The following is a 144,179-nucleotide window of genomic DNA, read 5'->3' as shown; positions in this document are numbered from 1 at the left end:
AAAGAGAGATTATGAAAAGCACAGGCTAGCAGAGAGCAGCCACTGTCCACAGCTTTCAACAAGGAAAACATCATCTCGCCTTCCGGCCCTTGGAAATGCAGAAGCTCCATGCAGCGCACAGGTACTGATCCTACCACAATACCAGCTCTTATGCAGCGCTTTTCATCAGTAGATCCCAAAGTTATTTACAAAGGAAATCAGTATTGTTATCCCCATTTTACAGATGGGGATACTGAGGCACAGAATGGGGCAGTGACTTGCCCAAGGACAGTGGTAGAGCCAGGCACAGAACTCAGGTTTCCCGTTCCAGTGTTTATCCACTAGGTCACACTGCCTCTATTGCTTGGCACTTGATAAATAACATGGGCCAGGACCCAGACAAGGTGCTGAACATTTCCTTTCTGAAGCACCTTAAACTCCTATTGCTCTCTGAGGGAGTGGGGTTGGTTAAGTAAGAACTAAGTCAAAAGTCAACAAGGACCTCAGGATTTGGCCTAATAGGATCTGAGGGGTCTCAGTTGCCAGACAGGAGAGGTGATCTTGTGGTTAAGTCATGCAATGGGGACTCAGAAGATCTAGATTCAAGTCCTGCCACAACTTTCCTGCATGACCCTGAGCTAATCACTTCAGTGCTCTGTCTTCACAAACATATACAGCCAGTAGTGTAGCAGTTCCCTGAAACACTATCTTCTAGAGCTGTTAACCCTGTGTGTAGGCAGGGTCTCTGGGGCCTGATTGACACATAGTTCATGTACTGGTCTGATTAGGTCAATTAAGGATGTGGGGTTTTTTTTAAATCAATGTAGTTATACTGGTACAACCCCTATTGTGGATGTGGTTGTACTGCTATAAAGATGCCTTTATACAGCTGTAACTTATTCCACTTCCCAGGTCTGGTCTACACTACGCGTTTATACCGAATTTAGCACCTGTCCACACAACAAAGCCCTTTATATCGATATAAAGGGCTCTTAAAACTGATTTCTGTATTCCTCTCCGACAAGGGGAGTAGCGCTGAAATTGATATTGCCATGTCAGATTAGGGTTAGTGTGGCCGCAATTCGATGGTATTGGCCTCCGGGCAGTATCCCACAGTGCACCCTTGTGACCGCTCTGGAAAGCAATCTGAACTCGGATGCACTGGCCCGGTAGACAGGAAAAGCCCCGCGAACTTTTGAATTTCATTTCCTGTTTGGCCAGCGTGGACAGCTCACCAGCACAGGTAACAATGCAGTCTCCTGAGAATCGAAAAGAGCTCCAGCATGGACTGCACGGGAGGTACTGGATCTGATCGCTGTATGGGAGGAGGATTTCATGCTAACAGAACTCCGTTCCAAAAGATGAAGTGAAAAAACATTTGAAAAAATTTCCAAGGCCATGATGCAGAGAGGCCGCACCAGGGACTCAGTACAGTGCTGTGTGAAAGTTAAGGAGCTCAGACAAGCCTACCAGAAAACCAAAGAAGCAAACGGAAGGTCCAGGGCAGGGCCAAAAACATGCCGCTTCTACACTGAGCTGCATGCAATTCTCAGGAGGTCTGCCACCACTACCCCACCCCTGTCCGTGGATTCCGAGGTGGGGGTGGTAATCTCAGCCATGGCTGAGGATTCTGCGGACGGGGAAGATGAGGAGGAGGAAGAGGAGGATGAGCTTGCAGAGAGCACACAGCACTCCGTTCTCCCCAACAGCCAGAAGCTTTTTCTCACCCTGACAGAATTACCCTCCCAGCCCTCCCAAGCCACTATCCCACACAATGAAGCCATGGAAGGGACCTCTGGTGAGTGTACCTTTGTAAATATAAAACATGGTTTAAAAACAAGGGGTTTTTAATGACTAATGGCCCTGAGGACTTGGGATGCATTCGCAGCCAGTACAGTTATTGGAAAAGTCTGTTTAACATGTCTGGGGATGGAGCGGAAATCCTCCAGGGACATGTCCATGAAGCTCTCCTGGAGGTACTCCAAAAGCCTTTGCAGAAGGTTTCTGGTCAGGGAAGCTTTATTCCGTCCTCCATGGTAGGACACTTGACCACGCCATGCACGTAGCAAGTAATCTGGTATCATTGCATGACAAAGCCTAGCTGCGTATGGTCCCGGTGTTTGCTGGCATTCAAGCAACTTCCGTTTAAAAGAAATCCTTCTTTGCAGGTAGCCAAGCAGGGGGAAGGGGGGCGGGTGATTAGAGTTGAGCTTTTTCGCGTTTGGCTAGCAGGGATCTTCCCTGCTACCAGCCACGCGGTGGGGGGAATGGGGGTGTTTAGCAGTGATGTTCCATGATACCAGCCAAGCGGTGGGAGGAGGGGTAAAGTGATCATCCCAGAGAATTGGATGGGGGGAGTGGTTTCTGCTGCTGCATGTTAACAGGAAAGAAGCAGCACTGAACGGGCTTTACTTGCTATTTGGTAAAGGAGGGCGCTGGATAGATGAAGGCTGCAGAAGATAATGGCTTACCATGGCCGCATGCAAGCCGAATTCTGCTGCCTGGACCTGCGTCTGTGAGATCTCTAACACCAGAGCCGCAGGCACTCAATATTAAGATGCAAAATGCGACCTTGTAGTCAAATCACATGTGCTATGTAAGGTGAATAGTGTTGTTCACCGTGAAAGAGTATAGCAGTGTGCTGTAAAAATCTATCTTTTAAAATACTTCTTTCCCTATTTTCCCCTCCCTCATGCAGCTGCAAATTTTTCAAGCCTCCCTACTCCATCCCGAAGGCTAGCTCAGATAAGGTGGCGGAAAAAAAAGACGCGAGACGAAATGTTCTCGGAAATCATGGAAGTGACCCGCAATGAAAGAGCTCATCTGAATGAGTGGAAGGACGTGGTATCAAATTACAGGAAAGATGCCAGTGAACGTGAGGACAGGAGGGACGCTCAAGATGAGAGGTGGCGGCAGAAAGATCAGAGGTGTAGGCAGGAAGATCAGTGGTGGCGGGATGCAACTCTGGGGCTGCTGCGTGATCAAACTGACATGCTCCGGCGTCTGGTGGAGCTTCAGGAACAGCAGCAGGATCACAGAGTGCCACTGCAGCCCCTGTGTAAGCACCCTCACCCCTCACCATGTTCCACATCCTCCTCACCCAGACGTGTAAGAACGCATCGAGGGAGGCTCTAGGCACCCACCCACTCCACCTCCGTAGACAGCCCAACCAAAAGGCTGTCATTACTTTGAAATTTTTTTAGTGGCCTTTTTCTTCCCTCCTATCCTCCTCCTAAACCGCACCCGGGATACCTTGTCAGTTGTCTCCCTCTTTTTACAATGAATTAATAAAGAATACATGATTTTTAAACGATATTGACTTTATTTCCTTAAGCAAGCTGTAATCGAAGGGGGAGGGTTGTTTACAGGGAGTCAATCAAGGAGGGGGTTCATCAAGGGGAAACAAACACAGCAGTCACACCATACCCTGGCCCGCAATGAAACTCGTTTTCAAAGCTTCTCTGATGCGCACCGCTTCCTGGTATGCTCTTCTAATCGCCCTGGTGTCTGGCTGCGCATAATCAGTGGCCAAGTGACTTGCCTCAGCCTCCCACCCCACCATAAAGATCTCCCCCTTACTCTCACAGAGATTGTGGAGCACACAGCAAGCAGCAATAACAAAGGGGACATTGGTTTGGCTGAGGTCTGATTGAGTCAGTAATGTGCGCCAGCGCGTCTTTAAACGGCCAAATGCACATCCTACCACCATTCTGCACTTGCTCAGCCTGTAGTTGAACTCCTGACTACTGTCCAGGCTGCCTGTGTATGGCTTCATGAGCCATGACATCAAGGTGTAGGCTGGGTCCCTCAGGATAACTACAGGTATTTCAACATCCCCAACTGTTATTTTCTGGTCTGGGAAGTAATTCCTTTGCTGCAGCCATTTAAACAGAGTAGTGTTCCTGAAGACGCGAGTGTCATGAACCCTTCCCGGCCATCCCATGTGGATGTTGGTGAAATGTCCCTTGTGATCCACCAGTGCTTGCAGCACCATTGAAAAGTACCCCTTGCGGTTTACGTACTGGGTGCCTTGGTGCTCCGGTGCCAAGATAGGGATATGGATTCCATCTATCGCCCACCAGTTAGGGAATCCCATTGCAGCAAAGCCATCCACTATGACCTGCACGTTTCCCAGAGTCACAACCTTTCGTAGCAGCAGCTTAATGATTGCTTTGGCTACTTGCATCACAGCAGCCTTCACAGTAGGTTTTCCCACTCCAAATTGATTCCTGACTGACCGGTAGCTGTCCGGCGTTGCAAGCTTCCAGAGGGCTATTGCCACTCGCTTCTCAACTGTGAGGGCTGCTGTCATCTTGGTATTCTGGAGTTTCAGGGCAGAGGAAAGCAAGTCTAAGTTCCATGAAAGTGCCCTTACGCATGCGAAAGTTTCTCAGCCACTGGGAATCGTCCCAAACCTGCAAAACTATGTGGTCCCACCAGTCTGTGCTTGTTTCCCAGGCCCAAAATCTGCATTCAATGTCTAGAACCTGCCCCATTACCAGCAGGATCTCCAAAGCGCAGGGGCCCGTGGTTTGAGAGAATTCTGTGTCCATGTCCTCATCACTCTCGTCGCTGCACTGCCATAGATGCCTCCTCCTTGCCTGGTTTTGCAGGTCCTGGTTCAGCATAGACTGCACGATAATGCACGAGGTGTTTGCAATGTCCATGATTGCTGTCTTGAGCTCAGCAGGGTCCATGCTTGCTGTGCTATGGCGTTTGCACATTTCACCCAGGAAAAAAGGGGTGAAATGGTTGTCTGCTGCTTTCACGGAGGGAGGGGTGAAGCTGTACCCAGAACCACCCACGACAATGTTTTTTGCCTCATCAGGCACTGGGATCTCAACCCAGAATTCCAAGGGTGGGGGAGACTGCGGGAACTATGGGATAGCTACCTACAGTGCAACACTCCGGAAATCGACACCAGCCTCGGTACATGGACGCACACCACCGAATTAATGTGCTTAGTGTGGCCGCATGCACTCGACTTCATACAATCTGTTTTAAAAAACCCGTTTCTATAAAATCAGTATAATCCCATAGTGTAGACATACCCCTATGGAAATAGCTGGACTGGTCTAAGGCTTCTTTATACCAGTACAACTGCATCCACACCAGGGGGTAGGGGAAGTGTTTGTACGGCTTTAACTATATCCCTATAATTAGTGCAGTAAAACTTTTCTGTGTGGACAAGGCTGGGATCACTTCAAGGGTGGCTAAGGCTATCTGGGAAACTAGGTGCCCTAAGGTCTGAGACCCAATCCACCATGTGGAGGCCTGCCCCTCTTCACAGAGAGGCAGGGGCAGTAGCATGGGGCTTTCTTCACACCCCAAAGGAGCAGCAGTGCCTCCTCCCCTTAGGAATAGCAGAGCTGGCAGCAGGGTTCTCCATCCTGCTCTAAAGGCTGGTCTGGCAGCAGGAAGTGACTGGGTGAGGTTTTCTGCATTATTCCAACCTCTGATGGGATAGTGTTGAGGGGCTCCGCATAGCAGGGGGTCTTGGAGTTCACACTCCACTGAGATGTATGGGGACCATTAATCCTGAAATCAGAGTTACTGGTTTCAGGCTCTCTGCAGACTCAGGCAGACAGCACTACATCAGTTACACCTGGGTCACATAATCAAGGTTATTTGCAACCATAAAAGCTACAAATGTATTTTTTACTGAAAGCTTACACTGATGTAATCACATGACACAAGAACAGAGGAATTCCTAGATTGGATCAGACCCCAGGTCTATCCAGTTCAATATCCAGTTCCTGACAGTGGCCAGTGCCAGACACAAAAGAAGGTGTAAGAAACTCCACAGTGGGCAGAGGTGTGATACTCTGTCCTCACATTAGGTCTCATCCTGGTCTCTAGTAGTTAGAGATTGGCTTAGCCCTGAAGCATGAGGTTTAATATTCTTTCTTATTAATATTCTTTGTTACTAATAGCAATAACTCTGCATATTCTTGATATCCATATAAATCTCCTGCCCCATTTTGAATGCTGCTAAATTCTTGGCCTTACTAACATCCTGAGGCCTGAGTTCCACACTCTAACTATACGCTGTGTGTATAAAGTATTTCTTTATATCAGTTTTGAATTTGCCATCATTCAGTGTCATTGACTCTTCCCTTGTTCTTCTGTTGTGAGACAGAGAGAACTGAAGCTTGACCTTCTCCCTTTAGGTGATTCATTTTTATCATGTCCTTTCTTATTCATGCCCTCACCATAACCCTAATCTTTTCAAACTTTTTTGATCAAGAGCCAGAGAACTGCTTGTATGTTTCTCAGTATCTGTCTCTGACCCCTCTCTATTTCTGCAATATCCATTTGGAGATGGAGTGACCCATACAGCACACCGTATCCAGGTGAGAGTGCATTATATGCTTTATAATAATCTCTTTATTATTTCCCTTCTTAACTTTGTTTTAGTTTTTTGGACTGCAGCTGCACACTGAGCAGAGCTTGCTGTCCCCAGTGACAGCCTGGTCCCTTTCCTGAGTTCGCATCATTAATTCTGAACACTGTAAATGTGTGAGAGCAGTTGAATTTTTCCCTCCTATATGCAATGACTCCAGGAGCCAGGCCCCAAGGCAAAGGCCTACAGTTTGGGGAACTGTACATTTAAGAGGCTCTGACAACCAGCTATGTCATGCAGGGCCTCATGCCACCCGGTGCTGATCAGTTGGACACTGACAGGGGTCAGCTTCATTCACTGTTTTTGTTACAAGGTGATTGCTGAACCCCTGTGCACTAACCTGGTTTAGAGCCTCTCCCCAGTCAAACTCTCACCCACCTATCATCAGGGTCAAAGACACAGGCTACCTTCTGGCTAGCTAGCTTCCTTCTGCAGCTGTATGTCAGAGTGGCTTCTTAGCATCTGATTCATTCAGCCTCCTCCCAAGGTCTTGGTACCACTCCTCCTTCCCTGTGGCATCCTATACAGCAGCCATTCCAGTTACCCACCTAGAAAGGTAAAGTACCTCCATTTCTATTCATGGATTTTGGTTGCAATAGATGGAAGGCACTATTACATGCCATAAGAAAAACAAAAGCAGAAACACTGAGCCAGGTTCTCCATTGTGGAGTCACTTGCTCTCCCATCACAGAGGTGTATGTGACTCAAAGGCAATGGGATATCAGACCCATTGCAAAGCAAAAATGTCCACCTTGAAAATTATCTGAGTCCATCAAACATCCCACAGTCCATCAAAAGCCAAAACTCCCACTGAAACATTAAAGGTTTGGGGTGAGGCAAGCATGCAGGATCAGGCCCTTAATTAGATTTTTCTTACACACAGTTATCAGCAAAGTAGTGTTCCTGATAAACCCAGTTTCCTTTGCTTAAGACAGAGAGCCTCATCTTTCTTCTCATTTATTGACTTTAGGAAGAAAACACAGTTCTGGGATTCGTGCAGTTAAAAATCAGGATGGAATAAATCACAGACGTTGAAATATAGTTCTGTTGGACATGGACGCACCCTGGAAAGGCTGGATGAAAATACAACATAACCTCCTGAAAACAGAACATATTTGGTTTAATTAGGAGGGTAAGTCACTGATCAGTAAATTAAAGCAAAGTGTGTCGAGTCACAAAACAAAAGAAGAAAGATTTTGTTCAGTGCTGTAAATATAAAATAACTGTTTATAAGCAGGGAGGAGGATATTTTAAAAGACCAGCTGTGAGCTGAATCCGACAGATAAAACCAGAGCACTGACAGTAAATACTGAGGGACAATTATCACAGGTTTATATATGCCAGCATTTGGCTAATAGCATAATATTTAAATACCACCATAATCTTAGCCACAACATTGTAATCCAAACACTCACAGGTTATCTTAAATAAAGGTCAGCAAAAGAATGATGTATTTTTCCCCACCCTGGCTGCCAGACATTCTCGGCCATAAGAAAACCATCTTTACTTTTGGCCTGAGCCTTTAATGGCTCTGAAAGCTGCTGCTTTTGTCTAAATACGTACATTGTGTGCAGCTGAGGAAATAGATGAAAAGGCTTTAATGGAGAGATTAGCGCTTGACATTGTGATGCCATAACTGGATCCTAAGAGGAGATTTCAGGAGGTTAGGAAATTTTAAAGGGCTTAAAGGTTCTACAATGCAGTTTAGTTGTTTTGTAGGTTTGTCCTCGGTAGTGGCCTATTCTAGAGCATAATGGATGTTGCAAAACTTGTTAGCTGTTTACAGATAACTACAAGCTAATGTCTACAGACAAACTCATGTCTACATCACTATTCACTCTGAGTTCGGCAATCATTTTAATGGGTTTGGTTCATGGGGAGGGCAGTGAGGGTATTTCTTGCCAAGTAAGAGCCATTGAAGTCAATGGAACAGGCCCTAGGTCAGAAAAACAGACAGTTAATGAAACTAAAAGACTTTCTTTTCTACTGTATATTTTTAGTCTGCTTGGTCTTTTGGTTGGATGGATTGGGGAACAGCTCATAAAAAAATTAGACACTGACCATTTAAATAAGGTATTCGTGGGGTTTATTAAGGGCAGAATGCATCTTCCATGTAAAATCAATGCCTGTAAATGTCATTCCACCACCTGTCCTCCGTGCCTAGGTAACCACTTCTCTGATACACATCAGGGCATAGTCAATGACCCCACTCAGTCTTAGAGTCAGAAGGAAAGGATGGAGGTCATCTCTGCAGGTGCAAAACACAAACAGATCTTTTACAAATAAATACTTTAAAATGTAGCAGCTTGGAATTTGTACACACTATCAAATCTACTGCCCTCTACTGGTAGCATGTCCATAACCTCCCAAAGCAAACATGCTATTACACACAATGGGCCTGGTTCTCCACTCACTCACACCCATGTGAATCATGACCACCACCAATGAAATCAGTGCAATTATACCAGTGTAAAACTGGTGTAGCTGTGAACAGACCCACTGAAGCCCATGGGACTAGACACATGCCAGTAGCTGCATGCCTGTTTAAATAGATTGCTGAATCAAGATCTTAGTGCAAACTTCTTCCGGTGTCTAAAGTATCTAAATCTCAAGCATTCCTTACTCAAAAAATACTCCTCCACATGATTTTCCCCTAGATTTCAATGATTACTGGCAATGTGTGAACAGAAAAAGAAATGAAATTCAAATAAAACCTTACAGAAAAATCCTATAGAACTTAATAGAATGAAACCAAGAGGGTTCTGTAGAAATTTAATGAGATTCTATAGATATTGCTTTAAATTCCTAGAAAATGTAATGGACAATGAGATCTTTCTATTGTTGCTTTTCACCCATCCTGTAGAATTCTATAGCAAGGATACAATTTTCTATTAAATTCTATAGAATGGTTTCAAAAGCCTACAAAAAAGGTTACTATATTCTATTGCATTCCAAAAGATATTTTCAAGGCAACTATTCATTATAAATTATTCCCCCAGCTCTATACCCAGCTATCTGCTTATACATAGCCCTGGACTTAGCAGGATACTCTTGTCAACCCACACTCCCCGGCTGCTCATTCTGTGCTTTGGGGAAGGAATCACTTAGTTCAATGGCTTAATCCCCAAGATCTTGCTCTGGTTTCCATTCAGGTCAATGGGAGTCATTCTGTTGATTGGAACAGAAGTTGGGTCAGGCTGTGAGGTTCCATGTTGTAAGAAAGAACCACATCAGATGGGATTCTCAAAAGGGGTCATTGTTGTTTAATGGTGCTCTCATGACAATGACCGTTTTTTAAAATCTCATCCATATCTAAATTTGGACTGGGCCCTACAATAGAGCTGGTTGGGAATTTTGACAAAACATTTTTTGATCAGAAAATAATTCTTTTTGTGGGAATGGGTCAGTTTCGACAAATTATTCTACTTGAAGAAATATTTTTTTAAAAGAAAAGTTTGGAAATTGCCAAAACAGTTTGTTTTGACCTTTTCAAAATGAAAAATATCCAATTTTATTCTTCAAAACACCAGCTTGTTTCAAAATTTAAGATAATCACCGTACAGTATTTTTTTTTAAATTAGAAATGGTCAAAATCAACACAAAAGTGGCTAGTGATTTTGGGTGAGCAACTTGAGATACCTTCAAGCCCCTTGATTTTCAGAAAGTGCTGGGAATGCATCCTCTAAAAATCAGGCCCCTTTAAGGTTTAGATACCCCAAAATGGTGGCATCCCAAAAATCACTAGTGGAAAGTCTTAACCATGAGGTACTTAAGGGAAAAAATTAATGATCTTTTTGCCTTTGCTTTAATTTAACACTGATTAAGGTAGAATGCCAACACAACCTGTCTCCAACAGTTGGTAAATGAAAGCAATGATAGCATGTATCAGATGTGCACAGTGCACTGGCACCTGGTTGATTTAGCAATTCCACTCCCCGCAGAACAAATTGAAAGCTTAATGCAAACATCACAGGTGCTATGCTGGTTTTATAGATATACATTGTACAAGCACCTTTACTACCCTTGGTCAAGCAACCCAGCTGAGCATATTGTAATGAGCCAATCCCACTTAGAAAAAAGATTGAGCAACAAGTCACGCCTCAGAAGGGTAGGGAGCCAGATCAGCACTCAGCCAACAGGGTGATCCATACTGACCAGGGAAAGGATGCTGTAGACAAAGGATCCGAGAGAGCAGCAGGCTGCAGGCAGCAACACCTGCTACAAGCACTGGGGGACTCTCCTGCCTTGGTGTCATCCCCTCAAAAGATCCTCCCGCTGCCAGAGCTTTTCCCTCTAAACTGCTCCCCCTCCCCTCAGGGCAAGGCAGCGCACTCTAGCTGCCTAATTCCGGGGTGGCGGGGAGAGGGGAAGGGGATTCACAGCCTTTTGCAAACTCCACTTCTTGTTTGTTTATCTTATCCATCTGCCACTCACCCATGGTTCTCACCACACTCCCTCTTCTGCATTACAGTAGCTCTCCTCCCATTCCCCCTCTGGCTCCATTCCCCCATCCATGTTATCCTAACGCCACTACAGCTCCCACCAGCTTTGCCTGCTCCTCTTCCTCCTTCATCCTGATCTTCCCTCTCCTCCTACCAGCACAAACCCAGATCTAGGGTGACCAGACAGCAAATGTAAAAAAATCAGGACAGGGGGTGGGAGGGTAATAGGTGTCTATATAAGAAAAAGCCCCCCAAATCAGGACTGTCCCTATAAAATCAGGACATCTGGTCACCCTACCCAGATCCCACAGTCACACCCTTCTCTGCTGCCGCCTCCTCATGCCATCCCTCCCCCACCCACACACCCATCCCTGCCACTATCTCCCCACTCATGGCACCCCTCCTAATCTCATGCCTATACGCCTCCTTCCCACTCCCCTCCCCCTTCTACTGCTCTCTCTGAAATGCTGACCCCATTCAGGCGAAGGGCATTGTAACGCTGCCCAATGCAAAGGGATATAATATCTAGGAGTGCAAGCCATACCCAGAGAACATGGGCCTGTGTCCGGGGAAACAGCAACTCCAAAAAGGATTTAGAGGTCAGAGAGTGGACAAACAACTCAGCCTGAGTTCCCAGTGCAACTCTGTGGTGAAAAAGACTGATGATCCTTGGATGCATAAAGAGTAGAGTAGTGCTGGGAGCGGGGGGTTATTTTGACCCAGCTATCTCTATAAGAGGTGTGACCAACATTGGAATTCTGTGCCCAGTTCTGGTGTCCAATTTTATAAAAAACTTGGTGTAAAATGGGAGAAGGCACAGGTAAGAGCCACTAAAATTATTTGAGGGCTGAAGAAAATGTCCTACAGTGAGACTAAAGAAGCTCAGTCTGTCGAGTTTATCAAAAAAGTAGACTGAGAGGTGACTTGATTACAAGGTACAAGTGCCTCCACAGGGAGCCTGGGTGCTAAAGGGCTCTTTAACTAGCAGGGAAAGGTATAGCAAGGACCAGTGACTGGAAGCTGAAGCCAGACAAATTCAAATTAGAAATTAGGCCCAAGTTTTTATCAGCGAGGGCAACTAACCATTCGAACAAGCTACCAAGGGAAATGATGGATTCTCCATCTCTTGATGTCTTCGGATCGAGACTGGAGGCCTTTCTGGAATATGTGCTTTATCCAAACACGAGTGATGGGGCTCAATTCAAGAGGAAATTCTATGGCCTGTGATATACAAGAGGTCACACGAGATACTGTGATGGACCATTCTGGCTTTATGAATCTGTGAAATCCTTACGCAGGAGGTAGGTTTGGGAGGTATAAGAAATTCAGAATCAGGCCAAATCACTGGATATGTGCATTTACACCACTGGCCTCTCAAATGGCCCAGTGAAGGGCTTTGACATTTTCTCCCCATCCTTCTGTTGCATCAGAGGGATCGGCCAGTGGAAACTGTGGCCATCCACCCTGAGAGACAGTTTGGTAAGACACTAGTAATGCACTTCCAGTTCTTTCTTCAGAAGACCCTGCGGTTTCGGAATGTGTGAGGCCAGAAAAAGATGTGTGGCCTGATGCACTTTTGACAAAAGCATAGATTCACTGAAGCTACCGATTAATATTTAATACCAACAAGTCTTCTGTGATGCTGTGCGGATGTAAATAAGTGAAGAGAATGTGATATTTACCCCTACTATAAAACATTCATGAGCACTGAGCTATTTACAAAAGCTAAATATGACACTGTATTTACTATAGGTCACCTCCTAGGGTTAGAGATGAAAAGTTTTTGGTCTAATGGAAAGTAACATAATATACCATAACACCACAACCACTGTCTCGTCTGCAAAGAAATATCTTCTGGCTCCTTCCTTTGATTGCAATTACAGGTGGGTAAAGCCACTACAGAAAAAAAAACAACAAAGAATGCTGTGCCCTGAGACTGGACAGCTGGAGCCCAGGTTACATTACTTTCTGTTACAGCAAATTGTTAAACATCAAGATTATGCAGAATTTTAGGTCAATATGATCAGTATGTAGGACAGCTTCACTTCAGCCGAAGGCTTCACTATAACCAAAATTGCAGTTTATATATTGAACTGCATTGAAGTTATTCATTCTACTCCAATATAAACAGACTTTCACTATTAGCAGGTTCTTCTGAACACACCAATCTGTATACTGAGTATAGGTCGTTAGACATGATTGTCATATCCTAAAATGACAGTGTGCTAACAGTGAATGCAGCACTGTAAATCACATGGGATTTATGAACTATAATAGTTAGGAATTTATTCCATGCATTAACACCTACAGTAGATCCCCACAGCCCTCACACATTATTCTCTACATATCTTGGAAGCCACAGAAGAAATGATCAAAGTCAAAACAGAATCCTGATTTAAGAAGCATTTGGACAGAGGTGTATTTTGAAGGCTGAGACAATAGTGTTTAGAAAGAGATTTCCCTTAAAGTCTGTATTTGTTGTGTTTGAAATACAAAAACAAACTGAAAAATTAAGAGCTGTAAGAGAATTCACTACATATTGTTATGGCTATATTAGAAATGTGGATACATAGACATAGGTGCTGGAACTGGGGATGTGGGGGTTGTTGCTGCACCCCCGGCTTGAGGTGGTTTCCATTATATACATGGTTTACAGTTTGGTTCAATGGCTCTCAGAACTCTCACTATAAAGATTTGCATCTGGATCCAAACTTTCCCTTGAATTCAAGATTTCCGCTCAAATCAATTTCTCCTTCCTGTATACGATTTGTTAACCAGGAAATGCTTCATGGGACAAGGGCAGGACGTAGCTTGATCCTAGGTATCTGGCCACCAAAAACCATTAACATCAGGTTTGCATTACACGTAACTGTATTGTAACCATGGAACAGGTACGTTTTCTATTTCTGTCAACTGCATTCCTCCTCCTTGGGCCCTGGAGAGGGATGGGGGTGCAACCTGTGTTGCTGGTGATCCTTTGAAAATCAGCCAGGATGCCGAGTGCACTTCAGACCCCGGCTGGGACAGAGAAGGCATGGCTCTCCAGTAGCATGGCCCCTCTAGCTGCCCATTTGGTTTCTCACAGAAGTGCTGAATGGCTGTACCTCTCTATGACCTACAAGGTTAAGGAAGGTCCTGCAAGGGTCTCCTATTAGGAAGGGAAAGGAAACTCCTCTCCCCTGAGCCTCCCTCCCCAAAGCTGTCTCACAATGTATGGCCCCAATACAGTCAGGTGCTGCTCTGCAGCCTATCCACAATGCTGCCGCCTTATCCTCTACTCACCCCTTCTCTTGAAACACCGATATGGGAGCCCCAAGCCTTTCCACCTCCTCCCTCCTCAGCCCTTCTAACCCTGACCCTACTTCCAACCTTCCTCCTCCCCATACTAATCCCATAAACGTTCAGTAAATCCAGCCCATCTGTCTCTTTCTCTCTCTGTTGCTCCTAGATGTGCATGGGGGAGGAGCCCTTACTCTCTGCTATCTGTGTCAGAGTACAGCCCCTACAGCATAGGGCTGCTGTTCTAAGCACCAGAACCTATGTCTCCTGGCTTAGTCATGCCTCGGAGAAGCTGGAGCACCTTTAACTTCTCTGGTCTTTTCTGAAGCTATTCCTTTGATACCTGTTCCATCAGGGCATACCTTACCTCATCCAGCCCCAGGCTCTCAGACAACTTAGGCTTGGCCAAACAAACACAAGCCTAGACAATCCCCTGAACCCTGTGCTTATCACCCAAAGGGCATTAAGTGACTAGCTCAAGGTCGCTCAGCCAGTTAGTGGCAAAAGACAGGGAGTAGAACCCAGGAGTCCTGGCTCCTCTAATTATCAGACTGCACTCCCTATAGAATAATATATCGATTAAAGAGATGCCGAGATCAGTGACGAGATGATGAACAGAGACAATGATCTTTAACTAAGCCCTGAGATTTCTCTCTGGGGGGTGCTCCCGGGAGCAAATCTCACTCTTGATCTGCTCAGTGTACATCCGTTGTGATAGATGATCTATTGCAGTGCCATGTAAACTTCATTGCATCTGCTTATTACACCCCTATGGAGAGAATGGAAATGTCATTGTGATTTATAAGAGAGAAGCAGATTGAAACGAGGGATATTTTATCAGTTTCAGAATTAGTTAAAAAAAATCATAGCTACTGTTTGGCTGAGGATGCGTCCAGTAATAATTAGAGATCCAAATGGATCTTGAGAATGGTTTCCTGGTGTCACAAGATGCCTCCGTCTTTTGGAACCACCCAGAGAGGACCCAAAAGTTCTGCTGCACTTACCCACACCCGCAATGCTGGTCTTAGGATGAAGCTCTGCCAAGCCACATACTGACCTGGTGTTTTGGAGCTAATTTCCCATCAGGACAGAGGCAGTTCAAGGAAGCACTCGAAGTTCAGAGCTAATTAAGTGCAGCTGAGCCTGCTGAAGTCCAGCGCTATAAAAGAAGAACATGTTGTCACCAGAGGGAAATGAGAGAAGCACAGTAAGGAAGCCAGGAGAGGGAGACGTGGGGAAATATAGAAGTTACCTATTCACTTTGTGTTTGCTGGCTTCATGCTCGTAAAGCTGCATGGAGAGCTTTTGCCACACTGGCGTTCATTTGAATTCAACAGAAACCCTTGCAATAAAACCTCTTATGGAGAGAGTGATTTCATGTTCCAATCCATCCCCTGGAACACCTGCATCCAGGGTAATAACTGTTATACTAACTTGAGTAAGGATCAATCATATTGTCAGCCCTCAATATGTATTTGCATTTCTTTGAAACGCTCTCTTATAGACCAGATCTTATAGATCTGTCTTACACTGATGTAAATCGAGAGTTTCTCCAGTGACTAATTATTATTGTTACTCATTTGTACTCCACTACCACCAGCCAAGATCAGGGCCTCCTTGGGAACGTCTACACTGCAACTGGGAGCAAGCGGCCCAGCCCGGGTAGACAGATTTATACTAGCATGCAAAATACTAGCCGTTGATGTTGCAGCACCAGCAGAGTTTCTGGCTAGCCCCCTGAGATCGGACCCAGACAGCAGGGTGAACGTGAGCTCGAGTGGCTACCCCAAGTCTCCAGCTGTGCCGCAATGGCCATGCAGCTATTTTTAACATTCTGACATGAGCCTATCTGCCCAGGCTAAGAGGCTTTCTCCCAGATTCAGACCTCGTGCCCAGAGAGCTTACTTAGACCACAAAGAGAGACAAAGAATGGGAGGGGAAAGAGAGGTGACTCACCCAAGGTCCCAGAGCAGGTCAGTAGCAAGTTGAGAACAGAATCCAAGTCTCCTGCCACCCAGTCCAGTGCCCAATCTGCCGGACTACACTGCTGCTGAGTATCAAAAACAGAAAGGATTTGGGCCACAACATGGTTAAAAGTTCACCCAGATAGCTGGTAAACTTTAAATGGGCATTTCCTTCTCTTTTATCCCACTATATGCCTGTTTTACATGATCACCCGCAGTTGGAGAAACAATAACCTGTTGGAGTCCTTGAGGATTGGAACACTAAATCTTAAGATCCATCCTGATATCTGCAGACCAAGGTGAAAATGAATTTTCCTTCCAAAATTTGCTTAGTCCGTTGTAAGCAGCAAATTGCTGCCATACTGGTTGCATTGTGTTGATCAGACCTGGGTGAAACAAAAAACAGTTACAGATTATGTACACATATACATATACACACACATATACAAAAATGTTACAGATATAGAATATATGCATATAAACTGTAATTATATATCTGTGTGATGTGATTTTTTCCCACCATAACCCTAACCAACATTCACAGCATCAGCTGCTGTCTTTGCCTCCTCTATTTCATTACAAACAGAGTTTCCTAGAACACAATCAGAGGGAAGATCCAGATACTGCAAGAAGCCAATTATCAACTTTGTTGCCAATCTATCTGGCATGGAAGGAATTCACACATTCCTGAGAAGAGTAGCACAAACCCTTGGAAATATATTGTATGAAGCAGCGGTGAAGGAAGCACCAGCAGTTATAAAATAAAAAATTCAAAAGTGGGAACAATATCAACTGTATTCAGTGTCCCAGAATAATAATTTTTATTGGTTCACTGCTGTTCATTGTAGGAAAAGAACCAAATGAAAGAGAAGCAAGCCACAGGAAAGCAGGAAAAGAGGACAGGCACTCAGAATGTACCACGTCAGATAGAAGAAATATCTGGCAAAGAGAAGAAATGGTCATTTTGACGTCACCACATAAGTGTCTCACCAGACCTGATAACAGCCCTCCCCACTCATCACCATTCCATAGTTATGAGAGTTAAATAATTGTCAAAATAAAGGTCACATTTTCCAGAAGTGACTGGTGATTTTTGGATGCCTGAAACTTTGGAGCCCATCTTCATGCCTCTGAAGATTTGATTTCAGAATTTGCTGAGCACAGCCCCTTTGATATTCAGGCCCTTTTCAACTGGGCATCCAAAAATCAAGGCACCTAGAATCAATAGTCACTTTTCAAAAATCTTGGTCCAAATGTCAAATTGTAGACTTCTTCCCCGCTTGTTTCTGTTACTCTCTCAAAAGCTACCATGTCACTTCCTTCACTACACTGGTTTTCAATCCTGTTTCCCAGTGTTTAATTTTGGATGAACATTCTTGATAATGAAATCCATCCCTTCACTTTGCTAGTATTCACACACTGTTTTACTTTCAAGTATTTTTTCGAGTGAATTTTTGTTCACAAGAAAGTATACGTGTCATCAGTGGGAAGGAGTGCATTTGAGAAGTATGTTCTTGGCTATTTTGAAAAACTCATTTTAATATTTGTTTCTTCAAATAAATTATGAATTTTGCAAATTGGGAACAAAAAAAAAAGGAATTTCCCCTGTTTATAAATCCTAGGTCATCCAACTAAGAATTGGAAACAATACCACATGACTTAAGGAACCAAATCAGACACTGCACATAAATGACTACTCATAGGATTCATTTAGAGAACAATCCATATGCTGATGTTTGTTTGTACAAACCATTTGTCAAGTTCCTGAGCACAATGAACACATCTGTAAACTGCAACCTGATCAAGGATAACTTGTGAAGAGAAAAAGATAAATGTGTCAGTTGTCCACCCACTTCTAATGTGGATAACGTACTCTGATTAAAAGAAAGTCCTATGAAATTGGTACTGGTCCCAGTACAGAGCCTTGGGGAACCTAAGTTTAAGTGCAATCAACTTAATCTACTGCTATTTTCCTGTCCTTATTACAATAATAAATCACCAGTACCAGATGGTATTTACTCAAGAGTTCTGAAGGAACTCAAAGATGAAATTGCAGAACTACTGACTGTGGTATGTAACCCTACCAGATGACTGGGGGATAGTTAATGTAATGTGGATTTTTAAAAAAACTCCAGAGGCCATCCTGGCAATTACAGGCCAGTAAGACAAACTTCAGTACCAGGCAAATTGGTTGAAACTATAGTAAAGAACAGAATTTTCAGACACAAAAATGAATACAATGTGTTAGGGAAAGAGTCAACACAGTTTTTATAAAGGGAAATCATGCCTCAGCAATCTATTAAAATTCTTTATGGATGTCAGCAAGCATGTGGACAAAGGTGATCCAGTTGCTATAGTGTACTTGGACTCTCAGGACACCTTTGACAAGGTCCCTCACCAAAGGCTCTGAAGCTAAGTAAGCAGTCAGGCGATAAGAGGTACTGTCCTCTTCTAGATCAGTAATTGGCTAAAAGACAGGAAACAAAGGGTAGGAATAAATGGTCAGTTTTCACAATGAGGTGTAAATAGTGAGGCTCCTCAATGATCTGTACTGGGACAAGTGCTGTTCAACATATTCATAAATGATCTGGAAAAGGGGTGGCAAAGTTTACCGACAATACAAAACTACTCAAAATAGTCAAGTCCAAAGCTATTTGCTAAGAGTTACAAATGGATCTCCCAAAACTGGGTGACTTGGCAACAGAATGTCAGATGAAATTCAGTGTTGACAAGTCCAACGTAATGCACATTGGAAAACAATCGCAACTATACATACAAAATGCTGAGGTCTAAATTAGCTGTTCCCACTCAACAAAGAAATTTTGGAGTCATTGTAGATAGTTCTCTGAAAACACTTGCTCAAAATGCAGCGCCAGTCAAAAAAGCCACTGGAATGTTAAGAACCATTAGGAAAGGAATAGATAGTAAGACATAAAATATCATCATGCCACTATATAAAGCCATGGTACACCCACACCTTGAATACTACATGCAATTCTAGTCGCCCCATCTCAAAAAAAGATATATTAGAATAAGAAAAGGTACAGAGAAGGGAAACAAAAATGATTAGAGGTATGGACAGTTTCCATATGAGTTGAGGTTAATAAGAGTGGGATTGTTCAGTTTGGAAAAGAGACGACTAAGGGGGTCTATAAAATCATGAATGGTGTGGAGAAAGTGAATAGGGGAGTGTTATTTACCTCTTCATATGACACAAGAAAGAACATAACATAACACATCCAATGAAATTAATAGGCAGCAGGTTTAAAACAGACATAAGGAAGTACTTCTTCACACAGTGCACAGTCAACCTGTGGAACTTGTTATGAGAGGATGTTGTGAAGGCCAAAAGTAAAACTGGGTTCAAAAAAGGATTAGATAAGTTCATGGAGGATAGATACATCAAGGGCTATTAGCCAAAGTGGTCAGGGACACAACCCCATGCTCCAGGGGATCCTAAACTTCTGACTGTCAGAGCTAGGACAGGATGAAAGGATGGATCACCACCCTGTTCTGTTCATTCCCTCTGAATCGTCTGGCATTGGCCACTGTTGGAAGACAAGATACTGGGCTAGATGGAGCATTGGTCTGACCCAGAAGGGCCATTCTTATTTCCTACATCTCCATCTCCACCAGCCTCCATTCATTTCACAGAAACAAGGATCTGAATCATTTAGAGCAGTTCATTGCACTGCCAATGCACTGCTCTGACTCCCTTAAAGTCCCCATGGAACAAATACTTTTTGAGTGCTTATCATTGCTTTTGCTACCTTTTGGTTTACCATTCTAGAAACAGCTTCTAAATCAACGGCGTGTCTGAGACTTTGGAAGTCAAGATGCCCTGGGTTCTAATTCCACCTCTGCCACTCACTGACTGAGAAACCCTGGGCAAGACAATTAATACCCCTGTACCTCAATTTACTCCTCTATACAATGGGTATATGAATAGGGAAGCCACCGCATTTCACAAGCAGATGGAAAGGGCCATTTAATTATTAAACTGATAATGCAAACATTTATATATCCTCCCTGCAGAGATGTGTCGAGCAAGCCAGGTAATCACTAAGGGGTGCACACCAGTTTATGAGTCAAGTGATAACGCTAATATGCCGCCTGGGAGGGAGGTCTCATTTGGCTGCATCAAGCCATTACAGAGTGCTGTAAAAAATGTAATTATTTGATCTGCCTAAATACAGGTGAGAAGTGATAAAACCCCATGTTTGCCAGTCCTGGCTGTGTTATGGCCATCTCAAGGCAGGGACTGACCTGTTTATTTGTCTGTAAAGTGCTATTCCTGTCAATGGCACCGTGCAAATAAAATTTAAGCATGTGCATGCCCACACATAATATATAAAGATACAGAGAGGGTGGGAGTCTGGCATGTGGAGGAAGTCAGAGGGTTATTTTTTTATTGCTAAGATGTTTTCAAGCTGGGTCCTTATAGATCAGGACCATGTGATCGAATAAAGTTCATATCACTTTCAGATTTTGGGGATCTCATTGGTTAAGAGGGGGGGGAATTGGAGGGTCTCCACATGCTAGCCCAAAGAAGGTCAAAGTCTACAGCAGCCACTCAGTAATAATGCAGAGAGAGAGGAGAGAGAGAGAAGGACCTTGATAGTATTACATCTTGATCAAGGAATGACTGATAATATTCCAGTGCACCATCTTTCAGGCCCCTCGTTTGATGACAAAGCACGGCCAACATCCCACATCCATTATCTGCTTCCCTCCCCGAGGCAAGAGCATCAATAATGCTCCCTCTTCCTGTTGATGCCGCATCCCCCTTATGTGTGGCGGAGAGGACACTGCAGATGGCTGGTGGGCAATTCCATGCAGCGAGTGCACATCATTACAGTCCGCCAATCTTTCACAGTTCTGCCAGTGGATCCTGCTGTTACACAGGAGCGTGTTTTTTAACTGTTTTGTGGTTTTTAAAAATGTCCAGCCTGGCAGAGCTGGGAGAGCGACCGGCGAGATTCTAGGCCTTCTTTAGAGCAGGATCTCCCTTTATACCTGAAGGGGCAAAGCAACGCTTTCAATTACAGCAGGTGAAAAATGCTTCAGCAATTTGGCACAACCACCAGTGTGGATTTTTTTTTTTTTTTGCTTTTAATTAATAAGGAGAGTGAACGTCCTCATTCTGTATGGTTCATCCAAGAGGGCTAACAGTTTGAATTTGAATGCAAACATCTTCAAACATCTGTTGCCATAATTTGGCTGGATTAACGGTCTAGTTTGCTAGACCATCTGCCACTCTTCAGGAACGTAGTCAGTTCCCAGCATTTTCAGTCCTGTCAGCACTTCATTCTGCGTGCGAGGCTTGGTAGTTCTAGGTCTCAGCTGTGCTGGGATTCATTCCTGGAAAGAAGCAATGGTCCTGAGGCGCATAGAGTTCAGATCCAGATTGACTCATCCCCTCAACCCCCATAAATTCACAGGCATTTTGGATTCAGGGGTTTGCTTCAGTCTATGAGCCAGCCACGATGGATCTGGATTCTGATCTGGATTTGCATCCTGACTTTCACAAAAAATTGGGGGAAAGTGTTCAGATTCAGAGTTTGTGTCCATTCCTACCAGAATGTGCTCTACAGGAGCCAGTTGGCTAGATCGAGACAAGCCCTCCTGGAATGGGACTATTTGTAGTTGGTCCATTTTGTCATTAAAGAGTTCTATATAAAGAAGATGTGCCCAAATGGCACAGGGAATGGAGCGAGGGAGGTATGGGGAGCACATTTGGAAGGAGCGTGAACACAGCCTTGTCCAACCACAGCAAATAACCAACCAGCCCATGGCTTCCCCAGGCCCAAGCAACTCCTAGGAATTGCCTCATCTTTTCCCATCCTTTGCTAAAAGTCTTCACCCATTATTTGCCAACAAACAAAAAAACATCAACTAGTTTATTTGTCAAATATGGTTCAATTTTCTCTGGAGCACGTCTAATAGTGGAAACATTACTTTGCAAATAATTTATTGAACTAATCAATTAATCAATTTAACTAACTATTTGTGAATACTATTAGACACGCTGTATTTGCTGAGCATTGTATGTGTAACACAAGTAGACGTGGGCACAGGTGGGCTGCTGGCATGGCAAAGCCTCGCTTAGTGCTTTGAATTTATAAACTCAAAAGTAAAACCCAGGAGAACATAATGATAAATATTTCATCAGAGCCAAATCCTGGATACTTTACTTAGGAAAAACTTGCGTTGTAGTTAACAGACTAAACCCCGAGGTTCTTATTTGACTTTACTCATGGAAATCTCATATCGAATTCAGTGAGATAGGTCCAGCTCTGGGGATTTTAGGTGAGTCCTGATGTCAAGTGGTAGAAGGGGGTGGGCAGGCCATGACAAAGGGAGTGTCTTTACCTCTCTTGCCCATCTCTGTCATTCCCAGTCCAAAAGCAATTTCCCAGTTGTTTATCCACTACAAAATGAACAATAGCCTGGTTTCTGGGATCAACTTCTGTCCTGAGTGGCATCATCATCACAGATGACTGAACCAACGGCTGCCAGAACTGTAGGGAAACTGCTTATTTATCTCGTGACTCTGAACCAAAGCAGGTGATAAAGTCCAGGGAGCTGCAAGAGCAGACAAAGAGGCCCACTGAGAGTAAAGGAACCAGAAGGAAGCTGGAGCAGGCTCAGAGCAGTTATTCAAGCAAAGACAGACTCTGGAAATACGGAGGAACAAGTTATGGAGTCTTAGAGCAGCTGTGGCACATGAGTCAGCTCAGGTCAGATAAAAAATTCTGAGGTATTTGGCTTGGCTTAGCACATCCAGCAGGTCACCAATTCTTGGCCTGGGGTATGCGTCTGTTACAGTAACAGCATTAAGTTTTCTATAATCCACACAAAATCTTACAGCGCCTTCCTTTTTGGGGGACCAAGACTACAGAGGATGTCCACAAGCTGTCAGATTCCTTAATTACTCGTAGGCCCAACACGTTCTGTATCTCTGTACGAATTTGCTCTTTCACCTTGCCTGTGGCCCTGTAAGGCTGGGATTTATTATCCTGCACACTTGTATTAATGCAGCCCCAATTGTTGGCTTCCTCACTCCAAACTGATTTGCGACTGACAGGCAGCAGTCTGGCATTGCTGCTTCCACACAACAATTGCCACATGCTTCTCTATCGAGAAGGCAGCTCTCGTTCAGGTGTCTTTGTGCTGCAGGTCTGGGGCGAGCTCCGTGCACAGTTCCAGGAGGGTGTCTTTCCACATCCGAAGGTTCTGTAGCCACTGCTCTCCATCCTACACCTGCATGACAATAGGATCCCACCATTCAGTGCTTGTTTCATGAGCCCAGAAGCAATGGTCCACCCTATGCACTTGCTATGTGAATGCCAAAAGCAATCTAAAGTTGCTCCTATCCATGTCATGCAGAATGTCGGGTGCCTGCGAGTCTTCCTCAGTTAGGAACTTCATGATTAAATGCACTGCCATCTGCGATGTCTTCATGACAGTTAACAGCATAGAGCAGTGTGGGATCCATCCCTTCTCACAAAGATGCCGGGCTGCAGAGCAAAAAAGGGCCATTGAAAGATGCTGTGAAAGAAAGCCAGGAGCCCATGGAGTGCTGGGACAGAAAGCAATGCATCATGGGACATTTAGCACTGTCCCAAGATGCGCTGTGATCCTCTGGTCGTCCACAACACCTAGCAACAGAAGGTCTGTGGGATAGGTACCCACAGTGCATTGCTCACACCGTCGATGATAATGCCCCCACTGTGGACGTGATCTACTGACAGAGGAAGCAAGCATGAATACAAAAATGCAATTTTTATTATGTTGAATTTTGGATGTCGACATCACTTTTGGTGACAAAACTTGGTAGCGTAGACAAGGCCTCAGTCCAGGTGTTTTTAGCAGTCTTCCCTCCTGGGCAGGCAAAGGAGAGTCCTGATTGATTTACTCCCCAGCCTTAAATAGAATCCACATAAGGCGGGAACCCTTTGTTTTCAGTTGAAAAATACTAGCAGTGTCCAGCAGGCAGTACTCTGTACGAGATGACATCATTAGATGACCCTGCATTGTCAAAGCAACATCCCAGGAAGCTCCTCAGGATTGTGGGAGATTAGTATCTCCAAAGTTCTATTGTCCTTCTTAAATGGCTCATTCAGGATGATTGCCTACAGTCTGGTGGACATTCCCCCAAGTACACACACAGTTGTAATTGTTACATAGTCAATACTCCTAACTTTGGATACAGAAATGTTACATGTATACAAAATTGTATAATCACATTCTGCAAATCATAACCTTTTCAATGATACCTGACATGACCCGTCTGACATAAAACATCTTAGGTTATGATATAAATATGGCATAACAGCTCTTTATGAAATATGGGGTGCAGCATCACAATGATATGAAGGTTTGGAAGGGCCAAAAGGAGCCAAGCCTTTAGATAACAAAGTAAGATCAGAGAACACGTCAGCCAGAATAAATGGTCAGTGCTGACCAACTGGCTGTATCTAACTCTGTTCTCAGATTATTTTTCCCCCTATCGTTCCTCTATAAAAAGGTTTTATAGAGGAAAGAGAATGGCCACATAATTTTTGTTTGGCATATGTTTCAAATGGAAACAATGGATGAGAGACCCTTGTGTGACCAGGCAGTTGCTTAACACAAATACTGAGCAGTGGAAACCAGTCAGCAGTGGAAACCAGTGCTACCCCTTGTTCCTCCTCCTGTTCAAATTGCATATGGGCTATTAGGTATATTAGCAAAGAAGTCCTAAGAACATAAAAACAGCCATATTGGGGAATCATTCAACTAAGGCCTTCAAAAACAGAGGCCATTTTTGGTTCGCCAGGATATGAAAGTTTCCGAACTCTTTTCATAAGATAAAACCCGTGACCTCTTCCAAATTACCTATCTCATAGGACTGGAAGGGTTATTGAGTCCAGCCCCCTGCCTTCACTAGCAGGACTCAAGGGTCCCTTCCAGTTCTACCAAATTACTAGGGGCTCAATTCAACCCTGGCGTAAGTGGGAATGACTCCAGGAAAGTCTTTTTTTCACCAGGGCTAAACTAAGCCCCATGATCCATATTTTATCCTTGATGTTGCTGCAAAACTCCCATTGACATCTCTGGAAATTGTGACCTATAGTGTGAGAAACAAAAGCTATTAATTTGCCCTAACCTCCTAAAAATGGACCAAATTCTGCTCTCTGCTCATCTGAATGGAAGTTGTACCTGTGAACTAGGAATAAAGGAACTAGGAACAAAATTCAGCCTGTTGTTCTTTGGGCTATATCTACTCTCGGTTTTATATTTTCAAAGAGATCTTCTGAGAGCGTTAATTAGAGACAGGATTCAGAGAACATGAAAAACAAACAAAGAAACAAAGGTTGCAGCATCATGCTTTGCTGGCGAGATAAGCTAAGAGATGGAGAATCAATGTCCATGTTGAACATCTGGACGTGAAGGTTTGTCTGCCTGACACCTGTTGCCTTCTGCAGTACTGGGGGAAGTAAAGGTCAGTTTCATCAAAGCAGTGAGCAAAGCCAGTTAATAGAAAACTTGTTACTAATTGCTTTCTGTATTATAGATATACCTTCAACCACCTGAGACCACCAGGAATCCATTCAAAGCCTTGCTTCCCAGCTTACACATAAGCCTTTCATGTTTTATTATAACCCTGTTGATTTTTGCTTTCATTTATGCGTGGAAGAAAATGGATGTTTTTCTCTTGCCAACACACAAGGGGACATTTTTAACCTTATGTCTACATACACCAGGCCTGCTTCGGGAAAAGGGACCACCTCTCTCTCAGTTTCCATTGTTTGATGTTTAGCACACAAGCAGATGGGTGTAATACACCTCCAGCAAGTTCAAAGGTGGGGTTCACTTCTTCCTCTCTTTTTACTTTACGGTGTTGATGAAGAAAATGATGCTCATGCTGTTCATCTCTGAGGGAGGCTTGGTTACATTATTTTCAAGTATCACTTACAGCTTTCCAAAATCTAGCTTTCAAGAGAGCTTCAAATGAACGTAATGATAGAGTAGAAAAAAGTCAAGTAATAAAACGCTCATGAGTGGAATCCTGCAGGAACTAGCTACAAGCTTCCTCCTTGTCTCACCAACATGACACCTATAGAATAATGGAGTGCACCAGGAAACCAGGTCAAATGAAGTCACAGCCTTAGGTCTATGCAATCAGTACAGCCATGTAAGGTCCCAGAGTTGCAGTAGTCCGGTGTAGGGAACCACGGAAGACTGTGTTACAGCCTAGCTAGGGTAGTTCCGCTTTCTCGGTGACCGGTCACTGTAGGACACGGTACGCCAGTTATAACCTGCTTCTAACTGGTTAGGACCAGTTTGCATGGCCCTCGGCCAAGGGGCGGACATAGCCTGTGGAAAGCCCCTATTCGCTTATGTATGAGTTGTGTTTGTATCCTGTATATATAGCTGCATGGTCCCAGTCCCGCTCTTGGACTCCGTACCAGGCCAAGCTTCGGTGTGCTGGGTTCCCCACCTCCGTGACAGCAACGCCAGGAGTCCCCATTGCAGGTGTGTCACTTTACCTTCATTAAAGCCAATAACTCACAGTGTGTGTGGGCCTCGTTCTTGCAGAACACCATGGGTAGGCCCGTAGCCTCCCAAGAACCTTACATCCAGCTACACACACAACACCTGACATGTCAGCCATGGCCCTTTCTGAGTCACGCTAACAGGTTGCAGGCTAAATTTCCCCAATTATGGTTATCCTTCCTGCTTGGAAAGGATAATTACACCCTGTCCCATGGCAGCCAGCAAATCCCTTGGCCCGCACCGCTTCCTGCAGCCCCCATTGGCCTGGAACGGCGAACCACAGCCAGCGGGAGCCGCGACTGGCCGAACCTGTGGACATGGCAGGTAAAATAACCAGCTCGGCCCACCAGGGTGCTTAAAATTGCCGATCCCTGCCACAGCCCTTCGGGTAGGTTGCACAGTAGCAGTTTTCAGCTAAAGAGGGCTATTAGGAGTATGAGGAGATCTTGGTTTTGCAGTTAAGTCACTGGACTGGGACTCAGGAGATTTAAGTTCAATTCCCAGCTCTGTCTCAGACTTCCTAATGTGATGTTGGGCAAATTTACAATCCCTCTATGCCTCAGTTTCCTATCTGTAAAATGGAGATAACTATCTTTCCTTTCTGCCACCGTGTGCCTATCTTGTCTATTTCAATTGTTAGGATAGGGCCCATCTCGGTATGCGTTTTTGCAGCACCTAACATGACAGGGCCATATCTCAACTCTAGGCAATACTAGGTAAAACAATAATAATGGTCATAGCTGTTGACGGAGATAGAAAGGATCTGAATTTACTTTGCATAGGGCCCCTCACACCTAGTGACAGCTGACTATACCCTAGCAACCACACAAAGGCTGCTGAGATTTTAGTTCCAACAGGAAGTGCTGGCAGCAGACTGTCCACTCCTTACTGCCTTGTGTATGTGTGGTGGGGTCGAGCCAGCTACCACACTCTTGGAAGACCCCCGTTGAGCTGGGGCAGGTCGCCTTGCACTGTACTTGAGGACAGCTGGAACGCAGCCTCTTCTCCTCCAAGGCCAGCTGGGGACAGCAAAAATGCTCCACCTCAGTTCACTGATGTTGGGGAAATTAGTTTCCACCTTTCCCTTCAGCCAGCTGATCTCAGGGTAAGTAACCTCCAGCTCTTCAATGGTTGTGATAGATGACAACCTGGAGTCTAATGGAGACCATAGTGCTAGCTCTGGGGGAGGGTTTCAGTTAACCAACAGCATCTGTTGAGCTGGGTTTGATTCAATGGATTTATGCTACAAGGCCAGATTTTCAGCTTATATATCAGCATTGTCCTATGGAGCTATGCCAAGTTATACCAGCTGATAATCTAGCCCAGTGCGATTCATGTTTCCCTTGATACTGTATACTTCTGCCAGTTCATTTCTCATCGCTGACCATTAATATTCTACATAAATAGCTAGCACCTGGATACCAGTGGCAAGTTCTTTAGAAATGCAGGCAAACGGTCCTTCCATGCATTCTATTCCGTAAACAGGTTAGAATTACTCCTGGTGTCTTAAAGCATTTCCTCAGCATGTTGCAAGGTTATTTCACGAAACATCCTTTATCCAAAATGTGAGATTATTGGCTTTTAATGCTGATACAGTAGGATCATCTCAGAGCCGGTCACATCACAGCGAAGGGTAGCAGGCTTTAGGGCGTTGCGTTTGTGGATCGTGCTTCTATCTCCCTGTCACTCTGCTTGCACCTAACTTTTTTTTCCTGTTATTTAAATGATTTTAAACATGAAAGTAGGCCGCAAAAAAGGGGGTAGCGTTGTTTTAATAATTAGCAATTATGATAGCTGCAATATTAATTGCATATTTCCATAGCAAACACCCCCCTGGAGGGGAAAAGCGAACAGTGGTTAGAGACTGCCGAAGCCTAAAACTGGAATTCCTAAGAACAGAAAAAAAGAGAGAGAGAATGAACTTCTTGCATTTGAGTAAATTACTACAGGGATTCCTTCGAAACCTTTAATTAGCCCTGCTCTGCTGTAGCATTGATTGGTCTGAAGCTCATCAATTATTCAATGGCTCTGCTCTTTATTTTCCTTGATTCCCTGCTCCCTCCCGTATCTTTTAGGTGAAAGAGGATGTTCTTAATCTGCTGGGGCATTTCTGTTTCTATGTCATGAAACCACGAGACGCAGGCCAGAAAGCCTGTCTCCGTTTCCTACAACCAGCCCAAACCCTTCTGGGACCCAGTCTGATTTTCACAGCTCTCCCACAGTACAGTGATGAAATGCGACTCCCATGGAGGAGTCCATTTGTGTTGCACTCACCTGGATTTTTGTCATGCAACAGGAGAGTTTGCCTGATAGGAACCGAGTGGTTAAAAGAAGATCTAAAACTCGCATCTTGTTCCATTCTGGTTATTAGAGATCCCATACCACTTCACTTCCTCTTCTAAGAGTCATCCTGCACAGCAAAACAGGTGTTGAGGTTTCTCCTAAGAGATGGCTGCATTTCAATCTGAAGAGTGATTCTTGTGTACACATAAATGTGGATCCATTCAGATGACACAGAGTCAAATTCTGCCCTGGAGTAAGCATGTTCAGCTTCCGCTGGACTCAGCTGGAGTTGCACCCTTTACTACATTTGGCCCAGAAAATTTGGAATCCTGCTGAATGAAAGGAACTATTCTCAATGGGTATTACATGTCAATTATCACTTATTATAGGGAAAGGAAAAGAATGACAAGCACTGTCTTGTGCTTGGAGCATGGTGCTGAAAGTTAGAGGCCATGGTTTTAAGTCTCAGCTCGGCCACTGACCCATCAAGTGACCTTGGGCCAGTTACAATCTCTCCATGGCATTATCCCTCGTAAAATGGGGATAATGGTACTTACCCACCATTAATTATTACTTGTACTACAGTAATACTAGAGCCGAGGACCCCACTGAGGTAGGTACTATACAGACATAACAACTAGACAGTCCCTACACATCATACTACTTACCTTCCTTTGCAAAGCATTTGGAACTACTGGAACGAGAAGCATGCTATAGAAGTGCAGACTCTTATTTATTATTATTAACATGGACTAGCACATTTATGACTTGCATCTTCATTCTCTGCAGATCATGTGGCAGGACCTGGTTTGGGGATTTTATAGGCCTAGATTGACCTCTTGATGGGTGTGCATCAAACTATTCCATTAATTCTAATGGGATTTATACATGTATTGCGAAAAGAACATGCATCATATGGATATGTTCTTATTTGAATAGTGCAATAATCACATGGTTAAACAAAGGGGCTAACCAATGGGGCATGATCCTCCTTCCACTGGAGACAATGTCAAAGCTCCCATTGACCTAGTAAAAAGCAGAATTAGGGAGTTGGGATGGCATTTTCAAAAGTGCCTATGGCCCAGATCCTCACAGGCATTTAGGTACCTACCTGCTACTGATTTCAATGGGAATAGGCATCTAAGTACCACTGAGGACCTGGACCAAAGTGCCTCCCAAGCTCTGCATCTAACTCCCTTAGCTTCATTTTGAAAATCCCACCACAGCATCTGAGGGTGCGCTTCTGCCCTCAGCTCCACCAGTGCAGTTTGCCTGATAGGAACCGAGTGGTTAAAAGAAGATCTAAAACTCGCATCTTGTTCCATTCTGGTTATTAGAGATCCCATACCACTTCACTTCCTCTTCTAAGAGTCAGGAGTGAATCTGTTGAAGTCCACAGAATTACATCAATGCAAGTGAGATCAGGATCAGAACCTCAGTCTCAAAAGTCACAAGAGCCTCACAGGTTATCATACTGAAGTCAAAAGAATAATATATACTGCCCAAAATATGTATTCAACAAGCTACATAATTCAGAGATTTTGCAGCCGGCAGGAACCATTGTGATCCTCAGGTATGACCTCCCGTATAACATAAGCCACAGCACCTCACCTAGTGGTTCCTGCATCAAGCCCATAATGCCCTTTTAATCATAATGCCATGGCCTTTAAAAATGTTCTGTGCTGATCCTCAACACACTCTGTTCTTCATGTTACTCTGGGTTCCAATCCCAGACAAGCACTCCGAAAGGACAATGGTTACCTATCTAGATATCTCACTGATAGAAATCCTCTACTAGATGCCCAAAAGTACTATCTATCCAAATCCAATGGAGCCATTTCAAAATTGTAGCCTTGAAATCTCTCTCACATCTTTAACCAACCAAATTTTTTCCTATAGAAAATATGACCCACAAGAAAACATAAAAAACTAATTTCTCTTATCACCGTTCACCTGTTCAGAGAACAGCTTTGCTCACCGTGAGCGTGTACATATTAGCCAGTATATTTCCTCTCCTACTTATCCCTGTGAATTTATTCCAAAGTTAGCTTTTGGAAACCCATAAGTATGATGTATTTCCACAGATTTTGCGTCGATGTTTTGCAATGTAGTTATTCCAGAGTAAAGAAAAATACACACAAGCTGAAGTGGGATTCTGCAAATTAGCAGCTAGGAAATCCCAGTGAGCAGCTCGCTATGAACAAAATAGACAGACCCAGGTCTGAGAAATCCCAGCCAGTTTAAGCCTCCACTCTTCCTCGCAAACTTTAATATTTTGAAAAAGTTTGGCTAAGTATTCCCTGCCTTGTAGCTGCTCTATTTTCTAACTCGCTCTGCCAACTTACCATCCTCCCACATGTACTCCCTTAGAATACAGGAAGGATAAGATACAAAAAGGAGGAGACGATTATAGGAAGCTAAAGGATGACAAGGAAGCCACTAAGTCCAGGCCTGGGAATCGGCTGATTGCTTTGAGAGGATAGGAGTGAGTGTATCTTACATTCATAGAACACCTCTCCAACTGAACCACTTTACTAAGTCAACGCACTGTCCAAATCACCGCAGACTCCACTAAAATGTAGCCACCTCTGGGTCTGTGGGTTTGTTTTTTTTTGGGGGAGGGGTGAAATGAAAATTTTAAAAACTGACTTATTTTTCAGATTTTTATTCAATTTTTCTAAATCAAAAACATTATGCACATTTTTGGCAGACCAAAGACCACTTTCCCATGATTTTATAATGTTTGCCCATCAACATTTCCCCCTTAAAAAAATTCAAGACGAGGCGCAATATTTTTGTCGGAAGAGACGAAAAACATTGTCAGCAATTTCTCTCCCCTCCCTCCCCCCAAAACAAAGGTCATTTTCAAAACAAAAACAGAAAAATACTTTTACTTTAAAATTAAAAAAATCAGCCAGCTACCACCTGCTGCCTTGGCTGTGGTTATTGTCCTGATTTGAGCTGCACTGTCATAGACAGAGAAACAAGGTGGGGGAGGTAATATCTTTTATCTGACCAACTTCTCTTGGTGAAAAAGGGATACGCTTCTGAGCTGCAAGTCCTTCTGACCCGAAAGAAGAGCTCTGCAGAGCTCAAAAGCTCGTCTCTTTCACCAACAGAAGTTGGTCGTATAAAAGATATTATCTCACTTACCTTGTCTCTCTAATATCCGGGGACCAACTCAGCTCCAACACTACAAGGGCTATATACAGAGCAGAGGCAGCACACATGACTGGTCCAAGACTCCTCGGGGGACAGCTGGTCATGAAAGCCTCAATTTCTTGTTTTGTAATAGAAAAAATGGTGTAAGTACTTTGTGGAGGGAGACATTTGGGCTATTGCAGGATAATGGAATAGTTTTCTTAGAGATAGACTGACCTGGATTATACACCCTTGAAGGGAGTAACTAGGGCTCCCTGTTTGTCATGGAAGCCATGGATTCTGTGACTTCCTGCGACCTCCGTGACTTCTGCAGCGGCCAGTGTGGCTGACCCCGGTGCCAGCTGCTTGGGTTGTCCTGGGGTCAGCCACACTGGCCTCTGCTCTGGCGGCCTCAGGCAGCTGTCCTGGGGATTGCCCAAGCAGCGGCCGATGCGGCTGGCCCCGGGTACTGGGGTCGTGGGAGCAGTCGTAGTTTGGCGGCTCCTGGAGTAGTCCTGGGATGGTTGGAGCAGCCTCTGGGCCCCTGGGGCTCCCCTCCCCCACAGCTAGTGCTGCAGGCTTCCCCATTGTAGGCCTCCCCACCCCCCAAGAATTAATCAGGGGTATTTATGGTATAAATCATGGTCAGGTCACGGGCTGTGATTTTTTGTTTCTTGTCCGTGACCTGTCCATGACTTTTACTAAAAATACCTGCGATTAAATCATAGCTTTAGTAATCTGTACCCAAGCCACCTGGACGTTGGTGCACAGAAGTGATTGGGTGCAGCATGCTGCTCTCTGGAGCAGGTGGGAAGTGGGCAAGGAGAGGGCGGAGCCCTGCTCTGACCCCACGGACTAGAGAAGATGGCTTGATGGATATTTTCCATCTAATTTATAGGATTCTATGGTAATGACCCTATGATTTACTTTCGGCAGCACTTTACTTTTATTTTTCTTTTTTTTCAACAGTCGCCTTCAGCATAAAAGGGAGCTGGGGGATTTTTTTTCCCTCTAAAGTATCGAGCACAGGAAAGTGTGTGCACAAGAAAGTCAGTAATGAATTTTACATCCATACAGTTCCAGAGACACTAAGCTCCACACACGTTTTAAAATGCATCCTGGATAGTCAGAATGGAATATCCTACAGTCCCTCTGTTATTCTCACCTCCAGCAACATCTTTATAGAAGTTACTTCTTCCTATAGAAACACTGAACCCTTTTCCCCAAGAGGGGGATGAGGGAGATAAGAAATGATCTATTGACTATGAATTTCATTTATCTTTCCACCTTCCTCTATTTAAACTATTGGGGGAGCAGCTTTGCTCATTATGTGGGTGGACACACGTTAGCTGTGTATTTCCTACCATACTTATCCCTGGGAATTTAGTGCAAAGCTAGCTTTTGGAAACCCGTAAGTATGGTGTAATTTTGTGGATTTTATGTTCTGTTCAATGTTTTGCAATGTAGTTATTCCACAAGCCCTGGAATCTTAGAGAAAAAATGAAACAGCCTTAAAATAATAAAAGCTCGTAGGAACACAGACCATACACTTGTCTTGTGTACGTGTGCTACTCTAATACATGGACCCTAAGTGTGTCTGATCTAACAGTAAGTATTCTCTTTACTTGTTGGTGCGAGCAGTCACAGGTCCCAAACGCAGCCCTCAGACCGCAGTCAGTACTCATCAGCGTGCTAGTACCAGCAGGCAGTGTGGGCTAGTGGATCCTAGCTCACCATAGACACAGCCCACAAAGCTCCCAGTTGGAGATATTTGGCCTCTCTGCCTGCTACACTGGGCAATGCCTTCTCGCCCAACTCCCGAGTGATGCTTTGTTCCTGATTACTGCCTTCCTGCCCTGTTTCTGCCCCTGTTCCAGGTCCCTGCTTCTATGCTCCACCACCACTACTTATTCCAGCTCTGACCTGGGTTTTGTCTCCTGACGCTGATTCCAGCTCTGATCTCTGGCTCCTGATCACCACTGCTCTGACCACTAGGTATGACTGCCTACATCCCAGTCTACAACAGTTGAGGGCTCATCTTGGTGTCTAAGTCACTAATCCTTTGGCTTAACAGTTACAACACTGGTTAAATTGCCGGTACAATAAATTCAACGTGACCATGCACCGTCCTGTAACTTCATCCCGATTTGGTTTGGAGAGTTGCATGTCAGGAGCGGTGTGATAATCAAAGAAAAGAATTCACCAGTCTCTCTCTCTAGAACTGGACCACACACATCAAGGGGCAGATTTTCATCCTGATGCACAGAAACGCATGCCCACCAACCCCCATTAGCTCTAATAGATACCGCCCCTAACTCCGCATACAGAGAGAATAGCATGAGAACATTAGCCAGGTGGTGACACTGCTGGGGCTGTGTGTATACACAGCGCTGCCTTTCAATGGACAGAAACATCAGTTCTCAGCAGCGTGCCACAAGCGATAGGAGTCAGTTCTTTTAGCTCAAGCAGTTAGGGTGATCAGACAGCAAATGTGAAAAATCAGGATGGGGGCGGGGTAATAGGAGCCTACATAAGAAAAAGACCCAAAAATTGGGACTGTCCCTATAAAATCAGGACATCTGGTCACCCTACAAGCAATGGAGGCCTGGGCTTTTGGGGCAGGAGGTTCTGAACTCTACCCAAGCTGTTGTCAGTTTGTGGCTAGTCATGAATTCATTAAAAAAATACATATTGATACCAGAGCCGGGCTTGAGGCATAAAGTTCACTTTCAAATCCAGCTCTGAACTTCCTCAGCATTGGGGTGGGGCTCCACTTGGAGATTTTTGGACTCAGCCCCTCTCTAGCTTAGAGAGTACACAGCTGTGATGCACACCCCACTCTCCTGGATGCAGCAAGGAAACAAATCCTATTCAACCTGATAAAACTACCTCTGAGATGCAGACAGCTCCAATAAGCTTTGGATGACCTTGATGCTAAATAAAGGGCTGCGAATTGGGAAAGCACCCAAGGCCAGGAAGTTGAACAGTCTGGGGGAGATGCCAGCTGGACAACAATGAGCAAGTTATGGTATCAAGAAGTTGGATATTGAGGGTCATTTAGAGGCGTCTGACTGCAGATTTCAAATTTTAATGGTGAGAGTAGTTAATTATTGGAACAACTTACTAAGGGTCATGGTGAATTCTCCATCACTGAATTTTTAAAGCAAGACTGGATCTTTCTAAAAGATCTGCTCTAGGAATTACTTTGGGGAAGTTCTGTGGCCTGTGTTATAAGGAGGTCAGAGTGGATGATCACAATGATCCATAGATTCCAAAGCCAGAAGGGATCTATGAAATGTGCATTCACATCTTTGAAAATATAGGCCAATTATGCCATGAGATCATCTTCCTGGCCCATTGTTCTGACCAGATCACCCCTCTGAGCCCCTCAGCCACATCACATTCAAGCTGCTGTTTCTTGCAATCACTGTCCTTCCCTAAACTCCTCTGTATCATGTTGTGTCACCAACACAGTCCTCTCTATTCCACCAACCAAGCCCTCCTCCATTACCTATTCATCCACTTCTTCCAGAAGCACCTTCACTAGAGCTAGAATGGAAGAAAAAAATTCAAAACTTTCTAAAACATTTTAGTTTCAAAGCTTTTTGAAAATAATTTGTTTTTATTTTGGGGGGTAAATTTTGGAGAATTTTTTCTGAACTGAAAATGTTCGGATTTGGCGTTTTCCCTTTTCTCCCCCTTCACCTCTGAAAAACGGAGACAGAAAAACAAAAACTAAGTTTGTAGGATTTTTTTTCAAAAAAATTTTATTTTAATTCTGTTTTGTTCACCCCTTCCCTCCCCAACAAACCAAAACTATTTCTGCCATGACACCACTGGAAAAACTGACCAGAATTAGATTTGGTCAAGGTTTTTTGACCAATTTTTTTTCTTTTTTCTTTTTTTGTGCAGAAAAATGAGTTTTCATCAAACACAAATGTTTGCAAGACATTTTTTGAAGAGAAATGAATATTATTTCCACTTGTTTTGAATTTAAATATTGTATTTTGTTCTGATTACAGACAACTGAAAATAAAAATTCCAGAAGTGGGGGGAGGGTTCCCTCCTCTTTTCTCCAGCAAATGAAAGAAAAAAATTATATTTTTAAACACAATCATCCTTCGTTTTCCTTTTCCCACTCTGCAGCATTTTGAAACATCCTCAACTTCGGAAAAGTGGCACAGAGTCTAAAGGAAAAAAATGAAACACTGCAACTTTGTCAGTTCTCCAAGTTAAAGAGTAGAAAAGGAAAAAAAAAAGGGAGTGAATTAACTTTGTGGCACTCTGTCACAGGGATCTCCCTAAGCTACGCAGTGCCCCATGCTCTCTTCTCTGTTTCTGTCAGCCCACAGTCAAACACCAAGGCTGTTTTCCTTGCACCATGTCTACCTTTTATTCCAGTTCTTTTGCAAACAGAAAAAGAGATGGACATAGTGCAGCAGGAGCTTCCCACACAGCTCACTCTCCGAGCTCTTCCTTCCTGTTCCTCCCACGTACATCCTCCTAGTTACTTCCAATTGTATCAACAGCCTAGAAATTATCATCCAGCAGCTCATAATCCCCCAACACAAAGTGGATAACTACTTCCAGCTAAGCCTGCAGCCTTTTGTATGATGCAAGCAATGTCAGTGATCAGGGTGCCGCTGCTGGCACTCTGTCTCACACAGTGCTGGATACGGGGGCAGAAAGGAAGAAAAATTAAAATTCCCAAAGATTTTTTTTAAATAAAAAATTGTTTCCAAGGGTTTGAAATGGAACAAACAACTGCAAAAGTTTGAAATATTTTGCAAAATCATTTTTTCTGTTCTTCACTCAGATCTAGGGTGACCAGACAGCAAGTGTGAAAAATCAGGACAAGGGGTGAGGGGTAATAGGCACCTCTGTAAGATAAAGCCCCAAATATCGGGACTGTCCCTATACAATCGGGACATCTGGTCACCCCACCCAGATCTACTGCCAGCTGAGAAGGGGGCAGATGGCGAGGAGGGACTTCTGGTAACTAGTTTATTGGTTTGTTGATTTACATATACCATATTGAACAGGAACAGTCTTGAAGCCGTATAGTTGTGCACCTAGCTAGTCTATCTGAACACATCCTTCCTGTCACCGTTACATCATTATACCTCCGAGAGCTAACACGAAGGCAGTGATCTCAACCCAGCGCAGCCAAGAAATTCAGAATTTGTGAACGTCCCATGGCCCAAATCCCATCCCTCCTGCAGAACCAACATAACAGTTAATCTGAAGCAGTGACGCAAGCCACCAACTCCCACTCCACCAAGCGCCTACACCTGTTCACACTCACAAAATGGCCACGGCTGACAAGGTTGAGGACAGAGCCGGGACAACTAGGAGATACGCTGTTTCAGTTCATCACCCAGCAGCCTCCGCCAGTGGGGTCTTTTGGAGCCCTCTGAAGAACTGCAGCTGTCCTCTGTTAGGTCTTGTCTTCACTACAAAAAAAAGCGTGTTCTTAACTTGAGTTAGCTAAGTGACGTAAAGCCCTGGCAAAGGAAAGGTCTTAGTAGAAGCCCCAGAGATAGAATGACCAGATGTCCCGATTTTATAGGGAAAGTCCTGATATTCAGGCCTGTGTTTTATATGTCTATTACCTCCCAGCCCCTGTCCTGATTTTTCACACTTGCTATCTGGTCATCCTTCCCAGGGAATACAGATTGGATTACAACCTTCTGGTAAGGTAAATTCTGCCAGAGGGGAGACAGGCTACCCATGGGAGTGCAACTTTCATACACCATGGAAGTGAATCACGACCAAGCTCTTTAACTCATCACATTGTGCCAGGATCTGCAGTGGGGGATTTCATGTACTTTAATGTCATAGCTATTATTAGTATTTGTACTGCCCCAATCAAGATCAGAGTCCCCTTGTGCTAGGCACTGTCCAAACACATAAAAAGGGAGAATCCCTTCCCTGAAGAGCCTGCAATCAAAATAGACAAAGGAAGAATTGTTGAGGCACACAGAGATCAAGAAACTTGCCCAAGGGCACACAGGAAGCCTGTAGCAGGGCTGAGAACTGAACCAAGGTTCTTTCAAATCCCAACCCAGCAGCTTACTTGGAGGACCAACCTTCATCTCACAGCGTTGTGCGATGAGGGTACGATGAGGGGCCCCTGCCTGAGTTTAAGGCAGACTCAGCAGTCCCTGACAATAGCCCTTTGCAATCCCAAATTTTGATACCCACAGGAACCCTATTACCCAAGCAAACAAACAAAAAGCATTCTGGTTTAAGGTCGTTTTGGCTAGCTCCACCAAGAAAGACTTCAAGGAGAACATACAGCTCATAAAAATTTAATACTATATGTAACAAAGCAAAATGAATATTTAATCGGTGCTTTTATGCGAAACCAGATAACAAAAACCGTTACAGAGAAAAAAATAAAAACCAACTAACGTTTGATAAAAACTGGTGCCGAAGCAGTTAAGCTATTGGCAACAAGCGGCTCCTAATAAACACTCCGCTAATTCTGTAGGAAAAGCACTAATTAGAAAAGCAATAATAATCGGTGTAATTGCTCTAAATTACCCTCCTAACAGAGAAGTGTGTTTGGATACTGAAACGCAGCTGCTCCTACTACCTACAGTAGGTCCTAGCCAAGTCAGCTTTTCTTTTCTCTGCTGCCCTCTTGAGGTCCAGGGGAAATAAGTCATCTCATCCCATGGGGGGTGGGGAGAGACCCTCTGGTGTCCAAGCAACTGACTTTATAAGAGGAGAGGGGAGGTAGTCAGGGTCCAGGTGGTTCACATTAGCACTGCAAATTTCCAGCCATACTATAAAATAAAATAAAGAAATGGATAAAACAATTGCTGCATTTCCTAGCTAAACGTGAAACTCTGTTCAAATCAGCCCTGTTGACACCGGCACATTTTGAAAAGAAGTTGAGATAATTGACTTCAGTGGGATCTGCTGCTCGGTCCTTCTGAAAATCCAGTCCCAGTCCCTTAAATATGTGCCTAAATATCCAGGGCAGCTTTAGCACGAGTTCATGGATTCCGTTGCATCCACAGGAAGAATGAAACCTGAGTAGGACAGCAACTCCGTGCACCAGCTTCCAATACCACTCACTCAAATTTGGCCCCGCTGCCCTTTCATCACAAAGATGTCACTCAGATGCTGTGCATGTGGCACCGGGTCACAACACCCACAGTGGAGAGCCATACCCAGTCCCATAGGACAAGAGACGCTGCCGCAGGGAGAGGTCCTGGAGTCAATTCTCTGCTCTGCCACAAACCTTCTGTGCAAGTCACTTTTTGTGCTTTGTTTCTTCATCCAGAACACTGCTGAAATCTTAATATCGTACTTCCTCTTTTTAAAAAAAATGCACTTGGATAAACAGTGAAATAGTTATCAGTATTGACATTTAGAGTACCATCATTTGCATCTGAGTTAACAAGTGTTGATACAAATGTGGTGGTTCATATCTAAGAACAACTGTTTCAGACTCTCTGCAAACTCAGGTAAAGGCATTTGTCTTGGTTAGCTGTTCCAAGTGAAGGAGGCTGCTTAATTTGTAATACCAGGAACTTTCAGAAGTTGGTAGGTAACTGTGCCATAACCTCAAGGTATGATTAGCCTAAAGGACTCTGTTATGATGGCATAAAACTTAATACCCTGCTAATGAATGTATGGTAGGCAGGTCTGAAATTCTTCCTCTCCAGTTCACTCATGCAGTTTCAGTTAGCTTAGGTGAATTAAATCTCTTAAGGTGGTTAATTAGATTTTTCAAGTCCTCCTCTGGAGTCTTAGGGGCAAATTCTGCCCTGCAATTCCACACAGATTTCAATTACGATTGCATAATTGCAACTGGGGGTAGAATTTATGCAAATGTTTAACAGTGAGGTTAATTAACCATTGGAACTAGTTACCAAAGGATGTAGTGGATTCTCCATCACTTGAAGTCCTTAAGATTGGCTCAACCCAGGAATCCCTGGCTGAAATTCTACAGCCCGGGTCATGTAGATAGTCTGACTAGAAGATCACAATCGTCCTTTTAGATCCTGAAATATACAAACTCCATACACAACCGGGACTGCATGGAAATACACAAAACTTAGTCCAGACATTCTAAATCTTAATTAACTGACCTTAAAGCAGCTCCTAAAAACGATAAAATTAAAACAGAGTGACAGACTTATTTCACTGACATTAGCGTAAAGTTGAGTAACTCCAGTAGTGTCCCTGGAGTTATTCCACTTCAGTGTAAATACTGTCAGAACCTGGCCCAGAACTACTCCAGTAAACAGAAAGGATGTATTGTGGAGCAATGAGTCCAAGAGTCACCCAGGTTTTCTATCCGTGCAACTCCATTCACTTCAGGGGCATTTCTCCTGAAGTACTCCAGCATAAATGAGAGGAGAACCAAGCTCCAAGTCTCCTTGGGTAATTATGTTTAAATCTTGGTTGCTTTCATGTACACTTCAGCATTATTTATCTTGGTTTAATGATCCATTAAACCAATGCTGTACTTTGGGAAGGGCTACTATTGCTTATGAACAGTTACAGTTCCTCTCCCGTTCAACCACCACCGCACGCTGTAGGGTTCATCTGCTCAGCTAACTAGGAACAGTAGTTTTATTAGCAGCAGTACGGCTATTTATTTAACTATTTCATTTTGTTCTACCTATGAAGTGTATACAGGGCAAGGGTGAGGAGAGAAGCAAAGCCAGGAAGGGGTTAGTTAAAGAAAAAACAAAGAAAGGTAAAAGGGACATGGGAAGGAATGAGGTGGCGAGGAAGGAGGAAGAAAGGAGAGGGTTATGAAGGGCAGGTGGATTAAGGCTGAAGTCTAGCAGCAGATTTCCCCTCTCCCGATTTATTCATTCATCAGGAAGGTTCCAAAACCAGATACAGGTCTGTCGCATCTTAGGCACGTTTAACATGCGCGATTTCAGCTTTACGCAGTCAGCAAAAACAAGAAAAAAAAACAAAAAAAAGAGAAAAACAACAATTTAAATACTGTTTCTGTAGTGCAGGCGATTCCGCCCACCATTACACTCAATGTAATTTTGACTACACGCGATTTTCGCTTTACGCGCTGACTGCGGAACGTAACCCCAGCGTAAAATGAGACAGGTCTGTACATAAAATACCAAGAGGCAACTCTGAGGTCTCTTTTGTTGCAGGCAGAGTTGCTGGCCTCGGTGCGTTTCATGCGAATGACACCAAATAGAAAGATCAGCAGCATTATTTTTCCTTTGGCTGACATTTACCAAGAGAGGTAAGTGGGGGGGGGGGAAGAGGGGCCAGATCCTCAGCGGGAGTAAATAAACATTGCTCCATTGGAATCAGCTGGATTTTAAAACTACCTGAGGATCTGGCCTATAGATAATTAGTCCTAGCATACGTCTGAAGTGCATGCTGATTCTTTTATTTCCCCCTCGCCCCCTCCTCCTTTCCAAAGGCCTCTTGTGTCTTAAGATCCCTCTTATTGTGCTTGGTCTGGCAGAGTGGAAAATTTAATATTAAACTAATTAGTTTTAAGTTGGTGAATATCCTCAAGTTACCAGGCTTCACCTTTCCTGTAGGGAGAGAAGAACTCAACTCACCTGTATCCAACATTTGACACTGCTGGAGTCATGAGAACAGAAACAAAGGATTCAAGATTGGTTATTGTCTTGACTCAGAGGTCGGGAATAGTTTATGACCAAGCTCTAATTAATAGTTTATTACCCGTAAATGACCAGGTTCTCCTTTGTTGCCATTTAGTATTAATAGCTAAAGGTTTGTTTTGAATGCAGAATAACCTTATCTTTTAAATCAGCTTGTTCTGCTTTCTCTGGTCTTCAAACAACATTGCCCTCAAGGTCCTTACTTCTAAGATCTCTGAGCTCAGACTTATTTGCGTCAACAACATTTCATTGGAAACCAAATTACCGTGCTGTGGCTCTGATCACTTGGTCACTGAACGGGCACTTCTAAATAGGAATACCAGTTTCAACCAGTCAGATTATTCTGACATATGGCACAATGCTACCTGGACAAAAGTTTCGTGTGGTCTTTAAAGCTAATATTAGCAGCAATAATCACAAGCAGCATTTTCTTTTTTAAATTCAGCCGGAGTCTGAATAATTTTGCCTGTAGCTGGTCAATTTCGGAGACTCTAGACCAGTCTCCTCTTGCTTAATCAAGCCTCAGATTTAGGCCTGGTCTACACTAGGGGGGGAAACGACCTACGATACAGGTTTTACAGAACTTCAGCTATAAGAATAGCGTAGCTGAATTAATGTCTCTTAGGTCAGCTTACCTCGTGTCCTCACGGCGCGGGATCAACTGCCGCCACTCCCCCGTTGACTCCACTTCCGCCTCTCACCACGGTGGAGTACATCTACAGTAGACACAATAAATCAATCCCTGACTGATGTACCTTTAGAGAGCAGTTCAGTGTGAGGTTTGCATTCTACCATTACATGAATTGAAATTCTAATCTTGGATTCAAATCCAGCTGAATTCAGAGTCAAGGCCAGTTTTTGGATTCTAATCCAATTAACATTTGGATTCTGTAATCAGCCTGTGATTTGGATTAGGCCTCATTCTGGGATTCTAAACATGATTTCATTTCCCAAAAATTAATTAAATCCTCATAACTATCTCCTGCATTCAAGAAATTTGAGCTAATAAGCAATGCAAAACCAAAGCAAGTTTTACCTTTGAGTTTGGTAAGTGGTTGGAGTCATGGACCAGGACCCCAGCATGGTGGCTGCTGTAAACAGGGGCATCTCTAGGCCCCAGCATACCAAGCGCGTGCTTGGGGCAGCAAGCTGCGGGGGGCGCTCTGCCGGTCCCGGGAGGGCAGCAGGCAGCCAGCCTTCACTGGCATGCCTGCGGAGGGTCTTCTGGTCCCGCGGCTCTGGAGCCGCGGGACCAGCGGACCCTCCGCAGGCACACCTGTGGGAGGTCCACCAGAGCCGCGGGACTGGTGACCGGCAGAGTGCGCCCCGCGGTATGCCGCCGTGCTTGGGGCGGAGAAATGTCTAGAGCTGCCGCTGGCTGTAAAAACACAAAATAAAAAGACTGTTCCAAAGTTATCATTAATACTGGGTGTTTGGAGCACTATTCAAATTCTCCTACCACAGAGGTAGTCAATAGGCAGACCGTGGGCCAAATCCAGTCTGCCAGATGCTTTTGAACGGACCACAACATCTATTTACTTACTATTAACAATATTGTTACTGATTTTGTATTATTTTCACTGGAATCTGGACCTTGACAATACCATGACCAAGAAATTTGGCCCATGACAAAAAATAATTGATTACCCCTGTCCTACTGGGTCTGTGAATGTAACTAGATGCAACAATTTAGAATCATTATGCTACAAATAATCATCTGAGTACCAAAATGTTAAACTGAATGGGTCTGAACCTCCCATTGAATCCAGTGGAGCCAGGTATTCAGAACACTTTCCGTTTGCCTTAACCATTCAGCCAGGGCTCAGATTCAGACACAGGTAAAGCCTGGTTCATCAAGTGACAAAGACTGAATGGATGAGATGATTCGTACCTTCGTCGATGAGGAAACTCAGATGTGCACTACAGAATAGTCACTTCAGCAACAGGTTGTCCTTCCAGCCGAGGTCCTCACCAGCTCAACACATCGCTCCCAGCCAGCCAGTCCTCAGATAGTCACTGGCATCTGGTGTCAGACTAGAGAATTTTGAAGTCCTGTGCACAATGGGAATTGCCCCCTCCCACAGCCTTCCCTGCCCCCAGAGGGTGGGGGGCCCCAGCAGAGGGGGGTGTCAGGTCCCCACAGGGCTGGGTACTGGAAAATGAACCCACCTCACACAAGCTCCTGTCCTGCAGGGCTGGGCTGGTTCTCCACTTCAGCCCATTGGTTCTTGTCACAGCGTGCAGGCGGGGACCACCCCCCTCCATGATGGCCCATCCCCTCCTAGCTCTGGTGTTGGGTTTTGTGGGTGTGGTGTTGTCCCCCCATTAGATAAGTGCACTATACAAGTGCACATTGGTTAATCTGAGCCTGCTGGGGTCTGATGTGTCCTGGGAGAAATTGTTCGGACTATGGTCCAAACTCTGCCCTGAGTTAAAATGCACAAGGCATCCCCTTTGAAATCAATGCCCAGCGTATAATCTGGGGGAAGAATTCAGCCCTTTATGAGACATAACAGAATATTTCCCTGTTTATTTATTTGTACTTTGTGAACATTAATGTGATTTCATCTGGTTGTCTTGCTAATACTGACTGAATAGGTCATTCCTGTCTCATTCAACCGCTTAGGAAGTTTGTTCTGCTATAATACTTCCCCAAAAGGTAACAGGAGCAAAAATGACCAACACTTGAAATAAAGACTTTCCCCTTTCTCCTCAGAAAAAATTCTGAAAATCACATCCCACTCATCTACCACCTATTTATCTTGGACCTTAGACCACGCCCATCACCCTAGCACAGGGATGGGCAAACTTTTTGGCCCGAGGGCCACATCGGGGAATAGAAATTTTATGGCAGGCCATGAATGCTCACAAAATTGGGGTTGGGGTGCGGGAAGGGATGCAGGCTCTGGGGTGAGGCTGAGACCGAGGGGTTCAGAGGACAGGAGGGGGATCAAGGCTGGGGCAGAGGTGTGGGAAGGGGTGCAGGTTCTGGCTAGGGGGGTGCAGGCTCTGAGGTGGGGCTGGGGATGAGAGGTTTGGGGTGCAGGAGGGTGCTCTGGGCTGGGATCGAGGGATTTGGAGAGTGGGTGGGGGGATCAAGGCAGGGGGTTGGGGTGTGGGGAGAGGCTCAGGGGGTGCAGGCTCTGAGCGGCACTTACCTCAAGTGGCTCCCAGAAACAGTGGCATGTCCCTTCTCCAGCTCCTACGTGGAGGCGTGGCCAGGCGGCTCTGCGCGCAGGCCCATCCATAGGCACAGCCCATGAAGCTCCCATTAGAGCGCGTAGGAGCCAGAGTTGGGTCATGCCGCTGGTTCCGGAAGCCATGTGGTGCAGCCCCTGACTCTGCACCCCAGCCAGAGTGCCAGAGCGGGGCCGAGCCGTTTGGTGCTGACTGGCTTAAATTGGCTCAAAGGCCATAGTTTGCCCACCCCTGCCTTAACAAACACCTCTAATATCCCTCTTCCTTTGTCTTGTCTCTCCATTATCCCATTCCTCATTGTTTTATCTATACACAGCAGGTAGGACCCTAGGAACTGCCAAACCAGATCAGATCAAGGATCCATCTAGTCAAGGATCCTGCTGCCAGCAGATGTTTCAGAGGTGAGCTGAGCAGGAAACATTTTCCCCACTCTGTGAATATTCAAGAGTTTGACATTTTTCCCTGCCTGCAATTGGGCCAAACAGTCAAAACCTCAAAAATATTAATGAACCAAAAAACAAAAATAAAACTAACAAAAAAAACTTAGTTTTGTTTTATTTTGGGTCAATCAAAAATTTGTTTCAATAATTTCAATGTGTTTTATTTTATTTCACACCTTTTAAAAAAATTCCCAGTCTAATCAGTTTATTATTTTGACAGAAAAAGTTGTTTTGAACTAGAAAAAACAGCATTTTGTATCAAAAATGTCAAAATGAGACAGATAGTTTTAAGACTCGTTCTTGACATTTCTTCGGATCAGGAAATTCATAGAACCCAACCTAGTTTCACAAACAGGTTGTTTCAATGAATCAGCATTTTTCAAGGAAAAAAAACAAGTCATCAAAAAATTTCCAGCCAGCTCTACTTCTAAGGAAAGAACAAGAGACCCCCTAATGGTCAATTATGGTGTAAATCTGTCCGTAGAGTGAATTTATTCATCAACCCAACCAGTTAGAGGTTGGTTTGAGACAGAATTTTGAGGTTTTATAGCCCTTAGGTGTTTTTATTTGTTTTCAGATTTTAAACTAAGAACCAGCAGTGAAATGGCACCAACGGTAATGTTTCAGAAAGAAACTTTCAAGAATAAAAAGAGTGAAAGACAGAAAATGGCAAAGTTCCTTTAAAGGAACTTTCAATTGGATTCTTATCCTCCAAAAATTACAGCTCAAATTGCTCTTCCCCTGCATACACCCATGGTTTACTCACTGGCCATGTGTAGCAGGAGTAGGATAGACAGCACTTTTGTGTGTTTGCTCAAGATGTGGAAACAAAGGATGCAAATAATTGAAATGCATATCTGTGTCACTGAAAAAACAATAGGTTAGCATTTGGACAAAATTCAACTCCTTTTCACTGACGTACAAAGCTATATAAACGCCGATGACAATGCAGTTAAATACGCTGATGTAAATCCAGAGCAACTCCATCAACAGCAGTGGATTTGCTCTCAATTTACCCTAGCATAATTGCAAGCAGAATTTGGCCCTATATTTTGCTACGTGTGAACAGTTTCTCCCCTCCTCCCGAAGCCACATGGTCTCCTTTTTATTTTTAATCAATTCACTCTGAATTAAAGAAAGAATTAATTAATAATTTGGATGAAAGCATGTTGCCCTTGAATTTCTCACTGGGTGAAAACCCATCCTCTTTGAGGTCAATGGGAGTTTTGCTATTGACTTCACTAGGGCCAAGATTTCATCCATTGTGCTGAATTGATCCTCGTGCACCATTTTTTACGATGTATTGAAACAAACAAAAGTAAATAAAAGTCCCAGTAAAGACTGGCACTTTCTAAGGTTACTGTGAATACATCAGTCCTCTAACCCACCTTCCATATAAGGCTCTCAAAGCACTTTCCAAACATTAAGAATTGGGCTCTCAACACCCCTATGGACTAGGTAAGAATCATCCTCTCTGGCTGCAGATAGGGTACTGTGTCCACTTTTGGGCCCCACACTACAAGAAAGATGTGGAAAAATTGGAAAGAGTCCAGGGAAGGGCAACAAAAATGATTAGGGGGCTGGAGCACATGACTTATGAGGAGAGGCTGAGGGAACTGGGATTGTTTAGTGTGAAAGGGAATATCATAACCTAGTCCCAAATTTGGACCTTAGCGTCCAAAATATGGGGGTTAGCATGAAAACCTCCAAGCTTCGTTACCAGCTTGGACCTGGTAAAGCTGCCACCACCCAAAAAATTAGAGTGTTTTGGGGCACTCTGGTCCCCCCAAACCTTCCCTGGGGACCCCAAGACCCAAATCCCTTGAGTCTCACAACAAAGGGAAATAAACCTTTTCCCTTCCCCCCCCCCCCAAGGTGTTCCTGGAGAGATGCACAGAAGCAAGCTCCGTGAATCTAAACTGAGGGATTCCACCCTCCCCATTTCCAGCCTTGGAAAACAGAAGTACCGAGAGCTAATCTCTCTTCCCCCCTCACCCAGAGGGAATGCAAAGTCAGGCTAGTAAATCTAACACACACAGATTTCCCCCTGACTTCTTCCTCCCACCAATTCCCTGGTGAGCACAGACTCAATTCCCTGGAGTTCCCCACTAAAGAAAAACTCCAACAGGTCTTAAAGAGAAAGCTTTATGTAAAAAGAAAGAAAAATACATAAAAATGGTCTCTCTGTATTAAGGTGACAAATACAGGGTCAATTGCTTAAAAGAAATATGAATAAACAGCCTTATTCAAAAAGAATACAATTCAAAGCATTCCAGGAACTATACCATGTAAATACAAAAGAAAAAAACAATAACCCCTATTGTATTATGATCTCTGTACTCACAACTTGGAAACAGAAGATTAGAAAGCAGGAAACAGAAATCCTCCCATAGCCGAGAGAGAGACAGGCAGAAGACCAAGAACAAAGGACTCACACACAAACTTCCCTCCACCCCGATTTGAAAAAGTCTTGTTTCCTGATTGGTCCTCTGGTCAGGTGTTTCAGATTACTTCTTTCCAGGTGAAAGAGACGTTAACCCTTAGCTATCTGTTTATGACAGGGGGTTCCAAAGAGAATGGATCTAGACTATTCTCAGTGGTGACAGATGACAGAACAAGGAGTAATGATCTCAAGTTGCAGTGGGGAGGTTTAGGATGGATATTAGGAAAAACTTTTTCACTAGGAGGGTGGTGAAGTACTGGAATGGGTTACCTAGGGAGGTGGTGGAATCTCCTTCCTTAGAGGTTTTTAAGGCCCGGCTCGACAAAGCCCTGGCTGGGATGATTTAGTTGGGGATTGGTCTTGCTTTGAGCAGGGGGTTGGACTAGATGACCTCCTGAGGTCCCTTCCAACCCTGATATTCTATGATTCAATGTGAGGGAGGGAGACGTTAAGGCCAACTTGTTTGTCTGAAATAAGCACCTACATCCACTATCTTAGACACTGAAATAGAAGTCGCCTGATGGCAGCAATTAACGGAAATTGACAATGCTCTGTACCACTTTCAATTAAGTGTCTCAATCTGGATTCAGATGCCTCACTTTTGGCAATCAAGTTTGAAAGCACTGATGTCTCTCTCTTTGGCCTAAACTACTGGCCCAGCATCAAACAGCACATCTCAGGAATTCCTGACTCCCAGACCCATGTTTAGACCACTACTCCATGTCTATGTAGACAATTTTCCTTCACCATTGTATCTGAGCACTTAGAATCATAGAAATGTAGAACTGGAAGGGACCTTGAAAGGTCATTGAGTTGAGTCCAGTCCCCTGCCTTCACAGCAGGACTAAGTACTGTCCCTGACAGAACATTTTGCCCCAGATCCCTTAAATGGCCCCCTCAAGGATTGAACTCACAACCCTGGGTTTAGCAGGCCAATGCTCAAACCACTGAGCTATTCCTCCTGCCCCCCAAAACACTTCAATGCATTTGTTCATCCTCACAGCACACATGTGGGGCAGAGCAGTGCTATTATCCCCATTAAAAGACAGGGAACTGAGGCACAGAGAGACTAAGTGACTTGCCCAAGGTCATACAGAAATTTTGTGGCAGAGCAGGAAAAAATCAAGATCTTGCAAGCCCCAGGTTAGCACTGTAACCACTGGACCATCTCTGCTGCCTCTCTACAGTTTTCAAAGAGACCTCCAAAAATATTAGAGAGACAGCTGCAACTACACTGCTCTCAAAAATGTGACATCTGACTGTCTGGGTGTACATATCTGTACACACAATACTTAGCCACCATTTATGGCCCAATTTGTGTGCCCTCATTTTGTGGAGGTTTGCAGAGACTATGAAAATTTGTCCCTTTCCATTCAAAGAGTTAATTATTAAGGCATGATTTTGCCACCTTATTCCTAGTGAGTAGCACCTTAATCAATGAGTAGCCCTGCTAAACTCAGAGTAAGAGACTACTCCACACAAGCAAAAGTGGCAGAATCCAGGCCTGTTCCAAGAAAATCTCACCCACATTGCTGAAGATCGATTTTGAGACTGGGAAGATTAGTTCCCTAGTTCTGACACCATTTGCTGCCTGCATCAGGTGAAGGTCAAACAACACTCTGGGCACAGGAAGCTTTTATATTTCTAGCTTGTAAATGTGCCCACCCTTGTTTATTCTATTCTTTCCCACCAGTCACTATTGTATCTGTTTGTTTGTACAGGGCCTAGCACACTTTAGGGTGCTGAATAACAAGTTATTAATCCATGACAAGCAAGCTGAAATTCCATATGGAAATGTTCCCAATGCGCTGGAGAACAGTGGAAAGTTCTTTCTCCTTAAAGATTTTAGTTCTTATTATGACAACGCTCTAGGCTAGATTGCGGCACTCTTATCAGAGTTGGTTAGCACTTACTCCCAGGAGCCATCCCATTGAAATCAGGGATTACTCCTGTGAGTAAACTGCCATCTGCATGAGGAAGGATTGTGCAGCCTAGCCCTGTATGATTAAGAAGGGAATTAGGAGGAACAGCGCTGTAACAATCCTTGGGAGCATTCAGAATGATGCCACACTTAAACATGGGCTAATCAGAAATCAGATGTCTGTAAAAGACAAGAACTGCTTTTACCTCTGAAATTCATCTGCTGTACGTGCAAGGAGGATGTATATTGTAGATTTTCATTACCTGCTCTTCTTGCTGGAACTGCTTCAGACTTTAAGCCCTTTATGGTGCTAACTATCATTTTCTCTCTGTCCCCCCCCCAAGCCAATCATATTACAAAAGACAAAGTTTATTTCTATCACGCACTAACACAATGTAGGATAAGGCTGGTGTCACAAATACAAACAAGGGAGCGGCACCCTTCCTAGAATGGAGTGAGCACCACCTAGTCGCATTGTTTGGAACTACATAAAGAGCCACCACAAGATAGCACAGCTTGCCTCATAGACTTATAGACTCTAGGACTGGAAGGGACCTCGAGAGGTCATTGAGTCCAGTCGCCTGCCCTCATAGTAGGACCAAATACTGTCTAGACCATCCCTGATAGACATTTATCTAACCTACTCTTAAATATCTCCAGAGATGGAGATTCCACAACTTCCCTAGGCAATCTATTCCAGTGTTTAACTACCCTGACAGTTAGGAACTTTTGCCTAATGTCCAACCTAAATCTCCCTTGCTGCAGTTTAAGCCCATTGCTTCTTGTTCTATCATTGGAGGCTAAGGTGAACAAGTTTTCTCCCTCCTCCTGATGACACCCTTTTAGATACCTAAAAACTGCTATCATGTCCCCTCTCAGTCTTCTCTTTTTCAAACTAAACAAACCCAATTCCTTCAGCCTTCCTTCATAGGTCATGTTCTCAAGACCTTTCATCATTCTTGTTGCTCTTCTCTGGACCCTCTCCAGTTTCTCCACATCTTTCTTGAAATGCGGTGCCCAGAACTGGACACAATACTCCAGTTGAGGCCTAACCAGCGCAGAGTAAAGCGGAAGAATGACTTCTCGTGTCTTGTTTACAACACACCTGTTAATGCATCCCAGAATCACATTTGCTTTTTTTGCAACAGTATCACACTGTTGACTCATATTAAGCTTGTGGTCTACTATGACCCTAGATCTCTTTCTGCCATACTCCTTCCTAGACAGTCTCCTCCCATTCTGTATGTGTGAAACTGATTGTTCCTTCCTAAGTGGAGCACTTTGCATTTACCTTTATTGAACTTCATCCTGTTTACCTCAGACCATTTCTCCAATTTGTCCAGATCATTTTGAATTTTGACCCTGTCCTCCAAAGCAGTTGCAATCCCTCCCAGTTTGGTATCGTCCGCAAACTTAATAAGCGTACTTTCTATGCCAACATCTAAATCGTTGATGAAGATATTGAACAGAGCCGGTCCCAAAACAGATCCCTGCGGAACCCCACTTGTTATACCTTTCCAGCAGGATTGGGAGCCATTAATAACTACTCTCTGAGTACGGTTATCCAGCCAGTTATGCACCCACCTTATAGTAGCCCCATCTAATTTGTACTTTCCTAGTTTGTCTATAAGAATATCATGCGAGACCGTATCAAATGCCTTACTAAAGTCTAGGTATATCACATCCACCGCTTCTCCCTTATCCACAAGGCTCGTTATCCTATCAAAGAATGCTATCAGATTAGTTTGACACGATTTGTTCTTTACAAATCCATGCTGGCTATTCCCTATCACTTTACCACCTTCCAAGTGTTTGCAGATGATTTCTTTAATTATCTGCTCCATTATCTTCCCTGGCACAGTATTTAAACTAACTGGTCTGTAGTTTCCTGGGTTGTTTTTATTTCCCTTTTTATAGATGGGCACTATATTTGCCCCCTTCCAGTCTTCTGGAATCTCCCCCGTCTCCCATGATTTCCCAAAGATAATAGCTAGAGGCTCAGATACCTCCTCTATTAACTCCTTGAGTATTCTAGGATGCATTTCATCAGGCCCTGGTGACTTGCAGGCATCTAACTTTTCTAAGTGATTTTTTACTTGCTCTTTTTTTATTTTCTCTTCTAAACCTACCCTCTTCCCGTAAGCATTCACTATATTAGACATTCCTTCAGACTTCTCAGTGAAGACGGAAACAAAGAAGTCATTAAGCATCTCTGCCATTTCCAAGTCTCCCGTTACTGTTTCCCCCTCCTCACTGAGCAGTGGGCCTACCCTGTCTTTGGTCTTCCTCTTGCTTCTAATGTATTGATAAAAAGTCCTCTTGTTTCCCTTTATTCCCATAGCTAGTTTGAGCTCATTTTGTGACTTTGCCTTTCTAATCTTGCCTCTGCATTCCTGTGTTATTTGCCTATATTCGTCCTTTTTATCTGACCTAGTTTCCATTTTTTATATGACGCCTTTTTCTTTTGTAGGTCACGCAAGATCTCGTGGTTAAGCCAAGGTGGTCTTTTGCCACATTTTCTATCTTTCCTAACCATCGGAATCGCTTGCTTTTGGGCCCTTAATAGCATCCCTTTGAAAAACTGCCAACTCTCCTCAGTTGTTTTTCCCCTCAGTCTTGATTCCCATGGGACCTTACCTATCAGCTCTCTGAGCTTACCAAAATCCACCTTCCTGAAATCCATTGCCTCTATTTTGCTGTACTCCCTTCTATCCTTCCTTAGAATTGTAAACTCTATTATTTCATGATCACTTTCACCCAAGCTTCCTTCTACTTTCAAATTCTCAACAAGTTCTTCCCTATTTGTTAAAATCAAGTCTAGAACAGCTTCCCCACTAGTAGCTTTTTCAACTTTCTGAAATAAAAAGTTGTCTGCAATGCAGTCCAGGAATTTATTGGATAGTCTGTGCCCCGCGGTGTTATTTTCCCAACATATATCTGGATAGTTGAAGTTCCCCATCACCACCAAATCTTGGGCTTTGGATGATTTTGTTAGTTGTTTGAAAAAAGCCTCATCCACCTCTTCCACCTGATTAGGTGGCCTGTAGTAGACTCCCAGCACGACATCACCCGTGTTTTTTACCCCTTTTAGCCTAACCCAAAGACTCTCAACACTCCCATCTCCTCAAGTGATGGGGCCTTTCTAGGCCCAAAAAGAACAGGAATACTTGTGGCATCTTAGAGACTAACAAATTTATTCTAGGCCCAGACCGTTGTATGAAAGGGCCTGCTTGCCCCCTTACCTCTGAAAGGTTTAACATGGCCCACCTGTTAGAGATTTCAACTTTCCCATCAGCATTTATTCGGAACGTGCAACTGGCTATTGGAACGTGCAACATGCAACTGGCTCTTACAATAAGCAGATATTAAAAAGAGAATTAAGAAGGTCATGTCTTCAAGGTAAACAAAGAGCAGCACCATGAGGAACCTTTCCTCAGGAAGATACTGATCCAGCTTCAGACACTGTTTGGATCTAGTGGAAAGAATCTTCAGGGCTACCTGAATTCCCCTTATCGGCCACCACTATCAAATCCCTTTCTGCTTTTTATCCTGGCATCTCTCTTTGTTGCAGCTAGATTGTTTCCCCTCTTCTCTCTCTCTCTCACCCCCACACCCACCACTCAGTATCCTTTTTAAGCATTTCCCAATGGCCCAAAAAACTATGGATGGGCCAACTGGAACCACTACCTGAAACACGCCACGAGGGGGCTATTGTACTCCTGTGCAAATCTTCAAACTGCTTTAAGTGCAAGCATAAGTTTTCCCTTGCTCCAGAGGCTCTGTTCACGAGGGGTTCAATCCTGACAGTGCTCTTAACAGCAAACAGAAGCTATCCTAGTCACAGATGTTTCATACATGTCCCAATGAACACATTGCAATGTGAAGCTAGGATGTAGTCAGACAGCTCAGAGGCCAACATGCAGGTTTCCACCAAAAAAATCTGTATGAATGGTTGAAAAAACTTGCCTTGAAGTTAAGGGAACAAACATTACAGTCCAGTGATCTGCAGAGACAATGCTTCTACTCCTAGATTAGCCAGAACAATTTGTATTCCTTCAATAGAAGAAAATGGTCACTAAGCCCTCTGATCTCCTCTGCAGTAATATCCACAGGAAGCTAAGAGTAGCATGCATGTAATTTCTGAGCTATGATCCCCATTGTGGCTAAGGCTGCGTTGTTGCCAGATGGAGGAGGCAGAGTGCCCAGCCTCTAAGGGTGTGTCTACACTGCAACACACACACACCCACACTCCATGGTAGAGTATCAGAGCCTGGGTCTACAGATTTAGGCTCGCAGGTCTCACGCTCTGGTGCTAAGAACAGTGTAGCCATTCCTGCTCGGGCTGGAGCTCAAGCTCTGAGACCCTTTTAGGGGGTGGGTCTCAGAGCCAGAGCAGGAACATCTACACTGCTATTTTTAGCACCATGGCCAAGCCCAAATCTGTAAACTCAGGCTCTGAGACTTGGCACCCCAGGGTTTGGGTTTTTTTCCTCCCCCTTCTTTACAATGTAGGCACATCCATTCTGAGGGACCAATTCTCCCTTTTGTCAGACAGGTTCACTTTCACTGGTGTCAAACCTGCATAACCGAGGGGAGAATCAGGCCTCCAAGGGGGAAGTATGTGAACCATGCCACTCCCACATTCTCTGTCAATCCATCCATCCAGGGAGGGGCACTGACAGCGACCTGTCAGAAAGAACATCATGCATCCCACCATCTGGAATAAAGGAAAGTTGCATCGTTACAGGCAATCATAGCAAAGTGTGAAGCTGGGATGCAAGCAACAATATTATTAACACTTTCCACTTACATAGCACCTTTCATCCAGAGAAGCAGATCAACCTTATTATATGGACGGAGAAACTGAGGCACAGTAACTTGCCCAAGCCCATCTAGAAAGCTAGCATCATAGTCAGGAGAGAACCCAACTTGTCTGACTAACCACTAGATCTTTCCACCTCTTGCTTCAATTCCCTTTTACCTAACAGGTCTTCATTCATGCCTAGATAACTTTCATGATTACCAGGCGGTGCTGAAAGCTCCACTATGACAATAAATAATAATAATTTACACTTACGGCACTTTTGATCTCAAAGCAAAATATACACATACCCCACCACTGGGACGTGGCCACTTCTGGTGCAGAGGGTAGCAACCAGCTCACATGCTACAGAATAACTGAGGAGATGGAATTTGAGCTAAGAACTCTACAAAATGTGCATGTGATCTTTCGTGTGCAGATATAACCTTGGCTTTGGAGGTTGTGTCTGCAAGGTTTCTACACAGTAATGTGCAAGAAACTCTTTTGATCTAGGTTTAACATCCCACCGTTGGTCCTTGTCATGCCTTTCTCTGCTAGATTAAAAAGTCCTTTAGTACCTGGTATTTTCTCTCCATTATGTGTTCCAAGATACAGTGTTTCTCAATGATCGGTCCATGGACCAGCGCCAGTCCTCAAGATCTCTCTGATACAGTTTAGGAAGGCAACAAACTGGTCCCTGGTATCAAAAAGGTTGGGAAACAATGTTCTAAGATACTCATCAAGTCACCTCTATGTCTTTTTGATCCACTAAACAGATTGAGTTTCTTCAGTCTCTCACTAGAAGCAGGGAAGCCAAGTTTATACCACATGGGCCAAACGCAACCCAGTGAGTCCTTGAACGTGATCTAGAGTCGCCCTTGCCATGTTCACTACTGTGTACTGTGCCCCACTTCTTTCTGCTGGATGGAATCAGAACTGCTTTGCTGGCCACAAATCCCACATTACTGTGCTCTGTTAGAGATTCTCCATTAACTCAAGAGTCCGGGACCTATGCTTTTGGAGCAGGAGGAGCAGAGTTCTACCCTCGCTGCCACCAGGAAGTTCTGAACAGTCACTGTGGAACACAAACGACCGTGAAGCCCTTGAGATAGGCACAGATTTGTTGAGAGATCTGAAAATATGGATAAAGCCTGCCATCCAGCGATTCCAACTGCCCATAGTCTGAATGAGCTACTTCTCTCTAATGGCAGGGGGAGAGCATTTCTGTGCTGAACTCAACCAGTACATGAAATCCATTCACTTTTCAGGCAAGGAAGGATTAAAAGTAAACGTTATGGGCTCGGGATTGTTTTTATTTAAGAAAATTGTAGATGTGTATGTGTGACCATTGGTCTTCTCCTGCCCTAGTGTTAGGTCACTCCATTATAAAGCCAACCCAGGAATTTTTCATTCCTTATTCTCTGCTGCCACCGTGTGGCTGTTTCATTTCTCTCATCTGAAAGCTGCAGAATTTTATTTTTTTAAATTCCCATCCGTTTTTCCATTTCTGTTGATTTTAGCCCTCTCATGAATGAGAAGTGAATTCCTTGGACTTGGGCTCTGGGTTTGCTTTCACATGAACAAAGTGAGTTTAATACCTGGTGTGATTTATGAACATAGGATAGAAAGGGTTAAGACTAAGCTCTTTGGGGCAAGGACTGTCACTTAAATGTTTGTATAGCATCCCTAAGACATCTGTTGGTTTACAAAACTTATCTAGACATTTCACTTTATCCACCATCAAAATGCAACCACCTGCGGGATGGAACGCAACAGCTATGACAGGAAGTGAAGGAAAATATATCTACTTAATACTCCAAGAGGGTGTTTTTTGTTTGGTTTTTTTTTTTTTTTTTTAGTTAGACAGAACAGCATAATTACACAAAACTGGTCAGGACCTACAGTAACCAACCTCATGCTCTGCAAATCTATTTTGAACAACCTCATGTTGTCAAGGCCTTGGTTCCACAGCTCATCTGAAAGAGAGAACCTCCTATCAGCAAAACATCCCAGGTTCAGTAGTGACCCCAAAGGAAAAGTGAATCAACAACTAAATTTTTCACTGCCTTTGGAGTTCTCCTATTTGACCTAGTTTGACCCTCCTCAGTACATCACATGAGACAAGCACGGCTCAGCCCAGAGAGACAATGAACTAAAGCAGACTAGGGGAGGTGAATTTAAACTGGTGTAATTGGCTTTCTACACACAAGAGGGTAGCTCAGACACAGCTGAAATCATTAATATGAAGGTAGCGGCATAAACAACAGTAAGGAGATCAAGGGAAGACCGCAGGAGAGATGCACCGATATAAGCAGATTCCTAGTTTCTGGTGGACTGGGCCCTATAGTCTACTCTTGGCTCTTGCTGTTCCTTTGCGCCTAATCAAACAGGGTGCTGGGGCACTGAGAAAAGACTATCAGGGGAAAGCAAGGTTAAAAAAGCAATAATTCAGCCCGTTAACTGCCCTCATTGTTCCTTCCTATCTCTGCATTCTTGATAAACAAATTCATAACAAGATGTTATTGCTCTGTTCCCTGAAGCAGTCTATTATCCCTTGTTCAACGTGTACTACCAGTTGAAGCAGAGCTCCTGCAATACAATATCCCTTAATATGATTTCCTTTGCATTTGCTGTGATGTAATTATGCTAATTATCCCGCCCGCTTTGATAGCCTCCTATTTTCCAGGAGGTTTACAATCAAACCTGTTCCTTTAATTTACTGCCATCGGAGCTGGTATGTTTTTATGCGCTATTGCCACATGGAAATTTCACTGCAGGCTGTTGCTGCTCGTCAAGGCCATTGAAAGCCTAGACATAACTTTGTCCTAGCTGACAAGAATTCTTAAAATCACCTCTCTTGACTAGCATTTAGCTGTGTTTGACGGCTTCTCCCATCTATAACACTGCACTGATAACGCTTGTACATTTCAAGGCTTCATCATTCTGCAGTGTAGTAAACTTCCCAGGAAACCTTCGGCATATTTACTTTAGCCTTCCACAGGCAATGAGAAGCAGCACCACATTAGACTAATTAGATTTACATTTGTTAGTGGAAAAAAATCCTCCTATGGACACTTTGGGCCAGATACTCAGCTGATGTAAATTGGTGCAGCTTCCAGGACGTCGGTTAAGTCATGCCAACTTTTCCCAAGCTCCGGATCTAGCCCTAGAGTGCTGGAATGAACCACTTTAAAGAATACAATCAACAAAATATTGTTTAACATAAAGTATCTGTTCCTAGCCAACAGCATCAAACAGTGCTTTGTTCAGGCTGTACCACAGTGGCAGAGAGAGAATCTTCCTCTGTCAGTGAGTATTAACTTACTGATGAGCACTTCCTTTCATGTTCATAAAATTTCACTGTACATGCTCCATGGAATATGGATTTCATTAGCTTTTGCATTGCAAATTGCACACTTTGTTTTTCCTTTTGTAAAAAAAGAAAATGTCTTGATTTCAAATTTTCATGGCCTGGGGCTACCACCATTTTTTCTTCAAATGAAATTTAATTTAAAATAGCAAGAGCAATTGGCCAGGTCCACAATAAGTAAATGAAGTACAGCCTAACTTTCTTTTGAGGCTTTTTTGTTGTATGGGATTGTTTCCTGAAAATCCCTGTGTGTTAGGAGAAGGAGGGTGGCCTTTGATACTTGGGAAAGTTCCTTTAAAAATACAAACCATTTCCTGTTTTTTCCCCCAAGTTATTGTTCAGTGGGATGACCTCCATCTTTTTGCTATATAAGCAAATGGAAACACATTCTGTTGGTGATCATTATAAGGACTTACAAGCAGTCCAGAGCACCACCCAAAGCACTGTACAGCCCTAGAGTTTTCAGTGTAGTGCGGGAGTCTTTTACAGTCCATGCAGCTTACCATCTGCGTGCCCTGCAAACAGGGCCTGGCCGTCGAAGGGGAAGTCCTGCATCGACTGCTGACCTTCAGTCGACAGGCCAGAGAAGAGCAGCCAGGGTGCCCACCACATGGAGATGGCTGAGGCCACGGTTTGAGCCACAGAATACGCTGTGTCTGCAGCTGCCTGGAGGATCCTTGAGGATCACCCAGAATTCCTTCCCGGACCCTTTGAGAAGCGATACCTCGAACTTGGCCATGGCCTGCCACACGTTATAGTCATAACAGCTGAGGAGGGCTTAGTGGTTGGCCACTCTCAACTGAAGGCTGGAAGATGAATAATTTTTTTGCCCAAACAGATCCAGTCTGAGTCTTCATTTTTGGGACCCTGATTAACAGCCTCAAGTACAAGGGAGTTTGGGGCCGGGTGAGTGTCCAGGTACTCGTGATCTTTAGCTGGCACAAAGTATTTGCACTCAGCCCTTTTTGAAATGGGGAGCGAGGGAGGAGGTCGCCATAAGGCATCAGTGATTTTCACTAGCCCTTCATGTAGGGGCAAAGCCACCTTAGCAGATGTCATGGAGCAGAGGAGGTCAAACAGGGAGTCCGACAGCTCCTCTAGTTCCTCAGCCTGCAGCCCCAGGCTGAGGATAGCTCCTGATGAGCCTTAGCATCACCGGATGGAACTAGGTGAGGGGGACCCATAATCGCTTCATCTGGCGCTGAGGAGGAAGAAGCTGGTGCCAAGGGATCTGTCACGTCCCCTGGTAGTCCAGTCGACTATTCCCCTGGGTCCTCCTGGGCCTGAAGGGTCCTCCTTCCTGGGGCCTCTACCTCCAGAGGAGGGCAGGATGCTGAGGCCAATGGCCTACTGAGGCCCCCAACACTAACTAGATGGCCTGCAAAGGCTTTGTAAACCCCCAAGACTTTCAGGGGCACCAGGCTGCCAGCTACTGGCCTTGGGGTCAAGGGGTTGGTTACAGTGCCAATGATGTAGACAGTACCGCCGGTGCCAGGGTTTGTCTCGATGTCAAGGACTCAGACTCCATGCTGGAGCCGGAACCAGGGTGGTGGCTGTCAGGTGACCATGTTCAGGCGACCCGGCAGCCCATCTCTGTGCGGTGCCAGCTGCTACGTCTCGACATAGAGCTGTCCAAGAAGAGTTCCTCGCGCAGGACCTCGGAGACCAGTGGCATTTGGTGCATCAGCAATCTACACCTTATGCTGCTCAACCAGTAACAGGGCCAGTGGTAGGGAGGATCTCCCTGACCGTGGGGATCCACAGCTTGGTGACAGGTGTCAGCAGGTCAGTGACCAGTGGCTTTGCTCAAATGATCGGTCGTGTGATCAGTGCCGAGACAAAGACACAAAGGGACAATCTCGATGCTCTTGCCAGGGGACATGTGCCTCTGGAGCTCTGCACCAGGTTATCAGCGAGCTGGGCACCCAATCCAGCTGTTGGTGCCCAGGGTCTGGAGACCAAAGAGAGCTTCAGTGAGCCTGCCTCCCTATTTCCAAGGCATGACGGCTCCAGCTGGGCAAGCGCTGGCGGGATGTCCCTCACAATAGGGAGCAATGCCACTGAGGCAGGGACACATGGGGAGGTTCCAAGGTGGGTTTACCTCTGGACCTGGGTACCACCATAGCTGGTGTGGGTGGCACCAGTAATGGCAGGATCTACTACGCAGCCTGCAGGGCCTCAGGTGTCCAAGGGACTTCTGGTTGACTGAGGCCCTCATCACTGTCTGGTATGGCAGGCATAGTATGGGATGGGCTGGACCACTTGACATGAGCTGGGGCCCGACACCCTGTTGGAGGTGCTGAGCCACCCAGCACGGGCCTTGGCTCTCCTCTGGCCCTCTCCTTTACCTTACAGGAAGTGGGAGATCTTCCCCTTATGGTCCTCTTCGGCTCTTGACCGGATCTGGGAAGGAAGACTGATGCCGGCTCAGACAGCACCCGCAGGGCACTCCCCACCAACACGGTGGTGCTTAGGGCAGAGTCGGACTGCTGCTCCGGTGCCGGAGTTAGCATTGACTGCATCAGGAGCACCCTGAGACAGATGTGTCTTTCCTTTTTTGTCCATGGTTTAAAGGATTTACAGATGCGACACTTGTCACTTACATGCACTTTGCCCAGACATCTTAAACAACTATTGTGCAGGTCGCTGATTGGCACAGGCCACTTACAATGATCACAGGGCTTAAAGTCTGGGGACCGGGTATGCCTCGTCTTTAGGCCAAGTCTCATCCGGGATGGACTAAATTAGAACTAACAGTAAGGGAACTATTAACTAGGTACAATTCTTTTACAGGAAAACGTTCGTAAGAAACACTGAACGAAGTGCAATGCTAGCTGAAGCACTAGACACTCCAAAACCGTCCCTGGCAGCAAGAAGGAACTGAGGGTGGAGGGAGACAGACGGCGCCATAGCTGATCCCCTACGGATACTACTGATGAAAAAACTTCCAGCACGGGTGCATGTGGCGAGCACGCACACCTAATATGGAATGGACGAGCAAACACTCGAAGAAGAATTTTTGGTTGCACCCCTCCCTCCACAACTCAGACAGGCTGGGTGGCCTGCTGATGTGAGTCAGGGGATGGAGATAGTGCTCCCTCCCCAGGACTCATCCTCCAAAATAGAAATCAAACTACACCTATGTCTGAGGGGACCTCCACACCTGCCTGGTGGCTGGAGCTCTGAATCTCATCTACTCCAACTCCCCGGACACACACACACACCCCTGCTGGGCCCTGGAGTTTTTATAGCATGTTGGGGAAGGCAGGCTCAGAAAGAAAAAGGTTGAGAACCCCTGGCATAGAGAGGACACTTCTGAAGTTTGCAGATAGTACCAAAATGGGAGGGGTTGCAAGTGCTTTGGAGAATAGGATTAAAATTCAAAATGATCTCGACAAACGCGCGAAACAGTCTGAAGGAAACAGGATCAAATTCAGTAAGGACAAATGCAAAGTACTCCACTTAGGAAGGAACAATCAGTTGCACACACACAAAATGGGAAATGATTGCCTAGGAAGGAGTACTGCAGAAAGGGAGCTGGGGGTCATAGTGGATCACAAACTAAATATGGAGTCAACAGTGTACCATCATTCTGGGATGCATTAGCAGGAGTGTTGTAAGCAAGACACAAGTAATTCTTCCGCTCTGTTTCATCCTGATTAGCCCTCAACTGGAATACTCTGCACCACATTTCAGGAAAGATGTGGACAAATTGGAAAAAGTCCAGAGGAGAACAACAAAAATGATTAAAGGTCTAGAAAACCTGACCTATGAAGGAAGATTGAAAATATTGGGTTTGTTTAATCTGGAAAAGAGAAGACTGAGAGGGGACACGATAACAGTATTCAAGTACATATGAGGAGAGAGAAAAAAAATGTTCTTGTTAACCTTTGAGAATAGGACAAGAAGCAATGGGCTTAAATTGCAGCAAGGGAGGTCTAGGCTGGACATGAGGAAAAACTTCCTAATCATCAGGGTAGTTAAACACTGGAATAAACTGTCTAGGGAGGTTGTGAAATCTCCATCATTGGAGGTTTTTAAGAACAAATCTCTGTAAGGAATGGTCTATGGTTTAAAACAAAACACCTGTAAGGAATGGTCTAGTTATTACATAGTCCTGCCTTGCTGTGGGACCGGGGCTAATAGATTTTGTGGAGCCCCGTATAGTCTTTTTCCTAATTTAAAACAAAATGATCACAAGTAACGCTATACTAAACTTGCCTTTTAATTAACAAAGCCATTCTGTGGTTACATTTCAGTTTTAAAACATGTAGAATGGATCATGTTAATTCAAAATAGCCTACTTTTACCTTAGAACAGCTGTTATATTTAGTTCTTTCTGGGAGGGAGTTTGGGTGCAGGAGGCGGCTCCAGGCTGGGGAAGGGGTTTAGGGGGCAGGAGGGCATGTGGGGTCTGGGAGGGAGTTTGGAGCGTCTCTCAGTATGCTGCCCACACCTGCAAGTGCCACCCAGCCAACAGGAGCTGTGGGAACAGTGCTGGGGATGGGGGCAGCATGTGGAGCCGCCTCCCCCACCACCACCACCACCACCACCACCTGGGCTGTAGAGACTGTAGTAAGTGAAGGCTCTGATAAAGGCCCAGTATGAGGCCTGAGGCCTGAATTAAAATAATGGCCAAGACTTTGCTAACATAAAGCAAAGTGAAGCTCTGAGCCAGAGGCAGGCCCTGCTCACAGAAGCTGGCAAGGAAAGGGCTGATGCTGCAAGAAGATATGTACCTAAAAGGTACTGAACACTAGAGATCAGAACATTCACATACTTGCACATTCCACACAGATAACAAGGAACAGACTGACCCATCCCAATGACAGGGGCAAAAGGGTAAAATGATGGATAGAGTTGTTTTGATCGATCCAACATGTACAAGGTGAGAGGTGGCACCTTACTGCGTAGAGGGGTTGTACCTTGCTACGTAGAGGGGCTGCACTTCAATACGTCAGGAGTGATGTGTAACTTGTTTGTACCTGTGTATAAAAATGTATTCCTGGGGCGATGTCTTTGTCCGGCCGAGGGGGCAGTGGAAAGTCCCGCCACTGACTGAGCCGAGTCCATTGACCGTGGGTACATATTTGCAGTATGCCCTGTAGAGTAACGATCTGGAGGGAACTATTACTGTATCCAATACGGCAATAAACTTGGCCGACGTGCTTTCGTACCTTACTAGACTCTGTGGTCATTGGGAGTTCTCTTCGGGTCTGCTGTGTCAGCTATATGCAGAGCTGGGACAGCACAAGAGGGAACACACGCACGCAGCCGAGTGATACCAACAAGGAGAGAGCAGAGCACCACACTGGTAACATCTGACAACACACATCTGACAACAGAGACCTGCCAGCAGCCAGCTGCTTTCGGGAGCAGTGTGGGACCCTGCACTGCAGTTCCTAAAGCCACTGCAGTGCAGGGGAAGGAATATATGACCTCTTGAGGTCCCTCTTCTACAATTCTATGATAACCCCATGTTAAGAGAAATATTTATAAACAAATAAGAAAGGTCATTTGGGCAAGAGCTGGAATTCTTCCAAGAACTGGGCTGATTGATTTGAGCACTCTCTGGTGAGGCAAAGCAGCAGCAAAATCCTGTTCTTCAGAACCCGTGGTCGTGGAGGACTGTGACCAGACCTCTCTTCACATTGGCCCTGGGATGGATGCTTTGTGAAAAGCCTCTGCTTAGGATGGGTACCACAGATTCTTTCCATTCCAAAGTTATGCTCCCATCGCAAGTTACAATTGCATTGGTTCTATATTCTTTAATTAGTGCAAATTGTTTTTAAGATGACTATACTTACCTATTTCTGTATCGAGAGCTTTGGCTTTCACACTCAGTGGCATACCAGTGAGAAAAGTGTAGATTGGTTTTCAGTTCGCTTCAGTTTGTGTTAACATTGTTCTTGTTTTAGGAACTACATTCCAGCTGTTACAGCGCTGAAGAGATGAGTTTTGTTAATTCTGTAACTAGCACGTGCCAGTTTAAAAGGTGCCTGGATACTGGAAAAGATGCTTGGATTCCTCTGCAATGAGCATAGCACAGAGACAGTAAATGCAGACTTGCTGCAGGAAACTCTCTCAAACATTCAGGTTCTTCCAGCAACTATACCACCTTCTCTCTCCTTTCCTTCAACCCCGTCACTCCACTCTCACTGTTTTGTTAGTCCTTTCCAGTCCCTAACGCCAGCTCACCTCCCACCCTTCGCTTCCTACACTGCACAGTGCCTCGGAGTCTAAGCTCATATTCTTACCTCATTAGGAAGGTGTTCTCTCCCCCACCAGTTCTGCCATGTGCCTGGCTAACTACTAGCTGTGTTTTCCTCCCATTGGACACTCCTGGAACTGGGATAGGCGAAGGAGAAATTTACAAGGTAAGAAATTTACAATTCTGCTAGCAGCATCTCCTACAATTCTGATAAAAATGGGCTATTCCCCCCAGTTTGTAGTTTTCAGAGCATTGACCTTCCAGGGCAAACCCAGATGTGGCTTCTGGCTAAGCAGGATCCCATAGTCTTGACTGGAAATCTCATTGCATCCATTGTGCCATCTGCCCCAAAGGCTGTTGCTAGGTAAATTTCTTAAGTGAAAACCAGAAATCTGGAAGATCTTTATCCTTCATGGCCTTACGGTCGTCCAGCCAGGACATTGTGACGCTTGTGCGGCTGCTAGGGGCAAGGCTGGCTGAAAAAGCCTCCAAGTCCCTTCTGAGGGTGGCTTCCCTTCAGTTGCAACTTTGGGAAATATGTCCCTGGAGCATCAAAATTTGGTATAACTGGGATGGCATTTTTTGTCTCTCACAACTTGTAATATCTAAGTGCATGTCTGCTTATGCTTTTACTGGTGTCAGATTTTTCCCATTTCTGAGTCTGATCACATTCTCAAAGGATGGGTGCAGCAGAATTATGTCTCAGGCAAGAATTTAGAAGGCTGATATTTACTTTTAGGCTTGTCCTTATGTGCCTGTTCAGGTTGGATCTGGATTGTGGATGCAACCCTTTTGCACCCAAATTTAAACATTTCAATGAGGGAGGAGGGGGGAAGAACCTTTGCTGCATTCCCCCCACCCATGTTATGCTCAGAGCCAGAAATCGGAGAGCTCTCCTTCCTTAGTGGAGGGAGGAGGGGGTTGAGCCCAAGGATGAACACCTTGGGGGAGGGAGAAGACTTTGACTTTTTTTTTTAAAGCCATTTTGACCTACTTAGTGGGCACTGCCACCCAGCTGTGGCCAGGGTGTGGTCTCTTGCAGTTTGTTTTATGCAGCACCTTCAGCATTCTGGATGAGTCTCCCTCAATGTCCTTCCCTTCAGAGTCCCACTCCCCTTGCCCTAGGAGATAGGGTCTCATTACTAGAGTTGGTTTGATTTGGGAAGAAGGGGAGCTGAATATGAATCCTGCTTCTCCCCAGGGAATTTAGTGCTTATGGGAGAGGGACGTGGTGCCCTTTAAGGGTTTTGTCTTTCTGGTCCTGTACTGTCCTAGGACTTATCCCCTAGCCTGGCTAGCTGAAGTCCTCCTCATCTATGGCCTGATCTATATGCTCTGCAGCTCCTGCTTGGGCTTTTCTGTGTTGAAGTCGTGACTTCTTGGGGGCCGTGGGAGACCCAACTGGCCTGTCTGACTTGGTGCCCCATGCTCTAGCAGTGCCAGAACCTGCTGCCTGAGAATAGGGAGGGCACACATTGCCCTCCCAGCTCTGTTTTGTAGCTCCAACATTAGGAGCAAAGTGAACCACTACTTAGGAGGCAGTTCTGGCAGCAAGCTAGAGGGCAGGGGCATGGCTAGCACAGGCTGTACTAGAGGTTCGAACTGCCTGCAGAAACTGCAGACAGGAGCAGAATAGCCTATATGTATCAGAATCGTAGGAGACGTCATGCTGCAGAAATACAATCCAGAATGGAGATAATTGTTCCGAAAACCCCATCCAAGAGGAACAAGCCTTTTTCTTGCCACTCCAGAGTTGCTTCTTGACCACTACTTGACTATCAAGAAGAAGGAATTAATCTAGCAAAGCCAATGCTACACTGCTGCTTGACAGCTATCCACCACAGGTGCCACCTATGGAAGTCCGAGGCAGGTTCTAAGCAAACTCCTCTAAGAGTTTCTCCTCTTCCTGACATTGCAAAGTTCTGTCTCCTCTGGGCAGAGCAGCTGCCAGCTAAGATTTTCATAAAGCTACTTCCATTGCTGCTGCCCGTGCCCTTCTTTTATGGCTTTAGGCAAAAGTACAGCTGTGGGCAGTTACCATATCACTATCACACCTCACAAGGGTTGCATACTGAAAGGAGAAGGAACAAGACTGATCCTTGTGAGACTCCAATCTTTTTAAGAGCAGCCATCCCTCACCACTCTGGCTCCAACTGCTCCTTTCAAAGAAATGCCACTCTGGTTCTTTGCCATCCACTTCCATGAAGACTTCTATGTAGGTCAGCAGCTCCTGTGATCAACTAGGAAGAGCACTGAGGTTTGACCAAAAGGTTATCATCCGCCTTTCTTATTGCAATTGCCTATGCTGTGTGCAGTCACTTGTGCTGCATCCTGAATGCGGCCCATCAGGCCACATCAAAACCTGTTTTCAGTTTTGGAGCCCCGGTTCCATTCTTCATAAATCTGGTGATCTTTCCAGTAACTTCTACAATGAGCTAGCTGCTTTCCAAACAGAAGGCACAATCCCTACCTTGTGGAGATCACAATCTGAAGACAGGTAAGATATCAAGTAGGAAGTACAATATGAGCACTGGTTATATGAACATTTTAAAATATGAATAGTGTGCATATTCTAAATTACACATGCTTAGATTTAGGAGATATACACTTCACTAATGCATTTCATAGCTACAAATAGGCCATCAAATTGGAAGCAGTCAAAATAAATTCTTCACGTATATCTTTCTAGAAGTGCTTTTTAAAATGGCATGCATATTATTATGTTAAATGGAGATTTCTTCCAATGAAACAGTGCTTTATTAAAATGCACATAATGAGATAAAAATCTTGAATATTCACGTATCCGGAATTCGGTTATATTCAAGCAGTATTGCCTTTACTGGAACAAATTTTGTACTTCAAATAAAAAATAAACATTTGGTCTGGGTGGAGTAAAGTGAAAATTGATTTCACCATACTTTAACTCAAAACCCAGCTGCAGGAAAACCTCAGTATACATTGTGAAAAAAAGCTGACATCACAACTAAGTTTGAAAGATCAAAGGTTAAAACATGCCACACTGAACCCAGACTTCAGAACTATTATGTGATAGTCAGCTCAATCCCAGAAAACATCAGGCTCTCTCAACATGGAGTTGTTGGATACTTGAAAATGAGAGGTTTAGTAAGGTATATTATGTATACATAATGTCGATTCTGTTATATGAATTAACCTAAGATTACTCTTTTCTTCTTACACATGAAAAGGTGCTCAGCTTCTACTATCATGGGTGATCTTATAAACACCTGTGTTTAGAAGTTAAGGCACAATGACTACGTAACATCAACAGGAAGTGCCCTTGGGGCAGTCAGAAGTTGACTCACTTTTAATCCAGTGTTTTAACTGCAAGACACCATTAAAAACTTCCATCACGCTCCAAATTATTTGCATTACAGTGGCACTTAGGGTATATGGCGACATAACCCGCAGCACACAGCCTCCCAGCCTGGATCAACAGACTTGGTCTTGCAGGGCTTGCACTGGTGCTTTGAAAATACCAGTGTAGACAGTGCTTTGAAGCTGCCGCTTGGGATGCTGCTCAGGCTCTGAAGCTCAATCTACAGCCTGAGCTGCAACTTCAAAGCACTGTCTGTCTATACAGGTATTTTCTGAGCACAAGTGCAAGCCCAAGTCAGTCAACTCATGCTGAGAGACTTGCTTGCTATGGGCTATGTAGACATATCCCTAGAAGTTCCAATAAGAACTAGGGACTCCCATTTGAGCAAGGCACCATAGAAAGCTATAGCAAGAGAATCCCTGCTGAAAAGAGTTTACAATATAAAAATAGACAACATATACAAAGGGAGGGGAACAGAGGCACAGATATAAAGATGTGTTGCCAGTGCTTACAAATTAAATTGTGAGTGTCAGGATATTTCATGTTTTTCTTGAAGTTACTGGAATCATGTATGTACGTGGAAGTCCAAGCTTTCATTTAAGCTCCACAGATCCACCAATAAGTATTTGTAGGTTCCTTGTACACTGGATAGGAGGATGTGTCAAAAAAATGACACTAATCAGGGTTACTGTAGCGTTCAAAATGAAATCAGCAATAGTATCAAAGCTGGAAGGAACAAAACCATAAATGCACAGCGTATGACCTTAGCATCAGGTCACATAGCTTATCCAAGTTTCAGACTGTTCATAACTGCAATTTATGTGATGGCAAAAACATTTTGTCTTTCACCCAGAGAGTCACTCTTCTCTAGCTACTTCTCTGGAAAAAAGACAACCTCTGACCTACTACTTATGATCCAATTTGTATTTGGCACAAAAAGTGACTTCCACTTTTATTTACAGTTTGGAAAGTTTTCATTGTTAAATGTAGACTAAAAAGAAATCTGGAAGTTCGAAGCAGATGATAAAAAACATGATTAAGTATGACAGTTGGTCCAATAAAAGGTATTACTTCAGATTTACCTTAAGCTCCGTCTAATACGTATCTAACTAATCTCACATAGTGCGAATTCTCCTGCCGTTAATTCTGGTTTCCTTGAATTTAGTTCTCCCCCTCAACACAATATAGAAGATAGTAATTTTGCTTTTGAACTCATTTTGAATGCTGCATTACTTTATTTTCTCCCAGAGGGGGAGATAAGGCAGAAAACTCTAAAATGAATTAGAGCAAACTTGGGCTAGTGTGAATGTTGAGACTGAAATGACTTCTCTTCCATAAGATAATTCACTAAGTAGAGTGGTTGTGGGATATGGCCGCTGTCAAACATTAATAAAAACCACCATCATGAGAATTAGAACTTTTATTAGTGTATTCACATATTAGGCAAATGCAACACGCATGAAGCTTATTTCTTAGGTTCACAAGTTCTACCAATACATCAGTCTACTGGTAAAACTACCACAAACTGGTAAATGCATTTCCAATTTTTAAAAATTGCCTGGCCCACTTTTTCAAGGCTTAATTTTTGGTATTGCTTATATGCCCCATTATGGCATAAAAATATCCATCACTATCTTCAATTCAGTCAACTGATTAAAAGCTGTAACACTGGCCACATTTTGTTCTCAAAGCTAAGTAATCACTAGCTGTACTTACAAAGTACAGTACTAGTGTAATGAATGAAAGAATGGGGGGAGGGGAAAACCAGACAAAGGCAATCCTGCTACTGCCACAGTAACAAAAGAATGACAGACAGCTAGATCACAAGACTGTTAGTAAGATGTATATTTTTCAAGTCAGAATAACCCTTCTATACAGTTTCCCAACCCTTCCCCAACCCAGACTTACTTGTAGAATATAATTCAGAATATTTTTAGTATGGTGCAGATGTAGTGTCCAAGGGTTCACAATAACATGCACTGTATTGAAGAACCTAAAAATCCTCCTTTGCTGGTCATACCTCAGCAACCACTACCCTAGAGGTTTTGCAGAAACACCTACTTTTACAAGGCTCATAATTTCATAATGAATGCATATGATCTGGTATGTAACTAAGCCGTACAAAGCCACTCAGATCAAGGAGTTTACATTCCATCACTAAATATGTTAAAAAGCTGCATCTATTTAAAACCTAAATGGAACAGTCTAGTTTATCCCTGGGGGAAGCTGTTTATAGGTATTTGGGTTCAAAAAGTAAACTCAAGATTTAAGTGACATTTAAAATATAGGTGTAAGAGGTAAGCCAATAGCTTGTAGGTTTACATAAGTCTCTTTCATGAAATGAAAATTGATAGTAGCATTGAATAAAGTATTTGCTCTTAATGATCTGAAGTACAAAAAAAGTCACAAATGCCTCAGTGCCGGCAGCGTCAATGCATCTATTGCCGGCAACAGATGCATTACTTTGGATGGGGAGGGGAAGTAGTAGGCTCCTAGTGTGATGGGTAGACTCAGAATTTACAATATAAATTCATCTGGGGCCCCATTAACTATATAAAGTGTTCAAGATTTCAGAGATGAAACTCAGGCATTTCTTTCCCTTCCAAAGGAGGGATTTTCAAGAAGGCAGCAAAAAGTTAAGCTTTTTCTACAAGGAAAGTCAGCTTTCCCCCACCCCACCCCACCCCTTTTTTTTTTTTTTTTTAAAGGAGAACTTTAAAACCTGCATATATAAAAATATAAAAGAATATAGGATTAGAGAGAACTTGGAATTTTATCAGAAGTTTGCCCAAAATTAAAAAGAGCACACATCTGTTTATGGGTACTAAAAATGTAGAACAGCACAATACTGTGATATTGAAGATCATGATACGTTACCTGTACATATATGCAACTATTCATGTTATTGATAAACCTTTAGGACACTCAATTATACACCCAATGAAAACACCATTAAGAGTCTTTAGGACTGTCCCTTCCTCCTTCAGAAGGTGTTTCTATACACTAAATTTTCATCTAGTATCAGAGTACAGGAAACAGAATCCACAAGGTGCTTTAATTGATGAGACCTCAAGTGCTGTTTTTTTTTTTTGTTTTTTAAAAATCTTTTTGAATAGTAAACAGTTCATGGGAACCACACACAAATACTAAGAGACGAGCTGTTATATTAAGTCTGTTGACTGGACTTGATATTTAGCCCACTGGTAAGAGAGGAAGGTGTTTTACGACATGCTGGAGCAGCGTACTGAAGGAGAGCCCATCTGAGTCAATACTTTGTCCAACCATTGTAGAGGTCCATTCAGATGCAGTTCAATCCAGCAAGGAGTGCTTGTTACTGTTTGCCGTCTGGAGAAGAAAGAGGAAAAGAAGTTACCAAGAGACTTGGAAGCCTGTATGGGTGTGTTTCAAACAAAAAACAGAAAGTGAGAGAGAAGACTAAAGCACTACAAAAATGAAACTTCTTGGAGACCAATTCTTCGCAAATAAGTACAAGCTAAAGCTGTACCTTAGGGGTCCAATACTGATCTCCACATACACCAAGATTAAATTGGCTTTGTGGCTTTTGTTCCAACTGTCACATTAAAAGGAGATCAGCTTTACTTGTATATAATTTATTTTTAAAACCAGACTGTCCACCCAACAAACTCAACCTGATACCCATATTTGAGTCAAGCTGATATTTAAACTTCTCAAAACTCACTAATATTAAAAAGTCCTGAAGGTGACACTAAGCACACAGGAAAAAGCTTAAGTAACCCCCCTTGCCTTCAAAGGGTTTGCACAGGTAGTTGACTGGAACTTGACAAACTATTTTATTATTTATGCACAAGGATTAGAACAGAGACAATACAGCTAAGTAGTAGTAATACTGTAACCAAAAGAAAGTATCAGATCTGCCGATTATAAAAGTTGCTGCAGAGAAAATTTTAAGGAAGCTGTGCTAGATTTTGTCAGAAACAAGTGCATCATAACTAAGCGTGTGGTTACACAGGTTAAGTGTTATCTTGCAGAAACACCAAACATCATCTCTGCTGATTTCCTGTAACTTCTCTGTAGTGTATTTTAATTTCCTCAAACAACTTCAAAATTTTATACTTCTATAATAGACTAGGGTAATGTGCATTTTTTCACGTCAAGCTTTTTATTTATGGCATTCTGTTGCTGAGGCTTCGTTAAATTTTTAAAGTAATAATCTTAACTCCCAACACTCCTATTTTAGAGACCTACTATTCCAGTGGTCCCCAACCTTTTTGTCTGATGGGTGCAGAATTTCTGCGGCGTTTCGGTGGCGGTGCATCTCGATGACATCACTTGTCGGTGGCGTCATCAAGAGGCGTCGCTGCCGAAACGCTGCAGAAATTCGGCGGCATTTCGGCGGATGCTCCACTGCCAACCAGGACGCTTGGGGACCCGTGTGCTATTCAAAAGAGGTTCTCTCAAGTAATTTCTTAAGAGAAAAGGTGGTATCCAAGTACAGGATGTATTATACCTGAGCAGTTATTTCACTTCACAGGTCTGTAGGAGATCAGGGTGGGGGCCAGACTCTGTGAAATCCATGGGAGTTTTCCTGACCTAGGACTGCAGGATTAGGTCCACTGTTAAGTAGTTTTATAGATTTTTTTTTCCTGGTATTTATAGCTACCTTACACTCAGAATGAGGAGTCATAATACAACAGAGGCAGCAGCTAAGCAAGCAATCCTGATGACTTCTACTTTTGTCACCAGGACCACCACTACGAGTTTACAACATGTTTTTTTCCAACTTTATTTGTATAAATAAGAGGAAGTGTAAAAGCAGAAAAAAGTTATTAGACCAACATCCCAATGGACCAAGGTGATATTTATTGTGATTTTACATTCTGTAGAAGAAATGAGGCAATGACCACCCTCTATCAAAGTGCATTCTGGACTACTTTGCCATCTTGATTCTATATACCAGGGGTCGGCAACCTATGGCACGCTGCTGCCTGACGGAGTCCTGGCAAGCAGCAGCGTGCCATTAAAAATCCTGCCCTGCTCAGCCCAGCGCGGCCTGGCCTGCTCTTGTCTGCCCTCCGCTCCCGCCTCCGCGGGGGCAGAAGCTTGGTCCTGCCGGCTCCCCTGCCTCTTCCCGTAGTGTGCTGGGTTCCTGCCCCTCCTTCGCCTCTCAGTCCCTCCCTCCCTGCTGCTGATGGTGCTTGAGAGGGAGGGGGGCGAGAAGGAGCAGAGACAGGGCCTTGGGGAAGGGGGTGTGTGGAAGAGGGGCATATCCCCTCCAGCCCCCTGCCAACCAGCCCCCCCCCCACACACACCCCAGGCCTCTGCCCTGACACACACACCCCCACACACCCCAGCTTTCTCCCCGAGCCCCAACCCCCTTTCACACACACCCAGCTCTCTGCCCTGAGCCCCGCAGAACCCACCGAGGCCCCTGCCCTGAGCCCTGTGCCCATCCCGCATATACACCCAGCCCTCTGCTTGACTCCTTCACCCGCCCCACGACCCCAGCTCTGACTCTGGCACCCCTACACATCCCCAGCCCCTCCCATCCCATGCACGCCCCACATCCTGACTCTTGCACCCCCCACATCCCCACTCCCATCTGAGCACCAAATGGGAGCTCTAGCACCCCCCCACACACATTCCCACCTACACCCCTCACACCAAATGGGAGCTGCCCAGGTAAGTGCCGCACACCCAAACCTCCTGCCCCAACCCTGAGCCCCCTCCCTTCTTCTAGCTCCTGGCCAGACCCTTCACCCCCAGCCCTGTGCTCGGTGCAGAGAAGGGAACAGAATGGGCCAGAACCAGGGAGAAGGTAGGTACCCACTGTATGTGGGCAGGGCCGGGACCCCAGACCGGCAGCGGGCTGAGCAGGTCCAGCAGCCGGGATCCTGGCTGGCAGGAGCCGGCGGATGGAATCCCTTAGCAGCAGTGGGCTGAGCCGCTCAGCCCACTGCTGGCTCGGGGTCCCGGCTGCCAGCCCCGCACAGCCCGCTGCCGGTCTGGGGTACCGGCTGCCTGACCCTTGCCAGCTGGGGTCCCAGCCACAGGCCCCACCCAGACCACTGCCGGCCTAGGTGAACAGAACCCCAGACCAGCAGCGGGCTGAGCGGGCCAGCAGCATAAGATCAACATTTTAATTTAATTTTAAATGAAGCTTCTTAACGTTTTGAAAAACGTGTTTATTTTACAATACAACAATAGCTTAGTACATAATACATAGACTTATAGAGAGAGACCGTCTAAAAAATATTAAAATGTATTACCAGCACACAAAACCTTAAATTAAAGTGAATAAATGAAGACTCGGCACACCACTTCTGAAAGGTTGCCGACCCCTGCTATATACTTATGCCAGAACAAAAATGTTCCTGGCATAAAAATCTCCTCTCTCATCTCAAGGAAATACAATCAATTTAGTCCTCTTCAAAACAGAACAGAAGTTCCACGTAGCCCATTACTATATCTCCTCAACTGGACTACCTTTCTTCAGATAAAAAGTACTAAAATTGGACAGCAAGTTCATGTGTTCTAACCTGGGCCCTATAATTGCTTCTTTGGATTCATGCAACACATACAAACCATCATGTCAAGCAAAGAACGTAAATATTTCATCTACCAAAACAGCCAGTCCTACTACCAGATGGAAACGCGTTAATGCAAGCTTTTGTTCTTAGATTAGGCACTGATTCATCCTTGCTTACCTTGACCTTCCCAGGGATGTAATTTTGGAAGTTTCACAAGGCTGATAAATTCTACTTAATTTCATCATCTTACATTTAGGCACCTCAGACCACTTACCTGAATCAAGATTATCCTGTATAGCTGTAAATATCCTCCTGCCTTAACTACACCACTTAAAGTATGAAACTTGTAGATGACACTAAGTATTACAGATAACCAAGAGACTTCTCCAAGATCAATCATTTACATACAATCCTGTTTATACTTTTACCTACAGATAGTCCTAACTCACCTTTGTTCACTCACCTAGCCTAGCTTTGTAACTTACCTAGCCCATAAAAAACTGGCAACGGCTTAAATTTGCTACTAGACAAACCAGATTAGCCAGTTATCTTGCCTAGCAGTGTTTATTATCCATAAGCCACCAAGAATTTAATATTCTCTGTCAAAACATACAGATGCAGACAAACTAGATTAGCATCCTTTCCTTTTCAGTAAGGAATAGTTACTTAGCCACTCTACCAATAGCTCCACTGGATCTTGCAGACCCAACGTTTATTAGCCATTTAAAATTCAACACACGCGCGCACACACACAAAATTCCCTTATCACTGCAACCTTCGCAACACCCTTCTCTCTTTATGAAGCTCTGTGTGCTTCAAGTTTTGGCTCTCTGTAGTTTGAGCACTAAAATCAGTATAGCTAAATGAGATTAAAAATAATGTTGTATTTAATTTTGCTTTAATGCACACACAATCCCTTGGAGTCAAGTCCCAGCTCTAAACCTGGGCCAGTTTTCCCTCTAGTTTACCTCTTGCTAACAGAAGCACTTCCAGTTTATTCCATGACTCAAATTTCTCATTTTATCTCAGAGCCCGATCTGAAACTTGGGACGGATCCATTTTAAAACCCAAAATGGTGACAAAGCATCAGTAGAACCTAGGCCGCATTAAATATACACCTTCAAAGCCTGAAATAATTCCATTTTACAGTAATTACATATTGTAGAGATGTTTCATATATCAATCCCCTATTCTTTCTGTGGAAAACTTCAGACATTTGAGGATTTATTTTTTTTAAGTGATCACACACCTCTCACCCCAGGGACAAAATAATCCAAATTTTTCTGTAGAGCTTCTCAACTCATATAAGTCAGATGCTGTTCCTCCTGAATTCCCATATTGTACTCTATAAAGAACTCTTTCCTCTACAGATTTAATTTGCCCTAATAGAGAACATAACTGGAATAAATTCAACAATGAATTAAAAAAATTTTTTTTCCCATTCGTGAAACTATTCTTCGCAGTTTTCCTACACAAACACATTCAAAGTTATATTCCTGCATAGTTACGTTTTCCACAATGAGTTCCAAACTCTTTCCCATCTCCCAAACGTGCGTGCTCTAGCTGTTTTATTCTTTATAATACACTTATTGAAAGAGTCATTCCAAATTTATTCCTTGGTTACCATCATTTGAAAACAACATCACATCTTAAGCAGCTCATTACACTCCATATGGAGCAGCACTGAGACGCAATGGCTTTATATAGATCTTACAAAAAGGCAAATAATCACAGCACAAACTTCAAAGTCACTAGATGGTGGAGAGAGAGGTTCCACCACAGTAAGCAAGATCAGATGTAAGAAATTAACTCTAATTTCTAGAACACCACACTTTTATCAGAAAAGCTAGTTTACTGCAATGTGAGACAAATTAACATATTGATCCATAAGGGTTTGAGAACACTCTCACTCCCATAGAAAAGACAGTGACCTTTTCTGTAACTGGTTTTCTTTGAGATGTGTTGCTCATGTTTATTCTACAATAGGTGTGCGTGCTCGCCACGTTCACCAGTTCCAGAAGTTTTCCCCCTAGCAATACCCGTAGGGGAGCGCCCTAGCAACCCCTGGAGTGGCACCTCCATGGTACGGTATAAGGGGCGCTGCGAGCTCCCCTCAGCCTCAGTTCCTTCTTGCCAGACAACTCAGACAGAGGGGAAGGAGAGCAGGATGTGGAATAGACATGAGCAATACATCTCGAAGAACATCTGTTACGGAAAAGGTGCCTTTTCTTCTTCGAGTGATTGCTCATGTGTATTCCACATTAGGTGATTCCAAGCTATATCTGTTGGAGGGAGAAGGAGTCCACAAACTCTCGGGACAGAGAATGGCCCTGCCAAACCCGGCATCCTCCCCAGACTGAGGGCTTGTCTACATCAGAAAGTTGCAGTGCTGGTGAGGGAGTTACAGCGCTGCAACTTAGGAGGTGTACACATCTGCAGGGCACCACCAGCGCTGCAACTCCCTGTTTGCAGCGCTGGCCGTACTCCCGTTTTGTCTCGGGTGTAGAGGATCCAGCGCTGGTGATCCAGCGCTGGTAATCAAGTATAGACACTTACCAGCGCTTTTCTTGACCTCCGTGGAATAAGCAGGTATCCCAGCATACCTGAGGAAGCCTCTGGTAATCAAAACTGGTCTCCTTCCCCAGCTTGCTCTCGCGTTCCCCGAACCCCGAGCAAGCAGGTCTCCTTCCCTGAGGTTTGCGGGTGGTTCCGGGAACGCGAGAGCAAACGCGGCGAAGCTGGTCTCCTTCCCCGGTTTGCTCTCGCGTTCCCCGAACAAGCAGGTCTCCTTCCCTACGGTTTGCAGGGTGGTTCGGGGAACGCGAGAGCAAACCGCGGCGAAGCTGGTCTCCTTTCCCGGTTTGCTCTCTCGTTCCCCGAACCCCGAGCAAGCAGGTCTCCTTCCCTGCGGTTTGCAGGGTGGTTCGGGGAACGCGAGAGCAAACCGCGGCAAAGCTGGTCTCCTTTCCGGTTTGCTCTCTCGTTCCCCGAACCCCCGAGCAAGCAGGTCTCCTTCCCTGCGGTTTGCAGGGTGGTTCGGGGAACGCGAGAGCAAACCGCGGCGAAGCTGGTCTCCTTTCCCGGTTTGCTCTCTCGTTCCCGAACCCCCGAGCAAGCAGGTCTCCTTCCCTGCGGTTTGCAGGGTGGTTCGGGGAACGCGAGAGCAAACCGCGGCGAAGCTGGTCTCCTTTCCCGGTTTGCTCTCTCGTTCCCCGAACCCCCGAGCAAGCAGGTCTCCTTCCCTGCGGTTTGCAGGGTGGTTCGGGGAACGCGAGAGCAAACCGCGGCGAAGCTGGTCTCCTTTCCCGGTTTGCTCTCTCGTTCCCCGAACCCCCGAGCAAGCAGGTCTCCTTCCCTGCGGTTTGCAGGGTGGTTCGGGGAACGCGAGAGCAAACCGCGGAGAAGCTGGTCTCCTTTCCCGGTTTGCTCTCTCGTTCCCCGAACCCCCGAGCAAGCAGGTCTCCTTCCCTGCGGTTTGCAGGGTGGTTCGGGGAACGCGAGAGCAAACCGCGGCGAAGCTGGTCTCCTTTCCGGTTTGCTCTCGCGTTCCCCGAACCCCCCTTGAAGCCGCCCAACAGCGCTGCAGTGTGGCCACATCTAACACACTTGCAGCGCTGGTTGCTGTAAGTGTGGCCACTCTGCAGCGCTGGCCATATACAGCTGTACTAATACAGCTGTAACAACCAGCGCTGCAAAATTTTAGATGTAGACATGGCCTGAGAGACAAACGCATAATGAGAGGTGAACGTGTGAACGGAAGACCATGTGGCAGCCCTACAAATGTCCTGAAAGGGGACATGGGCCAAAAAGGCAGCTGACAAGGCCTGTGCAATTGGTGGCCTTCACAATTGGTGGCAGAGGGATTCCACTAGGTCATAACAGGTACAGATGCCGAGGTGGTCCAATTGGAGAGCGCTGAGTGGAGATCAGCCGAGGCGATGAACAGTTGTGAGGACTGCCCAACATGGGCCCAGCCTCTGTCCCGGGTTTACTCCAGTGCTGCAGTGAAGATCACCTCTTCCTAGCCTTCTTGACGTGCCCCGTGGATGGGGAGCGGTGCCGACGAGTCGATGGTGCCGAAGGGTCGCCACACACTGACACCGCAGTGCCCGGGCCGACCCAGTGCGGCACGCCAGAGCTGACTCCATCAGAATAGCCTGGAGCCTAAAGTCCTTTCTCTCTTAGTCCCAGGCTTAAACGACTTGCAAATCTTGCAGTGATTGCTGAGATGGGTTTCCCCCAAACAGTGTAAACAGTCTGCATGCGGATCACTCACTGCATAGATTGTCTACAGGTGTTGCACGACTTAAAACCCGGGGCACAGGGCAGACTCCAGCCCGAGCGCACACACGCACTCACTTGCTCCAGGTACTCTACACTGAACGAACAAGCAGTTTTGGGGATGAGCTACAGCAAAGCTGGAGCAGCGCAGTTCTGAAGCACTTTCACTGACAGCAAGAAGGAAATGAGGGTGGGGAGAGTGCACAGCGCCCCTTATACTGCACCATGGAGGCGCCACTCCAGGGGTCGCTATGGCGCTCCCCTATGGGTACTGGTAGGGGAAAAACTTCTGGCACTGGTGCGCATGGCAAGCATGCACACCTATTGCGGAATACATTCAAAGAAGAAACGTAACTGTATTCTCTCGTTTTATTTGCTCACAGTGATTCCTAATGGTGGTGGCAGTCTAATCATCTGCCTTTCAAGCTGGGGCATTAGTGAGGGAGGAGGAAGGGGAGAAAATTGATTAGAGTAAATTTAAAAGTAAAAATGAATGTTTCATACCTGTATTCAGCCCCCCATCCTTTAACAAAACTCATTCTTATGGTACACATTCTAGTTAGCTGATACACTGCTTCAAAACCCTGATTCACAGATTGAGCCAGAAGAGCAGCAAATTCCTGGTTATTAAAGATCTTCAGGTTGCATCCTATGAAGAAAAAAAAAAAGTTAAGAAAACTACAGCCCATGCATACTTGCAGGCTTTCCTAAAAGGGCAATGTCAAGAGCCAACTTCTAGAAGTTAACAGGAAGATAGTGCATTTAAATTTACTCGATTTCTTGATTAGTGTATCTTGTACTTGTGCCCTTACCTGGTGGAATTTTGCACACCGTTGCAGGATGCCAGCCATATCTTTGATTACAATTGGGGCTCTGAACAAAGATTGCGCTATCACTTAGGCACTCAGCAAAAACTTCTCCACCAATGTAATACAGACGCACTCCCCTTCCTGAAACAAGATTAGTAGAAGCTTCACTTATGATATGATCTGAACTGGTTGACACATTAGAAGACTTCTTTATTTCACTGAGGGCCAACTCCTCCCCCCCAGAACTGCAAGGTGGATCAGTTAAGCTGGCAATATGGCCATATTGCCAGCTGACACCTGTAGCGAGAGCAGGATGTGGTAAGAAGAATTCCTCCTCCCACAACCCTAGAATGTGGTGTTCTTGAACGAGAAGAAAGTCTGTTCTTGACAAGAAATTTTCTTCCTTTTATTTAGTACTTTGAGACAAAGCAAAGCAACCAGAATCAAAGTTTGAAGGCAATGTTGATTCCTCACATACTCTCTCTCTTGAAAGCAATACTTGCAATTAAAACAAGTAGATTAACTTTCTTATTAAATCTTGTTCATTTAGTATAAATACTAGTGTGGTAGGTGAAGTGGCATGTGCCACAATACTCTGAAGAAGAACAAGGCTCATGGATAGTTTGCTACTTCCTCTAACCTCCAAGGCCTTCCTTACACTGAACAGACTCCTACCCCACCCCTACCCCAGTTTGTCACAGGCACCACAGAACTTCATTTGGCTCTTACAAAAAGGCAGCCTCTTCCTGCTCCTCCTTAATATGAACTAGCTCTCCTGTCTAGAAAAATACCTGATCTGAATTAGCTATTTTCATATAAACAGCATACAACATATTTCTAATGGCAAGCTGTTGCTAATGTAATAGCTCATTCAGCAAGGAGACACACTGTGAAAAAAGTGCTTTTTTTTGTAATTCCATTTCTTTAAAAAAAATATTTGCTTATTGTTCTAGGGCTTCTCAATTGGATTTTTTTTACTGACAGTTTTGCTTGAGCAGTTAAATTGTATGCTGGTAGTTCCCAAAAATCTAAAGTTTTCATAAACTGACTTTTAAACCACAATTGTTTTATTTTTTGAAAGTTTTGATTTAACATGAAAGATTTCACCAAAAAAATCCACATTGAAATCCAGCAAAATAGAAATTTAAGCTTTGCAAGTCGACTTCTGCCCTCCCCCACCTCCAACAGCTCTAATGAAAGGCCAGAGTCACAACACAATTCAGTACTGCTAGTATTTTATTAAACGTTGCTTGTTTCGTTTATTGTTCTCATTTAATAATGTTCAAGTCCTATGCTGATCGAAATTTAAGCTGCAACACTCAGAACTTAGCAAAAACCACCCCAGCCTCTATTCAGGGAAGTGTCGTTACCCTTAAAGAGATGGTTACAAGATTTAGAACATACCTATGTGTCGCCTTGTCATTTCCACCGTGGCATTTCTGTTAACGTTGGAGAGCAAACCTAGACAAAATCTTTCTGAATTTGACGGGTCTGTAAAACCATCCACAGTCAGTGAAGGCTGTGATGCATGAAAGGTTTCTCCCACTCTCTGATTCAGTTCATAATATGCTATTGAACACCAAAACGCAGGCTCTGAATACGTAACTGGCTGTAAGTCTGAAAACAAGAAATAGTGAGAATTCCTGTGATAATGAAACAGATGTTTAAAAATATATAGTTATTGATTCAAACGAACTTGTCTTGGCAACAGCTCATGAGCTATAAATCAATCAGTAACTAAGTTTTCATTTTCTATAAATCATGCAGCGAATTTCCTCCTCACAGCCCATATTCTGCACAGAAACATAAAAACTGTTATACTGGACTAACCGGCCATCCAGTACAGGATTCTGTGACTGAGTGGCAAGTAACAAACGCTACAGAAATAGTTATGGCATAGCCTGACCACAAAAAAAGGTTTCCTCTCAAGCCAACCTCTAACTATTGGTCATTATGTTCTGAAGCAAGTGTTTTTTAATATCCCCTCACCCTTGCCCTTGCCCTTCCCCCTCTCCCCAAGCATGTACTGTAACACTGAGACACTCCTGTTATCCATATGAATGGGTAAGGCCTTTTAAAGCTACTGCTTTTAACAGGAATATCCTCTATCCTTATATCATGAGAAGTTAATAGAAGCTCCAATGTATCTTCCACATAAAATCTTTATTTTGTACACTTTTATAACGTATATTGTTTGTCTTCGAGAACAGCTCAGTCCCTTCAATCTCTTTAATTAGTTTTTCCATGCCCTCGTCATTCTCATCCATCTCTAAGCCCTCTAATTCAGGCGAGGGAACACCCTCACACAATCACTGCTTACTCAGTAGATTTGAGCAACTGCTGTTTATAACTGAGGAAATAAAGAATGGGGTAAAATTTTATCCAGTAGGAGGATTAGTTTACAATTCTACGCTGAATGTCCAAAACACAGGGCCACTGATACGAATATTGGGGTCTTAGGAAAAAACCCTTGCCTTTCTACACTGTCCCATTTGATTGTTAGTTTTCCCCTTCTAGCCTCTTCTTCACCACCAAATCTCTTCCCTTGTACCTTCCGAGTCATTGCCACTGAGTTATTTTTCCCATTTTCACCTTCAGAGGTTGCTTTTCCCAACACAGCATCTCTTGATTTTCCTGTCACATGCCCTTCCCATGGCTGGCCAACCAGGCGAGTCTGTGACTCCTTGTAATTCTTCCTAATAGCTATGCAGCAGACAGTTGACACCTCAGCAAGACAGAGGTAGGAGGGAAGCAGCTGTTCCCTTGTAGCCACAGGTGACGCTATTGTGTAGGTGCACTAGCATACTAAAGCAGCAGTGTGATAGAAGTCAAGTCTAGGCAGCTACTACAGTGCTGGGGAGATTTTTAGCAGCCCCTATTATCTGGCAGCTATATGTATATGGAAACATTACAGCCACCAACTGACGTCTTAAGTAATTTATTCTTACAAGTAAAATTCCCTTCCTGCTCCCATCATTCTTGCATAGCCTCAGCCATTCTACCCTTTCCCAAGGTCCCAGCAGTTACAAGTAAAAGAGTACCACACTTATTCACATTTAACATCTTTGCAATTAAACCTGAGTTTTAGCAAAGACACCTTTAATGAGAACTAACCATGACACTGCTTCCTTCTAATATAGACTCCACCCTTCTGTGAATGATCAGCACCCAACAAAGGAGAAAGACTTATGCTGATACATATACAAAGCACACGATTTAGGAAACAATTAAAAGTGAAGTATTTCCAGCTTACCAGGCTATGATTAACTGGGTGAGAGAGTACTAGGAGATAGCTCTGCTGGAGATCCTGTGGAAATAATCAGAATATTTTAGATAATTTTAATCTGGAAAACTGGTTGCAAGATATCAGATGTGTTTGTAGTTCATTACAAAGAATGATATCGTAATACAATGCTAGCATATGGAGAAAGCATGGTGTTCCGTAATCAAAATAAAACTCAGAAATGAAGTGCCTTATCCTTAGTTTAAAATATCAATACAATGGATTGCCCAACTGTATACACACTTTAGGAGCTACTTTTGCTTTTTTGTTAGTACAGTAGTACCTTACAGTTATGAAGGCCTCTGTTCCCGAGGCTGTTCATAACTCTGAACAAAACATTATAGTGGTTCTTCCAAAAGTTTACAACTGAACAGTAACATAATATAGCTTTGACACTTTACTATGCAGAAGAAAAATGCTGCTTTTAACCATCTCAATTTAAATTAAACAAGTACAGACAGTTTCCTTACCTTGTCAAAAAAAAAATTTTTTTAATTTTCCCTTTCTTTTTTGGTAGTTTACGTTTAACACGGTACTGTACAGTATTGCTTTTTTTGGTCTCTGCTGCCTGATTGCATACTTCCAGTTCCAAAGAAGGTGTGTAGTTGACTAATCAGTCTGTAACTCTGATGTTCATAACTGAGGTTCTTACTGTATTAAACACCTTTAATGGTGAAATCCTAAGTATTTGGCAGGAACTCACATTACATTCACCGCATGTGGATTATATCTTAAATCCTCATGTATATTTTGTTTATTTTTAATCGACTGTAGAAACCAGGGCTTCCTGCTTGACTTCCAGTGAGGGACAGCTAGAAAAGAAGGTAGATGTGACAAACACAGAGGTTTTATGACACTTTGAGATCCAAACTCTCACTGAGGCCAGGCATGTCTTTGGAAATGTCATAACTGGGATTATATATTTAAAAGACTATTCTCATGGAAGGATGATGAAAGACTGAGAAAAGAAACATGAACTCTCCTGCACAGTCTACTATGGACTAGAGAAGAAATACAGGGGAAAGAGGCAAAGACACAAAACACAAGGCTGCTTCTAGCACAGGGATCGGCAGCCTCTGGCAGGTGGCTCGCAGGGTCCGAGACGGTTTGTTTACCTGCCGTGTTGGCAGGTTTGGCCGATCGCAGCTCCCACTGGCCGCGGTTTGCTGTCCCAGGCCAATGGGGTGGCGGGAAGCCGTGGCCAGCACATCCCTTGCCCATGCTGCCCCCATTGGCCTGGGACAGCGAAGCGCGGCCAGTGGGAGCCGCGATCGGCCAAACCTGCCAACGCAGCAGGTAACGAAACTCCCAACCCGCCAAGGTGCTTACCCTGGCGAGCCACCTGCCAGAGGTTGCCGACTCCTGTTCTAGCAGGTTAGCCTTTTAAACTAAAGGCATCAAGTTTATATTGCTGAGGCACTGCAGCCCTTATCTAAACTAGTACAGTTAGAGTCCAATTTAAGTAAGACTGCCAACATTAAACACAGACTGCCAAGATAGACTATCTGAACGCACTGTCAGCAGGAACTTATCATCCAGAGGTAACAGTGCTGACCAGGGTTCCTCTAATTTTTTATGTCCACGGGCGGAATAAATTTTTTTATGTGCACCAATATGGAGGTGATATGTGACAGGAACAGGAACTGAGTTGTTGTAGAGGTTTCTTCAACTCTATTCCTGGGGAAAATTCTCTGTTGTCTGTGTTGTTACAGACAGTTTGACAGGTATTTTGAAATAAGTTACCAAAATAATTAAAACTGGCATGATTATGTAGTGTTATTTTGACCAAAATATGCAGAATTTTAAATACCGTGTGCAGAATTCATTTTTCGGCACAGAATTCCTCCAAGAGTACACAGTGAGCAAGACTGGATTAGTCTTTTGCCCCATGTACTGGCCAAATGAGATAAGCAATTGCCTTTTGCAATGGATTTTATATATATTCTATCATCAGCACTGGTAGCATCAAGCACTAGTCATGCAAAGTTATGGGGAGTCTAACCGCCAGTCAGGGAATCTTACAGTTAAGGCATGGACCAGGACCAACGAGATCAGAGTTTACTCTCAGCTCTGCCAGTCTTCCCGTGTGACCTTGACCAAATTCACTTAATCTCTGCCTCCATTCCCTATGGTCAAATGGGATACTTCTCTACATCAGAGGTACTTGCACAAGAGGAAAAATGTTATATAGAATAAGGTTTTCAAAACGGTCATACTATTCATTAAGCAGACCAGATCAAGCAGCCCCTAGACTTCTGGGAACAAAGAGGATGTGTTTAACTTCTTTGGCTAATATAAACTTATCTACAAGATTCTCTTTTCAGGATAGTCTGGCAAGACACTGGCAAGTATGCCCCAGTATGATTCATCCTTGAATAGTTACGTTCTTTTGTAAGAAGTCATTTCCATATCGTCATTGTTCATACTAAATTGGTATTGAAATTCAGAAGAGATTGGAATAATATGCTTGTATATACAGAGGAATTCCATTATGATTTGTAGCGAAAGGGTGTTTTGTTAATTTAGATGGGAATAAAGGGCTCAAAGAGTCAAACGTGTTAACAGGACCCTGAAACTGTCCAAAGTTGAACAGTTTTAAATAAGGCCAAGGATTTGGAGGAGAGAGACCTCAGCCTGCTTTGTACCCACGCTATGTACTATAAAATTTATTCCACAAGGTTAAAAATGTACTGATTAACATACACAAATGGAAAAAAAGATTTAAACAAGGCAAACAAATTGAAACTGAAATTGAGTGATGATGCAAAATAAACAGTCAAAATCTATCAACACTTTTTTTTTTTTTCCTTAAAAAGGATGAATAGTGGTTATAGTCTCTTTCTTATTCTGCCAATAGTCCTTCTTAGTGGGGAGGGGGAAAGGGTTAGTTCTGTTGTGTAATTCTGAGCTAGGAATGACAGTCCCTTTCCTGCTTTTGACAAAACAGCCACACGATAGACAGGAGATAGGATAGTATAAAGGGGGGGGGGGAATACGGCTTTTGTTGATGTTCTCAAGATACACGTCAGCTGGTCATTCAGACAGATGCTTCTGGTTGGCAGATCAGCCACCTCTGGACCCCAGCTCACCTCCCTGGCCAGGAACATAATTTGGTTGGTCTGATTAGAGATCCCTTTCCTTCACTGGTCCTTCAGCCAAGCAGAGCTGGTTGGGCCAGCTCATCTCGCTATGCTGGTGCTGTGCAGCGCAGTTGATTTTACAATCAGGTGAAAAGCCAAGAGAGGAAGATGTAGAACAGGCACTAGACAGTGGTGGGGATGGCAAAGGACAAATGAGGGAGGCAAGACAGCAGGATCTCATATGTATCACGATGAGCTCCCCTCTGATGAAATGAAGACAGTCAAGCATCCCAACCTGAGAATTAAGGTCTCATGTCACAGCAACAATCCTTTTGCTACTGCCACAAGGATGGTAAAAGTTCTTTTTCCCTCAAGTTTCTTTTTAAAGGCACCAAAAAGGATAATGGGAAGAATTGTTTATCCTCTCATTATTTTGCCACATTAGGCCTATTTTTTGACGTACCAATTTCGTAACAAGTAACAAGTCACCGGGACCAGATGGCATTGAAATTATGGAACTATTAACTATGGTTTGTAACCTGTCCTTTAAATCAGCTTCTGTACCCAATGACTGGAAGATAGCTAATGTAGCGCCAATATAAAAAGGGCTCTAGAGGTGATCCCGGCAATTACAGACCGGTAAGTCTAACGTCAGTACCAGGCAAATTAGTTGAAACAATAGTAAAGAATAAAATTGTCAGACACATAGGAGAACAAATTGTTGGGCAAAAGTCAACATGGTTTCTGTAAAGGGAAATCATGTTCTACTAATCTATTAGAGTTCTTTGAAGGGGTCAACAAACATGTGGACAAGGGGGATTCAGTGCATATAGCGTACTCAGATTTGCAGAAAGTCTTTGACAAGGTCCCTCTGGGGATAAGAGGGAAGATCCTTTCATGGATTGAGAACTGGTTAAAAGACAGGGAACAAAGGATAGGAATAAATGGTAAATTTTCAAAATGGAGAGGGGTAACTAGTGGTATTCCCCAAGGGTCAGTCCTAGGACCAATTCTATTCAAACTTATTCATAAATGATCTGGAGAAAGGGGTAAACAGTGAGGTGGCAAAGTTCACAGACGACACTAAACTACTCAAGATGGTTAAGACCAAAGCAGACTGTGAAAAACTTCAAAAAGATCTCACAAAACTAAGTTATTTATTTGTTCCCATAATATAAGTACTAGGGGCCACCAAATGAAATTAATGGGCAGCAGGTTTAAAACAAATAAAAGGAAGTTCTTCTTCATACAGCACACAGTCAACTTGTGGAACTCCTTGCCTGAGGAGGTTGTGAAGGCTAGGACTATAACAATGTTTAAAAGGGAATTGGATAAATTCATGGTGGTTAAGTCCATTAATGGCTATTAGCCAGGATGGGTAAGGAATGGTGTCCCTAGCCTCTGTTTGTCAGAGGATGGAGATGGATGGCAGGACAGAGATCATTTGATCATTACCTGTTAGGTTCACTCCCGCTGGGGCACCTGCCATTGGTCACTGTCAATAAACAGGATACAGGGCTGGATGGATCTTTGGTCTGACCCAGTATGGCCATTCTATTTTCTTATGGTCCACTGCCTTCTGGTCCCCTACTCCTATTATCAGTCATAATCTTCACCACAGGGCTTGAGTGGTATCAATAAACCTTTTCTTTTTTAAAAAATTCAGTTCCCCACACCCCTTTATTTTTTTTTTAATTATTTTACATAACAGGACACTGTAGCAAATTATGAACCCCTACCCACTTTCCACAGTTAGGCTTACAATTAAAGAAGGCCTGTCAGACCTCCATTATTACAACCATTGTTGAAAGAAGTCATCACATTGAGTTAGATCAGGCCTGCACAACATGCAGCCCGCGAGGGCTCACTGTGTGGCCCACGGGGGGTGAGTAGGTGGGCTCATTGTGCGGCCCACGGAGGGTGAGTAGGCAAGCTGCGGTTGGGCAGTGGCGAGGGGTGAGGAGAAGACAGGGGCTGAGGAGGCAAGTGAGGAGTCAGTGGCTGACCTGTTCTACTGATCTGGTCTGGCTCCCATCCCCTCTCCAAGGGTTGCAGCTGTCTGGAGGTGCTGCCTTCCATGCCTTCCTCAGTCACACCTCATTCATTCAACAGGGCAATCGATTATAAAGTTGGGGGAAGAGCTTATTCTACTTCTAGCAAAAAGACATTTTTCTTTTACTTTAATTATACTACCTTAGAGGCCCGCTATAACTTATTACCAAGGTTCAATACCACTGTTTCAGTGGGGAGGCGCTGGGGAAGGAGGGTTTCCTTCTGTAGGGTGGGTGGTGCTGGGGGGGGGGGAGTATTTCAGGGGGGCTTGGCGGTGCTGGGTGGGGGGTTTTGGCAGGGCCGGTGGGGTTCGGCCCTCAGCTGTTTTCTTTGGAGTAATATGGCCCATGCCGCTTTACGAGTTGTGCAGGCCTGTGTTAGATGATCACACCTAATAATCCCAGCTCTGAACACATAGTGAAGAGATGAATATGCTTTACCTGTATCCATGCTTTGGTTCAACTGCTGATCACTTGTTTCTCCATCTTCACTGATGTATCCTGGTGGTGGCGTTTCTGCAAAGAGCAAACAAATTGTATCAATATTACATATGTTAGCTCACTGATTAAGTTTTTAGGATTTTCATTCTAAACAGTCTGTGCCATACACTATCTGAGCAGTGAGTTAGGACTTCATATTGGTGGGTGTTATTTATCACAGCAGCATCTGCAACACCTTCCAGCCTTAAATCTGTGCCTTATCTAGCGTGAAATTTGTGTGTAATTTTGTCTATGTATGTTTTTTTTCACATTGTTCAAGTGTTCACTACATACATGTATATAACTTCACATGCAATTCTTGTTTGTAGCATGCTTGCATTCAGCCAGTTGCAGAATTTTGCAGTATTGATCAACAGATTTCACATTTACTAGGAATTAAAACTGAGAAGCCTCTGGTGAATTCAACACTGAAAAAATCCATGAATTAGCCACCTTCACATAGGATAGCCATGTTATCAGTTACCCTGCCCGCATTTTAGAATTTTCTACATTACAGAAACCAGCCCTCACTACAACAGTCCACAGTTCCAGCCATTTCCGTCAACATCCAAGGAAGATCCTATGTCAACTAGCTACACCTTCCAATCGACAATGATCCCATCCATGCCAGTTCCCCTCTTGGATTCTAGGCAATTCAACTTGTTTTCAAAGCACCACAAAAATGCTTATCACCTTCCTTGGCTTTTTAAAGAAAATTTCAATCTGTTAAATGTTAACTAATTATTAGGGCTCTCAAGCAATTACCAAAAATTAATTGTACTGTTAAAGAATAATAGAATACCATTATTTAAATGTTTTTGGATGTTTTCTGTATTTTCAAATACATTGATTTTCAATTACCACACAGAATACAACGTGTACAGTACTCACTTTATATTGTTTTTACTGTGCAATATTTGTAATAAAAAATAAAACCCTGCAGTACTTGTATGAGGTGAACTGGAAAAATATGATTTATCATTTTTACAGTGCAAATATTTATTATAAAATAAGCCCCTAGTACACTTTGTACTCTGTATTGTAATTGAATCAACATGTTTGAAAATGTAGAAAAACATCCAAAAATATAATACATTTCAATTGGGCATTCTATTGTTTAAAAGTGTGATTCATCATGTTTTTTTTTGCGTTAATCACCTGAGTTAACTGTGATTAATTGACAGCCCTACTAATTACATGAACAATTTAAGAGGGTTTTTGATACTATAAGTCTAATTTGAACAGCAAGAGTTTAAAAATAAAAACATACAGGAGACTATGGTTGGCTTCCTCTGCCCTCAAAATATGTATTTTTTATACTGCCTTGAAGGCATTAAACTCACTGCACTTCGGGAAGCCATTTTCTGTATGGAAATCTCTGAGCCAGGCAAGCTTTTTGCTGTCAAGGCACCTACTGATGCCTTTTCCCTTTTTAACATTTACAAAACTAAAGTGAAAAGATTTAAATATCTTCAATGAACCTTAAATGACTGGAGGGTTACTTGATTGCTATTAAAATAGATATATTACCATGGTAACTGAGAGATGGTTCATATTGAAACTAAATGAATAGTAAAAGCCCTCAACTTTGAATTTCTACTTTTAGAATAAGTACTGCAAAAAGATTTTAGAAGTCATGCACTAATCCAAGATTGCACTTGGGGGATCAAAGGAATGAACAAGACTAAAGTCGGACGGGAAATACAACTTTCACATATAGCAAACAAATTTACAATGAAGTCATAAAAAGCTAGCATGTATTGTGGAAATCTTTCACACATTCAATGGGATCACAGCTGTAGTACCAGAAATGAACATTCTGCTTGCAACATAATAAAGTACCCAGGTAACTATTTTCTGAACTGAACTATCATTACATCACATTAGATTACTAGCCACATTTATATTAAGGTAACTCTAAGTAGTGAAAGAATGGTTTCAAGAAGTACTTGTTAGGAGAGATTTTTGTTTGTTGTTTTTAAATATAAAAAACAATCCACTTTGAAAAGTGGATTCTTCCCACCTCTGATGCATTCATTACAGTTGAGAAGACCAGGGCCACCTAGAGGATTCAGGGGGTCTGAGGTCTACGGCGACGGTGGGCCCCGTCGCCCAAATTGCCACCGAAGACAACCCGGCACTTCAGCGGTGGGTCCCAGGGCGGAAGGACCCCCCACCGTGGGTCTTCGGGGCACTTCGGCAGCGGGTCCTGGAGCAGAGGACCCCCTCGCAGCCGAAGATCTGGAGCGGAAGAAGCCCTGTGAGAGTTTTCCAGGGGCCCCGTAGTGAAGGACCCACTCCAGGGGTCCCAAAAAACTCTCGTGGGGGCCCCTGTGGCACCCAGGGTCTGGGGCAAATTGCCCCACTTGCCTTCCCCCTCCCCGGCGACGGCCCTGGAGCAACAGCTATGGTTAAGGTCAATAAACTGTTTCTAATCTAATCACTCCCTCCTGTTTTCAGTTGCCTAACCTTTAACCTTTGTCATTCAAATTTCCATATATGGTCTTTGGCCTCAGAACACAGAGCTCCCTACCTAGCACCCAAAGCGGCCCAAAACAGGAAGTTGAAGGTTTGGTATTGAAGACCTTCATTACCACACAGTTTGAAAACTGAAGTTCTGCATATGCATATCATCCAGTCCTACCATCTGGCAGTCAGAGGTTTAGGAACATCCAGAGCATAGGGTTGCATCCCCTGACCATCTAGGCTAATAGCCATTGATAGCCCTATCCTCCACGAACTTATCTAATTCTTTTTTTTAAACCCAGTTATACTTTTGACCTTCACAACATCCCCTAGCAGATGAGTTCAAACAGATTGTCTGTGTGTTGGGTGAAGAAGTACTTCCTTGTTTGGTTTAAACCTGCTATTAATTTCACTAGGTAAGCCCTAGTTCTTGTTATTTACCCCCTCACATAACACACTTCCCCTTTCTCCACACCATTAATGGTTTAAAAGACTTCTACCATATCTTCTCACCTTCCCCCTCACCCCCATCATTGTTTCCTTTGTGTACCTTTCTAATGCTAATTTATCACCTTTTTAGAGATAGGGCAACTAGACCTGTATGCAGTATTCAAGATGTGGCTGCTGCTCACTGAGAAGGTGTTCCCATAGAACTATCCACAATGACTTCAAGTTAGCTGTTTTTACTCAAGAAAGAAATTCAGACCCCATCATCTTGAACATATAGTTGGGACTATGTTTTCCAATGTGCATTACTTTGCACTTACCAAAAATGAATTTCATCTGCCATTTTGTCATGCAGTTACCCAGTAGTGTAACTCCTGGCAGTCAGCTTTGGACCTAACTAACTATTCTAAAAAATTTTGTATTGTCTGCAGATTTTGCCATTTCAATGTTCACCGCCCCCCTTCCAGATCATTTATCAAGTCAGACTACTGTCCTCAACAGCATCTCAAATCCTAGACATGCTGTCTAATAAAAAAAAACACGTACACTGTGTAATATGTTTGTTTTAAACAAAGCTGGTTTTATTAATTTAGTAAAAGCATACTGAATTGTATTGTACAAAAAGCATATTTATAAATAATATTTTCACTTGAATTATTATAGCTAAAAAACCCTCACTTTGAAGTTTAGAAAGCATATCCTGAGTTGTCTTTCCAGTAATCTGAACAATTACAGATTTAATTTAATTTCTACCTTTGACTTATTAACATGGACATTAACCACTAATATAGAGAGTAGCTTTTAAAAAGAAGGATACCTGGTATATAATTGCTCTGTGGTTCAATTCCAGCTGGAAAGTTAGTGTTTTTCAGGAATGGAATGAGTATAGTCATCAAGAGGTGGAAGTTCTGTTAGAATCTCAGTATGTCGTGGCACTAGCACAGGAGGCAAAACTGGGAAAGTAAAATATAAAACGCTTAGTGAGATCCTGTAAATAGCTATTTTACTCCTCTATGGTCTACGAAAACCAGATCTTCAGATGTGCTGAGCTGTTTTTGAAACTCAGGCGATTACACAGTAGTTCTAAATCAGTTATCAGAAGTATCAGATTTGTAAAAAGCCTGTTTAATAAGGACTATTCCATAACAGCCAACTTGGACATGGTCATTTATGTTTTCAGTAGTCTAAGGCAGGTGGATTTCACTACACTAATTGTGACATTTTCATGCTAAACTGAGGATTTGAAACTGTCCAACCCAAATAAAATATACATTTTAGAAGTTTTTACTATATTACCACAAGTGAAAAGTTAACCAATAGTCAAATTATTTGAGTTTGCAAAATCTATGCTATTCTTTCATCCAAATCTTGCCATTTTGGCAAACCACAGGGACAACCCTTTTCCGCTCATTTTTGCACCCCTAATATTACTAACGGACTCCAACTAATCTATTAAGAGTTTTCTGGGTAACATTGTACTGAGGCTTCTTTAAAATGTCCAACAGCAGTCTTCCTACCTGGTGTCTCCACTCTCTGGTAGTGGTAAGGATTTACACATACTTCATCCTTTTTAAGATTAAACGCATATTCACAGTTTTCAATTGCCTTAAGTTCATGATGACTGTGAAGATCTGGCCAGCGCCACAAGCGGCAGTAAATAACATGTGGTAATCCTTTACGATGAGATACTGTAGAGCGCAATCGAAGATCTATATGGGGAAGATGTTCAAAAATATTTACAGGCTGTATCTTAAAAATCATCATAATCAAAAGGTTGGGGAACGAGGGGCAGGGTTGAGTGTTTTCTCTACCCCCTCAGAAAACAAAAAAAGTTAACAATATTTAAATTGCTGTTGCTGAAGAACTTCAGAAGGTAGTATTTTTAAAGTAACTTGAGAAGCTCTAGAATAGTTAATGCCAATGAGTTTGGGGATTCATTAAAAAGCCATTATACCTCTAAGCAAATAAAATGAATTCTTCATATGAATGTGACATGAACAAGACATTTGTAACACTGCACACCATGAACACTCCCTCAGTTTCTACCTCTCATGACTATACGTTAGCATGGATACGTTAAGAAGAGTAATTTCCTGAGGACTTCAAATAAACCTAAAGCAGTCAGCTGCTCAGGTGATCCACATGGCAGTATAACAGTAATGCAAAAGCATCAAAACACATCTTGTAAAAGTGTGCAATTTCATTATGTACTTGAGTATGCATGTACCGTGCTACCAGTTGAAAGTGTTTTGCTAGTTTTAAGACAGACTGCATTGGCTTACACAAATGCAGATGTTTATGATTGTTATGGAATGCGGGAGACAAACCTCAATACACAAAGTAAAGGTGACATGAAAAAATAAAAAGCCTATTTAATTTTTTTTAAAGAATAATTTTTTAAATCTTGCTAATTGATCAGATATTCAAAACTCTATGACATACAAAGCAATTTAAAAACTTTGTATAATTAGGCCTAAGGAGTTAAGTGTGCTAACCTGGTTGTTATAAACACCAAAACACATTAGCGCTTGCATTTTCCAAGTCTTCCCATTCTTTCAATGGCACTGATGTGGAAATACGATTATTCCAGAATTAGAATTTTCATTGGTCAAAACATCAGCTGAGAACTTTTTTTAAAATAGAGGCAAGCAATTGTTTTTAGAGTGCTGTACCATATGATGACTAGGAAGCATTTTATTATAATTTACAGCAAAAGCATCCCTCTACAGACCCTCCAAAGCCAATCCCTCCCACAAGATCTCTATGATGAGACAGGGCAGCATATTCACCTGGTTTGTTCAGAGAAGCTGTAAAGGCCTGTTGTATCCCACTGATCTATCGTATTTGGTGTACTCAGTCCCCAAATTTCAGAGCAAGTGCTGTGCATAAATTGAAAACAAAACAAAAAACAAAAAAATTGATGTGAATATGGAAACATGGTTATTCAAAATACCATGATGTAAAACATGGAAAAGTGTACATAATACTTCCTTTCACATAGAAGATATAGCATTAGATATCAGTGAAACCTAATACAAATGCTCTATTTTCTATATGAAGGAGTCCAATAAAATGGAACATGTGACTCAAGGTAAATGGTAATGTTTTTAAAAGGTGAACAATTTCTCTGGCTTTAAGAAATCAACATAGTTGTAATGTCCCTTAAAACACGCAAAACTTCATCAACCTGGCTGTAAACAAGATTTAATTTTAAAAATTAATTTTTTAAAATAAACCTATTTAAGAAGTTCATAAAGTAAGGCCATGTGCATCTTAAGTTGAACTGCCACAGCATAAGGAGAACACCTTTTAGACATCACCATGACAAAAAACTTCAACTCATTTCAGAAGAGTGCCTGTCTTGTTAAGACAATTACAGAAAATGAGAAATCTTAATTAAAGCAGGTATCAAATACTATTTTCTGCTCCCACAGTGTATACATAAAAGAAAAAACTGTCTAACACAATAGCTTCAAAGTAGCCCATCTTAGAGTTACATTTTAACTAATGACTACCAAAACCATAAATAAGCTGGATGAGAGGGGGGCAGAGAAAACCCCCCACCTTCCCTTACCATACTGTGAAAGACAGTATTTTTTTTGCTAAATCAGTTCTGAGATTTTAACAGATGAATTGCAGCAGTGAAAAAAAATAATAATAATTACAACAGGTTTAAGTGAAGAGGCGACAGTGTGATGTAGACTGGGCAGCATGTTTCTAAGAGCGAGATATTCAGGTGTTCCATACCCAGCTCTATCAGACCATCTCTGTGGCCTTTGGAAGTCAACAATTTTGCTTTTCCATCTATAAAAACAGAATAACCCTTGCACCTCAGAAACTTAAGAGAATGTTAATGTTTGGATACAATGCTTTGAAATGCCAGGCAACAGTTATAAAGCAGTCTGAAGTTTGGTTGCTGTAGTTCTTTAATGTTAACAACACACCTTTAGAATGCTACCATAGATCAGAAATCCAAGATTTCCAAACTCTTATTTACAAGCTCAAGCTTTGATATTTAAAATGTAACTATTAAAATTAGCGTAACGTATCCTATACTAAGAAGTCAGAGGTAAGTGCTAATGAGCAATTTAAAAATAAAAAGCAACATTTCATTTTCGCACAAATTGTTTGTATAAGAGTGCTCTATTTTGCATACAGAAACTCAAACAGCAACCATTCACATACACGCCCTTTACAACCAAGTCTCAGGCCATGTCTACATCTAAAATTTTGCAGCGCTGGTTGTTACAGCTGTATTAGTACAGCTGTATAGGGCCAGCGCTGCAGAGTGGCCACACTTACAGCAACCAGCGCTGCAAGTGGTGTTAGATGTGGCCACACTGCAGCGCTGTTGGGCGGCTTCAAGGGGGGTTCGGGGAACGCGAGAGCAAACCGGGGAAGGAGACCAGCTTCGCCGCGGTTTGCTCTCGCGTTCCCCGAACCCCCCTGCAAACCGGGGGAGGAGATCTGCTTGCTCGGGGATTCGGGGAACGCAAGAGCAAACCGCAGGGAAGGAGACCTGCTTGCTCGGGGGTTCGGGGAACGAGAGAAAACCGGGAAAGGAGACCAGCTTCGCCGCGGTTTGCTCTCGCGTTCCCCGAACCACCCTGCAAACCGCAGGGAAGGAGACCTGCTTGCTCGGGGGTTCGGGGAACGAGAGAGCAAACCGGGAAAGGAGACCAGCTTCGCCGCGGTTTGCTCTCGCGTTCCCCGAACCACCCAGCAAACCTCAGGGAAGGAGACCTGCTTACTCGGGGTTCAGGGAACGCGAGAGCAAACCGGGGAAGGAGACCAGCTTGATTACCAGAGGCTTCCTCAGGTATGCTGGGATACCTGCTTATTCCACGGAGGTCAAGAAAAGCGCTGGTAAGTGTCTATACTTGATTACCAGCGCTGGATCACCAGCGCTGGATCCTCTACACCCGAGACAAAACGGGAGTACGGCCAGCGCTGCAAACAGGGAGTTGCAGCGCTGGTGGTGCCCTGCAGATGTGTACACCTCCTAAGTTGCAGCGCTGTAACTCCCTCACCAGTGCTGCAACTTTCTGATGTAGACAAGCCCTCATTCAATTTACTGGAATTTTATTTAGCACCTGTGTGTCATGGAAAAGCAACAAGATGAGGAATCTGAGTGAAGGATCACCTTTGGTTTGGTGGTCAGACACTTTTACTAATGAAATTTTACAGTCTTTTGGCTAGATCATTTTCTTTAATATGCATCACTATTGCCAAGATGCCTGAGTTTAAAGACTCATTAGTACATACCATGTGCCGGGTATTAATTGACATATGAAGCCTTTATGGTTTTATGACTGGAGTTGGTTATCTTTGAGATGTGGCTCCTTTAAACACAGCTGTAATGTTTCAAACCTTATACTAAATTGCACGGATTATTCAGAACATGATAAATGCAAGCAGCACTTTTGTCTAAATGGCTAACGACTAATTCCAAACACTTGTGGAGATCCCAAGTTGTTAGCTCATCCCAAGTGGCTTGGAAAACCCGGTATAGTCCACTGATCTCAAACAAACTGCATTTCTGATTGACCACATATGACACTATTTTGCAATGAACCCTGGAACATTGTTCTAAGGAGGGAAGGATGCTTTTATTCAGAAAGTGAGAATACTTAATCACAAAAGTTGTCAAGTCCTTTATCTTTCAACAGGTCTAGAGTGCAGGCAATGTGTCACTCATTATGATCGAGGGCACATTTGCTTAGAAGAGAGGTAACATCAAAATGAGATCTGGGGCTAGCTTGCACTGAGTCTTCACCTCAACTCCAACCATCTATGACAAGCCACCGATGTAGATGTCCTGGTACAAATATCAAATATATTCAAGGGAACCTATGATTTGCATGGATGGAACCCGCTTGAAATCAACTTGTATGATCAGTAGAGTGGGTCAGCATTACCATATTTGTTACTGCTCACTGTGGCAAACCTATACCGACGTACTATCAAAGCTGCATCCAGAGCTGTTTCCCTTTTTGTGCCCCACGCAGAGATTTCAGACCAGATGGTGTCCAAAAAAACCCACCAGTTCAAAAAATGGAATAAGATTTTAAATGTTCACTTTTATTCTAGATAAACTGATTAACAGAATGAAAAAATCTTTCAAAATGGAACAGACATTAAAAAAGACTGCATTCTGAAGCAAGCCTTGATGATAAAATCTGAGATAATCCAACCTGCTAACCTTCCTGGCTCCAATGCCAAAAAGTAGAATTACTCCCCACATATGAAATTGGGCCAGTCCACTCCAAGCCTGTGTTGTCACAGCATCAGCTTTCCCATAACTTATTTTGGGATGAAGAATCACTCTCAGTAAACGGAATTTTGGCAAAACAACGACCTACTGCACTATTGGAGATTGCAAGACATTTGTTCCTTTGGAAGGCATACTGAATTGTAAAAAACAATTACTCAAGCTTGGTATGGGCTTCGTCCTCTGTAAGAGTGACTTGATTTGTTTTTTCAAAGAATTTCAAAAGGAGCTGTGACCAAACACTCCACTGCTTGAGTGACCCATATTTGTTTTAGCCACTTAATTTGACTCTGATGTCCTCACTTTTTCGGTATGAGGTGGGTCCATCTCCCCTCCCCCACAAGATCAGAGATATAAGTTAGTCAAAATGCTGTAATTGTTTAAAAATCACTTGTTTTTCTACAGTCCTGGTATCACCCCTGTAACACATGACTCTTAAAAGGGTAATGTAAACTGATTGCCCCAGTCTCAACCTAGGATTCATGTATGCATTTTTCTAGTACTCTCATTCTCTTTACAGTTACTTAAGGACTTTTCTGTCTAGGTATAACCTAAGATGTGAATTTAAACCAATATAGCACCAGCACCCTGGCAGACACATTCCAGTACAAGTGTCTTTTTTCAGTTTAGTTTGTCTCTTGGGAAGGAGTTTAAGCTAAATGAAAATAAAAATATCCACATCGGGGGCTATAGTAGCATAACTGCTTAATGAGAATTTTGATAGGGCCTCGTATAGCTGCCCTTAGTCAGAAATGTAGCTGTAAACAGGTAGAAGCTGAGCTGGTTTCCTCATGATTTTTAAATTGGTTGCATTTTAGAGAATTGCCAAGTAAATCTTTTAGTCTTCATGGAAAGTCCTCCCTGAAGAAACTGGGAGTGCTTCTTCAGCATCAGATGGAACTGAGAATCTCCATCATGGAGGGAGGCTAGCCAAGTTGAGTTGCATGAGAGCCCTCAAGTTCTAAGGCTTCTGGAGTTAGGAGGAAGGGAAAGTGATTCCCTGGAAAGAGAAAGCAGACCCTCTGGAGTTAGCATATTCCTTGCATTAACATTATTTTGGGTAAATGGGGAATTTTCAGGGAAAAGGACAAAGCCCTAACAAATATCTGTTAAGCCATAAAACACCATGGACAGTTTGGTCCTGTATGCTCAAATCTCTGAACTGACCACAGGACAGATGTGGTTGATAAAGGGTTAGATCCTTTCAGTTCAAGATCTCCCTTCTTTAACTCAGAATTTAAATACACGCTTGTGCTGGGGATCTTTGGATGCCCAGACCTTTCCACAGAGTGAGGTGCAAAAACTGGATCTTCAAGGTGCCTCTTTCTCTGACTACCAAAAGTGACACAGAGCAGTGCAGTGAGATTCTTTAAGTGTGACCCTCATTCTACTACCACAGGCAGTGTGCTTTCAGCCCTTCCATTTCCTCCTAAATGGAGATTAGAGTTCCAAAGGAAACTGTTCTGGGCTAGAAATTGTCCAAATGGAGCCAACAATTGCAGTAAAGCTTCCATACATTTGTGACAGAATGCTAAAGCTGCTTCTCTCAGTGAGGAAGGTACCCTGGAATGTAGTCCAGGAGGAGTCAGTAAAGGAAGAGCCTAACTAAAAAAGCTAAAAAAAAAAAAAAACTTTTCATTGGCTGTATTGACTAAATCTGGACATAGGGAAACAACTGCTGGTTTGCATCAGTGGACTTGTAGAGGGGTAATGGACTGGAAGAGATTAGTTTTTGATTTGAATATGATGAATGATTTACCTGCAAATATGGATACTAGGAGAGGACAGTTTGGGTTTGACCTATAATGGTAAAGTGGGCAAAGTGGCCTCTTGTCATTCAGTGAGGTGGGAAGGGATACTGTCCTACATCAGTGTTTCAGAAATCTTTTCTGCATTACCTTATATAACCTATATAGGAAAGACCAATTAGTATTAGGTGGCAAAGCAGCTCTTACAAAGAGTCCACAGATCCAAAGTAAGTTCTGAAATGGAACAGACCATACGTAGAGCATCTGGCTCCAAACTCTGGTCATAATTCAAATACTCTAGTAAGGTCATACCCTACCAGCCGCTGTATCAAGAAAAAAAAAGTGACTAAGTACAGTGTTGAAGGATTTTTAAAAACAAAAACTCAATTTTAACATTTATTTCAAGGCAGAATATACTGCATTTCATTTGGAAGAGTGTATAGAACATTACAGGCACTTTCAGAAACACCTAATGGGCAACTTCAAGTATCTACATATACACTGGCTGTAAACAAAGGAATTTGTTTGAGTAGTAATAGTAAGCATTCTGCAAGAAGGCTCATGCTAGTGTTTGGTGCTGTGACCGTACAATTAGAAGGAGAGGAGGTTTCAGGAACATGGTCAAGTAGAATGTAATGTTAAAATCCCTTAACTTAGCATGGAGGTTCTTGGACATGTTATTAAGAATTGGAGAGTAGATACACCCCTAAACAAAAGGTAGAAAGGGCATTGTATGAAATGGCAAGACATAGAGAAAATTTGAGCCAAACAGGAGTCTTAAAGACTAGAAGCCAGCTGAAGAAATAACCAACAGAATGTAACAAGCAGAAATAAGTCAGTAGGGAGAAGAGGAATATGGAAGAGCAATTAGCAGGAAAAAAACACCTGAATTCGTAGCATATCAATAGTCGGAAGCATGCAAAAATGTGATGAACCTGCCAGTATCCTTTATGGCTTTACGAGATTACCACCCACCAAGTGGCAACTTTACTATCAGTTCCTGACTACAATTATGGAGTGAGGGAACAGGACCTTCTGGTGCACAGCTGGACAGAAAGCTGCTGCATCTTGGCTATTACTTTTAGAAGAGCCTGCAGTCAGCAGTGTTGACGTAAGTGTAAGTGACAGTGAGGCATTGGGCGGAGGCAGTGGATGGTCATAGTTCAGTTTGTGTCAGATTTCTCCTTGGGTTATTACATGTCTCTTGTTAAATATCATGTATATCAACCCATAAGGAGAATGTGGATTAAATGATCACAAGTGACAATTCAAATCAACACGAATTGATGGCATGACATGCCAACCACATCAGTCTAACGATGGCAGCATTTGACTTGATGGGTTTTAAGCATTTCTGTATCTTTATGCTTTAGCTATGATTGTTGAGGTGCAAGAATATGGTGGTTTTGGTATTAGAACACAGCACACTTTAGGTGCAAGTTACACAGAGCCTCTCTTTTCAAGAAGTGTTATACATGTATGAGGTTGCAGGACAGCTACAATATCAAATAATTTAAGTACACTACAATGGACTGTAGATCTCTTAAACGTTCATGAAAGGCATAATTGGGTTCCACTTTCCTTGTCACAGTCTTGCAAAGGAGTGGAATGGCTGCAGGGAAGGGGAACAGTAAGGATAGTTCAACAGGCAGTATTGTCTCTAGCTGAAGTGGCAGTATCGAGTAGGAGAACAGACACTACAGCGATACAGCTGACTAGTATGTGTGTCATTAGTTTCCCAGCATGCTTATTTGTTAAATTTTCACTTCAGAATGGTGTTAACCATTTGCATTTCTCTTGTTCCTGAAACGGTACCATATTATTTTCCTATCCTCATGCCTGAACTTATCATATCCTTTGGAGGTGACCCTCGTTATGTGTTTCTTGAACCTGCACGCCCCGTCAATGTCTCTATGTCCCAAGAGCAGTTCCTGCAGGCTTTTACTTTCCCAGGACATTAGGTTCATGAGCCTTTCCACCCGTGTGAATCCAGTTTGCCTGTCCCCACATCTATTCAGAGTAACCTGTAGCGCAGGAGCGGAAATGGAAATGGAAAATAAAGTTAACAGTTAACCATAGTAGTACTCTAGCCATCCTTTTAATACTAGGAAACAGTAATGAAAGTAACAGCTTGCTTAAGTTCTCATTCTACTCTTTCCTGAAGGGTACTCATTGGACCAGAGATGGTAAGGATATTAGAATTCAGACTCATTACAAAGAGTGGGACACAGGAATGCTTGATTACTGCAATAGTAGAATGGAGATAAGGCTTGTGCTGTCACTTTATCTGAATTAACGAGGTTACTTGCTGCAAGCAAGCAGAACCTTCTCACATCTTTGTGGAGGAGCCCATCAATGGGGAGAGGGAAAAAACTGTTAGAGTAATGGAAAAGCTGGTTAGTTCGCTGTACTTACTGTATTAATGCATTTCTCCAAAATTTGATTGCAGTGCTGGAGAACTGCTTTGAGTTTGCTATAGCTCCAAGAATTAAGATAAGATAGTAACCATAACCAACCTGATGTCCTAACTAGATTTTAAGATGCCCTAGTCACATCTGACAACAGGCATAAAGCAGTGTCATTATTGCTCTTATTCGTGGTTTATTTGTACATCACTTGCCTGGAAAATCTGTTCAGATCTATTTTCATACTTAAATAGCAAGATAATGAAATTTAATTCCAGGAAGAACAGATTGATGCTAATTATATTCCCCGATTCCTCATATGGGCTAAAAGATGTATCAGGGTAGAGGTGTATATAACACGACCGATATAGCATGAATTCAGGACATAACACGGTAAAAGTAGCGCACAGGGCTACGTGCTCACCAGTATCAAAGCAAGTTCGACATCACAGTTTCACCTATAACGCGGTAAGATTTTTTGGCTCCTGAGGACAGCACTATATCGGGGTAGAGGTGTACTAAATACTTTGTCCATAGTGATCAGTGTAATTTCTGCCATACGTTTGATTTTTGTAACAACAATTTATTTTCTAAGTATAAATCCCTCCTTCATCTCAATATGCCTTTAAAATCGGTTTATCGGCCACTGCTCAGCAACCCATACAGCTGAAAGGAGAGGTCACCATGGGCTATACCAGGCACCGGGCAGGGGGTGAGGGAAGACTGAATGGAATCAGGAGGAGTTTTATAGGTGGCATTTGAGGACAGAGATGGAGGGGGAGAATATTATGAACTAAAGGAGCTATTGAGAGCATAAGAAACTCAAGAAGTAACTACTCAAAGCCATTCTGCAAAAATCAGCCCACTTACATAAAAAGTTGCATACCCAGAGTAAAGGACCCTTGTATACAAACTCCTTTTAGACAACACAGCTGGGCCACTCTCCTTGATCCTTGCTACCTGAGGCCTGGTCTCACGGGGGGTGGGTAGGGACGAGTGGAGAAAGAGGTAAAGAAGAAATCAAAGATATGCAACTTCAGCTACGAGAATAGTGTAGCTGAAGTCAACATATCTAGACTGAATTAAAATTACTTACCTTCCCGTCCTCGCAGTGCAGCACAGCTCCCTCGTCGACTTTTGCTTCCACCTCTCGCCGAGGTGGAGTTCAGCAGTCGACGGGGAGAGCGATTGATCACATCTATACTACACGTGATAAATCAGTCCTCGACAGATTGATCGCTACCCGCCGATCTGGCGAGTATTGTAGATGTACCCTGAAAGTAGATCCCGAGATCCTCACACAACGTTTGGGTCTCCTCCTGCTCCAGCTTACCTTTGCTGGTCCACTCAGTGCACTGGCATCAGTGTTCTCTGAGTTCAGTCATCACTGTGCCTCCATGCTATCCATAAGCACCTCTGGGTGGAAGAGAGGAGTCCATAATGGATGTCCAGCTCTCACTTTTTCTGCCCTGGGCTTGAGAGGATGAGCCTTTTCCTGTAGCCATATTGTAAGGCCTAAGGCCTTTGTCTGCAGCCATATTAAGAGCAGCAGCAGCCATGAGCTAGGAAGCAGGGCAAGGTCAGATCCTCACATTCCATCTAAATTACATCAAAAATATGTAATAGGCTGTTAAGAAGGTTATCCTGTCCTAATAGTGCCCCACCATCACCAGATAAAGAAACATCTTAGATGGTAAAAGAAAACTGAATTTGACAGCATTCTGTCTGGCAAGAATCACTTATCATAGTTTTGTGGTTGTGAAATCCTCATTTCTTCATTGTTTTATCTTTCTGGGCCCTACTTCTCTACTGCTGTAAGGGGGGAGGGATAGCTCAGTGGTTTGAGCACTGACCTGCTAACCAAGGTTGTGAGTTCAGTCCTGAGGGGGCCATTTAGGGATCTGGGGCAAAAATCTGTCTGGGGATTAATCCTGCTTTGAGCAGGGGGTTGGACTAGATGATGATCTCCTGAGGTCCCTTACAACCCTGATATTCTATGATCTTGTCTGGTTCTTTGATTGTTTCCATTACATTGATAATTTTGCTAGGTGTAATTTAAGGTGCTGGGGTATGATTAGGTTAGAGTATTTTTTGTTACATATTTTAGGATTGGTTAGTAAAATGATTGGCTATGGTACAGGTAGCAGGACTCAAATTGAGATATAAACTGGGGCCCAAAAGGAAGTTATGGGGAATCAACTCCAGGACACAGCCCCAAGATCAGAGCTGCCAGGACCTCAACACTCTGCCATGACACCCTGCAGTAACTGGAGTCCCCAAATGACCTGATCCTGACTGGCCATCAAGAAGTTAATGTGCCTTAATGGGAGTTGGAGTGGTGAGTTGCTGTATGTTTAGTGTATGCATTCTTGTTTTTTGGTAACTGTTAATAAATAGAGGTTAAGTAGGCTATTACTATGTAAAGCTCTTTCACTAGTAAAAGACCACACAAATCTAGAGAGAATAAGGTTATGCCCTGAGCCCATGGAAGGGCAAGGGTGGGTGCCTAAATTAACAGGGTTACACCTGAGCCTAAGAACAGGTTTATGGGCGGGTGCCCCTAGAGAGAGTGTCAAAGAATTGTGTAGGTAACAAGTTGGAACTACTGTTATTGTCCCAACCTTATACTGAATCTTCAGTTTTTAAATCCTGTTACTGCTGGTCATTCCAAATAACATCTCAGCCAGCTGTTCATATGAGAGAGTACTGCAAATGACAGTTCAGCTGGGCTTGGACCTGCTAGTTTCCCATAGAAGATTAGAGTTGGAAAAGACCTCAGGAAGTCATCTAGTCCAATCCCCTGCTCAAAGCTGGACCAACCTCAATTAAATCATCCCAGCCAGAGCTCTCTCAAGCCAGGCCTTAAAAACCTCTAAAGATGGAGATTCCACCGCCTCCCCTAGGTAACTCAATTACAGTGCTCAACCCCCTTCCTAGTGAAATAGTTTTTCCACAATAGCCACCAGCATCTGCATATATCTTCGGTTATGTGATGTCCTAGATAACCTCAGTAATGGATGTCAGCCAACCCAAAGAGTCCATCTCTGAAAACTGCCTGCAATTGAGCTTCATGGGCTACGCAGTGATATTCACACAGTTAAGTGGCCTCAGGTTGAAATGAAGCCAGTGCAATACAGAAAGTAAATTAGAGAGGTTGCCTTAAGCAGTGAGCGGTGTACTATTGAACAGTAGTGGGGAGATTAAATGCCCCACCAGAGTTAACATCAAGTACAACATAACAGTTAAGGACTACAGGTCCTCAAAGCAATACCTGTATCTTTAGAAACGTGTGTTGACAGGAGTGGTAGGAGAACTAAACAGTAGGTAGTTCACCCAGTTTCTGCAATACAGAAGAGGCCAGAATGGCCTGAAATGTCTCATCCAATTAATTTAATTTATGTTCTTGTCTCATGTTTCTAGTTAGATGTCATGAACTTTTTATTAGCATTGTATTTAAGATAAGGTTAACTTCATGTAGCATAGATCTGCTACAGGAGACACTATATCTAGTCCCATTTTCCATGAGCTAGGGCCATTCGCTGTGCCCTGATACCAACAGCCAGGACAGTTCCTATGGAGCTGCTGGTAGCTACCGAAAGAACATGTCATAGGGCTATTTTAGTTTACTTTCAGCAACCAGAGACTCCTAGAATCAGAGAAAATTTGTACCCCTCTCCCCAGCTGTACTAAGCTAGAGTAGGAAGATGGCATTAAGGCTAAGGACATGAACTAGGCTTCAAAGATCTAGGTTCAATCCCTGCTCTGCTATAGACATCCAATGTAGCCTTAGGCAAGTCAATTAAGTCTATTCTCCAAATTTCACATCTCTAGAAGTGAGGGTAATACTTTCTTACCTCACAGAGTTGGGGAGAGCATAAATTACATTAGAATTCTGAGATGTTTTGGATATGACAGTGCTGAGGACCCTGTAAATGCTTAAAATAGCATCAACGATCTGTACTTTTGGAAATGCAGTTAAGAGTCCTTTTAGAAGTGGCATTTTAGTAATCGGCTCAACAAAGTCCTTGCTAAATGTACAGAGTAGATTCTGCCTTTTCAGGGTAACACCAGGTAGTGATGGACTTGGCTTTTGTATTTTAGTGGAAGGCCATCAACAGTTGAAGCAAAGAGATTCCAAGTGTCATTTAGTCAAGCTTCTTCCTGTTTAGAAGAATTAAAAGCCTATGTCACGGATTATAATTAGTTCATGTAAACTAAACTGCGTTGGTATGGGGGTGGGGAGAGCACGCCTCAAAGGAAGAGGAAGTGGAGATAAATACCTCTGAGGTCAATGACAGCCCTAGGCCTAGACAATTTTTGTGGTTTTAACTAAACTGGTGAAAACCCCTGTTGGGGCACTTATTTCAGGTTACCTTATATCTATTTCCTAATACGGTTGATTTCAGCCTCTCTTTTGGACCCACCCACACCCCTGTTTATAAAAACTCCAGCGCCCAGAGGGCGGGGGAAGGCGTGCCTGCTGAGGCTCCGCACCTTCTGCCCCACATGGCACTGGCGCTTGGGTAGAGGTTAGTTTGACTTTCATTTTGGGAGTCAGGCCTGGTGGGGCTTGGGCCAGCTCTGCACAACAGGGCCTGGGGAGGGAGTGGTTCTTCCACCCCCAATTCACCTCAGCAGGCCACCCAGCCTGCCTGTGGTAAGGGTGGTCTGCAACCAAAATTATGACTCAAATGGGTGTGCTCAGCTCAAAAAGATTAAAAGCTACTCAGGGCACAGATTGGGGGTTTCTGGGGTCTATGTACAATGAGGGGTGAAGCTCAGAGTGCACAGAGGAGGTATGTGCAGTGAGGGGTTTAGCTGCACGAGCAGTCAAAGGGGGCTGGGAGCTGAGAAGCAGCCCCAGGTACCAGCAACAGGAGATGGGGAGCGCTATAGAGGTCTACTCCATGGCACCAACCACAGCAGCAGCCGACCTACAGTGTCAGGCGCCAGATTCCCACTTCCAATCTTGCCAGGGGCCAAGGAAAAGACAAAAAGGGGGAGAGGGAGAGAGAAGCGTTGCCCAGGGGACTGTCGAGCTCTGGTTAATAATAAATTACCCTAAATCTCATTTCTATAATTAAATGCAAAAACTTCAAGGATTAACACAAAACCTAAACTGGAAACAAGTACCTGTGCCCCTAAGTGGACACTGAATATATATTTTTAAAAAATGCACAAATGTTTTGGATTGGTTTCTGCATGAACTCTTGTCATAAACAGATAGCTACGGGTTAATGTCTCTCTACACCTGGAAAGAAGTACCTGAAACACCTGACCAGAGGACCGATCAGGAAACCAGACTTTTTCAGATCTGGGTGGAGGGAAGTTTGTGTGTGAGTTTTTTGTTCTTTGGTCTTCTGCCTGTACTCTCTCGGCTATGAGAAGTGATTTTTGCTGTCTCCTGCCTTCTAATCTTCTGTTTCCAGTTGTAAGTACAAAAGATCAGATAGTGATTTGTATTTTTTTTGTATTTACATGTCTATAGTTGCTGGAGTGCTTTGAATTGTATTTTTTGAATAAGGCTGTTTACTCAATATTCTTTTAAGCAAATGACCCTGTATTTGTCACTTTAATACAGAGAGACCATTTTTATGTATTTTTCTCTCTTATATAAAGCTCTCTTTTAAGACCTGTTGGAGTTTTTCCTTAGTGGGGAACTCCAGGGAATTGAGTCTGTACTCACCAGGGATTGGTGGGAGGAAGTAGTCAGGGGGAAATCTGTGTTTGTTAGATTTACTAGCCTGACTTTCCATTCCCTCTGGGTGAGGGGGAAAGGAGATTAGCTCTCGGTAATTCTGTTTTCCAGGACTGGGAACGGGGAGGGTGGAGTGCCTCTGTTTAGATTCACGGAGCTTGCGTCTGTGTCTCTCTCCAGGAACACCTGGAGGGGGAAGGGAAAAGGTTTATTTCCCTTTGTTGTGAGACTCAAGGGATTTGGGTCTTGGGGTCCCCAGGGAAGGTTTGGGGGGACCAGAGTGCCCCAAAAAACTAATTTTTTGGGTGGTGGCAGCTTTACCAGGTCCAAGCTGGTAACTAAGCTTGGAGGTTTTCATGCTAACCCCCACATTTTGGACGCTAAGCTCCAAATCTGGGACTAGGTTACCTAAACTGGAAACAAGTACCTGTGCCCCTAAGTGGACACTGAATATATATTTAAAAAAACTGCACAAATGTTTTGGATTGGTTTCTGCATGAACTCTAAGGTCACATTACTATGCTGCATTCTTCTGATACAACTAACAAACATACAATGAGGTGTGAACTCATTGCAGCTCATAATTGTTCTTTTACATCCTGTTGACCTCTTTCACACAATGCTGAATGACAGGAAAACAGATTAAGTCTTTCAGGATGAGAGGACTCAGACTCTGCGTTCCATGAACTTTAAAGTCTTCCCTCAGTGAACATTGCAACTAAACAAGTGGTAGCAAGTAAGAGAAAACTTTGTAGTAAAAAAATAAAGGCAGCTCACAGTCAGTGCTCCAAGTTTGCTATGAGCAAAATTAGATAGTGGGGAAGATTGTCAAAAGCACAGCTAGGTCAGAGTAATTGGTGTCTTTCAATATTTCCAGTGGTAAAAATACTACAGCTGTCAATCACAATGAGCTCAAAAGAGTAACTCAAAAAAACCTAATGATAATTGCAGTTTTAATCACACTTAAACAATAGAATACCAATTGAAATTAGGGCTGTCAAGCAATTTAAAAAATTGTGATTAATTGCATAGTTAACCAACAGAATACCATTTATTTAATATTTTTGGATGTTTTCTACATTTTCAGATATATTGTTTTCAATTACAACACAGAATACAAAGTGTACAGTGCTCACTTTTTTGATTACAAGTGTTCGCACTGTAAAAAATGGTATTTCTTCAATTCACTTAAGTACTGTAGTGTACTCTATCATGAAAGTTGAAGTTACAAATGTAGAATTATGTACAAAAAATAACTGCATTCAAAAATAAAACAAATGTAAAACTTTAGAGCCTACAAGTCCACTCACTCCTATTTGTTCAGCCAATTGCTCAGCCTAACAAGCATTACAAGTTTGCAGCAGATCATGCTACCCGCTTTTTGTTTACGTCACGTGAAAGTGAGAACAGGCGTTCACATGACACTGTTGTAGCCAGCATTGCAAGATATTTGTGCCAGATGCACTAAAGATTCATATGTCCCTTCATGCTTCAACCACCATTCCAGAGGACGTGTATCCATGCTGATGATGGGTTCTGCTCAACAATCCAAAGCAGTGCAGACGGATAATGAAAACAAAAATGCATCAGAGTCAAATGCCCCTAGCAGGAGGTTGATTCTTTTTTGGCGGTTTAGTTTCTGTAGTTTCTGCACTGGACTGTTGATCTTTTAAGACTTCTGAAAGCATGCTCTACACCTCCATCCCTCTCAGATTTTGGAAGGCACTTCAGATTCTTAAACCTTGGGTTGAGTGATATAGCTATCTTCAGAAATCTCACACCGGTACCTTTGCGTTGTGTCAAATCTGCAGTGAAAGTATTCTTAAAATGAACAACATGTGCTATAACATGGAATATACAGCAGACTTCAGGTACAACAGAGCAGGGGACAAACAATTCTCCCTCCAAGGAGTTCAGTCACAAATTTAATTAACACCTTTTTTAATGGAGGGGCATATGAATGTTTAGCATATAAATACCTTGCAATGCAAGCTACAAAAGTGCCATGCAAATGCTAGTTCTCACTTTCTGGTAACATTGTAAATAAGAAGAGTAAACAAAGTAAAAACCAGTGAGAGGCAAAAAGGCATCCTTTAAAAAGTGGAAGCTATATCCTAGTGTGGAAAACAGAAAGGAGCATAAACTCTGGCAAATGAAGCGTAAAAACATAATTAGGAAGACCAAAAAAATTTAAAGAACAGCTAGCCAAAGACAAGAAATAATAGCAAACATTAAGTACATCAGAAGCAGAAAGCCTGCTAAACAACCAGTGGGGCTGCTGGACAGTTGAGATGCTAAAGGAGCATTCAAAATAAAGTCATTGAAGAGAAACTAAATGAATACTTGGCATCAGTCTTCATGGCTGAGGTGATCCCGGCAATTACAGGCCAGTAAGCCTGACTTCAGTACTAGGCAAACTCGTTGAAACTTTAGTGAAGAACAAGATTGTCAGACAAATATATGAACACAACTTGTTGGCGAAGAGTCAACATGGTTTTTGTAAAGGGAAATCATGCCTCAATCATTTATTACAATTCTTTGAGGGAGGTCAACAAGCATGTGGACAATGGGGATCTGTAGCGAGGGGGCCCCACTCCCCCGCGGTCCTGAGGGACGGGCCCCAGAGTCGGCGGAGTGCAGTGGGCCAGTGTGGCTCCCCTCCGCCCGCAAGGAGGGTTGAGCCCCTGCGCCGCTCTACTACAGTGTGGCCATGGGCGGAGGCCCCACCGCCAGTCCCCGCCCCACAGAAGTCAAGGGGCGGGACCAGAAGTACAAAAGCCCAGCCCCACCGCTCAGTTGGGAGGAAGCGGCCAGAGAAGGCAGACGCTGGGGCCCAAGCTACTGCTGGGCCCAGCCTACCCCGTGCCCGGAGGAGTACTGGCTGGACCTCCCCTGGGGTCAGTACCCAGAGGAGATGCTGGAGCTGCCCAACGCTCGACCGGTGGAGGAGTGGTCTGGACCTTCTGGCACCAGATACCCCAAGGAGTGAACTGGGCCCCCCGACGCCAGACGCCCTGAGGAACCCATGGTCTGGGACCCCCTGGACGATACTGGCACAGAGCAGGTACCCAGTGAGGGGGAGGTTGGAAGTGGCCCGGGGGCAGCTGACTCCGGTCAGGCTGCAGGCTCTCCTGAGCCGATGTCAGTGTGTTTCGGTCAGGATCCCCCACTGACCGCTAGCGGTGTTGGAATGCAGTGGAGTGGGAGGGCCTGCGTTCCCCCTGCCACCCCTTCAAGGGTGGCAGACTCCCCCCCTCCCCTGACCTGTGGAGGCTATATACTGTTCCCCTGTGCTCAGCCACGCTGACGAGGCCTGAGTGTAGACTGTGTGTTGCCCAGCCCTGCCCAAGGGCCTGGGCCTACTTAGATACTGTTACCTTGTCGCTCAGCCCCTGCTGAAAGGCCTGAGCGTAGACGGTGTGTGTTGCCCAGCCCTGCCTAAGGGCTGGGGCCACTTGCTAACTGCTGTGCATTCATACCCCGCAGCAAGGGATGGGCCCCGAGTCGGAGTGCGGTGGGCCGGTGTGGCTCCCCTCCGCCCGCAAGGAGGGTTGAGCCCCGGCGCCGCTCTGCTACAGGATCCAATGGATATAGTGTACTTGGATTTTCAGAAAGATTTTGACAAGGTCCCTCACCAAAGGCTCTTAGCAAAGTAAACAGTCATGGGATAAGAGGGAAGGTCCTCTCATTGACTGGTAACAAAATAGGAAACAAAAAGGTAGGAATAAATGGTCAATTTTCAGAATGGAGAGCGCTAAATATTGATGTCCCTGAAGGGTCTGTACTGGGCCAAGTCCTAGTCAACATATTCATAAATGATCTGAAAAGAGGGTAAAAAGTGAGGTGGCAAAATTTGTAGATGGATACAAAACTACTCAAGACAGTTAAGCCCCAGGCAGACTGCAAAGAGCTCCAAAAGGATCTCTCAAAACTAGATAACTTGGCAAAGAATAGCAGATGAAATTCAATGTTGATAAATGCAAAGTACTACACGTTGGAGAACATAATCCAACTATACATATAAAAAGATGGTGTCTAAATTCGCTGTTGCCGCTCAAGATCTTGGAGTCGTTGTGGATAGTTCTCTCAAAACACCCACTCCATGTGCAGCAGTCAAAAAAAGCTAACAGAATACCAGGCATCATTATGGAAGGGATAGATAATAAGACAGAAAATATTACATTGCCTCTGTACAAATCCATGGCACGCCCACATTTTGAATACTGTGTGTAGATGTTGTTGCCCCACTGAAAAAAGATGGAATTGGAAAAGGTTCAGAAAAAAGGCAACAAAAAAGATTAGGGGTATGGAATGGCTTCTGCATGAGGAGAAATTAATAAGACTGGGACTTTTCAACTTGGAAAAGAGAGATGACTAAGGGGGGATATGATTGAGGTCTATAAAATCATGACTGGTGTGAAGAAAGTAAATAAGGAAGTGTTATTTACTCATTCTCATGACAAGAACTAGGGGTTACCAAATGAAGTTAGTAGACAGCAGGTTTAAAAAAAACAAAGGAAGTATTTCTTCACACAACGCACACTCAACTTGTGGAACTCTGCCAGATGATGTTGTGAAGGCCAAGACCATAATCTTTTGTAAATAAACTTATTTATCAATTGGCTAATGAGGACAATGACTGAAGTTTTACATTGTTTTGGTTTTCAGTGCAGTTATGCAACAAAAATATACATTTGTAAGTTGCACTTTCATGATAAAAAGATTGCACTACAGTACTATGAGGTGAACTGAAAAATTCTATTTCTTTTATTTTTACAATGCAAATATTTATAATAAAAAATATGCACTTTAACTTCAATTGCAACATAGAATATATATGAAAACGTAGAAGAAAAATTTAATAAGTTTCAATTGGTATTGTATTAACAGTGCAATTAACAGATTAGTCACAATTAAAAAAACTTAATCACAATTTGAGTTAGTGTGAGTTAACTGCAATTAATCAGCCCTAAAATGTATTAAATCTGATGTTTTTCTACATTTTCAAATATATTGATCTGTTACCCAGCATAAAAAGTAGACAGTGCTCACTTCATATTATTTTTATTACACTGTAAAAAATGGCAAAGAAATAGTATTTTTCAATTCACCTCATACAATTACTGCAATCTTTGTTGTGAAAGTGCAACTTATCAATGTAGATTTATTACAAAACCGCACTCAAAAACAAAAACGTAAAGCTTCAGAGCATACAGGTACACTCAGTCCTACCTCCTATTCAGCCAATCATTAAGACAAACAAGTTTGTTTACTTTTACAGGAAATAATGCTGCCCGCCTGTTACCTACAAATGTCTCCTGAAAGTGAGAACAGGCATTTGCATGGCACATTGCTGGCATCGCAAGGTATCCATGTGCCAGATACGCCAAACATTTGTATGCCCCTTCATGCTTCGACCACCATTCCAGAGGACATGCTTCCACGTGGATGATTCTCATTTTAAAAAAAAATGCATTTATTAAATTTATGGCTGGAGTCTTTGGGGGAGAATTGCATGTCCCCTACTGTTTTACCCACATTCTGCCACATATTTCCTGTTCTAGCAGTCTGGATGATGACCCAGCATGCTGTTCTTAAAAATACTTTCACTGCAGATTTGACAAAAACACAAAGAAGGTACCAACGTAAGATTTGTAATAAATAAATAGCTACATCACTCGACCCAAGGTTTATGAATCTGAAGTGCCTTCCAAAATCTGAGAAGGCCAAGGTGTAGAGCATGCGTTCAGAAGTCTTAGAAGGGCAACACTCTGATGTGGAAACAAACCAAACCACCAAAAAAGAAAAAAAAAAAAAATCCAACCTTCTGCTGGTGGCACCTGAATGATGAAATGATCAGATGATGAAAATGAACATGCATCAGTCGGCACTGCCTTGGGTGGTTACCGAGCAGAAACTATTATCAGCATGGACACACATCCTTTGGAATGGTGGTTGAAGCATGAAGGGACTTATGAATTTTAGTGCATCTGGCACAAATCTTGCAATGATGGCTACAGCATTGCCAGAAAAACTTTCAGGTGACATTGTAAACAAAAAATGGACAGCATGATCTCCTGCAAACGTGTAATGCTTGTTTAGCTGAGCAATTGGCTGAACAAGAAGTAGGACTGAGTGGACTTTTAGGTTCTAAAGTTTTACATTGTTTTATTTTTGAATGCAGTTTTTTTGTACATAATTCTAAATTTGTAAGTTCAACTTTCATGATAAAGAGATTGCACTACAGTACTTGTATTAGGTGAACTGAAAGATACTACTATATATTTTTATTACAAATGCTTGCACTTGTAATCTAGAATAAATATAAAGTGAGCACTGTACACTTCATGTTCTGTGTTGTAATTTTAATTACTACATTGTTTACATTATAATATTTGAAAATTAGAAAATATCCAAAACTATTTAAATAAATGGTATTCGATTATTAACTGTGATTAATCGTGCAATAGAGAAATTTTAATAGTTTGACAGCCCTAAAAATACCAGTGCCTTGTTTACACTAGAGCTCTTTTTTGATCTGAGGCCAGGTCTACACTACCACTTACTTCAGTATAACTTACATTACTCAGAGGTGTGAATAAGCCACCCCCCTCAGCAACACAAGTTGCACCAACCTAAGCGCCAGTGTGGACAGGGCTACAGTGGCAGGAGAGCTTCTCCTGCTGACACAGAGGTGGATTTATTATGTTAACGGGAGAGTTCTCTCCCACCAGCAGAGAGTCTATCAGATGCATGATAGTGGTGTAGCTGCACTGATGCAGCTACGCCGATGTAGCACTTCTAGTGTAGACTAGCCCTAATGTGCATGGAGCTACAGAGTTGGGAAGAGCTGATGACACTAACATTTTTTAATGCATCCATACAAGTGAAAGCAAACCATATCATCATAGATAATGCTCAAGAGTTGTTGCCATGGTATCATGAAAAAGTGATGATCTGGTTTTCATGGCAGAGTATTAACATACAAGAATCTTGTCTACATTAGTGTCCTCATATCAGACTACGTGCATGTTTGAGCTATAGATACAGATTCAGCGTAGATGTATACTGGATCCTTATTTTCAATCCCAAATTGCATCAAAATAGCCAAGTGTTACTTCTGAGGTAATTTGGGGCTCCAGTATGCGCTTTAAAGCACAGTAGTCAGCTTCTGAGTGACAAACTGACCTTGTATTAGTCATAGCTTGAAGCTGCATCTACATTTCTTCCTGGCTAGAGTACAACTCCTTCACTGGCATCTGCTACGGTTAGGAAGACACTTGTCACTAATGGGATCACAAGTAGTTACTGCATCAGAGTGGAGCTGTGATTTGTTTTTATACCTAGCCACTTTCAAGCATTTACTTGTATAGGAAGACACTGACAATTCCTTTATATTTTCAGTAGGCTATCTTGTTAGCCAAAACAGAGACCAAATGTAGTTGTTTCTCTCCTATCTCTGAACACCCTCTTTTCTTTCTTACTACTGTAAAATAGTGTTGATCCTCTCATCTTCCAGGTGAAGACTACCACCTGTTCTAAGTCTGGGAAAGAGTTTTGGGTTCTTTAAATAGGAGAATCCTTCCTCTACCAGCAACTCTCAATCATAGGAGGCAGAAATAGCAATACTTTAAAGCTTGCTTGTTCAAGAAACAGGAACTGGTACTTCATCTCCGAGACAGAAAAATGGCCTAATCTTTTACTATGAAATATCAGATCCTTGCTTCCCATTGACTCAAAATACAAGCTTTTTTGTGAATAGTGCAAGGTAAGACAGCTAAATACCAGTTCACAGATTTAAAATATATTTGCATGCAAATTAGTTTAACTGACATGCCAATGCCTTCTTGCTTGCTTGGTACACCAATTTGGAGAAGCTCTGTCCTGCATTACACAGGAGGTCAGACTAGACCAGTGGTTCTCAACCAGAGATACATGTACCCTTGGGGGTACATCAACTCAACTAGATATTTGCCTTGTTTTACAACAGCCTACATAAAGCAGCACTAGCAAAGTCACTACAAACTAAAATTTCACACAGTGACTTATTTATGCTGGTCTATAGACTATATTCTGACGTGTAAAATAAATTGGATTTAAATATACGGTGAAAATGAAAAGTAAGCAATTTCAGTAATAGTGTGCTGTGATACTTGTATTTTTATATCTGATTTTGTAAGCAAGGAGTTTAAGTGAGGTGAAACTCTGGGGTATGCAAGGCAAATCAGATTCCTGAAAGGGGTACAGTCATCTAGAAAGGCTGAGAATCACTGGACTAGATGACTACACTAGCCCTTCTGGCCTTTCAATCTATGAGCACTGTAGCAGATGCTGTGGTTGAATCACATGACTTCCTGAATAGCGGGATCTTAAAATTGGCAGACTTCAGTCTGATTTAACAGTAAGATTTCCTTTTTGCAGGACTGCCTGAACAGTGATGTTATATGATGCTGTAACCCAAACTGTAATGTTCCCCTAATATAGAGGATTCAACAGTTCCAGCTAGACAAGATTAGAACGTTAACTGCAGCCATAGCCTTGTACAGAACCAAAAGGAAATAATACCTCTAAGCAGACAGCATTACTTTATTTCTAATAGCTGTTACAATAAAAATGCTCTTGAGTCTGCCTATAAAAAACTGCACAACTTTTTACAAGCCACCATCTAAGGATGCATGGTTTGACTACGGCACTGTGGGCTTGGCTACACTTGGAGATGTGCAGCGCTGGGAGTTACAACTGTCTTCGTACAGCTCTGTAGGGACAGCGCTGCCGTGTGGCCACATTTGCAGCGCTGTTGGGAGTGGTGCATTGTGGGCAGCTACCCCACAGAGCACCACGTCCCATTTTGGCGCCGTGGGTTGTGGTAAGGGGACAGAAGGTGCGGGTCATTCTGCTTCCTGTCCTAACGCCCCATGGTGCAATGCTTCACATCCCATCAGTCACTGTTTTTCCATCCACGTTTGGCACCACTGAGAGTCTCCCAACAGTTTCTGTTCAGCACGATTTCAGTAGGAAATGGAGCCTGAGCTGCTGAGGACTTTGCTGATGCGTGTCGCCAGCACATCATGTTTGGCAGTTGAGCTATTCCTTCAGCTCCAAAGTGACAGTGAGGAGTCCGACGATGATATTGAGTCACCTGATGCGTGACACTAAATTGCTTGTGGCTGTAATGGAAATGCTCAGCACCATGGAATGCCATTTTTGGGCTCAGGAAACAAGCACTGAGTGGTGGGATCACATAGTCATGGAAGTCTGGGATGACAAGCAGTGGCTGCAGAACTTTCGGATGAGAAAAGCTACTTTCATGGGACTGAGAGCTGCCCTGCCAGTGGAGAAGCGGGTGGCTATTGCAATCTGGAAGCTGGCAACTCCAGACAGCTACCGATCGGTCGCAAACCAGTTTGGAGAGGGAAAGTCAACCGTTGGAATAGTGTTGATGCAAGTTTGCATGGCCATTAATCGCATCCTGCTAAGAACCACCGTGACTCTGGGGAATGTGCAGGACATTCTGGATGGCTTTGCACAAATGGGTTTCCCTAACTGTGGAGGGGCGATAGATGGGACGTATATTCGTATTCTGGCACCACCCCACCTAGCATCCGAGTACATTAATCAGAAGGGGTATTTCTCTATGGTTCTCCAGGTGCTTGTGGATCACCATGGGCATTTCATTGATGTTTACATAGGCTGGCCCAGAAAGGTGCATGATGCACGCATCTTTTGGAACACTGGCCTGTTCAGGAAGCTGCAGGCCGGGACTTTTTTCCCGGACCAGAAGATCACAGTAGGGGACGTTGAAATGCCCATTGTGATCCTTGGAGACCCCGCTTACCCGTTAATGCCTTGGCTCATGAAACCGTATACAGGGAAGCTTGACAGGAGCAAGGACCGGTTCAACTACAGGCTGAGCCGGTGCCGAATGACTATGGAGTGTGCTTTCAGCCATTTAAAGGGCCGCTGGAGATCTCTTTATGGGAAGCTAGACTTGAGGGAAAGCAGCGTGCTGTACCCTCCATAATATTTGTGAAGGGAAGAGTGAAACATTCAGTCAGGAATGGACCTCTGAGGTTCAATGCCTGGAGGCTGAATTTGCACAGCCAGAGAGCAGGGCTACTAGAGAGAGGCCCAGCACAGGGCTACAAGGATTAGGGATGCCTTCAGGGAGGAATTTGAGGCTGAAAGCCAACAGTAATGTTCGGTGCCTTGCACAGGAGTGAAGTGCAGTGGTTACAATGATTTGCAGTGCCTGTTTTTTCCTTAGGGTACGGTATCTTTCACTTTCTGCAATAATAAAAACTGTTTTAAAAGCCAAGAAATCATTTATTGAAAAGAAAGTAAAAGGGCAGGGGGGTAGGGTGGTGAACTGTACAGTCAGAGGTTTGAATATGTCCTGCCTGGAGTGCTGTGCAATGACTGCTGCACTTCAGGATGAAAATGCTGCATGGCGATGGGAGTTGAGTGCAGAGGGTAAGGGTCATAGTTCTCAGGGCTGGTAGGTGAACGTGCAGGTGTTGGGGGCAGCTGGTGGTGGTAAGAACCTGGATGCTGGAGAAGGGGGTTTTGAGCTGACATTGGGGCACAAGGGGGAGAGCTTTGGGATGGGGGGGCGCTGCACGTATGGCTATGAGTGACTGGATACAGGCCGTTTGGTGCGCCAGCAGGCTTATCAGCTGCTTCGTGCTTTTCTTCTTAGCCAATTCCTTTCTCCTGCTTTCTCTTTCCCTCCAGCGCTGCATTTTTTCTCTCCAGTCCTGCAGCTTCTTACTCTCTCTGGCAGACTGATTCATAATTGCTTTCACCATATCTTCTTTGCTTTTTCGTGGCTTTCTCCTCAGGTTTTGTAGCTTTTCAGCAGTCTCTGATACAGCCAGTTGATTAGTAGTAGTAGTCGTCGTCAAGGACACTTATTAGAAAAAAGACAAAAATTGAAACATTTAACAGAGAGGCAGCATTGTGTATAATCACAGTGAAGGAGTTTACAGTCTCCTGTGAGCATACTTTCCACATACCAAAACATAGCACAGAGAGCCCACAGCAGTGAAGACATGGTGAGTAAGAGGTAATGAGTGCAGGAGTTAATTAAACCTGGAAGCCATCTCGCTGCTGCGGCTCACCTGGGAAGGGGAACTGATTGGTTCAGGGCTGCACTGGGGTATCTGTGCATTGGGGAAAGCAGAGAGCTGCGGGGGGACCTGCACTGAACACTATCCCTACATTTTCCACAGGAGTTAATCCTGGAAGATCTCTCACTGCTGCAGGTTACCTGGGAAGCAAGGGAGGGTCTTCTACAGCAATGCGGATTCCGCCATGGCCCCTATGCAGCTTGCCTGTGTGCAGCAATGGTCCCCTCACCCTTCGCGGCACAGTGGCGTGGACGCGTTAGCCTGACTGGGACAAGGACCACAGTGGCTCTCCCTATAAACTTGTGCAAGCGCATTGCCCACACTCTGGCAGAAGCTTTTGAAGAGATTACCGAGGCCGATTACCACGACACGATAGACCACATCAATGGGCTATTCCACATCTAGGCATGCATGCATGCAGCCATAACCCCCCTCCTCTCCCAAAACATTTCCATCCTGAAAATAAAAGCTGCTTACCAGGAACCCGCTCCTCTGCTTCTTCTTCACCAACAAGTTCCAGCTGCTGCGACTGGCTAGCTTCCTCCTGGCTTGAGAAGAGCTCCTGGCTGCATGACTCCTGGGACTCTGGGGTGTCTCCCCTCACTCCAGTACCCTCACTCTTGGTTTCCTCCCCCTCCTCCCTCTCCTCTCCCTGCTCTGAACTGTCCACCGTGATCCTCGGATTGGCAGTGGGGTCACCCCCAAGTATCGCGTCCAGCTCCTTGTAAAAATGGCAGGTCGTGGGGGCAGCACCTGAGCGGTGGTTTCCCTCGCGGGCTTTGCAATAGGCACTCCGCAGCTCCTTTAGTTTAACCCTATACTGCACTGTATCCCGGTTATGGCCCCTTTCCATCATGGCCTTTGATATCTGCCCATAGGTATCATAATTCCTATGGCTGGAGTGCAGCTGTGACTCCACAGCTTCCTCAAACACACTGATGAGGTCCATCAACTCACCCTTGCTCCATGCTGGGGCTCGTTTGGAGCATGGAGGCATGGTCACTGATTGAGTGCACTCCACACCTGGCTGAGCAAACAGGAAGGGGATTTTTAAAATTCCCAGGGCATTTAAAGCACGTGTCACCTGAGGCCAGGACAGTTGAGTGCGAACTGATGAGCAGAGTGGCTGAACAAGTATTCTGGGGCCTGATCTACACTACGCGTTTAAAATGATTTTAGCAGCATTAAACCGATTTAACACTGTACCCATCCACACTACAAGGCCCTTTATATTGATATAAACGGCTCTTTAAATCTGTTTCTGTATTCCTCCCCAACAAGACGAGTAGCGCTAAAAATCGGTATTAGCGTATCAGATTAGGGTTAGTGTGGCCGCAAATCAATGGTATTGGCCTCCGGGCGGTATCCCACAGTGTACCACTGTGACCGCTCTGGACAGCAATCTGAACTCAGATGCAGTGGCCAGGTAAACAGGAAAAGCCCCACAAACTTTTGAATTTCATTTCCTGTTTGCCCAGTGTGGAGCTCTGATCAGCACCGGCAGCGATGCAGTCCCAAATCCAAAAAGAGCTCCAGCATGGACCGTACGGGAGATACTGGATCTGATCGCTGTATGGATAGACAAACCTGTTCTATCACAGCTCCGTTACAGAAGACGAAATGTCAAAGCATTTGAAAAAAAATCTCCAGGCTACACAGTGCTGCGTGACAAGCATAACGGAAAGCCAAAGAATCAAACGGACGCTCATGGAGGGAGGGAGGGGGTACTGAGGACTCCAGCTATCCCACAGTCCACAGCAGTCTCCAAAAAATATTTACATTCTTGGCTGAGCTCCCAATGCCTGCAGGTTCAAACACATTGTCCGGCATGGTTCAGGGTATAGCTCGACAATTTACTCTCTCCCCGCCCCGTGAAAGAAAAGGGAAAGAAATCGTTTGACTTCTTTCAATGTCACCCTATGTCTACTGAATGCTGCTGGTAAACGCGATGCTGCGGCAGTGAAGAGCAGTATCCACTCCTCTCCCCTCCCCCATGGCAGATGGTGCAGTAGGACTGCTAGCCATCCTTGTCATCAGCCCGTGAGTGCTCCTGGCTGGCCTCAGGTGAGGCTGGCACGGGGGTGCCTGGGTAAAAATAGGAATGATTCCCGGTCATTCCCAGTAGATGGTACAGAACAGCTGGTAACCGTCCTCATCATAGCAACTGGGGGCTGAGCTCCATCAGCCCCCTCCCTTTCCTGCGTAAAGAAAAGATTCTGTACTGCCTGGACTGTCATAGCAGCGGGAGGCTGTCTCCCCCTCATTTTATCTCACTAACAAGTCACTTTTTTATTCCTGCATTCTTTATAACTTCTGACACAAACGGGGGGGGTGGACACTGCCACGGTAGCCCAGGAAGGTTGGGGGAGGAGGGAAGCAACGGATGGGGTTGTAGCAGGGGCAACCCCCGTGAATGGCATGCAGCTCATCATTTCTGCGGGATCTGACATGGACCAGCTGTGCTCTCTGATACACTGCTTCTCTAGTACACTTGCCCCATATTCTAGGCAGGACTGACTATTTTTAGATACCATAAAGGAGGAATTGACTCGGGGAGTCATTCCCATTTTTGTCTTTGCGCCCCTGGCCGACCTCAGCCAGGGGCACCCATGATAGCAGCAGACGGTACAGAACAACTGATAACCGTCTCTATCATGCAAAAGCAAGTGAATGCTGCTGTGTAGCGCTGCAGTATCGCCTGTCAGCAGCATCAGGTAGACGTATGGTGACAGTAAAAAAAGCTGAACGGGCTCCATGGTTGCCGTGCTATGGCATCTGCCAGGGCAATCCAGGGAAAAGGGCGCGAAATAATTGTCTGCCACTGCTTTCCCAGAGGAAAGCATGAGAGACGACATTTACCCAGAACCACTCGCGACAATGATTTTTGCCCCATCAGGCACTGGGATCTCAACCCAGAATTTCAAGGGGCAGGAGAGACTGCGGGAACTATGGGATAGCTACGGAATAGCTACCCACAGTTCAACTCTCCAGAAATCGACACTAGCCTCGGACCATGGACGCACACCACCGAATTAATGTGCTTAGTGTGGCCGCATGCACTTGACTTTATACAATCTGTTTTACAAAACAGGTTTATTTAAAATTGGAATAATCCCGTAGTGTAGACGTACCCTCGGATACTCCTAATACCCTGGAGGCCAATAACAGCGCTTTTGGTGGCCACACTTGACGAGCAGCGCTGCATCACCAGTGCTGCAATCGTTATACTCCAAGCAGACCAGGTGTACAGCCAGCGCTGCAGCCAGGGAGTTGCAGCGCTGGATGTGCCTTGCAGGTGTGGACAGCGACTAAGTTGCAGCGCTTTAAACCTACCACCAGCGCTGCAACTCTCCAGCGTAGTCAAGCCCTGTGAAGTCCAATTCCTCAATCCATATACCCTCTGCTTTGTTTCATCTGGCTGAAAGCCCTATTACAAAGTGGCCCAGACAGGTATTTGGCCAATACAGCAAGAGGTGTACAGAAAAACATGGCAATTGAAATACATATTCAAGAGCTGCAATTACAATAGTGAATGATTGAGGAAGATAAAATGAACATGGCATGAGACACTAATATCCCACTGTAGGAACACTGGGACACACCTGTGTGTAAGCACCAACATTCCAATAAATCAGGTAAGCATAATAGAGATCAAACACCCAGGTTTGGACTACATATAATGTGACTGGTTACCTTGGCACAGAAGCAGGGCAGAAGATAGGAAACCAAAAGATGTAATTGATAGAAAAGATGGCATTCCTTTAATGAAGTCTTTGCCTATCTGGATTAACAGAAGTTTAATATTAGGTGTTCCCAATCTCTAAGCTTTGGGCACTCAACACATCCTTGCCCCTCCTGTGTGGCCACTAAGAGTTTAGAAAAAAAACATAAATAGCAGCATAAGTGAGGAAGGCAGAGCAGACTGCAGATATTGATGCCAGAGTAAATTTCTCCAGGTCAGCACCAAGGATCCCCCAGATGCAGTTTTGAACTTTGAACTTATGCCTCCTGTTCTTAAAATCTATCCCTCCTGCAAGGGAACACCAAGGGCCACATTTAGCTGTACCATGGGGAAAACTGATTGAATAATAGGAATTACTGCAGTAGAGGGATGTGATGACTGGGGAACGATGTACAACTTATGGATTTTGCTTATTAACTATGTACCTGCAGCAGACTACAAACTCCACTTTCATTGTAAGGTGGGTCTGCCTTCTCTGCTGGTTTTTTATTTTTACTTCCACTTTAGACTGAAATTCCAGCAGGTAGTAATACAATGGAGGGTTGTCTATACAAAACGGAAGCAGGACTAGTCACAAGATCTAGGCAACTGGAATGGGGAGGGGCAGGTCTCAGTTCAAAAAGGGGTATGACCAAAGTGGAATTGCACCCTAAGGGTATGTATACATTGCAATTAGACTCTGCTGGCAAGCACCAGCCAACTCAGGCTGGTGAGACTTGGGCTAATGGGCTGTTTAAATGCAATGTAGACATCTGAGCTCTTGCTGGAGCCCAGGCTCTAGGAATGTGCCCTCCCAGCACTTTGAAGGGTCCTAGAGCCCAAGCTTCAGCCAAAGCCCAAATGTCTACACCACAATTAAACAGCCCTTTAACCCAAGCCCCATAAGCGTGAGTCAGCTGGCACAGGCCAAGCATGAGTGTCTAATTGCAGAGTAGACATACCCTGAGTGTGCGCTTAAAAGGCAGAGGCAAATGTCTGGATTCTGCTCAGATTCAGCAAACAGAAAACATATGGATCCAGTGTGTTGGGACCCAAATACAGCAGCCTGGTGAGTGTCCAGAAGGGAGAGCTCAGCTAGGGCTGTGACAGACCAAAAGGTTGACATATGAAGCTAGCCATAGCAACATACATGTGACAGTCCATACTGTAGCCCCAATTCCAGATGCTTTTTATCCTCCCAACATGTTTTGACCCATTTCCAATGGCAGCATACCCCAAACATAGTATTTTGTTGAAGGAATGTTGCAACAGAGCCATTTTACAGCTTTTTTTAAAAAGCTAGTTTCTAATGACAAGGGCATTAGGAAACTTTAGGATCCTCATACTTCAGGAAGCCATTGAAAAGTTACAGTTTGGGGATTTTATTGCCAGCTATGCCAATTATTTCCCCATATGGTTATTTTCACTTCATTTTAATCTGTTTAAGCTCCTGTTCACTCAGTAAGTTCCTAACTAGCATATCAACCCCTTGAGACTCCTCTATACCAAAACTGTCACTGCAGTTTTAGTTTGAGTCTCAGTTTTAAGACAAAGTTTCATAAACACAACAACTTAAATAGCTTTGAAATGCAAGGGTGCATGCAAGTTTCTTTACAGCCTTCCAAAGGAAGAATTGCAAATGCTTAGAAATAAGCCTAAGTATCTTCTCCCCAACAGATCCATAACGGTCACTTAAGTTCAGAATTTAAGCTTCCCACAGATTAGAAGGCAAAACCTGATATAGAAGACTGCATAGAGTTCCTACCAAATGTCCACTCAGCATTTACAGATGTTGTCACATGCTGGGGTGCAATCCAGACCAGAGAAGGGTTGTGTCATCATCTGCCCTGCAACCTGAAGTGCCTCTCAATGCTTTGCTGCTGTAGTTCTCAACCTGGGCTGCTCAAACAGTCAACGAGCATGCAGTTCACATTCTAAGTGTCTGTGTATAGCTGCAGCCTGCCACCCTATTCCAGTGACTGGCTTCCACCAGCCTTGGTTGTTACTTGCAGGGTGACACCAACACACTCCTAGTCCTGAATTCCCCCCCCCTCCCCATGTGTTCTACATTGTCCAGCCCTTTCCTGGACTGTTCAGATATTTTAGGTCTGTTGACCCTGTGAAGAGTCAATATGGAGATATGCCTATCTCATAGAACTGGAAGGGACCTTGAAAGGTCATCAAGTCCAGCCCCCTGCCTTCACTAGCAGGACCAAGTACTGATTTTGCCCCAGATCTCTAACTGGCCCCCTCAAGGACTGAACTCACCACCCTGGGTTTAGCAGGCCAGTGCTCAAACCACTGAGCTATCCCTCCCCCCCAATGTACAACAGTTTTCTACTTTAAATGGTGTTACACACAGTTCAGTTTAAAGACAACACTGGATTAGTTTTGATTCAAGCATATAACAAGTTTATTTAACTACAAAGAGATAGGTTTTAAGTGAGTACAAGGCATTGAAGTCAGAAATAGTTACTAGAGAAATAAAGATAAGACACCTTCTAACATACTAAACTTGGTTCAAAGTAAAATTCTTACTACAGGTTCCCAGCAACGTTACTGACCTAATTCTCAATTCAGGATATGCACCCAAGTCAAATGGCTCCTTCCTTTGCCTTTTTAGGTGAAAGATCATCTTAGGGGGTGTTTTTGCCCACACTTTATGGTGCAGTCACCCTTTGAAATGCATTTTCCTGAAGGTTACTCCTAGATAAACTTAATTCCTGCTGTGAGGTTGGAGTCATGTAGTGAAAGAGGTTCCATGCTGCTCCCTAAAACTCAGATTGATCTGTTACTGCCCACGACCCCACCTCTTTGCCAAAGAATAGCCACTTGATAGGTGGTTGCCTATCAATTTTGATGACACCTGACTAGAGGTCTCAGTTCGTCCTTTGAGAAACAGGTTTATTCACTCCCCAGACTTGTCTGGTAGCCAGACATCAACGTAAGTCGAAACTATGACTGATAACTTTCCATGTGGTGAAATGTATGTAGCAACATGATATTATTGACCAGGAAGTTATATATATTCAAATGATACTGCACAAGGCATATTTTGTACAATTACTACAATAGTGTGGGGTGTGTGAATATAGGGGTGCGTTCGGTCACAGATCTCACCCAGCAACCTGTAATCTACAGTGCAATTTAGAGTGTATGTTTTCAATCAGTGTGTAATGATGCCCTCAGAGGATAATGAAAAGGCTGTTTATAGGGGAGAGATGTGACCACCCTGTTCCCTCTCTTATGCTTACATTTAAAAGGAGAAAAAATTGTTTGAAATTCCCTTCACTGCTAAAAGTGATCAGACATCAGCTGATCGTAAGCCAATGCAATGGTGCCTCACCCAAATCTGAAAAAAGCCAGAAACAGAAAGATTCAAAAAAGTGCTGAGTGCTCTGTTCATGTCAATCAAGGCCCTGTGGATTATGCAATTCTTCAGCCATGGAAAATGGCATTACACACACACACAAATATACTATACAATTCAGTATTTTGCCATGGAACTGGCCATTTTGCTGCAATTGGGTACCCAAAGTTTTCTGTGTCTGCTTTATGTTGAAGTTCTCCAAACACCATTGCTGGCATCACTGATGTGCCTGGTCTAGTCTAGCTGCAAGAACAGATTGTTGGAAGGCTCCAACGATTCCTTCTCAAAATGCATCCTGTCAGTGTACAATGCATAAAGTCCTCATATGCTAAACTCTCCTTCTCAACTAACCTTAAATTGGGCAGAAGGTGTGTGTTCGTAGCTTCATCTAGTTGTAATGAGAGCCACTGGCTCTCCTGAACTCTTCTAAAATTGCTGTCTTCTGACATTTACATCATGTCATGAATTTGACAGGTGACAAAGTGGGTGGGGACAGAACAGATGACTGTTTTGACTTCATTGGTCACATTAGATTCTGCAATAATATCAACACTATCAAGATACAGGGGATAAACTATTACCCCAGTTACAAGCCTTGGTATTTTCTGTAGACTCATTTGCACTCATGGTACCCAAACTGACATGACAATAGTACCCCTGTGACTAGAATCCAGCCTATGGGATCCCATGCCATTTGAGCACTTGGCTGACAGCTTCCTAGTGAAGCTAACAAGAGAGTGCTAGAAGATGCGAAAAGAGGCACTTTAAGGCTGTAAAAGTTGTGAAGTCACTAAAACTAAACTTGTTATAAGCATGCTTCTTCACTATAATGTGAAGTTGGCATTCAGAACCAGAAGTTCCTCTTCCACAAAGTTTGTTGACTTTAACATGGCAGTTCTAAATTGCTTGTTTAATTGTAAAGACATTTTCCTTGCCAAATCTGACTCTGCCCCTGCTCATATGTATATATCACTCATCAGTAAGGCTATAATTCTGGCACGTTCATAGTAATCGTTAATTTTAAAAAAAGAAGTCTATGACCCCTGCAGCATCAGCTCCTGTGGTCCCAGCTCTGGGCATTGCGACATGGCCCACATTGTTGCAGCGGCCCTATATTTTGGCACATCTGCCCCTCTGCATATGGAAATTAGGATGGGGGACAAAAAATGGTCTAACCTGAGTAAACCTGCAATCTAGCACATAATGCTTTAGCAGCGCATGTTCCATACCAACCCCCTCCCCAGGACCAAGGTGGGCTCATTCACCAGCCACACACTTGTTCTGTGCCAGCCTCTTCTCCCCAGCCAGGATTGTCTTCTCTCTGACTGCAATGGGACAGGGTAGTCTTGCTCACCAGCTGTGTGTCTCTCCACTCCCTCTCCCCCCTCACTGCAAGGGGAGCTCACTCACCTGCTGCATGTATATTCCTCCTCCAAGCCAAGAGGGTTTCGCTTGCTAGCCATGCATCTCTCCACCCACCCCCAGAGGCCAGGAGAAGCTTGTTCATCAGCTGCGTGTATTCTTCCCTGTCCCTCTGGTCTCTCTCCAACCACCCCATCCAGAGACACGATCTTTCCCTGACCACCTGCACTGAAATGGACTAGAGTAGTAGGGCTATGATTTTATCATACACCATCACTGCTTGCTGCAGACACTTCTCCACTTGAATAGACTACGACATGGGCTCTCACTCTGGGAGTCAGCTACAGGTGTTGAGAGAGTGACCAGCCTGCCCTTCCTCCTCTCCCCAATTCCCTCAATTGGCAATAGGGGAAGGAAGGGATGTATCGCAGCTAGAAGGCAAAAGATTCCAGATTGGAAGGGGATAAAGGCTGCAGTGAGAAACACAGACATTGGGAACTACAGGTGTAAAGTACCAGCACAAGTGATGTGCTTGAGAACTTACTGCATACACTAAGATTTTGGGTAGTTATTGTCCAAATCCTTTTGTTCTTCTCTGAATTCACAGGCGGCCACATTCTACAGTTCTTAGCTAATAAACCCTTGCACAGGGCATATTAGAAACAGAATTAAAATGCACTGGATTAAACTTCCATTAAAAAACCCACATTTTGCATAAAGAGGAAACTTCACAGAACTGGAAGTGAAACATTAATCTCTGATCTACAACATTCAGCTATCATAATGAACCAACATCTGTGCCTGGAAGAAAAAGGGCACATGTTCAGAATGAGATTCGAGACAAGTGTGGCTCAGAGAAGCTTCTGGATGCCTAGATTTACTTCACACAAAGCTTGTGGCTATTAACAAAACACACACACACACACCCCTATATTCAGACCAAGGTTCTGAAGAGAGACTTGGACTCTTTACACAAAATCAAGCTGTTAAGTATTCACAAGAGCCTCAATGGCCATTTTTACAGGGTTACTTGTAAAAATACTATTATTTAGTGCCACTGCTCGAGACATTTGATTTACTACTCTATAAAACCTATTTCCATTTGTTTGCAGTGGCTAGCTCTGCTACTTACTGAGAAATCCTTATGTAAAGATTGTTTACTTTTGAGTTTGTATCAGACCAGTTGACATTCCATTAGAATCTTGTGTAAACTCAAAGCCATGGAACCTACTATAATGATGCTTCTCCACTCCCTCTAGAAAGTCATGTAATGCAGAATAGATAAGGAAAATACAAGTTTAAAATCCAAAAAGTAGAATTCCTGAGCACAACAGGTTCTACTCAGGGTAGCCTTTAAGTACACCACCACCACCTCTTATTCAGACTCCTTGAGCATGCAGTGGAACAGATACCAAGCAATGTTGGTTTTATGGCATCCCTTAAAGTCCCATTGTAGGTTTCTACTCCTGACGGAGTTCTGATTAGATGGAGAGTCTCCACCTGAGAAACACCAGTTTGCTTTAATCAAGCACTTCGATGCTGGTGCTATGAATTCTGCTGGTCTACAGACAGTTCAGCTTTATAAAATAAATCCTTGATACCAGAAATATTCCTGCTTGTTCTCTCTCTAGGACACTTATTCTGTCAAATAGTTCTGACAACCAGCAGCACCCAGGGGCAATCCTATGCTTTGAATGCTAATGTTTCAGATTTGACCATTCCTCTATTGTTGTAACCTATTACTGCAGTTGCAGCATAGTGCAAACTGAGGCCTGGTCTACACTACAATTTTAGGTCGAATTTAGCAGCGTTACCTTGATTTAAGCCTGGACCTGTCCACACGACGAAGCCCTTTTTTCCCTCAACTTTAATGGCTCTTTAAATTGATTTCTTTACTCCACCTCTGATGAGATTAGTGCTGAAATTGACCTTGCTCGGTCAAATTTGGGGTAGTGTGGATGCAATTCGACAGTATTGGCCAGAGTGCTCCATTGTGACCGCTCTGGACAGCGCTCAACTCAGATGCACTGGCCAGGTAGACAGGAAAAGACTACAAACTTTTGAATTTCATTTCCTGTTTGCCCAGCATGAAGAGCACAGGTGACCATGCAGAGCTCGTCGCACAGGTAACCATGATGGAGTCCCAGGACTGCAGAAGAGCACCAGCATGGACCGAACAGGAGGTATAGGATCTGCTCACCATATGGGGAGACGAATCCATGCTAGCTAAACTCCGCTGCAGTAAACGAAATGCCAAAAAACATTAGAAAAAGTCTCAAAGGGCATGAAGGACAGAGGCCATAACAGGGTCGCACAGTAGTGCCGTATGAAAATTAAGTAACCAAGGCAAGCCTGCCACAAAGCCAGAGAAGCAAACTGAAGGTCCAGGGCAGAGCTGCAGACATGCTGTTTCTACACCGAGCTGAATACCATGCTGGGGGCTGCAGCCACCACTACCCCAACCCTGTGCTTTGACTCTGCCAATGGAGAATCATGCAACACGGAAGCAGGTTTTGGGAACGAGGAAGATGAAGAAATTAAAGATGCTCACAGCAAGGAAGCAGAGAAACCGGTTTCCCCCCCAACAGCCAAGATACGTTTTTCACCCTGGACCTGGAGCCAGTACCCCCCGAAACCCACCCAAGGCGTGCTCCTGGACCCTGAGGGCAGACAAGGGACCTCTGGTGAGTGTACCTTAGTAAATATTAAGCATGGTTTAAAAGCAAGCGTGTTTAATGATTAATCTGCCCTGAAATTTGTGGCCAGTACAGCTACTGGAGAAGTCTGTCAACATGTATGGGGATGTAGCGGAAATCCTCCAGGGACATCTCCAGAAAGCTCTCCTGGATATCTCCCAAAGCCTTTGCAAAAGGTTTCTGGGGAGAGCTTTCTAATTCCATCCACCATGGCAGTACACTACCACGCCAGGCCAGTAGCACAAAGTCTGGAATCATTGCATAACAAAGCATGGCAGCATATGGTCCCGGGGTTTGCTGTCATTCAGACAACATCCATTCCTTCTCTCTGTGTTATCCTCAGGTGAGTGATATTCATGGTCACCTGGTTGAAATAAGATGCTTTTATTAAGGAGACAGACATTCAGAGGTGCCCGCTCCTGCTCGGCTGTGCTGAACAGAAATGTTCCCTGCTGTTAGCCACACGGTGGGAGGAGGGGTGATCATCCTAGAGAATTGGGGGGGGGCGGGAATTTAGGTTTGTGCTGCATGCTAACCTGCAAACTGCAGCCCCTCCTTTTAAATTGCAAACTTATTTTAAACTGCCAACCCAACGGCTGCTTGGTATGGGAAGTGAGGGCACTGCTGTTTGAAACCACTCTCATACGTTATGAGGGTTAAAGCAGCAAAAAGACTGTGGGTTACCATGGCTGCCTGCAAGCCGAATTCTGTTGCCTGGCACTGCGTGAGTGATCTCACACCACACTGGCAGGCCCTCAATGTAAGAGGCAAAATGAGACCTTGCAACGAAAGCACGTGCTGTGTAATGTGAACAGAAAGGTTTAACGAGACAGAGCGATCCTATTGTTCTCTTAAAACGTGTCTTTCACTACCAATCTCCCTTCCCCTCCCCCTCCACCAGCTGCAAATGTTTCTCCTTCACAGAGGCTAGCAAAGATTAGAAGGCAAAAAAAACAGCACTCGGGATGAGATGTTCTCAGAGCTACTGCTGTCCTCCCACACTGATAGAGCACATCAGAATGTGTAAAGGCAGCCAATGTCAGAGTGCAGGAAAGCACAATAGGAATATGAGGAGAGGTGGTGGCTGAAGAGGATAGGTGGTGACAGAAGGCAAGAGTCGATGCTCCGACTGCTGGAGCATCAAACTGATATTCTCCAGCGTATGGCTGAGCTGCAGAAAAGGCAGCAGGAGCACAGACTGCTGCTACAGCCCCTGTGTAATCAACTACCCTCTGCCTCAAGTCCCATAGCCTCCTCACCTAGACGCCCAAGAACGCGGTGAGTGGACCTCTGGCCACCCAGCCACTCCACCCCAGAGGATTGCCCAAGCAACATAAGGTTAGCCTTCAATAAGTTTTGAAGTGCAGTGTGGCGTTATCCTTCCCTACCCCATGCTTCCCTCACCCCCACCCCTCCCGGGCTACCTTCGCAGTTAGCCACCTATTTATGTGATGAATTAATGAAGAATGCATGAATGTGAAGTAAGAATAACTATTGCCTCTGCAAGCGGTGATCGAAGGGGGATGGGGAGGGTGTTTAGCTTACAGGGAAGCAAAGTGAACCAGGAGGGGCGGGGGCCGTCGGTCATCAGGGAGAAACAAAACAGAACTTTCACCCCATAGCCTGGCCAGTCATGAAACTGGTTTTCAAAGCTTCTCTGGACAGCACATCCTGCTGTGCTCTTCTAACCGCCCTGGTGTCTGGCTGTGAGCAATCAGCAGCCAGGCTATTTGCTTCAACCTCTCACCCCACCATAAGAATCTCCCCCTTCCTCTCAGAGATTGTGGAGCGCACAGCAAGCAACAATGGGAATATTGGTTTCGCTGAGGCCTATCTGAATCAGTAAACTGCGCCAGCACGCTTTTAAATGTCCGAAGCACATTCTGCACTTGCTCAGCCTATGGTTGAACAGCTCCTGACTACTGTCCAGGCTGCCTGTGTATGGCTTCATGAGCCATGGCATTAAGGGGTAGGCTGGGTCCCCCCAAGGGTAACTATAGGCATTGCAACATCCCCAACGGTTATTTTCTGGTCTGGGAAGTAAATCCCTTGCTGCAGCTGTTTAAACAGATTAGTGTTCCTGAAGACACAAGAATCATGAACCCTTCCCGGCCATCCCACATTGATGTTGGTGAAGCATCCCTTGTGATCCACCAGTACTTGCAGCACCATTGAAAAGTACCCCTTGCGGTTTATGTACTGGGTGGCCTGGTGCTCCGATGCCAAGATAGGGATATGGGTTCCATCTATCGCCCCACTACAGTTAGGGAATCCCACTGCAGCAAAGCCATCCAACATGACTTGCACATGTCCCAGAGTCACTACCTTTGGTAGCAACAGCTCAGCGATTCCTTTGGCTACTTGCATCACAGAACCCCCACAGTAGACTTGCCCACTCCAAATTGATTCCCGACTTATCGGTAGCTGTCTGGCGTTGCAAGCTTCCACAAAGCTATCGCCACTTGCTTCTCAACTGTTAGGGCTGCTCTCATCTTGGTATTCTGGTGTTTCAGGACAGGGGAAAGCAAGTCAAAGTTCCATGAAAGTGCCCTTATGCATGCGACAGTTTCGCAGCCACTGGGAAATGTCCCAGACCTGCAACACTATGCAGTCCCACCAGTCTGTGCTTGTTTCCTGGGACCACAAGCAGCGTTCCACAGCATGAATCTGCCCCATTAACACCGTAATGTGCACGTTGCTGGGACCCATACTTTGAGATGTCTATGTCCTCAGTCTTGTCACCACGCTGCTGTAGCCTCCTTGCCTGGTTTTGCTTTGGCAGGTTCTGCATATACTCCAGAATACTGCGCATGGTGTTTACAGTGCTCACAATTGCCAAGGTGATCCGAGTGGGCGCCATGATCCCAGTGCTATGGCATCTGGGCTGAAAAAAAGGTGAGAAACGATTGTCTGCTCTGACGGAGGGAGGGGCGACTGACAACATGGCTTACAGGGAATTACAGTCCACAAAGGGGGTGGCTTTGCATCAACACAGGCAACTGTCACACAGAATTGCCCCCTCAAGGATCGAACTCAAAACCCTCGGTTTAGCAGGCCATTGATATCATGGAGGGAGGGAGGGAGGGAAGAAAAAACAAAATCTGGTCTATTTCTTGTTTTGATCCACTCCATCTATCTTTTACAACTTTAGGGTGGCAGCAGACGGTGCAGTTTGACTGCTAGCCATCATCATCTCCTTGGTGCTTGGCAGATGGGAATGACCTCGCAGAGTCACTCCCATATCTGCCTAGGTGCCCCGACTGACCTCACCAAAGTCAGTTAAAAGAGCACCCAGGAATACGATGACAAAAGGCAATGAGCTGCCGCTGTGTAGCAATGCAGTCCCATGTCTGCCAGCACCCAGGAGACTTACGGTGACGGTCAGCTGTGTGGGTTCCATGCTTGCTGTGGTATGGCGTCTGCACAGGTAACCCAGGGAAAAAAAGACGTGAAACGATTGTCTTCCATTGCTGTCATGGTGGGGAGGGATGGAGAGGGGGGCCTGACAACATTTACCCAGAACCACCCGCTACACTGTTTTTGCCCTATCAGGTATTGGGATCTCAACCCAAAATCCCAATGGGCAGCGGAGACTGTGGGAACAGTGGGATAGCTACTCACAGCTACCCACAGTGCAATGCTCCGGAAGTCGACGCTAGTCTCGGTACTGTGGATGCAGTCTGCCAACTTAATGCGCTTAGAGCATTGCATGGGGACACGCACAATCAACTATATAAAAACAATTTCTAAACACAACTTCTATAAATTCAACCTATTTTGTAGTGTAGATGTACTCCGAGTCTAAACTCAGTTTAGATAGGGGAATAAGCCATTGGACTGTTCACCATGTATTATGCTTTGGTCTGTTAAAGCTTTGATTTCAGTTGTAGCTAACACTTATAAAAGAGATTCAGTTTTGGTCAATTTATGAGGAGAGATTAATGAAACTGGGACTAGAGGCGGCTAAAGGGAGATATGCTTGAGGTCTATAAAATGACTGGTGTAGAGAAAGTAGATAAGGAAGTGTGTTATGAGAAATAGTAAACAAGAACTAGGCGATCACCAAATGAAATTAAATAGGCAGCAGGTTTAAAAACAAAAGGAAGTCTTTCTTCACACAACGCAGTCAACCTGTGGAACTCCTTGCCAGAGGATGTTGTGAAGACCAAGACCATAACAGGGTTCAAAAAAAGAACGAGATAAATTCATGGAAGATAGGTCCATCAATGGCTATTAGACAAGATGAGCAGGAATGATGTCCCTAGCCTCTGTTTGCCAGAAGCTGGGAATGAGCAACAGGGGATGGAGCGCTTGATGATTACCTGTTCTGTTCATTGTCTGAGGCACCTGGCACTGGCCACCGTCAGAAGACAGGATACTGAGATAGATGGACCTTTTGTCTGACCCAGTAGGGCATTCTTATGACACTGGTTTCACTTGACCCATGTCACTTAAAAATCCTGAATACCAGGAAGAAACTGCTTCTTCACAAGAATTCCATATAAAATTCATCCTCTTGCACTATACATTTGTGCTGTTACTACTGTTGGTACTACACTGTGCTGTTTGACATTAGTTTAAAACTGCCAAACCCAGGCATATTTGTAAACCAAATTCTTGAAAGCAGAACACACATATGGATTTTACAAAATAAAGATCACAGGTGGCAACATTTAATACCTACTGTTTCTTTAAAGACGAAAAGTCTTAAAATCCCACTGATTTGTTTGGAGTATTCAGCCAGCTAACCACAAATTACTAGGTGGCTAGCATCACAAGGAACGCTGCACTTATTTAGCCTCTGCTCTAGATTACTGACCCACTTAAGAAAGGCTAAGCATCCCTGCTGTGCAATCCCAACATGCATTCCATGTGTTTCTGCTTTCTCAGAACTCTTATATTGTTTGATAGAACTTATTTTAAATTACATGAACAGCTTTTCAATGAACATTGTACGTTATAAAACACTCATATGAAGTTTATTTAGTATACAGCCACCTTGACAGACCAGATGTAAGAATTAAAATTGGTTCCAGGAACAAGTAAGATTTGAGAAGTGTATGCAGTCTTATGATATTACTTGACAAAACGAACAAAAAGAAAAGGTTATTTAAACTCAGTCAAGTCTACACTACAAAGTTAGGCTGAGGTAAGCCACCTTGCACTGACCTAGCTGTGCATGTTTCTATACTTAAATGTGTCTCCCACGGACGTAAACATCCCCATTACACGCACAGTAAGACCACCTCCCAAAACAGCATTGAGCCAGGGTTGATGTACTGAGGTCAATGCAACACTAGAGTACACACCGTGTTACGGATGTTAAACCTAAGAGCCCTCCAGCAGCTGTATTACAATGCCTGACAAATGTAAATTCCACTGCCCAGAGGCCCTGGACACCAAAAGTTCCCTCTCCTCTTTAAAGCCCAACACTTTTTCCTGATTATCCAGTTTGGCAAGCACAGCTAGCAGCTCTGCAGTCATGAGCAACTGCCCAACTAACCATGCCAACTACATGTGCCAAGGCAAACTGCATCTGGAGTAGACAGGAGATATTGGATCTCCTCTGCCTATGGGAAGAAGAGGTTGTGCAAGCACTGCAATGGACCAGTGGTCATAGTTTTCTCTGTGTGGCCCTTGGCTTCCCTCAAATCTTCAATAATTCCCAATTTCTGATTTAGATTCATTACTTCCCCTTTCTTACATTTGTTATACACCTTTCACCCATCCCCCCACCACACACTTCCAAAAGCTGCTTTCACTTCCCCTCTAACCCCTGGTCAGTTTTTAAAACAATATGGCGGCCTCCTTCCTCAACTGGGGCATCGAGGTAAGTGTTATGTGGTTCCAATTGTTCTTATTCAGAAAAATGTGTTCTTCCTCTCTGATCTGGCTCAAATTGTTTTCAGCTTGGTCTTTTAGTATGGCCAGTTTCAAAGTACACATGACTTTATTCTACTTGCACATTATACACATGATCACGTCCTATTCACTTGTGCTTAAGATACTGTTGTATTAGCCTTGTCTTAGCAGTTAAATAGTAACCAACCACAGAGTTAAAAAAGAATTCCCCTGTGTTGGCTACAACAATGTGTTTTGCATAAGGAAACATCTATAATGTTTAGAAATTCCAAAGATATTTCAGTACTGGCCACATGAGACCTTCAGCATATCACTCAAGCTGACATCCCTCTCATGATCATGCAACTCTCTCTCCACATTACATATCAGTGTGTAAAGAGGCAGTCATCCTACTCCCCAATTTAAAGTTGAAGATCCAGATTCTGCAGAGGAAGTTGTTACAATGCACTGCAGTGAAGAACAGTAACACTGCAGTGGTAGAGTTCACGGAAGACAACAGTTGAATTCAGAAAGTCAACTTTTAAAAGACAAATTCTTATTCAGCAGTTTTAGTATAATCATCTATGGGGTTTTTTGGTTGTTTTTTTTTATTCGGACATCTCAGCAACTGCAGTGTTCTGGGACTCTAAGATGACCACATTTAGTAGATGGGGGAGACTTGAGGTATTTCCAGTAAGGAATACACCTTCTGGGGAGTAGAGCATCCTCAGTGCCCATAAGCCTGCAATCTTCTAGTCCCAGAAGTGGAAGGGCCACATGCACTTCATAAAACCAGGGTTTATGAAACTAAACAGTATGGAACATCTCTCTGGGTTCCAGATTCTTACTCCTAAGGTAGTCAGAAGGGACCAAGCAACTATTCAGTCTTTTAATTTATTTATTTTTATAATCAGACAAGCAAAGATGTTGAGTGCATGGATATTGCTTTCCAGTGAGTTTTGAGTTGATGTGCTAGGACAACGAGGCACAGAGGCAGTACTCTGAAGAACAAACTTGGAATAATCTGAATTTGAATCTCAGCAATACAGAGATTGCACTTCAGTTTGATATGACGGCTGCTTATGGCAGTGGTCCCCAATGGGGTGCACGTGGGTTCCATGGTGCCTGCCAGGGCATCTGTGTGCACCCGGGTACTGGCTGGTGGACAAGCATCCGCCAAACCACCACCAAAAAGCGGAATCACCGCCAAAATGCTGCCAATTTTCAGTGGCATTTCAGCAGTGACATCTCTTGACATTGCTGCTTCTCAGCAGCATTTTGGCTGATGCTTGCCTACCAGCCATGGTCCTAGGTGGCTCGTCATCCAGCACCCGCCACCCGGAAAAGGTTGGGGACCACTGGCTTAAGTGAACAAAAGATTTAATATAGGAACATACTGGGTCAGACCAGCGATCCAGCTAGTCCTGTACCCTCTTTTCTGGCACTGGTCGGTGCCAGATGCATCAGAGGGCATGAACGGAAGAGGGCAATCAAGAGATCCATCCCACCATCCAGTCCCAGCTTCTTGCAGTCATTAGTCAATCAAGAAACACTTAAACTGACAATGGATCTTGGGAAACTCCAAACCACATTAAAAAGTCTTCCTGTGAGCAATGTCAGCTGCCTGTAAAAACTGAGTCACGCATAGACATGTGACTTGCCCATGTGACTCCCAACTCCATTTTTGCTGTAATTTTCCACAGTAAGAACAAAGAGGTGTTCTTACACCTGGAGGAGACTATAAAAGGCTGATGCCTCATATCCATCTTGTCTTCAATACTGCTTCATACCCCTGGAAGGACTTTGCTACAAACTGAAGCTTTGAACAAAGGACTGAAGGACCCATCCCAGCTGTGGATGTACTGTAGAGACTTGATTCGTATCTGCAGTTTATTCCAGCACTGACCCAAGTACAAGCCTGTACAAGCCTGACCCAAGAACTTTGCCATTCCTGTATGTAATTTGATTTCATTTAACCAATCCTAGCTCTCATCCATATCTTTTTCCTTTTATGAATAAACCTTTAGATTCTAAAGGATTGGCAACAGCGTGATTTGTAGGGAAGATCTAATTTGTATAATGACCTTGGTCCGGAGCTTGGTCCTTTGGGATTGGGAGAACCTCTCTTTTACTGCGGTATTAGTTTTCACAATCATTCATTCATCCCCATGAGTGGCACTGGTGGTGATACTGGGAAACTGGTGTGTCTAAGGGGAATTGCCTGTGGTTAGCCAGTGGGGTAAAACCAAAGTCCTCTGTCTGGCTGGGTTGGTTTGCCTTAGAAGTGGAAAAACCACAGCTTTGGGCTGTAACTGCCCTGCTCTAAGCAATTTGTCCTGAATTGGCACTCAGTTGGATCCCACCAGAATCGGCATAGTTACAGTACTCATCGTTTTTGTTCCCCTTCTCTGAAACATTTCCAATTCCTATATTTATTTTTAAAAGGGGGCAACCATGACTGCATGCAGTATTCAAGATGTGGGCATACTGCAAACTTAGACAGGGAAATAATATTTTCTGTCTTATCTCTTTCCTAATGGTTCCTAACATTGTTAGCTTTTTTGACTGATGCAGCACATTGAGCAGTTTTCATACAACTATCCACAATAACTCCAGGATTTCTTTCCTTAGTGCTTACAGCTAAGTTAGAACATCATTTTGTATATATAGCTGGGATAATATTTTCCAAAGTGCATTATTTTGCATTTATCAACTCTGAATTTCAACCACTAAATTTTATCACCCACTTTTGGGAGAGCCCTTTAACTCTTCACAATTTGCTTTGGACTTAACCATTTTGACTAATTTTATATCTGCAAATTTTCCCACCTCAACCTTCACCCTCTTTTCCCGATCATTTATCATTTTATTGAAGGGCACTGGCCCAAGCACAGATCCTCAGGGGACTGCGCTATTTACCTCTCCCCATTCTGAGAAAGGAAACAAAGAGTAGGAATAAATGGTCCAATCTTTTAACCAGTTACAGATCCATGATGGGTCCTTCCCACTTATCCTATGCCTGCTTATTCTGCTTAACAGCCTTTGGTGAAAGACTTTGTCAAAGGCTTTCTGAAAGCCGAAGTACACTATACCAGGGGTCGGCAACCTTTCAGAAGTGGTGTGCTGAGTCTTCATTTATTCACTCTAATTTAAGGTTTCACGTGCTGGTAATACATTTTAATGTCTTTTTAGAAGGTGTCTCTCCAAGTCTATATATTATATAAACTAAACTATTGGTGTATTATAAAATAAACAGTTGTCAAAAAGTTTAAGAAGCTTCATTTAAAATTAAATTAAAATGTTGATCTTACGCCGCCAGTCTGGGGTTCTGTTCACCTAGGGCGGCAGCGGGCTGAGTGGGACCTGCGGCCAGGACTCTGGCTGGCACGGGTCCGGCAGCCAGAACCCCAGACCGGCAGCAGGCTGTGATATGTAATGTGTTAGTTCTGCAATTTCATATTTGAGTTCCTTCAGAACTCTTGGATGATCACTATCTGGTCCCAGTGGCTTATTAATGTTTAATTTGTTCTAAAATCTCATCTAGCAACCCCTCTGTCTGGGACTGCTCCTCAGATCTGTCACATAAAAAAAGATGGCTCAAGGGCAGAGGGGGAGGGATCTCTCCTATCTACTCTGCAGTGAAAATTGATGCAAAGAATTCATTTTGCTTCTCCACAAAGACCTTGAATTCCTTGAGCGCTTCTTTAGCACCTCAGTTATCTGGTGACCCCGCTGACTGTTTAGCACTGTAGTCTTCCCACTTCTGATTAACTGTACTTAAAAAAATTGCTGTTAGATTGTCTTTTGCTACTTGCTCTTCAGAATTTTTTTTTGACCTGCCTATTTATACCTTCAGATGTCAAGAGCCAAAGTTTGTGCTCTTTTCCGTTTTCCTCATTAGGATTTGACTTCCAATTTTTAAAGGAAGTCTGTCTCTGACAACCTCTTTTTAGTTGTAGTAGTATTTTTAGTCCTCGTGCTTTTTTAAAAAAAAAAAGTTATACACATGTAGTTTGAACCTCTATTATAGTATTCTTAAGATGTTTCCATGCCCTTTGCAGACATTCCACTTAATTTATAATTGACTGTAATCCTCATTTTTGGTAGCTCTTTTTTGAAGCTAAATGATTATGTGGTGGGTTTCTTTGGTATCTTCTCTTCCAAGGGCATTAAATTTAAATTACAATATGGGTGCTATTACCGAATGGTTCTGCTATCTCCACCTCTTGTGCCAGACCCCATGCTTCACTTAGGACTAAATCAAAATATTGCCTCTTTGGGTTCCAGAACTAGCTGCACCAAGAAGCAGTCATTAATGGTGTCTAGAATCGTTCCCTGCATCCTGTCCTGAGGTGATATTTCCTGGTCAATATGGGGATAGTTGAAATCCCACAGTATTGAGTGTTCTCCTAGAGCATTTCACAATCACCATCACTATCCTGGTCAGGTAGTCACTAGCATATTCCGATTGTTATACTCATTTACGCACGTAATTTCTAGCTAGAGAGATTCTATGGCACCATGTGATAAATTTAAGATAATCTAAAAGAAAGCAGAGTCAAACATAGCATAGTGCCACTGCCCCAGCAGCACAACCTACTTTGCCATTCCTATATATTTTGTACCCAGCGTTACCATGGTATTTCATTCAGCACCGACTACTTTCAGTTACTACTCTGCCACAAAGAGGGTGCACAAACACGAGAAGTTATCCTAAGGAATGCAGTGATAAACTGACATGCTACTTAAAATACTCATCTTACATGAAAGTACATAAACCCAAAGCTAGAAAATGCAAGCTAGTTCAAGACGTTTGGACAACTCAGTTTACATTTTAAGTGTTAGGCCTTCTAGAAATCTACCAGAGGTGTCTCAAAAGATTAACAATTTGGCCAAAAGTTGAATCCAACTTTTTAATCAATGTAGACCCAATATGGCATAATCAGATTTTGAAGAATCAAAGCTCATTTAAAAAAATTCTAGGCCTTATGGGAGCAGAGAACTTTCCAAAAGTTAACTGATTGCAAATTGCCAAACAGACATCCAAAACAAAAAAGCCACTTAATTGCTCCAACAGGTGTGAATTCTACCCGAGCCTACTAAAGACAAGAAAGAACACGTGTCTAGAAAATACATTTCATTAGACTAGATTGTATGAGGAAGGGGATGGGAATGAAGTCCACATAAGTGAGTTGCTGAAGGGAAGAAAGAATGGAGATAAAAATAGTAGTAGGCCCAAAATGTGACAAAAAGGCTATGCCATAGGCAACAAGGGATGTAAAAGCTATTACGACATAAGGGTTATAATCTGCCCTTGAAGTGTGATAGCCATCCATTAAACAGTCAAAGTTCTACGGTGCATTAAGAGCTGTATGCAGTTTTAAGTTTATACACCAGCCCATGTGTCCTAATTAAACAGAATTCAACCTCTCAAAAACAGGTGCAACACTCTTGCTTAAGCAGCTCCTTAGTCTTAATAGAGTTCCTATGTGCTTAGAGAGTTCCCATTTCATAAGGTCCGGCAGAAAGTTTTTTCAGAGCAAAAAAACAAGGCACCTGCGAAGTGCTCCCATATTGACTTTCCGAAAAGAGTTTAATGAAAATAATGCACATGCCTCAGTGGTATATACATAATATGGATCTACAACAAAAGTATGATCCTTTCACACAGGAGCTGCTATGAATAAAGTTGAGAAAGTTAAAGAGAAAAAAATAGAAGTAATTCACTCATCTCTCAATATAAAGCACAAGAGATGTACTCCAAGTTAATAGGAATTGCTTTCATTAACTGGTAAGAACGAATAAGTACACAGTAAGTTTTCTCACAGCAAAATGCCTCAGGGCATATGAGATTTCCCATCCAAGAGTGGGTGGGGGCGCTACAGATTGTACAACTGACATGAGTTTAGCATACACCAAAAGATGACCTTTACACACAATTAGCTGACTGAAGTGTTGACCAAGGAAAAACAAAGTCAATTTTACACTGGAAGTGCAGGTTCTGTAGGCCCTTCCAGGGCTGTTAACTGAAAGAATCAAAGAAAATGCTACAAACTAATAGCTCACAGAACCATTCTGCATAAGTGGGGATCAAGATAGAAATTTTAACTGGCACGTCTTAAAATATTTGTCCTATTGAAGATTAAGATTTTATGAAGAACACTGTTCAACTGTAAATATTAAAATAAGCACTGAGACATGTTAAGCTACTAGTTTTCAAAGAAAAAGGTTACATATTTTGAAGCATGTTACTTACACAGTTAATGGTCTGTAGGGATGATTTAAAAATAGGTGTCTAATCAGTCACTCGTTAAGTAGTTTGAAATTATTTCAAACTTGACTGCACTTACCTTGGTATTGTAACACATTTTGTATTGCAGTTCTGAGTGGTGATTGCTTTCTCAAGCTCATCTAGTTGTCCTGTTTTCTTGAGCTTCTTGACCAAGCTTTTCACTGCCTTCTCACACCATTTTTCCTCTTGACCATTCTGCTCACCACCACCAGCCCCTCCAGAACCACCAGCTGATTTCTTCCACCCCAGCAGTCTCTTCACAACTGGTGGAGTGAATGGCAATATGGATGACATGTTCTCCAAAACAGCACTCTGTGTCCAATAAGTTAGCTGCCCTATCCAACCTAGGGAAAGAAAGAATGACACATTAGCACCTAGTTTTTAGTGGGGCAGATGCCTTGGTAAGACTCTTTTACATCTAGATACAGCAGAACTTGGGGATATTCTAGAATGCCTAGTCCAACAATTGAAGTGTTTGTTTTTAACTAGAAGACAGCATTAATTTTCTCTGTTACCTTCACAGACTAGATTTCAGTCAGGTACAAAAGTCTCCCCCAATATGTAAGCAGTAGCTAACCATCCATCCTCTCCCTCCAAACCCACACCATATACCTATGACATTCTCATACTGTATTGTGAAAGTTCTAAAAGTCACAATACACTCCTGTTCTCAACTGTTTAAATGAAGGCAAGGGATTTGAACAGAAGAGTGTCTCGTTCTATAACTTGCCTCTGACTAGTGCAGAAATCAGTTTGTTTTTGCATTAGATCTATAGTTTTCTACTTATACCACTTGTTAAGTTAATATTAAAAAAATTAATCCATTCATTTTACAGGTAGCAGTTCAATAAATACAATGGAGTTTTAAAGCAGCGACTCATCTAGATGTTATTAAGAGGACATAGTACAGAATAATCCTCCAAACTGAGCAGATTATACAAATCCAATTCATTTGTTCACTAAGTTTTGATAAATTTGACAAGATATATTCCAAGGTACACATTTTGTCCAGCTCGGAGTAAGATGTCGCTTACTTAATTCATGACTTGGACATGTCACGATCATTGTTGCATAGAAGAAGTCTTCTGCCAACTTTTTTAGCTAACTGTGTGCTGTCACACCAGAATATTTAAATGGCTACCAAATTTTATTTACACAAAGAGATGCAATCAATTTGAAGTCTTTTTTTATAAACTGAGCTAAGGGGGTGATATACTATTGGTTTTCCGTAAGCTATGTGTAAACATGGGCAATGAAGTCTGCCAACATTCAATAAGAATACCAAGAACTTTATTTGTATTTAATCCAAAACTTTTGTCCACTCGTGCTTGCAACAGAAGTAGTTTGATCCATCTTTGCATCATATGGTCTTTCATCTGATATTCACTATCAGTTCAAAAAGAAGTCAACAGGATGTCTGTGGGTTTATATAGCTGCAAGCCTGGAAAGGACACTAAAAAAATGCATACCTTACTTAGAAGTCACCCTGCCTGATGCTGTTTGACTATTATGTATCTGCTTAAACTATTGTAAAGAATTCTTAATTTCTATTAGTGTTTAGTAATTTTGGATAATCCATATAAATTCAGAACCAACTACACAGTTTGTAGGGAAGACAGACAAGTGTTGTGACTTTCCTAAAGACAGTCTTGTGAATAAATCATGGGACTGGAAAGTCAGAAACTACAGGCTCTAATTGTGTTTCCAGCAGGGACTTGCTGTTTGAATTTCAGCAAACCAAACCACTTAACTGCCAAGATTCAGTTCCCTCACCCGTAATATCTCCTTATTTCAAAGAGCTGTGGGACCTCAGCATTTCCTCCTGGCTCCCAAACCTAAAAGTCGGTCCACTAAATCAGAGGTTTTAAGATAAGCTACATCCCCAACCAGTGCCTCCATGCACACCCACTCCCCTTATATTAATGGAAAACTGATTTTATTTAAATTGAGATTTCTCCCACATGAGCTAACCACCATATTAGTTTGATTTCATATACTTCACTATGAAAGCTTCACATCTCACATTTTGAAAACAATGAGTTTACAGGGATACAGAAAACTTGCTTTCACTGAGTGTGCATTTTTTTTATTAAGTTATAATTTAACACCGTTATACTTGGTGAATATGCACCAGGATCAATTTTCCAACACTTAAATTATAAATTACAATCTTAGTTACACAGATACCATTGACTAGCTCCACTGACTTTGTTGGATGAAAACAGATTTGAGGAAAACTCTGTCTTCAGATTTTGGCTTGTACACCCTGAGCTCTGTATAAAGGTATATATGAAGATGGAGAACATTTCCTGTCCTTCCGGTAGTCTACTCTTCATCTGAAATTCATTCATTAGCGCATTAATTTCGCAGCATTCTCTTCTCCATGTATTACGATAAAATTAAGCCATTACTGGAGCTAGGTTTCCAGTTGAGAGTCTAGAAGACTGAATTTATCATCTGATATTTAAAAAAAGAGAAAAGAAACCACACACCTATATAAAATAGGTCACTTAGTTTGGCCTTCTTTATACTTCACATAAGAACAGCTATACTTGATCAGCCCAATGGTCCAACTAGTCTGAGAGCAGCCACAACCAGATGCTTCAGAAAAGGTACAAGGAATCTAAATCAGCAGATGAGGGATAATCTGACTCCCATGACAGTCTCATCCTGATCATTAACATTATCAAACTCTGAATCAGAAGGTTTTATCTCCCTTTCAAAACTTTAACTAGCTAAAACTGACATTCAGATAAGACTCCAACCCCTCTAACTCTTGCCAAGTTCTTGTCCTGGACGTTCTGCAGTGAACTTACACATTTTATGAAATTATTTCTCTTAATCATTTTTAAAATTTGCC

The 144,179-nt window shown here is 43.6% G+C and overlaps 1 protein-coding gene across 1 annotated transcript; it reads right to left on the bottom strand.

The window, feature by feature from the left end:
- Nucleotides 1-68,788: 68,788 nt before the first annotated feature.
- On the bottom strand, nucleotides 68,789-141,527 carry SMAD2 (SMAD family member 2). The gene is given in 10 exon segments (XM_030566035.1): nucleotides 68,789-70,728; nucleotides 78,678-78,822; nucleotides 78,986-79,123; nucleotides 80,387-80,599; nucleotides 82,236-82,289; nucleotides 87,838-87,912; nucleotides 91,607-91,655; nucleotides 91,657-91,742; nucleotides 92,307-92,498; nucleotides 141,378-141,527. Coding segments are annotated over 10 exon segments (1,137 nt in total). The 5' UTR covers nucleotides 141,439-141,527; the 3' UTR covers nucleotides 68,789-70,604.
- Nucleotides 141,528-144,179: the final 2,652 nt, after the last annotated feature.

Source organism: Gopherus evgoodei, chromosome 6, assembly GCF_007399415.2.
Source record: "Gopherus evgoodei ecotype Sinaloan lineage chromosome 6, rGopEvg1_v1.p, whole genome shotgun sequence".
Lineage (NCBI taxonomy): Eukaryota > Metazoa > Chordata > Testudines > Testudinidae > Gopherus > Gopherus evgoodei.
Note: the sequence above shows the minus strand (reverse complement) of the source record. Positions and strands in the feature narration are given on the sequence as shown.